A 144,179-nucleotide genomic window follows, 5' to 3' on the forward strand; every position below is an offset into this window, starting at 1 on the left:
ATTGAGGTTGGACCCTCCCTCCATTCAATTTTATCTCCGCTCCTTTCTGGGAACCTACATCCAGTCGTGGAGGTTCGGGGACCATGGAGCATCCCCGACTGTCCCTTCAGAACCACGACTTGAATTGGGTATTAAAAAAAAAATTCCAAGCCCATCGTGTTGGAAGTATTATTTATTCAAACAAACCAGAGTCTTTTATATCCTTTTCAATGGGTTACCCTTAAACTGGTGGAACATACAAGTACAAAAATACGACCATTTTAGAAAACTCGCTTTGAAGCGCACAATTTGGACAGTGTCTGCAGAGCATCCTCTGAGACGGGGCGAACACCTCCTCACCCCAGCTCTAGGTCCCATGTGACTTTAAATCAGTGCCGTGTACTAGAAGTAGCAGGAAACTCCAAAAGGGAGATACAAAATACTCTTAAGCATTTTAAAAAATACAAGTTACACTGAAGAATTGTGTATGAAAGGCTGTTACACACAATACAGTTTGCGACGTGCAACTCCTGGCGGCTGCTTCAGAACACAGGTCTGCCGCCTTCCTAAGGAAACCATGAGTGTCTGCTTTAAGTGGCAGAGCACGGGGACTTTACACTTCAGGTATATTTAACTGTGCAAGTCACAGCAATAGGAGGACAGACACCATTTTCGATGACAAGAATTCAGCTTTCATGACATGGCAAATCTGATTTCTTCTCTCTCTCCTCACAGGTACTAACGGCTACCCCGAGAGTTTCCGACCCCCACTGATGAGAACATTGCATCTGCAATGAGGAAAGGGAGAAAAATGCCAAGTTGATAATGCTAGCAACAAAGAACACAACGTTATATAAGAAATCGGAGTTGAGGGAGTTTATCTTGGGTGGCTTTTATTATAGAGATCCTTCATTGACTTGGATCCCGTTTTCTTTATCTCAAAAAGAGAAATATTTCATGTTTTCTTAACTTTCACTCAGAGGCGTTCACTTCAAAACTGCCAGGCTCCTGTGAAATTTCACTCCGACAGATACAACGAAGGGAGCTGAAACCTTAGTTCTCTTAGCGATCCCAGCCACCTGGGGCACATCCAGCCACAGAGAAACACGGCCTGTGCCTGGGGAGACCCTTGCCTTCTCAAATACCCTGATCCGTGCCTCCATCACGAGCCAAAATACAAACATTCCAATAGAAATGAAGAGCATTCTGTGGGAAAACACGAACGGTAAGGAGGCTAGGTGTCAAGGTACTGGAGGGTTCAAGGCCCCCTTCCGTGATACCATTAAGATGACAGCTGGGCTCAACGGACTCGGAATCTGTTTCACAAATCTGTCATTTGTAACTACACAATCACACGTCCATAGTGGCAAAATACCCTCCTCAGATTGACCTGGGTGGGGTATCCATGTGGAAGCTACAAATTTAGACTTCGCCCAGTTGGTCTTAAACAAATAATTTTCCACCTGCAGAGAGAACCGCCCACTTATCATCACCGCTTAGTAGGCACCGCCAACTCCATCCAGCCAGTATCGAGAGGCCAGGCCGCCCTGGGACATCAGAGACCAGGTGTCCGGAGTCACTCTCTCCTGGGCTGGGTCTGAGTTCATCAGGAACCTTTCCGTGCCTCTTGGCCCAGCCCGAGCTGACCGGCACTCGTTAAGAGCAAGGACGCTGTGAAATCACACGGTACGATGTAGTTTAGAAACACTGGCCATCTGCGTGTTAATACCTGATTATAAGGAACCCCGAGGAAGTCCAGGGGTAGGGGAGAAAACACTGTACTGATTGGCGGCAGTGGTGTCCTTATGCATACAGGGCTGGGCAAAAGTAGGTTTTCAGTTATGAGTCTGCAAAGCACAGGTTAGTCTTGTACTATTATTTACTAACTAGAGGCCCAGTGCATGAAAATCGTGCACTTGGGGGTGTGTGTGTGCGGGGGGGGGGGGGGGGGGGGGGAAGGTCCCTCAGCCAGGCCTGCACCCTCTCACAGTCCAGGAGCCCTCAGGGGATGGCCAACTGACGGCTTAGGCCCGCTCCCCACCGTCAGTCGGACATCCGTAGCACTGCTGTGGGAGGGGCTCCCGCCATTGCTGCTGTGCTTGCCAGCCGTGAGCCCAGCTCAGGGCTTCTGGCTGAGCAGCACTCCCCCTGTGGGAGCGCACTGACCACCAAGGGTCTGCCCCCCTGGTGGTCAGTGTGTGTCATAGCGACCGGTCATTGCACTGTTCGGTTGATTTGCATATTAGCCTTTTATTATATAGTATTGTTGTATTATTTTCCATACGAACAACTGTAAACCTACTTTTGCCCCGCCCTGTATTTAGTTCCAGTAGCTAAGGGAACTAGAGGTTTGGCAGACACTCTGCTGTGACCAGCAGGCCTGGCTCTGCTCTCACGTCCACACTCCACGGACGTGGCTGACGGCCATGGCAGGCTGTCTCTTAAAATGCTACCCGCCCAAGGCCAGAAGCATGTCTGCACTCACTAGCGTCCCCTGGGGATGCTCATCACCTGACCTGGGCCATGCACAGTGCAAGGGTCCACCTTTCTCACGGCCCATGCTGACACGGGGCACGGGACCCCAGCTGGAATATTCCTGATGTTTGGGGTTGGCGGCTGTATAAAATAATTTGCATCTCCAATTGATTCAGCAACTTTAAGGGTAAAAGACACCTGTGGGTTCCTGGAATTAAAGCTCCTTTTAAAAAAGAGCCAATTCCGCTTATTTTGTTCCATACTTTTGATTATTTTCAGATTTTCCCTCCCCACTCTCAGCATGCCTTTTTTCCCCTTTGCTGTTTAATTGGTAAACAGTCACGAGTTTGAATGTGACATTCTTATGACCCAGCAGAAACGTGCACAGTAAGTTCCGCTGCGTGCAGTTTTCTTGGCACTAAACATCGAGTATCTTTCTTGGCAAAACTGTAATTTTACATTTTATGGTGTTTAGTTTTTTTTTTTCCCCTAAAAAAAAATAAAAATTCTCTTCGTGGCAAGTCTTAATTCTGAACAGTTCTGTCATCGATGGTGATAAGTCTGTGCAAGCGCAAACACACTTCGATCCCAGGCAATGATCTGGTTTCCCTTAATGAGGATAAAGTCTGTGAAACGAGGTTATTGTTGTTGATGAAGCAGGCTGTGGGGCGGTGATTTATTCCCAGTGGCATCACGTGGCACGAGGCCAGAACTGAGAGGAGAACCAGGCTTGGCAGCTCCCCCACGTGGGGGCCCGGACAGGGGAAATTAACAAATTTTCATTCTCCCAGGGAACCTATTAAATAATGAAACACTCCTTCCTCACCTCCTAAATGAGATCATGCAATCACAACTGCTTTGCAAAATCTATGACCCGAAGCTCCATGGAGTGAGTGATGCATCGCTGGGAGCTACTTTCATCATTTTGATCCACAGTTAGTGAACCCCACATGGATCTCCAACCGAAACCTCTGCATTTCACGATGAATCAGGCCAAACCCTTCCTGATGTTTGGAAGCGCACTATGTTCAGAAAACCTGTGCCGTCACAGGCAGGGACCGTTCACGCTGCGCACTTGTTTCAGGTTCAGAAGGAATACAAAACAGCACGAGGAATGCCAGGTGACCCCGAGCTATCACTTGGAGTGCTTTCCAATTCCTCAGCAAAGAAAGGGCCTGTTCTATTTCATAAACAGCTTTAGTTGCTGAAGACAGGATTTCATTTCAGGCTTCCAAATACTTCATCAGGATTATAAAGGTTGTTCCCGTAGAAGCATCCATTGCCCATCAGAGAACTGACAAGGGTTTGACCACAGCCTGATGCTAAGCTGCAGTGTTCAGGAAAGAACCATCTCCCAGCATTTCTCACGGTGTGTCACCAGCTAAGACTGACACCCTCAAACGGTTGCTACTTCCTTTCCTGCTCAAAACAAGCTCCTTGAAGGTTTCCCGAGCCAAGTCTCAGTTTACGTAACTGGAGGAGGCGGGAGTCCCTAACGGGGTTTTGACGCAGGGTCCAATTTTCAGCGGCAAGCGATGCCAAGAAAATGTCCCGCATCCAATGGTCTAGTCCATTCTTGGTGCTAAATTAGGCTTTTGTAACTGAAGTATTCCCATTAAAATGTCACATCCAATGACACCAGAGATGAAAAGGTAGAGAAACTTGAGACGAAATACAGAGAATTATAGCACACTTCATCCACACACCCCAGCTTGAAATCGAATGTGCTCTTATCATGTACGCCGGGAACAGTGTCTGCTAATGGGCTGCAAGAGAAACATTCTGAGCTCAGACACTTAACGAGGGAAATGGCACGGAGGACACCTGCCCGAAGACGTAGGGAGCAAAACTAACCAGGTCACTCCTGCAACTCTTTTCTTATTTCAGGGGTTCAGGCTTTTCGAAGCAAGGGGAAGGTGCCATCAAGGGGCGCTGCCTTCCCTTCTAGGCAAAGTGGCCCACAAAACAGCTGCCAGTGAGAAGGCCTATAAGGCAAGAAGAGGGTTAGGCTTCCGGAGATTTCTAACTCTGAGTTGGATCTTACATATATGAACTAGCTGAGACCAGACGTGATGACGAGAAGCTGATAACAGTTTCATCCCACCATCCCATCCCACGAGGGCTCATTCCTGCCGTGCGTGAACTGTAGCTAGAACAACACAGAAAAGTCATGTTTTTCTGCACAAGTAGCTAGAATAACACAGAAAAGTCATGTTTTTCTGAGAGCTGGTCTGCGAGGTCACCATGACAGGTAGTACACGCCCTCCCATCCCTTTGGCACTGGCATATATTTCTAAACAGGGAGGGGACCCTGGGACCCAGTGAGCAGAGCAGGTGGCTAACAACCCACAGGTAGCCTGTCTGGAACACAAATAACACTCCAGCCAGAGGGGGTCCTCCACAGTTAGCCCTTCCAGTGGGATTTTATTATATATCCAACTCACCGCAATAGCAATGCAGAGTGAACATTGAACTTGGCACACACACAAGAGAGAAGGGACGCTGGCTTTGAACCCTTCTCCCAGGTACATCAGATCATATAAGGCTGATTATATCGAGTTACAGGTTTTTGCTTTTCTTTGGCAAAGGCCTCCGATGATAGCAAGAGGGGCTTTCCCCCAAATACAGATACCCCTGCACACCCAACGGGGCACCAAAGACGGAACGCGCCCCAAGGAAGAGGCATGTGGGTCACCTGCTCAACCGGTTGGTGTAAGCGGGTGCAGGTGGGTGTGCTTGAGTCCAAGGGGCTCTGCAAATGGAGACACGTGGTTTCAAAGCACGGGAATAGCTAGAAGGTCCCTCCAAGTCCTTGGCATGTCTGGCATCTTCCTTCCCCTGAGAGCCCATCAGAAGTGCAGGCATTTAGCCGCTTCCTACTCCTCTAAAGGGTCACCACCAACCTGCCTTCATAGAAGATTTGGGCAAAGGAACTGCTAAGCCAGTGACATAGACTTTGTTTCTCTCACTGGAATGCCGCTTCCTGGCTTTAAGATGAGCATCTGAGCTAAAGCCCAGCGTGGTGGCAGAAGCTCCTGATGCCTGTGTGGTTCGGAGCCAGCCTCCTGCACCCCAACCTGGGTTAGGACCCCGGGCAGAGTCACGGTGGAGGTAGCGTTTGTCTTTTACCTCCACGCCAACAGTACTATGGAAGCATGGAGTACAAAAAGCGAGCTTCCACCTCACTCCATCGTGATGGGCAAAGGCCTTCCATCTGCAGAGGCTGGTGAGGACCACTGGGTGCCGATGTCCATTCAGGGCCCACAAAGGCCCAGACAAAGGGCCTGCTGCTGTCTCCGACTCTGAAGGGCGGACGGATCTATCCTCAGGCCCCAGGCTGCTTCTCCTGCCATCGCATCGTGAGCCTTCTCGGACCCCTCGGGCCCTGGTGGACGGCCGGTGCAGAACCCCCTTAAGCGCAATGGATGAAAAGCTTCCGGGAGCTGAGAAGAGAGATAGACTATATGCACTCCCTTCTCCAGAGATGGGAGCGGAGCGAGGCGCGCCAGCCACGGCTTGCTTTTATTTCGAGGCACATCAAGACGGTGTGGTATGCCAGTCGCAAAGAGTCTGAAGCCCCATTCACTCTGTTTTGGTTTACAATGAGGTGGTTTTTATTATCGTTTTTCTCGGAAGAAGGACGCTAAGAAATCAAGAATCAAAATACAGTGAATCTGGAAGGCATCTGGGAGCAGAAGAGAGATTTAAGAGTAATGGACATGGGGAGCAACCTGGCCTGGCGCCCCCTGCCTGCTGCACCTGGGACTTAATTCTCTTAGCTGAGTTCAAGGTTGCTGGAGTTCAGGCTTTGCTCTTCATTTCCAGCGATGCCGGACCAGGGAGGACTCATCGTTGACAGCCTCGGGGTCCCGGGAGACGTGCCGACACCGGTATGGGAGCAGTAGCAGGATGATTAAGGTGAGAAGGATGATTCCACACACACTCATGAGAGTATAGGAGACGATCCACAAAATGGGCTCGTTCAAAGGCAGGGTGGGGACACAGTTGCTGGCTATGTCGTCTGTTGAGAAAGGCCCAGAAATTTCAGACACCGGGGTACCTGCAATTTCTGAGGAGACAGAAGGGGGAAATGCACAGCTATGAAATGAGCAGTCCGTTGCTAACATACGACAAAAGAGATAACCCCGCACTTTATCAAGCCACAGACACATGGTGCCAGGTCCAATGGCTCAGGCCTCTGGGCGAGCCCTGGGGGAGTCTCAGTGGCAGTGTGCCTTCAGCGGGTCCGTCCCCCGGGACTGGAATGACAGCATGTTTCAAGGTTCATGTGTGGAAACGGCACACAGGGAAGCACCAGGCACTCCCCGGAGGGCAGGTGAGAGCATCGGTTCGTGCCTGGCAGGTTGGTTGTGAGAAAGGAAGAGAGCAGCAGTATCCACAGCCAAAAGCTCAGCTGAACCCGCCTGCATCCTGGGGACCTCCCCAGTGGAGTCACCCGGGTCCACGCTCTGGAGGGTCCCAGTTCTACAATGTGATAGTTCAGTGGTCGGCAAACTCATTAGTCAACAGAGCGGCAAACCGTGGCTCGCGAGCCACCATTTGCTGACCACTGTATAGTTTCACTTTTAGTTTTTAGAGAAATCTCTACACTGGTTTTACATAATGGCTGGACCATATGACCCAGCAATCCCACTTCTGAGTAGTTCTCCAAAGAAAAGAAAAACACTACTTCGAAAAGACATAGGCACCCCTGTGTTCATTCGGCATTACTTATGATAGCCAAGGCATGGAAGACACCTGGGTGTCCATTAATAACTGAACTGACCAAGATGTGGTACATATGAACAATGGAATATTACTCAGCCATAAAAAACAGACAGACAGACAAACAAAAATAAACGTAATCTTGACATTCATGACAACGTGGGTGGACCCAAAGGGTATTGCGCTAAGTGACATCAGTCAGACAGAGAAAGACAAATACTGTATGGTTTCACTTATATGTGGAATCTAAAAAAAAAGCCCACAAAATGAAACAAAACAAAAACCAAACCAAACCAAAAATCCTCCAAACAGACTAAAAAAACAGAGATCAAAATGGTGCTTGCCAGAGGGGATGAGGGCAGAGGGATGGGTGAAAAAGGTGAAGGGGGATATAGTTAGTGAACATTGTGATGTTTGCATGGTGACAGGATCGCAAGACTTAATGCGCTGATGGTATTGTAAGGGATGTAGATGTCAAATCACTGTGTTGTACACCTAAAGCTAATATAATATTGTATGTCAACTATACTTAATGAACAAAGTACTTAAAAGAGTATATTCAACAACCACAAAACCTCTATAATGGGTAGTGTCCTTGCATCAGCCTGACCCACACTCTTCATGGAGTCCATGACCACCTGGGTGGGACTGGCCCAGGTGCTCCTTCTCCACCCCACGCTGGTCCTATGTCACACACAGTATACGGAGGACCCAGAATCGAGAGTGGTAAATGAGTGCACCATCGAATTCATGGTGAGTGGCGAACAAAGAGAAAGCCGGCTAAAACCGGTCCCGTGACTTCTGCTGGCCGACACTTAGACGAGGCTCTCACCGGGGAGGCAGTTGCAAATGTCTTTTCACCGTAGGTCATCTGTCTTTTAAAACATTTATTTGCTTTATAAATAGAGATGCTTTAACACATGTAATCATGAGGGTGGAACATACTCAGTGGAAAAACCCTAATCCAGGAAGGCATAAAGAACTTAAAATGACCTGAAATCACTTCTGTTTCCAGACAAAATGGAGTAGGAGGGACCAGATTTACCCTCACACCTGAAATAACTCAGAAACTGGACAAAGTCTATGGAAAGAAAATACCGGAGATCTTGGAAGTTGGGCGAGGAGCGACAGTAAGTCCTGAGAGGCGGGAAACAGATGAAGCGAGGACAGTCGCTCAGCTTACTGACTTGGGAAAGTTTCCGGGTTGTGGCGCAGGGAACAGACACGGGCAGAAGCCAGCAGAGCTCCCTGCATTGGGGAGACAGGCAGACGAACCTGGTAGAATTTGCAGGGAGAGTCAAGGACAGAGGGCAGCTATGCAGAAGGAAATTCCATGCTCCCCAGGGGCCCCCTGGAGCCTTCATCTGGGGGCTGACCAAAAAAAGAAGTAACATCCCGTGCAAGAACCACTGGAGAGGATTAGAAGAAGCAGTGCTTGGGGCTCATAGGGCTGAGAATAGTGCCTATTGCCAACTGTTTCCTGTTCACTCTCCCAGAGAAAAAGAGAAAGAACAAACCCAACTTTCAGGGTATCCCTGAGAGCACTAGGAGTCTTTTGTCTGTTATAGGAAAAATTAACCATAGATTAAACACTGCTCTCATCCCATCTCATGATGCTCAAGGCAAGACACGACAGGATCAACTCTTTTTAAGTAACTTAACCGATCAAGAACAAATCTCAGGCCCTAGCCAGTTTGGTTCAGTGGATAGAGCATCAGCCTGCGAACTGAAAGGTCCCAGGTTCGATTCCAGTCAAGGGCACTTGCCCGGGGTTGTGGGCTCAATCCCCAGTGGGGGGCTTGCAGGAGGCAGCCGATCAAGGATTCTCTCTCATCATTGATGTTTCTATCTTTCTCCCCCTCTTCCTTCCTCTCTGAAATCAATAAAAATATATTTTAAAAAAGAACATATCTCAGGAATATTTGTCAAGATACAAAAGTATTGAGCACTGTTTTGGATTCCTGAGCTCAATTCCAATGTGCGGAGGGAGTGTTCCAACACCAGCAAACAATTCTTGCACCCTCGCAGGGTGCTCAAGGATTCAACTCAATACTGACATTAGCTATTTTTAGAAAAGACCTAAATCAAACTTCTAGAGATAAAAACTGCAATATGCGAGATGAAAAATACACTGCACGGTATTAATAGCAGATTGTACACTGCAGAAAACAAGACTAGTGAACTTGAAAATATAATAGAAGCTATCCAAAATGAAATATAAAGGAGCAAAACATATAGAGAAGCTCAGTAACATGTGGGACTACTTAGAGGGGCTGAGTATCCATGCAATTAGACTACCCAAATGAAAGAAGGGGGTGAGGAGAAAAAATATTTGAAGATCTAATATAATTTTTCTAAATTTGATGGAAACTATAAGCCACAGATCCAAGAGGCTCAAAGAACCCTAAGCACAAGAAACATGAAGTAGACTACACCAGTGAATCCCGGAAAACCCGTGATAAAGATAAAATCTTAAAAGCAGAGAGAGAGAGAAAAGAAATATTTTATACAAGGAGACAAAAAGGACTAAAGAAGATTTCATGTCATAAATAATGCAAGCTATGGGGTGGTGGTGGTGCACTGCCAACCTAAATTTTATACCAAGCAAAAATATCTTTCAAAAGTAAAGATAAAGTAAAGACATTTTCAGACACACATAAGCTGAGAGAACTCATCACAAGAAGATGTACACACACATATATACTGGAATATTATCCAGCCAAAAAAAAAAAAAAAAAAAAAAAAGGACATGGATGGACCCAGATGATAGTATGCTAAGTGAAATAAGCCAGACACAGAGAGGCAAATGCTGGGAGATCTCACTTATATGTGGAATCTAAAATAGTCGAACTAAGCAGCCAAGAGTAGACTGGTGGCTGCCAGGGCTGGAGGGAGGGGGAAGTGGGAAGAGGTGGGCCAAAGGGTATATAGTGTCAGGTATGTAAGATGAGTAAGTCCTAGAGATGTAATGTACAACACGGCAATTGTAGTTAACAACATTATATTGTATACTTGAAATTTGCTAAGAGGGTAGATCTTCAATATTCTTACCAACACCACCCCCCAAAAAGCAAGAAAATGGTAACTGTGTGAGGGGATGAATATGTTTGTTAGTTTGATTGTGGTGATCATTTTACAATGCATGTGTATACCAAAACATTGAGTTGTACACCTTACGTATATATAACTTTTATTTTTCACTTATACCTCAATAAAGCTGAAAAAAAGAAAAAAAAAATCACAGCCGACCTGCCCTATAAAATACACTAAAGGAAGCTCTTCAAGCAGAAGATCAACCATATCAGGTGGAAACCTAGATCTACACAAACTAACGGTGAACACCAGAAATGATAACTATGGAGGCCATGCGAACACCTGCATGCTTAACTGTAAATAGGTAAGAATATAACTGATTTAAAGCAAGAACAAGGACAGTGTACTGGGTGGGTTAACATACGCATAAGTGAACTGTAGGATAGTGACAACACGGGGGGCAGCGGGGGGAAGTGGAGGTATACGGTTGTGGGTTCTTCTACTGTATGAAGTGGCAGACTGTGATAAGGTGTACACTATAAACACTAAGGCGACCACTAAAGTAACACAACAAAGAGTAACAGCTAATTAGCTAGCTGAGGAGATAAAAAAGAAATAATCCAAAAGAAGGCAGGATAAGAGGAAAACAGGTGGAAAAAGAACAGATGAGACAGAGAACACAAATAACAACATGGTAGACTTAAACACAAGCACACCGATCATCACATTCAATACAGTCTACCCTGGGGGCTGGCACACTTTCTCTGCAAGGACCACACAGAACACATGGTAAGCTTTTTGGGCCACCAACGATTTCTATCATATACTCTTTCTGATCCTTTTTACGTAAGCCCTTTAAAAATGAAGAAACTATTCTTGGTTCAAGAGCAGGCTACATGCCAGATTTGGCTGGCATGCTGTTGTCTGCCAATCTGTGGTCTAAACACCCCAACGAGAAAGCAGAGGTTGTCAAATGAGATAAAAAGCAATATTTAATTTCATGACTATATGCTGCCTACCAGTAACCCATTTTAAATGTAAATACTCAGATCTATTAAAAGATAAAGGATGGAAAAAGATGTATCACACTAACGCTAATCAAAAGAAACCCAGAGTGGCTATAATAATACTAAACAGAGTAGATTTAGAGCAAAGAGTATGGTTGGGGATGAGGATGGTAATTTCATAATAATAAAATGTTCCATCGTAAACAGGACATAACAATACGAAATGTTTATGTACCTAATAAGAGTTTCAAAATACAGGGAAAAGAATGATGAAACTGCAAGGAGAAATGAACAAATCCACAAAAATAGAGATTTCAACACCCCTTTCTCAATAACAGATAGAGCAAGTGGACAGAAATAAGTAAGGACATAGCCTACCTTACCAGTACTACCAACCAGCTTGACCTAATTGACAATTTATAGAATACTCCACCCACACAGCTGAATATACATTGTTTTCAAGAGCAGATGAAATATTTAACAAGATGGGCCCTATTACAGTCTATAAAACAAGTTTTAAAAACCTTAAAAAGGCTTGGTTTATTCTATGTTCTCTGACCACAGTTGGAATTAAGTTAGAAGTCAATAACAGAAAGATAACTGGAAAATCCATAATTACCTGGAAACGAAATAACCCTTTTCTGAAACTAGAAGAATTCTATAAGGAAGCACAGGAGGAAAAGTCCTTGAGTTAGGCAAAAAAATGTCTTAGTTATAATACCAAAAAATACCAACCATAAAGGAAAAAAAGAATGAGTTTTACTTTATCCAAATTAAGACCTTCTCTTTGAAAGATGATATTAAGCGACAGAAAAGACTGGGAGAAAAATACTTGCAAGTTACATTTCTTATAAAGGATTTGAATTCTGAACATACAGAACTGTGAAAACGCAATCATGAGAAGGCAAAGAATTCAATATAAAAATGGGCAAGAAAATCTGAAAAGACACTTCAGCCAAGATGTGTGAATGGCATATACACACGTGAAAAGATGGTTATTAAGTCATTAGGGAAATGCAAATTAAAACCACAGTGAGATACCACCAAGTAGCTATTAAAATGGAAAAGGCTGACCAGCCCTGGCCGGTGTGGCTCGGTTGGAGCATTGTCCTCCTTGGGTGAGGATTTAAAATTTTTTAAAAATTAATTTTGTAGAAAAGACTGAGCCCTGTCCAGCATGGCTTAGTGGTTAGAGGTTGGCCTGCACACAGAGGGTCTCAGGTCTGATTCCTGGTCAAGAGCAGGTACTGGGGTTGCAGGTTCCATTCCTGGCCCCAGTTGGGGCACGTGCAGGAGGCAACCAGTCGATGTGTCTCTCACACATGGATGTCTCTCTCTTTCTCCCTCCTCCCTGCCATTCTCTCTAAAACTCAATGGAAAAAATATCCTTGGGTGAGGATTAACAACAACAACAAAAAAGACTGACCATCTTGCCCTAACCGGTTTGGCTCAGTGGATAGAGCGTCGACCTGCGGACTCAAGGGTCCCAGGTTCGATTCCGGTCAAGGGCATGTACCTTGGTTGCGGGCACATCCCCAGTAAGGGGCGTGCAGGAGGCGGCTGATGGATATTTCTCTCTCATCGATGTTTCTAACTCTCTATCCCTCTCCCTTCCTCTCTGTAAAAAATCAATAAAACATAAAAAAAAAAAAAGACTGACCATCTCAAGTGTTGGTGGAATGTAGAGGAACTGGAATGTGACTTTGAAAAACAGTTTGGCAGTTTTTTGGGAAATGAAGTTTTTTGGCAGTTTTTTGGTATTTCTGTCATATGAACTAGCCATTCCACACCATGGATTTACCTAGGAAGAATGAAAATATATGTCCGAGGACTTCTACACGAATGGAGAACAGTGTGGTGATTGCATACACGGTGATGGAAAAAAATGAAATAAAATTAAACAAAAATAAATAAATAAAAACGAGAATGGCCCGATCTTTTTCGCCATAGCAGGCAGAAGAAAGTGAACCGTTTCCGAAGACAGGTTCCTCAGTCCTGAGATGGTTTCTGAGGAGGGTCTGGACCCGCAGCACAGACGTCTGGACCCAGGGCCACTTGGGGCTGTGGCTTTGACATCTTTTTCTTTCAATATATATTTTTATTGATTTCAGAGAGGAAGGGAGAGAGAGAGAGAAACATCAATGATGAGAGAGAATCATTGATCGGTTGCCTCCTGCACGCCCCCTACTGGGAGCCGAGCCCACAGCCTGGGCATGTGCCCTGAATGGGAATCGAACTGTGACCTCCTGGTTCATAGGTCGATGCACAACCACCGAGCCCACCAGCTGGCCTTGACATCTTTTGATGGAATTCTAAGTGGAAGGCAGAGCACAGCTCTGCAACTCTGTTCTTAACAGCGAATGTCCCTATTTTTACACATGAACATGGACCAGATGATCCACTTTCAACCTGCAGCAAAGAAAATTCAGTGACGACTGCCAAACCCACGATGCCTCCGGTTGTACAAGCTGACATCCGCACAGCGCTGGGGGCTGAACGTCTCCAGCTATAAAAAGAGCTGGGTGGCATTTCAGAAGCTGTGGACACATGAACAGAGTTGTCAGTTTGAACGCTGTTATTTTCCTGGCTGTAGGATGCTTGGCCGGAGACACAGGCAGTTGACAGGGCCCGTCTCCAGGATCTGTTCCAGGGGCGTGAGGCTATCTGCTGAAGATGCGGGCGGGCCAGCTCCGTGCGCACCGTGACTGCCACCTCGTCTATCGGGCTCTGATCTGAGGCTGGAAGAGTGCCTCTCGGTTGGGGAGTGGAGAGGGGGGCAGTTGAGAAGGGGCAGGGCAGCATAACAGAAGCATCTGGGGACCTTTTCCCAAAATGCCCACCACCTTCCCACCAACCGGCGCCCTGATATACCCTGGCTGAGACAGGAGGTGAGGACGTGGGCCACGTGCTTTATAAAGCTCCCCAGGAGGTGAGCTCTCTCACTCACTGGCCTCCTTCCCACCCTGTCCCAACCCTTACAGGGAAGCCCAGTCCTATGAGCTAAGTGTAGGGGGGGATTACAAAGCCCAGCTGTGTGTGGGGGTGGGGTGGGGATTACAAAGCCCAGGTGTGGTTGTGGGGGGTGGGGATTACAAAGCCCAGGTGTGTGTGTGTGGGAGCTGGGGATTACAAAGCCCAGGTGTGTGTGTGTAGAGGGGGGATTACAAAGCCCAGGTGTGTGTGTGTGGGGGTGGGGATTACAAAGCCCAGGTGTGTGTGTGTGGGGGGGGGTGGGGATTACAAAGCCCAGGTGTGTGTGTGTGTGTGGGGGGGTGGGGATTACAAAGCCCAGGTGTGTGTGTGTGTGTGTGGGGGGGATTACAAAGCCCAGGTGTGTGTGTGTGTGTGGGGGGGATTACAAAGCCCAGGTGTGTGTGTGTAGAGGGAGGATTACAAAGCCCAGGTGTGTGTGTGTGGGAGCTGGGGATTACAAAGCCCAGGTGTGTGTGTGTAGAGGGGGGATTACAAAGCCCAGGTGTGTGTGTGGGGGGGTGGGGTTTACAAAGCCCAGGTGTGTGTGTGTGGGGGGGGGGATTACAAAGCCCAGGTGTGTGTGTGGGGGGGTAAGGGTGGGGATTACAAAGCCCAGGTGTGTGTGTGTGTGGGGGTGGGGATTACAAAGCCCAGGTGTGTGTATATAGAGGGGGGATTACAAAGCCCAGGTGTGTGTGTGTGTGGGGGGGCGGATTACAAAGCCCAGGTGTGTGTGTATAGAGGGGGGATTACAAAACCCAGGTGTGTGTGTGTAGGGGGGATTACAAAGCCCAGGTGTGTGTGGGGGGGTTGGCGATTACAAAGCCCAGGTGTGTGTGTGTAGAGGGGGGATTACAAAGCCCAGGTGTGTGTGGGGGGGGGGGGAATGGGGATTACAAAGCCCAGGTGTGTGTGTGTGGGGGGGGGATTACAAAGCCCAGGTGTGTGTGTGTGGGGGGGGATTACAAAGCCCAGGTGTGTGTGTGTGTAGAGGGGATTACAAAGCCCAGGAGTGTATGTGTGTGTGGGGGGATTACAAAGCCCAGGTGTGTGTGTGTGGGGGGGATGGGGATTACAAAGCCCAGGTGTGTGTGGGGGGGGATTACAAAGCCCAGGTGTGTGTGTGTTGGGGGGGGATGGGGATTACAAAGCCCAGGTGTGTGTGTGGGGGGGGGGATTACAAAGCCCAGGTGTGTGTGTGTGGGGGGATGGGGATTACAAAGCCCAGGTGTGTGTGTGTGTGGGGGGATTACAAAGCCCAGGTGTGTATGTGTGTGTGGGGGGATTACAAAGCCCAGGTGTGTGTGTGTGGGGGGGATTACAAAGCCCAGGTGTGTGTGTGTAGAGGGGATTACAAAGCCCAGGTGTGTATGTGTGTGGGGGGGGGATTACAAAGCCCAAGTGTGTGTGTTGGGGGGGGATGGGGATTACAAAGCCCAGGTATGTGTGTGTGTGAGGGGGGCAGAAGACTTGACCTCAGCATCAAGGAGATGGATCCTAGAGCCGAGATGCCAGTGACATCCTGGTCCACTGGTGGAAGGAGCTGGAAAACTACCAACATGGAAGGCTAACTGTCCAAGGTATGAGGAGGTGGGGGTGGGGGGGAGAGAGAAGGACAAGGAAGAATCTCCCATACAAATGGAGCCTCCAAACAGAACCTCAAGATTCCAGGCTTGGTGCAGAAAACCTGAAGTTTTCATGATCTGAGGACACGTAGCAGAAGCAAATGCAACATTGCTTTTTTCATAAAAAGTGTGTTTTATTGATTTTAGAGAGAGAGAAAGAGAGAAATATCGATGAGAGAGAAACACCACCAACTGGCTGCCTTTGAGTGCTCCCCAAAGGGGATGGAGTCACAACCCGGGCATGTGCCCTGACTGGGAATGGAAGCCATAACTTCCTGGGGCACGGGGTGATGCCCAACCACCTGGGCCACACCAGCCAGGGCCAAAATTGCTTTTTAGCGACACTTTGACAACCAAGGTGCACTGAACTCTCCCAGAGGGGGAGGGCGGGGGTGGGCACTCCCACTAAGTAAGCCCCCAGCAAAAAACTGCAGACCGAGTGAGAAAAAATCCACCGAGAGAACAGTCAGCAGACACAAAAGGAGGAGATTAACCACCCATCGATGACAGAAAAATACAACAGTCTGCTTGAGATTGTGCAGTAGCAGTGTTTAAAGTGATTAAAAACTCACTAACATACCAATAAAGTTTTTTAACTAAACAAGCTGACTCAAAAGTTCATGACGGAAAGAAAATTAAGAAAGACTAGGAAGGAAGTTTTGAAAAGAAAATAATAACAAGTAACTAATACTATAAGACACATCAATGGAACAGAATAAAAAAAACCCATAAATAAATATATGTGTCCTAAATATTTACTGGAATTTAATATTAAATCATAGTGGGATTTCAAATTAATAAAGCAAAGGTGGATTATTCAATGTTACAGGCACAATGGGGTAATCATCTTGGGAGAAAATAGTTTACGTACATTCTATGCCAAAGTAAATCAAACATGAAAGTCCTTGAATAAATCACAAAAAAATTTTAGTGAGAAAGACCATTTAACATGTGATATGAAACCTAAGAGCCTTAAAGCAAACAACTGATATATTTAAATACATAAAAATATTTTCTATTAAAATTCATTATAAGTTCAAAAATAACTTACCATTGAGATATGAATTAAAGTTGTTTTTTTCCTCCAGACAAATGATTAATTTCTTAACTACCTAGAGAGCTCCTACAGATAAATACAAAAAACCACCATCACCACCAAAAATACACTAAAATCCTAACAGGAAAAAAAAAATGGGGAAAAGATATGAGTGGATAGTTCACAGAAAAGGAAAAACAAATGCCCTTAGAAAATAAACTCAACGTCACCCATATAAAGTAGAACCAATTAAAATCACACTGAGATCATGTTCTACACCCATCAGATTGGCACAGTTCCCCGGTATGTGATGATCCCACGTTGGCGAGGCTGCCTGCAGAAACAGGCCACCGGATCCACTCAGAGAACTGGCAGAGCCACATACAAAGAAGCATCCCCTCTACCACAGCCACGGGACAGCATTCATCAAGGTCACAGGTGAATCCCCTTTAACCCAGCAATTCTACTTCTAATATTCTCACCGAGAGGTATGTTCCCATGTGTGAGCAGACATATGTAAATGGTATCCATTGTTTCTAACAACAAGAGATTGGAAACGACCTAAATGTCTACGAATAATGATTGGTGAAATAAATTAGGGAACATCCACATACTAGAAGATCATAAGGCTGAAAAAATAATCATCAGGGAAGCCTTTATGTACACATAGGATTGTCCCTGACCGAGGCACTGTATGATTCATGGTAGCTTTTGAATATTCCCTAGCCAACTTTTTAAATTAAATCAAAAATGATAATGGAGATAAAGGAAGTAGAAGCCACAACAAAATATAGAACACTACAAAAATGGAGCTAGTAGGGTTGAGAAAGTGCAAAATAGTATTTCTAGAATGAAAAATATAGTCGAGGGGAGAAAACCAAGATGGCGGCATAGGTAAGCACCTAAACTGCTGCCTCGCACAACAATTTCAAAACTACAACTAAAAGACAGAACGTCTATCACCCAGAACCACGGGAAAGCTGGCTGAGTGGAAGTTCTACAACTAGAAGAAAAGAGCAAACAGCATTGAGGGGTGCACAAGCGCTGAAAAGCTGAGGTACGGAGACGCGCGAATTGGGCTGGTGACGGGTGACTGAAAGCGCTGCTGTTTTCAACCTGAAGGGAGATAAGCTCCCGATTACTCCGAACTCATTTCTGGGGAGACGCGGGGGACCCAAACTCCTACAGGGAGAAGCTGGACTGTCTGCTGTGGGGTTGGAAAGTGAGGGAGGCTTGCTTGCAGGGCTGCGCGCAGGAACAATTGTTTATTGTGCTGGGGCACGGGACGCGGGGACAGGGTCGGAGCTGTAGAGCCGGCTTACTGGCAGCCATCGCTGTTTGCCACGCCCTAGCCTAGTCACGCCCTGAGACCCCGCCCTGCACAATCTACGAACCCACCCAAGCTCCAAGCAGCAGCTTTAGCATATGAATGGCCTGCCCTATCGCAGCTTAACCTAGCAAACTTGCAGCCCGGGTCAGACAGCTCCAAAACCTCCAAACTCCAAGCAAAGAGGAGAAAACTGTAGTTCTTGCTGTAGCTCCTGCTGGGTGGCCTCAGACAGTAGCTGACCTGCACCCCATTGGAGATCCAGAAGCCAGTGTACCTAGTGGTCAGTGTGAGACACCAGATTTCAACTCCTCACATCCATAAGTGATACATTCAAGAGGCAGACTCAGTGAGCACCAAAGCCCCACTGAAACAAGCCCTGCACCATAAGCTTGTCTCCAGCGCAGCAGTTCTTCCATTATAGACACAGCGGGTCCTCACAGCCAATTGGCCTGAAGGTCAATTCCTCCCAGTGTACCAACAGCAATCAAGGCTTAACTACACCAAGACTTTGCACTCAGCCCATAAAGGGGTGTACCAAAGGCGTCCACCTCAGGTGATTGGGGAGGCTGAGCTACTGGCCCCTATAGGTCACCTACCACACAAAGCCACTCCATCAACATAAGGAAGCAGCAAAATGCGGAGACAAATAAACATGTCACGAAAGAGAGAAATGGAGGAAAGCAAACTAATGGACGACATAGTGTTCAGAACCACATTTATAAGGTTACTCAAGAATCTTCTAAAAACCGCCGAGAAACTTGATGAGACCTTCAAGGACCTTAATGAGAATGCCAAAAAAATGGAAAAGGACCAGTCAGAAATTAAGCATACACTGTCTGAAATAAAGAATATACCGAAACTCAACTGTAGATCAACGTACCCCAAGAATCAAACCAAAGATCTGAAATATGAGGAAACAAAAAACACCCAACCAGAAAAACAAAAAGAAAAAATCCAAAAATATGAAGATAGTGTAAGGAGCCTCTGGGACAACTTTAAGCGTACCAACATCCGAATTTTTGGGGTGCCAGAAGAAGAGAAAGAGCAAAATACTGAAAACCTATTTGAAGAAATAATGACCGAAAACTTCCCTCACCTGGTGAAAGAAATAGACTTACAAGTTCAGGAAGCGCACAGAACCCCATACAAGAGGAATCCAAAGAGGACCACACCAAGACACATCATAATTAAAATGCCAAGAGCAAAAGACAAAGAGAGAATCTTGAAAGCAGCAAGAGAAAAACGGTTAGTTACCTACAAGGGAGCACCCATACGACTGTCAGCTGATTTCTCGGCAGAAACTATGCAGGCCAGAAGGGAGTGGCAACAAATATTCAAAGTGATGAACAGCAAGAACCTACAACCAAGATTACTCTACCCAGCAAAGCTATCATTCAGAGTTGAAGGTCAGATAAAGAGCTTCACAGACAAGAAAAAGCTAAAGGAGTTCATCACCACCAAACCAGGATTACATGAAATGCTGAAGGGTGTTCTTTAAGAAGAGGAAGAAGAAGAAAAAGGTAAAGATAAAAAATTATGAACAACAAAATGACATCAAATACATATCTACCAACAAGTGAATCTAAAAATCAAGTGAATAAAAAATCTGAAGAACAGAATGGACTGGTGAATATAATAGAATCAGGGACATAGAAAGGGAGTGGACTGACAATTCTCAGGGGGGAGGGGGTGTGAGGGGTGCGGGAAGAGACTGGACAAAAAGCTTACACCTATGGATGAAGACAGTGGCGGGGGATAAGGGCATGGGGTGGGGTGGGGAATCAGGTGGAGGGGACCTAGGGGGAAAAAAAGAGGAACACCTGTAATAATCTGAACAATAAAGATTTATTAAAAATAAAATAAAATAAAATAAAATAAATAAAATAATCATGGGATGTAAAGTACAGCATAGGCAATATAGTCAATAATATTGTAATAACTATATACTTTGCCAGGTGGGTTCTAGACTTATTACGGGGATCAGTTTGTAAGTTATGCAAATGTCTAATCACTATGCTGTACACCTGAAACTAATATAATATTGTATATCAACTATAATTGAAAAATTAAATAAAAAATAAAATTAGTATGTATAATAAAAAAAAAAAAAGAAAAAAAAGAAAAATATAGTCGATGCAATTAAAAACTCACTGAATAGGTTAAACAGACTGAACATGGCTGAAGAAAGAATGGCCAATACATATGTTAAAAATTTTCATAATAAAATATTGAGAGGAATCAGAGGGGAAACTATGTATTCAGTAAATGATGCTGAGAAAACGGAATATCCTTATAAGACTTAGATTCCTATTTCACATTTTAGAAGAAAAATTTTAGAAAGTATATAGTATTTTTAAAAACAACAACTCTATTTTCTTAGATTAAGGAAGAATTTCTTAAATAAGAGCAGAGTAAAACCATAAGAAAGATTAGTAAATTTTATTTCACTAAATTTAAGAAAAAATGTAAATTAAAGACACCAAAAACAAGCAAAAAAAAAAAAAAAAAAAAAAAAGGCCAGAGAGATCAGAAGAGATTCACCATGCACATAGCCCAGAAAAATTAATCTGAAATATAGAAAGAATTCATATATGTCAATAAAAAGGTCAAAAAAACCCATGCAAAGCTGTTAATAGAAAAATTCACCATCTGAGGAAAAGCTCAAACATTCCATAAACATATCAAAAGGTAAGACATCGCAGATGTAATCAATTAAAATGATACTATTTCACACAGATTGACAAAAAGCAAAACAACTACGATAATACTTTGATGGAATAAAAATTCTGGTGGTCCAGCTACTCTGAAGACCAATTTGACAGTAGCCAGTAATGCTGACGACCGGCACACCAAATCATTTAGAAATTCCATTTCCAGATCTCATTTGCGTGCACAAGAGGGTCACCAAAGTATTGTTTATACTCGCAAATGTTAGAAACCACCAGATGTAAATCAAGGCGGCACTGGGTAAGTGATCTGGGTGTACTTACGCAATGGAATACTATAGCAGTCAGAATGAACGACCTAGTACTCATAGGAACATGGGGAATCTAGGAAAAGCAATGGTGAACAATAACGCAAGTTGACAAAGGACATCCACCATACAACAGCAGTCGTGTAAATTAAGAAATACCAAAAAACCCAAACGACCAACTTGTGTTTTGTTGTAAACACTATATATATATATATATATATATATATATATATATGTATATATATATATATATATACACACACACACACACACACACACACACACTAGAGGCCCGGTGCACAAAATTTGTGCATGGGGCGGGGGAGGGGTCCCTCAGCCCAGCCTGCACCCTCTCCAATCTGGGACCCCTTGGGGGATGTCCGACTGCCTCTTGCAATCTGGGACCACTGACTCCTCATCACTCGCTTGCCTGCCTGCCTGATCTCCCCTAACCACCTCTGCCTGCTTGATTGCCCCTAACACCTCTGCCTGCCTGCCTGATCACCCCTAACTGCTCCCCTGCTGGCCTGATCACCCTTAGTCGCCTCTGCCTCGCCCCACACCCGGGACCCAGGATTCCCTCCTCTGACCAGTCACAGGCATCCGAGACCCGGGCTTCCCTCCCTCTGGCTGGCCGCAGGCACCCAGGACCTGGGCCGGCTTCGCCCGGGCTGGGTGCAGCCACAGGGGACCGTGGGCGGGTGGTTTTGCCCGGGCCGCAGCTGTAGGCGCCCTGGACCATGGGGTGGGCAGCTTGTCCCTCTCCCGGGCCGCAGCCCCAGCTGCTGGTGCCCAGGACCGCAGGGCAGGCAGCTTGTCCCTCTCCTGGGCTGCAGGTGCAGCTGCTGGTGCCCAGGACTGTGGGGTGGGCAGCTTGTCCTCTCCCGGGCCACAGCCTGGCTGGTCCCCATTCCTCTCTCGCGAGCTCATTTGTGCCTGGCTGGTCCCTTTCTCCCCTCTGTTGAGTGTCTGAGCAGTTCCGGTGTGAGGGCGTGAGAACCATTTGCTTATTAGCTCTGTATTATATAGGAGGAAGATGGTCAGCTTCTAGGATGACCTTCAGTGACTCCACTTCCTGGTATTTACTCTTGTGTACTCCCCTCCCCCATCTACCAAATGAATAGGGCAGAAGTGACACCGTATCACTTCCAAGACTAGTTTACAGAATAACTGTGGCTTCTGTCTTGGATGCTCTGTTGCACACTCTCTCTGGGCTCACCTGTTCTGGGGTGACCAGGAACCCATCATGGGGACATTCAGATAGGCCTGTAGCAAGGTCCACATGGCACGGAATGGAGGGGCCCTGGCAACCACATGACAGAGCTTGGAAGGGGACCCTCCAGCCTTCAGATGCTGCAGCCTTAGGGGAGACCCTGGACCAGAACTGCCCAGCTAAGTCCCCGACCCCCTGATTCCCAACCCTCCGCACAGGCTCGTTAAGGGCCGCTACACTGGGGGGCAAGTTGCTGCACAGCAATAGGCAACGGTCCAGGGGACGATGCAGTGACATGATACACATGCAGTGACTATGAGAATATACACCAGCTTCAGGAGAAAGGGGGACTCTGGGAGCGCAGTGAGGTGGGGCTTTAGCTATACTTATTTTTTTTTATTTCTATAACAAATTTTTGAAGATGACAAAAGGATAGCATTTGTTATATCTGGGTGTTCCGTAAGTACACAATTTCCTGTAATTTCAAGCATTTTCTTTGTTACTTAAAACATGTGATAGCCCTGGCCGGTATAGCTCAGTTGGTTGAGTGTCGTCCTGTGCACCGAAAGGTCACCGGTTTGATTCCCGGTCAGGGCACGTGCCCCGGTTATGGGTTCAATCCCCACTTGGGGCATGTATGGGAGACAACAGATTAATGTTTCTCTCATCGATGTTTCTCCTTCTCCCTTCCTTTCGCTCTCAAATCAATAAAAAGATATTAAAGCCGAAACCGGTTTGGCTCAGTGGATAGAGCGTCGGCCTGCGGACTCAAGGGTCCCGGGTTCGATTCCGGTCAAGGGCATGTACCTTGGATGCAGGCACATCCCCAGTGGGGGGCGTGCAGGAGGCAGCTGATCGATGTTTCTCTCTCATCGATGTTTCTGACTCTTTATCCCTCTCCCTTCCTCTCTGTATAAAAATCAATAAAACATATTTAAAAAAAAAAAAAAACCAACAAAAAACAACAAAAAAAAGATATTAAAGAAATAAAACGTAAGATTTAAAAAACGTTATAAATAAACACTTTGGAATAGAACAAAAGGCGGCAGCACTTCATTCCGTGTGTTATGGCGCCATAGACCATGTCTGGCTGCTCCCTGCAGCCCCGAGGGGAGCCATTACTGTAATGGCTAAGCGTTTTGCACTAAAGAGGAGACTCATCGGTGCGCATTCCCACCGCTGCTACAATCGAAGGGCTAAGTGCCCACACCTTAAATATATTTTCAACAAACAGCAGAAACAAACTTCAATAAAAACACCTCACCGGGCACTCATGCTGGAACGCAGGAAACGCCTCTGCCTAGAGAGGCTTCGTGCTAACGGTTCCCACGGCACCTCCCGTGGAGCGCCCGGGATGGCGGTCTCCCCAGCATCCGCTAGAGTGGACGATGGAACGGCTGTTGCCATAGCAGCCCCGGTCTACTTCGGTGGTGTTTAACCAGGGAACAGGAATTGTGGGGAAACTGCTTTGGTTCTTAGATTCCCTGGTTTTTTTTGTGTGTGTGTTTTTTTTTTAATATATTTTATTGATATTTTACAGAGAGGAAGGGAGAGGGATAGAGAGTTAGAAACATCGATGAGAGAGAATCATTAATCAGCTGCCTCCTGCACACCCCCTACTGGGAATTGAGCTCACAACCCGGGCATGTGCCCTGATTGGAAATTGAACTGTGACCTCCTGGTTCACGGGTCGATATTCAACCACTGAGCCACACCAGCCAGGCAAACGCTGGTCAATGGTAGATCAGAGTGAAGGTCTGGTTGGTTAGTGTTCCTGCCTGTCCTGCAACTACTGTGTCTCAAGTTTTAGGCTTTCTTTCATCAAATTCCTGTTTCCTTTCCTCCACTACATGGGGATCGTGTATTTCCCGATCACCCCAGTTTTCTTCTGTTCCACCTCCTGTCCTTAGTTCTTTTTTCTACCTCACATTTGCTTACTTGTTCTATCCCTGAGCACTTCATGCTGTTCCTGACCCTGACCGATGCCCCAGACGTTTTCAGTCCTCTGACACCCTATTGGAGACGCGGTGGCCTGGCACACGCTTCCTGGGGCACGCGCTTCCTCCACTGGTCTCCTGCACGCCGTCTATGCTTGCCTTTTCCTTACTAGCTCGACTGTTAGTCGGGAGTACCGTGTGCAGTGGGGACACTCCATCCCAAGCCTACTGTCAACTCCGAAGACATTTTCAAGTTTAAGGAGTGTCACCCTCCTATCAACTGGACTGTGCTCTTGTGGTTTCTCCGTAGATCTGGCTAAGCCTCAAGCCAGGCTTCGCAGAACAATGCTGCTCTGTCACTGTCGAGCCATCTCACAAAGGCCTTCTGTCAGAAAAATGGGCTCCTTGGTCTCATTATTTTAGGCTTTTGAGAAATAACAACAACAAGTATTTCTTTCTTATTTTATAGGATTTCTTTGAGGAAAAATATACATAGTTTATCTATGAGTTCTCTTTTTCAGTCGAACACTGACGCTCCACCCCCAGGTCCCTTGGAGTATTTTTATTCCTGGGATGAGATGCCCGTGCAAGTTTCATATGAGAGGGAATAGTAATGCCAACACTTACTAGCCTTTTCCATGTGCCAAGTATGGCAATGAAATTCTTACATGGATGAACTCGCTTTTTCCTCTCAGCAAACCCCCAGTACATTTTACCAATAAGAATTTGATCACGGATTACAGGCATGAGTGCATCAATTCAACACAACTGACTTGTCAAGAAGTGCTCCCAGGTGAGTGAACTGACCTAAGTTCTGGAGGCAGGTCTCCCTGTCTGACGCCAGCATCGCTCACCTGCACAGGGGCTTGCCGCGAAGCCCACCCTCTTCCGAGCTCTGTCGAAGATCACGTAGAAGCCCTCCATCACGGTAGCACCAATCACCAGCGCATTCGTGGAAGGTGAAATGCCAAATCGGTAGCACTCATAATTCAGGCCAGCCCTCATCATGGGCTGAATATAAAGCTGTTGTTTAAGAGAAAAGAGGAAACAAGCAAGAAAAAGCACAAATCAGGCAACATCATTCAACTGTCATGGTCACAGGGTGCTCAGAACTCTCCAAGATGCCATGGGCGCTACAGATCTAGGAGTTGGAATGTGTGGTGATAAGCATGGTAGTGATAAACATTAGTGAGAGTGACAGGATCATGTGCACCACCTGTAACTGTACACAGGGACAACCATACGCAGACTTCCATCCACCTATCTATTTAGTCATCCATTCATCAAGTCATCCATCCATCTAGCCATCCGTCCATCTGTTTGCCCATCCATCCATCCATCCATCCATCCATCCATCCATCCATCCTTCCGTCCGTCTGTCCGTCCATCCATCCATCCATCTACCTATTCACCTATCCATCTGTCCTTCCATCCATTCAGCCATCTGCCCACCAGTTATTTTTTTGAGCCTAGATACTGCCTTTGGTACCAGCAATACAAGGACAAATAACACATGGTTCCTGTCCCAGCCAAGCTTCCCATCTAAGGGGGAGATAGGTAAGTAAATATTGAGTCAGAAGTGTTCCAACAGGTCCCTTCTATTGATAATGTTGACCCGCTAGTTCTCTCCTCATCAAAACTCTCTTCACTTCATCTCTAAGAGAGGGTCCTCTCTTCCTTCCTCCTCCTAACTCACTGGCTACTCCATCGCAGGCATCTGTATTGGATCTGCTTCACCTTCCTCACCTGTCAGTATCTGAGAACTGCAGAGCTTTCTTCTCTATCTTTCCTCCCAGGTGCTCATGCAGCCCCATGGCCCTCAGTACAGCCCCTGTGCTCTATGCCGAGACTCCCAAATCTTTATGTCCAGCCCAGATCTTTGCTGCCATTGCCACACTCTTCTGCCCACCTGCCCACTCACTCATCATCAGTTGGCATCTTAAATGTAACATTAAGAAAATAACACTGAACTTGGCTATTGCCCCAATCTGCTCATCTCAAGGCTCTCTGTCTCAGTAAATCCGCGACACAGCCTTTACTCAGGTGCCAGAGCATCAATCAGGTCAGTATCTCTTACCTCCCATCGAAACCGCACACAGCGCCTGCAGCCTTCCTTTGAAACAGAACCTAGATCTGATCACTTCTCCCATCTCCATCACCACCACCCTGGTCCAGGTCATCGTTGGCCTCTTCTCTCCTGATCTACTGCAAAGGTCCCTAACTGGCTCCTGGATGCCATTTTTCCAAAGTGATGGTGTCTTCTAAGAAAGAGTCAGGATGCACAGGTAGGATGATTGCCTCAGTGCAAGAGGCAAAAACCATCACAATCAGAGAGAAGACACGGCATCAAAGGATAAGAAGTTCTGACATGTGTGAGGCCCATGTCCTGAGGTCCCCAGGAGGCAAGAGTTACCGGGGACATGAGTTCAATCTTAAAACAATCAGTGAGCAAATCAATATTAGTAACAATTCCTCTGTTTTTTTTTTTTTTTAATATATTTTATTGATATTTTACAGAGAGGAAGGGAAAGGGATAGAGAGCTAGAAACATTGATGAGAGAGAAACATCGATCAGCTGCCTCCTGCACACTCCCCACTGGGGATGTGCCTGCAACCAAAGGTACGTGCCCTTGACCGGAATCGAACCTGGGACCTTTCAGTCCGCAGGCCGACGCCCCATCCACTGAGCCAAACCGGTTTCGGCTCCTCTGTTTTTTAATGAAAAAGTATTAACATGTAGGCAGTTAAGAGAGAATGGCTTGGTATGACATGACAAATATTTGGGGGGAAAAAGCAATAAAGCACAAAATAAGTGAGAAGGACTTTGCCCTGAAGGATGAAAGCACTAAGGAACACTTGGAGGAACAAGTCAATACTCATAGATAGGCAGTCTCAGGCCTTCTGGGAATGAATGTGTGAGGTAGGGATTTTGGAGGGACAAGCAAAGATTGAAAGGAGACCAGTGGGAGGGGCTTCCGTATGATGACTGATGGAGGTGGAGGAGGAGGCAGACTGGGCCAAGTGTGGGTCTTTTGGATTGGTAGGCACAAGAACAGTATTTAAAATCCAAACAGAAAAGGAAGCCAGAAGTTGTGCTGGCGAAAACATAGGTGATCAAACTGACCCTGAGGAAGGTTAACGTCACTGTACTTCACCTGCAGAGCAGATGGGAGGGAGAGGGGCTGCAAGGCGGAGAGGGGAGCAAGGACACAGTGGTGGCAGTGCCTGGAGTCACCAACTGCCAGGCACCGAGCAGCTGCTGTGTCCAGGGAGCTGTTCCGGCAGGTGGAACCCTGCACTGATTGGTTTGTCTGTCTGCAAACCCTTCTTCAAGGCCAGGCATCATTCTACTCCTCCCTGTGTGCCTGGCGCCTAGGCACCTAGTATACGCCAGGCATATAGGAAGGCCTCAATAAATGCGTGTCAAATGAATGAGCGACGCTAAGCTTTGATCGGTGTTAAATTAAGAAAAGGGGGGGGGGGGCGGTGGCTTAGCTGTTACAGAAACAGAAACACACACACACACACACACACACACACACACACACACACACACACACATACCCCTACCTTTGAATGAACTAACTCCATAATGAAATCCAAATAATTATGAAGTATGATGCAACTGATGATACTGATGCGAACAGAATTTGTATCTTTTACTCTGGCCTGTCTGTGGGTCCCAGTTGACTCCCAATAAAAATTCCAGGCTGTAAATCTGTCACGTGTCGGGAAAGCTGTGGTATTTCTGGATCTCAGAAGAAACTGTCTGCCTTAAACTGAGTACAAACAGGCGAACCAGTGGCATAAGGACTGAAACTATTTACACTTACAGGGTTATGTGAAAAAAAAAATCAGAATTTGTCTGAGAGCTGGAAATAGATTTTTTAACAGGCCAAAGAGAATTCAGCTCGTGTGTTTTGGGAAAATGGTGTTGGTGACAAACCAGACTCTCCTGCTCTAGCAACCACTCACCCAGCTCTGCCTGCTGGTGTCTACAGGTCCCAGGGAGGGACCCCAGGCTAATACTTTGGCGACAAGGAGCCCTGGGATTGCTCTGAATGTTAGGAAAGAGGTGGGGCAGGCAGAGCTGAGGTATTAGATGACGCCAGTGCGTCCTTGAGGGGTGTGACCAGCAATATGGAGCGTGCGTGGTTCTCAGAAGGGGATTGTTCACAATTGCCCATCCATGTCCTTCCCAACAGGCAATGGAAAGCAAACATGGTGAGGTTGAATAAAAACTCAGAAAAATAATGGGGAATATTGATTTTTATTTATTTTTAATTTTTTTTATTTTTTAAATTTCTTTATTGACTAAGGTATTACATATATGTCCTTATTCCCCCATTACCCCCCACCCCCCCATTTATGCCCCCACCCCCCTGTTGTCTGTGTCCATTGATTAGGCTTATATGCATGCATATAAGTCCTTTGGTTGATCTCTCCCCCTTACCTGCACCGTCCCCTACCTTCCCTGAGGTTTGACGTTCTGATTGATGTTTCTCTGTCTCTGGATCTGTTTTTGTTCATCAGTTTATGTTGTTCATTATATTCCACAAATGAGTGAGATCATGTGGTATTTATCTTTATCTGCCTGGCTTATTTCACTTAGCATAATGCTCTCCATCTCCATCTATGTTGTTGCAAATGGTAAGAACTCCTTCATTTTTACCGCAGCGTAGTATTCCATTGTGCAGATGTACCACAGTTTTTTAATCCACTCATCTGCTGATGGGCACTTAGGCTGTTTCCAAATCTTAGCTATGGTGAATTGTGGGCTATGAACATAGGGCTGCATATATCCTTTCTGATTCCTGTTTCTAGTTTCTTGGGATATATTCCTAGAAGTGGGATCACTGGGTCAAATGGGAGTTCCATTTTTAGTTTTTTTGAGGAAACTCCATACTGTTCTCCACAGTGGCTGCACCAGTCTGCATTCCCACCAGCAGTGCACGAGGGTTCCTTTTTCTCCGCATCCTCGCCAGCACTTGTCATTTGTTGATTTGTTGATGATAGCCATTCTGACAGGTGTGAGATGGCACCACATTGTTGTTTTGATTTGCATCTCTCTGATGATTAGTGATTTTGACCAGGTTTTCATATGTCTCTTGCGCTTCCTTCTGTCTTCTTTCGAAAAGTGCCTATTTAGATCAGTTGCCCATTTTTTGATTGGGTTGTTTATCTTCTTTTTGTTAAGTTGTCTGAGTTCCCAGTAAATGTTGGGAGATTAAACCCTTATCGTTGATATCATTGGCAAATATGTTCTCCTATGCAGGGGGCTTTCTTGTTGTTTTATTGATGGTTTCCTTTACTGTGCAAAAGATTTTTATTTTGATGTAGTCCCATTTGTTTATTTTCTCTTTAGTTTCCATTGCCCTAGGAGCAGTATCAGTGAAGAAATTGCTTCGGCATATGTCTGAGATTTCGCTGCCTGTGGATTCCTCTAGTATTTTTATGGTTTCCCATCGTATGTTAAGTCCTTGATCCATTTTGACTTTATTTTTGTGTATGGTGTAAGTTGGTGGTCTAGTTTCATTTTTTTGCATGTATCTGTCCAATTTTCCCAACACCATTTACGGAAGAGACTGTCTTGACTCCATTGTATTTTCATGCCTCCTTTGTCAAATATTAATTGAGCATAGTGATTTGGGTCGATTTCTGGGTTCTCTATTCTATTCCATTGATCTATATGTCTGTTCTTGTGCCAGTACCAGGCAGTTTTGAGAACAGTGGCTTTGTAATACAGCTTGATATCTGGTATTGAGATCCCACCTACTTTGTTCTTCTTTCTCAGGATTGCTGCAGCTATTCGGGGTCTTTTTTTATTCCAGATGAATTTTTGGAAAGTTCGTTCTAGGTCTGTGAAATATGTCGTTGGTATTATAATGGGAAGTGCATTGAATTTATAGATTGCTTTGGGTAGTATGAACATTTTGATGATGTTGATTCTACCAATCCATGAACATGGTATGTTCTCCCATCTGTTTATGTCTTCCTCTATCTCTTTTTCAGTGTCGTGTGGTTTTCCATGTATAGGTCTTTTACCTCCTTAGTTAAGTTTATTCCCAGGTATCTTAATTTTTTTGGTGCAATGGTAAATGGGATTGCTTTTTTAGTCTCTCTTTCTGTAAGTTCACTATTGGTGTATAGAAATGCCATAGATTTCTTGGCATTAATTTTGTATCCTGCTACATTGCCGAATTCATTTATTAAGTCTAATATTTTTTTAATGGAGTCTTTAGGGTTTTCTATGTACAGTATCATGTCATCTGCAAATAAGGACAGTTTCACTTCTTTTCCAACTTGGATGCCTTTTATTTCTTCTTCTTGTCTGATCACAATGGCTAGTACTTCCAGTACTATGTTGAACAGGAGTGGTGAGAGTGGGCATCCCTGTCTTGTTCCTGTTCTTAGGGGAAATGGTTTTAGTTTTTGCCCATTGAGTATGATGTTGGCTGTGGATTTGTCATATATGGCTTTTATGATGTTGAGGTATGATCCTTCTATTCCCACCTTGCTGAGAGTTTTTGTCAAGAAAGGGTGTTGGACTTTGTCAAATGCTTTTTCTGCATCAATTGATATGACTATGTGATTTTTATCTCTCAATTTGTTTATGTGATGTATCATGTTTAGTGATTTGCAAATATTGTACCATCCTTGCATCCCCGGGATAAATCCTACTTGGTCATGGTGTATGATCTTTCTGATGTACTGCTGGATCTGATTTGCTAGAATTTTGTTGAGGATTTTGGCATCTACGTTCATGAGGGATATTGGCCTGTAATTCTCTTTCATTGTGTTATTTTTATCTGGTTTTCGTATTAGGGTGATGCTGGCTTCATAGAAGGAGCTTGGAAGTGTTCCTTCCTCTTGAATTTTCTGGAATAGTCTGAGGAGGATAGGTTTTAGTTCTTCCTTGAATGTTTGGTAAAACTCCCCTGTGAAGCCGTCTGGCCCCAGGCTTTTGTTTGCTGGAAGCTTTTTGATGACTGCTCCAATTTCTTCCATAGTTATCAGCCTATTGAGATTTTTAGAATCTTCCTGATTGAGTTTTGGAAAGTTGTCTTTTTCTATGAATGTGTCTATTTCCTCCAGGTTGTCTAGTTTGTTAGAATAGAGTTGTTCATAGTATTTTTTTAAACAATCCTTTGTATTTCTGTGCGGTCTTTTGTTATTTCTCCTCTTTCATTTCTGATTTTGTTTATTTGGGTCCTCTCTCTTTGCTTCTTGGTGAGCCTGGCTAGAAGTTCATCAATCTTGTTTATCCTTTCAAAGAACCAGTTCTTGGTTTCATTGATCTTTTGTATTGTGTGTGGTTTTTTTTTTTTTGTCTCTATGTCATTCATTTCTGCTCTGATCTTTATTATTTCCTTCCTTTTGCTCACTGTGGGCTTTTCTTGTTGCTCTCTTTCTAATTCTTTTGAGTTGTTGAGTTAGATGATTTATTACCATTTTTTCTTGTTTTTTGGGGTAGGCCTGTAGAGCTATAAACTTCCCTCTCAGGACTGCTTTCATTGTGTCCCATAGCATTTGCATTGTGTTTTTATTGTCATTAGTCTCCAGGATGTTTTTAACTTCTTCTTTGATCTCGTTGCTCACCCAATCATTATTTAATAGCATGCTTTTCAGCTTCCAAGTGTTTGAATTTTTTGGAATGTTTTTATTGTAGTTTATTTCTAATATTATGCCATTGTGGTCTGAGAAAATGCTGGTATGATTTCAATCTTTTTGAATTTGGGGAGACTTTGCTTGTGACCCTATATGTGGTCTACTTTTGAAAATGTCCCATGTGCACTTGAGAAGAACGTATATTCCGTGGCTTTGGGGTGTAATGCTATGAAGATGTCAATTAGGTCCATCTGATCTAGTGTGTCATTTAGAATTGCTGTTTGTGTGCTGATTTTTTGTCTAGAGGATTTATCCAGTGATGTCAGTGGTGTATTAAAGTCCCCTACTATGATTGTATTGTTGTCGATCTCTCCCTTGATATCTTCCAGGAGTTTTTTTATGTATATGGGTGCTCCTGCATTGGGTGCATATATGTTTATCAGGGTTATATCCTCTTGTATTGATCCCTTTATTATTATTAAGTGGCCTTCCTTATCTGTTGTTATGGCCTTTACTTTGAGGTCTATTTTGTCAGATATAAGTACTGCTACCCCAGCTTTTTTTTCATTTCCATTTGCCTGAAAGATGTTTTTCCATCCATTCACTTTCAGTCTGTATGAGTCCCTTGTTCTGAGGTGGGTCTCTTGTAGACAGCATATATATGGGTCGTGTTTTTTTATCCATTCAGCCACTCAATGTCTTTTGATTGGAGCATTTAGTCCATTTACGTTTACAGTTATTATTGAAAGGTACTTGTTTGTAGCCATTTTTATTTTTTGTGTTGTGTTCCTTCTTACCTTTTTATTTCTTTTTTTAAAAATATATTTTATTGATATTTTTACAGAGAGGAAGGGAGAGAGATAGAGAGCTAGAAACATCGATGAGAGAAAAACATCGATCAGCTGCTTCCTGCACACCTCCCACTGGGGATGTGCCCACAACCAAGGTACATGCCCTTGACTGGAATCGAACCCGGTACCCTTCAGTCCACAGGCTGACGCTCTATCCACTAAGCCAAACTGGTTTCGGCTTATTTCTTTTTACACCAGTCCCTTTAGCATTTCTTGCATTGCTGGCTTGGCAGTGATAAACTCCCTTAGCGGTTTTTTGTCTGTGAAGCTCCTTATTTCCCCTTCAATTTTGAATGATAGCCTTGCTGGATAGAGTATTCTTGGATTCAGTCACTTGGTTTGCATCACTTTGTAAATTTCCTTCCATTCTTTTCTGGCCTGATGTGTTTCTGCTGAGAAATTATTTGATAATCTGATGGGAGCTCCCTTGTATGTAACTTTCTGTCTCTCTCTTGCAGCCTTTAAGACTCTTTCTTTGTCCTGAATATTTGCCATCATAATTATGATGTGTCTTGGTGTAGGTCTTTTTGGGTTCATCGTGTTTGGGACTCTATGCTTGTGTGACTTTTTTCTTCACAACATCAGGGACGTTTTCTGATATTATTTCTTCAAATAGGTCTTCTAACCCTTGTTCCTCGTGTTGTTCTGGCACCCCTATTATGCGTATGTTGCTTCTTTTCATGTTGTCCCATAGCTCCCTTAGGCTCTCCTCCTGTATTTTAATATTTTTCTCCAGTTGCAATTCAGTTTGGCTGTGTTTTGCTTCTGTCTTCTAATTTGCTAATTCGGTCCTCCACTTCTCCTAGTCTACTGTTGAAACTTTCCATGGTGTTTTTTATTGCAGCTATATCACTCTTCATTTCTTCTTGATTCTTATGTAAGTTGTTGATTTTTTCATCCATTTCTTCTTGATTCTTACTAAGGTGTTGATTTTTTTCTTCCATCTGGTTTATGAACTCTATGACCCTTATTCTGAATTCTTTTTCTGACATATTGCATGCCTCTGTTTCACTTAGCTGCTTTTCTGATGATTCCTCCTTTTCTTTCCTTTGGGGTATCTTTGTCTACCCATTTTGGTTTCACCGACTGATCTAGATGTCGAGCTGTGCAGGGGCTGCTCCTTGGGTGGCAGTAGCTTCTCGGGCTGCGGTTGCTCCTCGGGCAGTCATGGTAGCAACTGCTTCTCAGTTGGCAGCGGCTCCTCTGGTGGGTGCTGTTCACAGCAGTGGTGTCTCCTCTGGCTGGTGGGGGAGGCTGCTCAGATAGCTGCTGTTCCTTGGACAGGGATGGGCTGACTATGAGGTTGTTGCTCCTCGGATGGGGACGGGTTGCTCGTGTCCGCTGCTCCTTGGATGGGGGCCAGCTGCTCACGTGGCTGCTGCTCCTTGAACAGGGGCGGACTGCTCACGTGGCTGCCATTCTTTAGATGGGGGCTGGCTGCGTGCTGCTGCTGTTCCTCAGATGGGATGGGCTGCTCATGATGCCGCCGCTCCGTGGACAGGGGCAGGTTGCTTGCAGGGCTGCTGCTCCTCGTACGGGTGTGGGTTGCTCATACAGCTGCTTCTCCTCAGACGGGGGGTGGTCTGCTCGTGCGGCTACTGCTCCTCACGTGGGAGTGAGCTGCTCATGCTGTTGATGCTCCTCGGACAGGTACGGGCCCCTCACCTGGCTCCTTCTTGTTGGACAGGTGCAGGCTGTGTGTGGGTGCTGCTCCTCAGATGGGGGGAGGCTGGGCTGCTTGTGTGGCTGCTGCTCCTCAGAATGGGGTGGGCTACTCACACAGCTGCTGCTCCTTGGATGGGGGCAGGTGGCTCACACAGCTGTTGCTCCTCAGATGAGGGTAGGTGGTTCGTGTGGCTGCGCTCCTCGGAAGGGGGCTGTCTACTCACACAGCTGCTGCTCCTTGGAAGGGGGCTGGCTGCTTGTGCGGCACAGCTGCTGCTCTTCAGACAAGTGCAGAGTGTGGGCTGTGCGCAGCTGCTGCTCCTCAGAGGGGGCCGGCTGCGTGGGGCTGCCGCTCCTCAGTCGTGGGTGGGCTGCTCAAGTGGCTGCTGCTCCTCGGATGGGGCGAGCTGCTCGTGTGGTTGCTGCTCCTCAGATAGGGGAACTGGCTGCTCACACAGTTGCTGCTCCTTGGACAGGGGCAGGCCACGTGAAGCTGCTGCTCTTAGGCCTGGGGTGGGTTGCTTGTGGAGCTGCTGCTCATTGGACAGGAGCGGGCTGCTCCCGTGTCTGCTGCTTGTGTGGTTGCAGTGCCCTGGGCTAAAGCGTTGGGCCAGTCAGAGGGGAGCGTGCTTCAGAACTCACAAGAGCCTGCGCCCAGGGTGGCTGGAGCCTTGATGACCGTGGGATCGCAGCCTAGGTAGCATGTCCCTGGCAGGGGTGGCTGTAGAGTCCCAGGTGTTATCTGAGGGCATTCTGGGTGGAGTTGAAGCTGGGAACCCAGTTACAGCAGCTCTCCCTTTCAAAAAGGCTAGGCCTCTGAGGACAAGCTGGCCTCCCAGTACTATTTGCAATGGTAGCAGAAGCTGCCTAGTAAGGCGAGCCTGATTAGCCTGCCCCTGAAGGTCCTGTGGGATCTAACTGTGCCTCATTCACATTCACACACACACACACACACACACACACACACACACACCACCTGACCACACACTCCTCTTTTACTTCCTCACTCACTCATGCTCTTTCCCTCCTGCCTCTATAGTTGGGTCTGGGGTGTTATTGACCCATTCGTGGATGGAGTTTCCTCTCCAGGTGTCTGGTTATGTGGCTTGCTTTCAAGATCCTTGGCCAGACAGGATAAAATTCACCTCAACAAGACACAACACAGAAGGAACTAAGCACAAATGTACTCATGACACCAATAACCCCATTATAAGTGACCACCTGAGAAAAGATAATTAGGGGAGAGAAAGAGAGCACAAATGATATCGAAGAGAGAGAAAAAGGTAAGAGAGAAAAGAAAAAGGAATAAAAAGGAGAATATATATATATATATATATATATATATATATATATATATATATGTAAGACACCACAGAGCCAATAGATAAACCAAAAAAATACAAACACCACACACCCAGCAAAGAGGGTTGGGGCAGAATCTGTAGCAGCTGAGCTCATATACTGAAAATAGGATTAAGAATTGGATGAATATGGGGAGGACCTCAATTTAGTATTGAGGAAGTAGAAAGGGAATAAGTGGATGAGAAGAAAGAGAATGAGAAGAAAATAATAATAATAAATTTATAAAAAAATAGATTTCAAAAATGGTATAAAAATTAAAAATAGTAAATAAAAAATAGTGATGGAAAAATAATGCAAAAAGAAATAGAAAATAAAGCAACAAACAAAAACAGGAAAACAAAGAAGAAAGTAAGAAAAAAAGGGATAATAAAAAAATAAAATAAATAAAAATAAAAGTGAAAAAAATGAAGTGTCATTCCTTTGGCTGGCTTATGATCCCAGTAGTCTGTACTGTACAGTTTCTCAGTTTCCCAGTTGCTGGGGCTAAAGATTTCTCTTTAGGTCAGTTCCTATGACCTCAGGGAGTATTCAGATTCCTTTGTATTATTCAGGGTGGGATCTGGGTGTGGCTGTATTGGTTGCCTGGAGACTGGAGGGAGGGGCTATCTCTCAGGAGAAAATGGTGACCGGGACTCAGGTATGACTCAGCACCAGACTCGCTACCACCTCTCCTGGACCGCCGCCTACTCTCCCCAGATTCCACAACTCCACACCTTCTCTTGCACCTCAGCCATGGGTAAGTGTCTGTATCTGAAAGGTCCTATGAACTAGGTTCAGTGAAGAAAGGCACAGGACCCAGAGCGAGGAGGGACTGCAAGCTCCTTTCTTGCTGGCACTACGCGGTCCGGCCAGCCCTTCAGGGCTGCCTCTGAGCTCAGATCCAAAATCCAGAGTCCAAGGTCCAAAATCCCCTACCTCCCGCAGTCCCGTGGACCCTTTTTTCACAGTCAGACCCTTTGCCTGTCCTCAGGGACGCGGCTTGGTGCCCTGTGGTGTCTCCCTGACCCTCTGGGCACAGAGTTCCGGCAGACTCTCCTGCCTAGATCCTTGATTTCACCTTTCTCCAGGGGATCTCTGCCCTTCCCAGCTGCAAACTGTCTCACCAGCTGCGTCTCCTTCGCCAATTCGGGCTGAATTCTATTCGTTTCAGCCGCTCACTCTATTTGCTCCAGGACAAGGCTCAGGACACTCTGTCTATTCCACCGCCATTTTGTCTCTCGGGAATGTTGATTTTTAAAAATTGAAAATGTGAACATGTCTAAGTCAACCCCCAAAACATCTACAGTCTCATAAGTGAGAATAAGACTGGATTCTTACTCAGAGATATGCACATGGATGCCACCTCCCCAACCTGTCTCCCTGTGTCCCCACGCTCACCCCGGGCTTGATCCTAAGAGCACTGACAATCCCCAGTGAACTTTCAGCTTTGACGGTTATTACCTGCCCTGGACATAATAGGTTTTTCTCTGATTGCCTGCTTTTTTCCTCCTGCTTCTCGTGAGTCCCTGACTCTGCCAACCATCCACATGCCATTTATTTGCCAGAACACGTCCACCTGTGTCCTCAAGCTAGGTTTTAACTTTAGTTACAAACGACGCTGATGAAATAATGTCCACATTTGGCTGGTTGGCAGACCAAAATATAATCATAAAGAGTACATTATTTTAAAGATGCTGAAAACATATTCCAACATCACTCTTTGCAGTGCCGTTCAGCCAAGGTCATGGTCGTCTTCTGAACATGCCACTGCAAGTATTACCATTTTTCCTTTATAGTTAAAGAGGTAGACGCAGACAGGGCGAGTGAGTCAAGGGCAGTGTCCTCTGCCGGGCTGTATTTCAGTCTTACCCCCAACAAGTGCCCGTTTCTGGATTGCACCCCCTCCCACTATGTAAAGTTGAAAATGGAGAAAAGGCAGTATTATCACTTACTTGTTTCTTCTGAAATTATTCCTCCTTTCCTACCTCCTAGCCACACTCGTTTATCCCAAATTCACCAGCTTATATGACAAAGACACAAGGGCTTAGCCATTTAACAGTTACAGGGCCCTGCATGGCAGTGTTGTGGAAGGAAGGGTGGTCTTTAAAACCCATGGTTCTCATCTTCAAGGAAATAATTGAGAAAGAATAGAAGTGTGTGTGTGTTTTCAGAAAACAGAAGTCAAAGGAAAAAAGGCGATGGCATAAAATACACCCTAAAGACATGGCCCCATGCCAGATGAGTAGCCTGGAAAACTCGCATTATGGGTTTGAAGGGCAAGCTCACAAATGGGTTATTCTGCTCAGCAGAAGTTTGACAAAAGATGGGTTGTTTGAGTCGGGTCTTTGAGGATGGGAAGAATTTAGATACACAGATGGAGTGGGGACCAGAGGGCATTTCAGGCGGGGAGTGGCGAGGGGTGGGGAGTGGCGAGGGGTGGGGAGTGGTGAAAGCAAAGGTTAGGAGAGGGAGCAGGCACAGTGACCAATCAGTGGAGGATCAAGGGTGTAGCAGGAAATAGGTGGGAGAGCAAGAAAGGGCCCAGTGAGGAGGTCCTGGAAAGCCACACCAGGGAAAGAGACCATCAGCATTTAAATAGTGGAACTGAAAGCTATGGTTTAGGAAGACTGACCTGGAATAGTTGTAAAGGGAAACAGAGTGGTGACATAGATGCCTGGAGGGCACTCTGGAGGTTCCTGAAGTGATGGAAGGGGGTGTGGGAAAAGGCGAGAACATGACTAAGGAAGACAGAAGTTGGTCTATTTAATTAGATGCTTGGGATGAAGAAGGAATCAATGATTTATTGCATATGGGGGAAATGATGTCTTAATCTCTGAGAATCGAGTTTTATTCTTTATTTATACATAAGTAGGAAAAACCCATCTATTGGTATTGTAGATGTTGCAAAAATGTCCTCAATTCTTGACCTTTCCTTGTAGCCACCCCTTGGTGATGTGACTTAGCAGCTCCTCCCAATGAGAGGTGGTGTCTACTTCTCCACCGGGGAGTCTGGGCTGGCTTTGGCCTTGTGTGGGCAGCACTGTGCAGGAGGTGGTGGCTAGTCTGGGCCTAGACTTCAGGAGTCCCTGAGTTTCTTTTCTCTCAGAGGAAGAAACCACTGCTATGAGTCACTGCTGGATGGTGAGACAACAAATAGCCCTATCACTCCACTGACCTAGCCACCAGAGTAAATGAGGCCATTCCAGACCCCAGACCAAGACCATCCTAGACCGAGGCCAACCTAGACCAAGACCATCCTAGACTAAGACCATCCTAGACTAAGGCCAACCTAGACCAAGACCATACTAGACCAAGGCCAACCTAGACCAAGACCATCCTAGACTAAGACCATCCTAGACTAAGGCCAACCTAGACCAAGACCATACTAGACCAAGGCCAACCTAGACCAAGACCAACCTAGACCAAGACCATCCTAGACCAAGACCATCCTAGACTAAGGCCAACCTAGACCAAGACCATCCTAGACTAAGGCCAACCTAGACCAAGACCATCCTAGACTAAGGCCAACCTAGACCAAGACCATCCTAGACCAAGGCCAACCTAGACCAAGACCAACCTAGACTAAGACCATGCTAGACCAAGACCATCCTAGACTAAGGCCAACCTAGACCAAGACCATCCTAGACTGAGGCCAACCTAGACCAAGACCATCCTAGACTAAGGCCAACCTAGACCAAGACCATCCTAGACCAAGACCATCCTAGACCAAGGCCAACCTAGACCAAGACCAACCTAGACCAAGACCATCCTAGACCAAGACCATCCTAGACTAAGACCATCCTAGACCAAGGCCAACCTAGACCAAGACCATCCTAGACCAAGACCATCCTAGACCAAGACCATCCTAGATTAAGGCCAACCTAGACCCAGCCAACACCAGCTGACAAGACACAGGGGAACAAGCCCAGGAGATCAGCAGACCCACCCAGGCTCCTGAGCAGGAATTAATGCTCACTGATAAAGCTGCTGCTATTTGTGGTTGTTTGTTACTAGGCACCACTGTGTATCTATTCCTGTGTTAGGTATCGATTATTAGATAATATGCACGAAGGGCTTTACTTTTGCATGTTACATGTTGAAGAGAGAAAAGCACAAATCTAAGCTTATACCTGAGGCAGGATAGTGATACGGAAGGATCTGCTGGAGTTCTCGTCTCTCAGGTAGATGGAGATTTTCGGGAAGTAAGACCAAGGTGTTTCGGAATTCGCCCAGCATGCCAGCTGGGATCCAGTCCAGAAACCATCCGAGAATTCTGGAATCTAGACAAAACACGATAACGTGAGAACTAATGACTAGTCTGGCGCGTCAACAGGAAACAGCTCCCAGCTCTTCTTGTCACCTCGACAGCTGCCCACTGGGATAAACAGTGTGTAATTTGGACAGCGCAGTGGAGCCACCAGTCCTCTGGAGGGTAACGGTGCTGACAAAAACAATTATTCGAACACTGAGGCTTGTGGTGCACTCGCCGGCATCAGGCACCTTTATAAGCGCTTTGCAGTCTAAATACTTCAATCCTCAAACGCCGCCATCAGTGCGGTAACATTACCCCCTCCACTTCACAGATGAGGAAACCAAAGCACAGAGAGGTGAAGCGGCTTGCCCAAGGTAGCACAGTAGTTGGCAAGGACCCTTTAAAAGAGAGACCAGATCCTAAATGTGGCCCTCAGGACCTTTTAGGCATCACCTCTCCATTAAATTCCCCACACACAGCAAGCTCCCTCCAGGTGCAGAGCCCCTTGTGAGCTCTCTGCTCTTCTGGAACATCTTTCTCCTCTCCAGATCTCAGCTCGGATGATGCCTCCTCCAGGAAGCCCTCCCTGACTCCCCCACATAATGCTGGTCCTCCGCCAGGGATTTCCCTGTAGCAGTTAGACATTTACTGTGATTGGTTCACTTCTGTTTCCTGCACTAGGATCTGAGCCCTTTAAGGACAGAGGCCTGCATCTCCTTATGGTCCTAACACCCAGCCCATCAGAGAGATTCAGGACAGATTGTGGGAAATATGAATGGGCTGGAACACAGAACGTCCACCTGTGCCTCTCATCAGGGGACTGGAAGGACAGTCACCCAAGCATGTCTACTAGTTGCTGAATCTTAAGGGAATTACAAGTTCCAGCCATGCCATCTCACCAGGACCAGGGGAGGCACCAGAGCAGGCCTGCCAGCTCCCGGAGGGAGGACTGTGTGGGCGGCTCCTCTGCTACCACGCGTGTCCCTTCCAGCACAGAGCCCTGCTCGGGCGACGGTTGGGGGAGTACGTGGTGGGGACAGAGCTAGGAGAGTACTGACGGGGAGGAAGGCGGTGTTTGTCCCTGAGGTAGGAACACCTGGGCTGAGTTGAGGGACGAAAGGGCGTTGGTGAGGTATGGTGGCGGGGGGAGGGGGAGAGAGAGGAGGGCAGAGCATGAGACCTGCCCCATTGGGGACGCGGACAACAGCCACGGAGGCTGGTGCAAAGGATAGAAAGGCGCATGAGGCAGGCACGGAGAGAACCAGGGCACCACGGTGCATTTATCAGAAACCGTTTCTCAGAGGCCTGGGCTCCGCGGCACACCAGTGTCACTGTGGCATTCAAGTGGGACGTGCACGTCACTTGTTGCTGGAGTCCAGCCTCCGGGGGCGAGATGCTGAATTCCAGAGTCACAGACAGGAGGGTGGGACGTGGTAATGTGGCCGTGGACAGACCACTTAGGACAGTATAGGGAGGAGAGGGACCTAGGACCCACCCTGAGAAATAGGCAGGAAGAGAGATCCCCAAGAGGGCGGCCCAGGGCTGGGAGAGGTGCCGGGAGGAGGGCGTGATGGAAGCCGAGGCAGCTAAGCACACTGCTGTCAGAACACGTGGGGCAGGTAGAGGACACTGTGGTGGGACAGGATGAACACGGGGTGTATCCCGTGCTACACAACCGCACACACAGGCGCCAGCCCTCCCTCCTGCCGGGTGACAGAGGGAGAAAATATCCTGTGTCTCTCCATCCATGGAAGGCTGCCCCTGAACTGCCCAGGAGTGACCTGCAAGATCTCTAAGGCTGGCTTTAATGCAGTTTCTCCTTTGATAAAAGCGAAGTCGATTGGAAATGGGCATCCTAGGGACGAACCTCTCGCCAGACGATGGGACGGGGCAGTCATTTTGCTGGAAAGGGTGGCTCCGCTGGCCCGCGGCCCACAGCTCTGATGTCAGCACTAAGAGCAGGTCCAGCCACAGATGGAGAATGAGGCTCAGAGAGGCCAAGTACCTGGCCTGAGGGGCCCAGCTCAGTACTCGATGCGGGACCATCTGCCTCCCAAGGAGTCTGGGAAGCTTCCAGGGGCTAAGCTGCGGGGGGTGGGGGTGGGGGTCAGGCCTCAGGTCACAGAGCTCTAAGGTCAGAAGTCATCTGGAAGCAGGGTCCTCTGCTTGTGCGATTTAGAGTTGCAGAAGCACGCGGCCTGAGACGCACGGCGCCACAGCTGGGAGGAGCGGAGCCCAGGTCTCTGCCACACACAAGTCCCCTCCGGGCTCATTTCAAAATACAGACCTACCCACCATCCTATCTAATGAAAGACTAATATGCAAACTAACCGTCACTCCAACACACAAGATGTCCACCCCCATGTGGTCAAAGATGGCTGCCACAAGATGGCCAGCAGGGGAGGGCAGTTGTGGGCGATCAGGCCAGCAGGGGAGGGCAGTTAGGGGTGACCAGACCAGCAGGGGAGGGCAGTTGGGGGGTCCAGGCCTGCAGGGGAGGGCAGTTGGGGGCAACCAGGACTGCAGGGGAGGGCATTTGGGGGGAACCAGGCCTGCAGGGGAAGGCAGTTGGGGGGGACCAAGTCTGCAGGGGAGTACAGTTGGGGGCGACCAGGCCTGCAGGGGAGGGTAGTTAGGGGCGACCAGGCTGGCAAGGGAGGGAAGTTAGGGATGACCAGGCCAGCAGGGGAGGGCAGTAGGGGGCAACCAGGCCTGCAGGGGAGGATAGTTAGGGGAGACCAGGCTGGCAAGTGAGGGCAGTTAGGGGCTATCGGGCCGGCAGGGGAGCAGTTAGGCATCAATCAGGCTGGCAGGGGAGTGGTTAGGGGGTGATCAGGCTGGCAGGCAGAAGTGGTTAGGGGCAATCAGGCAGGTGAGAGGTTGGGAGCCAGCAGCCCTGGATTGTGAGAGGGCAGTCGGACATCCCTCGAGGGGTCCCAGATTGGAGAGGGTGCAGGCTGGGCTGAAGGACACACTCCCCCCACCCCGCCCCCCCGTGTATGAATTTCATGCACCGGGCCTCTAGTTCATTTCTAAAATCCCAAGGCGACAGTCCACACAGGAGCCAGAGCCCAACGTTGGTACTGTGATCGCTCTCCGAGGCCAGCCTTTCCCTGACCTGAAAGAAGACCAGGCTGGGGGTGGCTCTGAGGGCCCAGCAGATAGAGAACAAACACGCCTTTGGTGCGCACACAAAGGCCCACAGAGCAGCACACACCCTCCCGAGACAAACAGCCTTCCCAGGTTGCTCCTCCTGACGCAGGCTCCGGGGTCACAGGATCCGTGGCAACAAGGCAAACACGTTTCGTAATTTCCTTCCTCCACCTCGTGATTTTCTTACCAAGCCAGTCACTGCCCAACCCGTGATCCAGTGACCTCGGGGTGCCAACACCTGCCAGCCACAGCCTGGCGCTCTCACAGCCCGCAGAGGTTCCGCTGGCGGTCGGTCACACGCCCAGGCTCCGGGCACTTCCTTGGCCCACAGGGCAGCATTCATAGCTCAGAGCATTACACCTGACCCACGAGGCTCATGTGGACTCTATGGCCGTCGTTTTCACTATTGAGGGAAGTGGGCAGATGGCTCCGTAATTCGGGCATCGAGCCTCGTCTGATTCGCCGCCAGCATTCTGAATGTCAGGCCCTAAAACTTCAGGCCGTTTCTGGTCTGATTCAGCGGGCATTAGACGGCTCTGGCTGCCGCCTTGAAGACCTTTTATTTATTTATTTATTTATTTATTTATTTATTTATTTATTTATTTATTTAATATATTTTTTAATTGTTTGAAGTATTACAAATAGTAGTACATATGTCTCCTTTTTTTCCCCCATTGACCTCCCCCCGGCCTCCCCTACCTCCCAGTACATGCCTTTACCTGACCCCCTTCCCCCAGTGTCTTGTATCCATTGGTTATGCTTATATACCTGCGTACAAGTCCTTCGGCCTCCGCGTTCTTGCTTTTTTATTTCCCCTCTGCATTCTTTTTGTTTGCCTGCTGCTCTTCCCATGGCAGTTTTATATCTGTCTGTCTGTCTGTCTATCTATCATTAATCCTTACCTGAGGAAATTTTTTCCATTGATTATTAGGGAGAGTGGAAGGGAGGGAGGGGGCGAGAGAGAGAGAGAAACATCCATGTCAGAGAGACACATCGATTGGTTGCCTCCTGCATGCGCCCCAACGGGGGCCGGGAATGAACTTGCAACCCAGGTACGTGCCCTTGACCGGGAGTACCATTCAGTGCACAGGTCAGTGCTCTACCACTGAAAAACACTGGCCAGGGCCCCATGGCAGTTTCAGACTTCTGAAGTTTCTATTCAGGACAACCACAAGCCTTCCCTCTCTTCCCAGGTTCCCGCCATCACCTGTAATAAAGCAACTGCTCTGCCTTTCCCGATCAATCATCCTTTGAATTCGGCCTTCCCAGCGGACCGAGAAATCAGCCGAGTTAGTAGCAGAATAACGACTCTGCGGGAAACACTCATTTCTGGTGACTTTGCCAGGAGGGCCCTGCGTGGACAGGTCTTATGATAGAAACACCCAAGCAGCTGGGAGGAATGTGTGTTTTGCATTCACACAGTAGCAACCCTGCAATGTGGACACTAAATAGCAGCTCCTCTTTCCCGAGCACCTGGGCGCAGGCACTTGACCCCAGACCCCAGAACAACCCCACTGAGAATGTGGGGGCCCTCAGGGGGCCCGAGACCCTTCCCAGGCACTCTGCTCCTCCGTGCCAGAAACCAGACTAACTTCAATTCCATCTGACCCCAAAGCTGTGTCCTTCCCAATTGATGCCAGCTGGTCCACTCCGATGCCCCAAACTGGAAAATTAGGGTCAACCGGGGAATACCATCAGCCAGGTCCCCAAAAGGCACTTGTCTCTGACCATGATTTCAGTTTTGTTACTGAACATGACCACACAGTAATTATTATATGGGCCAACTGGTCCTTGTCACCTGTGGATCACTTTCTTTTACAACAGAATTAAAATCCCAACACAGCCCTAACCAGTTTGGCTCAGTGGATAGAGCATAGGCCTGCAGACTGAAGGGTCCCAGGTTTGATTTTGGGCAAGGGCATGTACCTTGGTTGCGAGCACATCCCCAGTAGGAGGTGTGCAGGAGGCAGCTGATCAATGTTTCTCTCTCATTGATGTTTCTAACTGTCTATTCCTCTCCCTTCCTCTCTGTAAAAAATCAATAAAATATATTTAAAAAAAAAAAATCCCAACACAGCTTGAATGAGGCCTGAAAGGAGTATGATTTTTGGTTTATTTCTTTAGTTTTAAAGGCTACAAACATATTCCTGGTTTACTATTTATTTTAATGTAGTATATTGCCATTTTTATTCTTAGATTAAAAAACTGTATTGCACCAACTACACCATCATTTGAAATACAAAAAGCTGCACCTTCAGATCCCAGTTCTCTCGGGTTAAAATGAAACAATTATTTGCCAGGTAACATCAAATAATAAGATTGTGAAATTAATGAGTAATAGTTAAAAAACACACAGCCCTTAAACCCTCAGAGGGAGACCACACTGCCCAGCACGTGGTCATGACCTGGTGTTCCCCGAGATTCATCCGCGCCCCGAGACTCACCAGAGACGCGCGGGCCACGCCGTCGACCACCGCGTCAAACACCTTCAGGGGCAGGCGGAGCAGGGTGGTGCCGCTGTCCACGATGGCCTTGTCCGCGTTATACTAAAAGGAGGGAAGGAGGGGGCGAGAAGGCGCATGAGTGACACCGCACCAGCCCGCCATCACTGGGCGTCCGTTATGCACAAGTTTGGGCAGCCACGGCACCTCCTTGGTGGTTACAATGAATTTTATATTCTCAGAACCTGGAAACTCGGAATCTTTTAGCTCAACGTTCTCACTTCACAGATGAAGAAACTGAGGCCAGAAAAGGGAAGCGACGTGACCAAAATCAACAGCCCTCCCAATGCAGAGCCTGTCCCTCATGCAGAGGTGCCCAAATAGCCTCGCCCAGGAGCCTCCCCGGGCAACCAGGGAAGACGCCCTTGTCCTCAGAGGGTGCAATGGCACATGAAATGCCATCTGCACAACTCACACAAGCCAACCCTCCCGTATGCTGCCCAGGGAACAAGAGAACCACAGCCACCTCCTGTCAGAGCACCACACACCCACACACAGTTTGTACTTTATTTCAGGCCCTTGGATTCTGCCACTGGATTCCTTCCTGGAGAATAAGTGCCCTCTGACCTTAAACACAGAGCAGTCTCGGTGGACCGGACCACCCTCCATCCCGGCTCCGCGGGTTTCTCAGAGGCGTGTGGGTGCACGGGCCTTTGTGGGGGACTGCGACGGGGCGTATGGAAGGACGGGATGCCAAGGTTGGAGGCATGAGGGAGGGATATAATGAAATGCTGATGGTTTTCATAAACCATTCGGAGAATATCGTAGCAGATGAAGGCTCCCTCAAGTCATCATAACCATGATGCCATCATGTGCCACTAATACGCCAACACACAGTGAGCGGGGTGAGCAGGTTAGCAATGGCTCTGGTCTCACAGCCCTGCACACCTGCCTTCTTGTAGCATAGCCAGCCATTCACATCCTTAGAGCATAACTTTTCTTTGAGTGAGAATTATATAGGGGCTTGGGGGATGGTTAACTCGGAAGGAAAGATAAAGCTGATGCTTTATTTTTGGTTTCATTCGGCTTATTTTTGTCCGCCTCTGTCCCTGACACCAATGAAACCTGCATAATGCAGCCTCTTCAGTAGAGTTCAGGGACCATCAGGCCCATGGGAATGGCGAAGGTGTAGTTCCAGGTACTTCTCCTCACTCACCATGTTGTGCTAATTTTTTCCTATTGAGCCAAGTGATGGAAAAACACATTTTATTTTATTTTTTTTTTTTAGAGAGAGGTCGATTTAAACTTGTCATACAACTAAAGGCCCTGTAACTTTGAATGTCATGAATCTTCGGTTTATCTTGTAGTTGAATGTTCCTTCTGATTTTTCACACCCAGGTCCCAGCTGCCATATTTGCGTGCCTCGGGCACACACAGACAGGTAGGCACAAAGACCTCACAGGGTAGGTACCTCTCTGCAGTCCAGGTTAAGGCTCTGGCCTCCGACTTCCAATTTCAGGATTTCGATCTGATAATACCACTCCTCCTTAATCGGGGTATACCAGATGTCTCCTTTGTACAAACTTGGTTCAATTCCTCCCAGGACCTAGGAAGGAAAATAGTAACAGGGATGAGAAAAAAACAAACACAGAGGCATACAGCACGTGACACAAAGCGGCGTGCCCTTGTACGTCAAACCCTCGTTGGAATCGTACTTTCACTTCAGTCTGATGCTACAAAACAAATGTATATGCTTGAAAAGTGAACAGGGACCGTGGGGGCCAGGGAGCCACAGGTCAGACAATACTCTGCCCCGGACTAATTAAGATGCCCCGGGGTTCCCCTCACCGACAGGAAGCACACATAACTCCAGCTTTACCGTACGCAGACTGTGCCCCAGAGAAACGCAGTGAAGGAGTTAACCACCCAGCCTGACAGTGGCTCAGCCCTCAGAACAGAGGATGTCCTCCTACCCCACCCAGTGCACGGACGCAGAACACAAAGGAGCTTCCTTAATCAAACCTCATTCTGCAAAACTACATAACCTTGCTCCACAAATCCAAGGCCCCCTCTCCCCTGAAGAGGGGGTAACCAGGTGTTAAAAGCAGCTGCACTGCCCTAGCCAGTTTGGCTCAGATAGAGCACCGGACTGTGGATGGAAAGGTCCCAGTTTGATTCTGGTCAAAGGCATACGGCCGGGTTGCAGGCTCCATCCCCAGTAGGGGACGTGCAGGAGGCAGCCGATCAATGATTCTCTCTCTTCGTGGATGTTTCTCTCTCTCTCTCTGCCTCTCTGAAATCAATAAAGTTATATTTTAAAATAAAAGAGCAGCTGCACTGATAGCAAATGCAAGTGGCTGAGCCTGCTTCTCACAGCTGGAGAGCAAAGGCGTAGGCAGCACCCACCCTGAGGAAGGCGCCCCCCTGTGCGTTCACCTGTCACCTCCTGCTGGAGACATCGGGGTGCAGGTTCCATCAAGGGGACACTCAGGGCTGATGGCCTTGAATGATTCTGTTTCACTAACTAACACTTTAGCTGTGTGTGTGTATTGGGGAGGGGGGATATACAGGTGTTCTTGTCTCCCCAAACGTATGAAATCACAGGCACCGCCTTTGCATCCCCTCCCCAGAGTGAGGCCCACCTGCATACCCCCACTGTTTCTCACCTGTCCCTCCCCCACCCATCAAAACCAGTTATCTTCCAAAGGAAAACTTTAAAAAAGCTTTAATGGAATTTGGGGGAGCTATGAGAATCATCTTTTGGCTGGCAGGACCATTAGGAAAGATAAAAATAATAGCTAATTTTATTCATTTTTAAAAGGGTTCTATACTAACTATTATCAAACTCTTCCAAGACCTATGTATGCCTACATGTCTAGTATTTCTATCAGGGTCTTTAATAAAATAAAATAAAAAAGAGCCCAGTGGTTTGTGAGTTTCTTTCGCCTCTTGAAGACGGAAAGATACCCACAAGACTACCTCCGTTGGTACCAGATCCGGCCACCGGCAATCCCGCCCCACACATCTGCATGGAGAAGACGTTGGGGATCCCGGCTTGCGTCACGAGGGAATCGAAGAACGTCTCCAGAGAACTCGATGGCTGCGGAGGAACGACAGGGACAAGGCTTCAGACTCACAGGCTAGGCGAGGAATGACCCAGGGTCCACACCACTGCGTGTTTACATTTAACGTTTTTCGCGGCTAAACAATAAACAATCTTAGGACTAAGTACCTTCAACAATAACTCACAACCCTCCAACAGGACTTCCTACGACGTGGGAGTTTTCCTGTTGGTTGTAGGAGTGAGAGTGTTCCCGGAAGCTATTGGGATGCTGGCCCATTTATCATTACGATTGCCTGGCGAGGCGGCCTGGGAAGCTGGGGAAGTGGCTTTCCACGGTAGCGGGTGGATTCTCACTGCAGACATTTCGGAGGAAGGAGAGAGCAGGGTCTCCCAGGCTGGAGGTTGTCTGTACCTCTTTCAGCCACAGTTGTCTGTCCATCATGCAAATTACAGATGCTGGACCCAGCAGACAGTTTGTCTCACATCCCAGACGGTTCAGTTGTCTACTGAACTCTGGTGAGTGGGGATTTAGCAGAAAAGAAGCAATGCTATGCTCCTCAAGTTGAAAAGCTGGATCGTTTATTCCCCACCACCGAATTTCACTCTACCCTTTCCCGACACACAGCCATCCATGCCAAGGACGCCCCCATTTCTCCAGGACTCAAAGGAGAGAGAGACAGTCTACCGACAGCTCTGACTTGGGGGTGGATCATGGGTGCTGGGGTCACAAAGGAAGGTCATAGGCTTGCGTTTAGATTTTGGCTTTGGCAGCTGGGAGATAGGAGAGTTAGTCACTATGGGGGTTAGTTTTTGGTGGAAACTTAATTGTAGTAGCATGGATGCTATAGGCCAGTGGTCGGCAAACTCATTGGTCAACAGAGCCAAATATCAACAGTACAATGAATGAAATTTCTTTTGAGAGCCAAATTTTTTAAACTTAAACTTCTTCTAACGCCACTTCTTCAAAATAGACTCGCCCAGGCTGTGGTATTTTGTGGAAGAGCCACACTCAAGGGGCCAAAAAGCCACATGTGGCTCACGAGCTGCGGTTTGCCGACCACTGCTATAGGCATATGCCAACAACAGAAGGCACGGTCATTTATTATCTGTAAGATAATACAAATTATCATCTATAACTCAAAAGGGAGGAAGGAGAGAGCCCCACCAGCAAACATATATATCTTCCCATTTGTTGAGTTCATTTGCACTGTCTCCCACTCAGCTCCCGTGGAATCTGGCGAGCCTGGGACCACGTCTCTGTCTTTGTCACAGGACTTTGTGTTTGGGTCAGTGAGTGAGACGAAGGCGCCTCTGGACACGGGCAGGGCCTGTGCTGACCCAGACGGGTGTGGATGTGGGCAGGGCCTGTTCTGACCCAGGCGGGTGTGGACATGGGCGGGGCCGGTGCTGACCCAGGCGGGTGTGGACGTGGGCGGGGCTGGTGCTGACCCAGGCCGGTGTGGACATAGGCAGGGCTGGTGCTGACCCAGGCGGGTGTGGACATGGGCAGGGCTGGTGCTGACCCAGGCGGGTGTGGACGTGGGTGGGGCCCGTGCTGACCCAGGGGTGTTCTTCTGTCGCCCATCTTCCTGAGAGGCAGCAAGGTAACCACTGGGCAGGACTGAATCCTCGCTCCAGCCCTGCTTAACCCTGGGACCTTTGTTTCCTTATCTGTAAAATGGGATGGTAATGGGCTCTGAGAGCGGTTCTCAGCTTAAATGGGTGCTATCTCATAAAGGGCTGGGCGCAGAGCTTGGCACCGTCAGGGATCTGCTAGGATTCCGTTAGGTCACCTTCAGTAGGACTGTGCCCAGCGTCCCTGTAGAGGTTTCAAAGCACACAGTCCCACGACCAAGAGAACCTGATTGAGGGCTGTGTTTGGAACTGGGCATCTGCAGGAGGGGAGCCCCCGTGGGTGGCTCCTCAGTGGGAAGCATCTGGGGTCCACCAGGGACCGCCACACACCATGGCCACCACTCATCGTTCATCAACCCACTTCAGAAATGCGTGGGGCCGCCACCCAACCGCCCTGCCTGTCCCTGCTCCCTACACATTCTCTCCCTGTCTCCACAGCTCCAAGAGTGTGGGGCCATTGCTGCTAATCCTGGGATTTCACAGATGAAAAGATAAAAGGTCATGTGGAAAGTCTGGAAACCCCCAAGTAGTTGATTCCCAAGGGAAGTTTTACATGTTATTCATTCCAGATCGTTTAGCTTGCCTCTACCGTCTTCCAAATAATCAGCATGAAAACAGTCACACCCACATCTTTCACTTGCAAAGTCACATGAAGAAGAAATGTTTTGCCGGGGGTCACATGGTTGGTGAAAATATATTAAGAAATGAAAGTTACACAAATCTCATACTGAGCTCGGCCTACGGTACCGAGAAAAGAGGGGGATCCGGAACCGGACTGGGCCCCACAGACAGTGAAACAAGGCAGCTGGGGCTCTGACTGCCCTGGGCGAGGCGGGACCTCTGATCCTCAGTACACACATCGCAAAACTGGGGTAACTTGACCTTACACAGTCAGCCTCTGGGGGGCGCGTGAGAACTGACATCTTTGATGTTCTCAGCCATGTGTCTCAGGGGGCTGGTTTTTCTCCTTAAACCACAGGGCTGGGGATTCAACTCCCCCCCCTGCCCCCCCCCTACTCCTCCCCTCCCCTGCCCCTGCACCATTTGCTAGTAAACTTGAGCTGGAACAAATGTCCTTATGAAGCAAGAGAGCCGGCCTTCCCTCTGGGAGCCTCAGGGACCCCTGGGACCCTGTGGTCACCGGCCTGCTGCTCCTGCCGGGCGCCTTTGGTTTCCCACTTAGCTCTGCTCAAAGCCTGACCCTGAGCGAGGAGGTGTGGTGCCCGGGGACAGGCAGGAGGGCGCCCTCCTTCTGCTTTGCTCGGGTGTCTGCAGACCTGCCCAGAGGTGCTCAGTGTCTCAGCCGCCTGCCCCTGGCAGCCCTGCCCCGTGGAAACGCCCGGGCCTCGGCCAGCCCGCCTCCCTCTCCCGCCCGCCAGCAGCGCTTCCTCCACAGCAAACATTGGAGACCATGCGGCCTGCCCTTATTGCTTGTGAAGTGCTGATGCTGCCGAGAGCAAGGTTCCCCCCTTTTCCTCGGCGTGGGACTACTTCCAGTGGCCGGTGGTCCCCAGGCAGGCTCTCCAGGTGTCCCTGCCCCGGCCGCAGGTGTCCCTCAGAGGCCCTCTCAGCCTGCCGGGGCCACCCCCCTGCCGAGGTCCCTGTGTCTCCTGTAGGGTCCACCTTCATACGAGTGTATGGATGCAACAAATGTGTTTTCTCTGAACCCTACGCCAATAAAAACTCCGACACAAAATCACAAAGTGATCCAGGTTCTCAATATTTCCAAACTATACGCGTAAAATAGATAAAAACAACAGACGAACAGTAAGTAATGGTACCAGGTTATCTTGCAGGAAGGTTCCAAAATTGTGCCATGTCCCTTTAACTTTAAAAATGCCTAGAAATTTCATGAACTGTGTGACCAGCGGTCTGTTGGGCCCTGTGATTCTGTCTGACCATCTCCGACGGCCTGGACCCGCTCATCGGCCCCTCGGACGAGGGGTTTGCGGAACCTCCTCCCATCACTCATTTCCTTTGGCCCCTGACGATTCTCACCTTGGCCAGGGCCGCGTACGCGAGCCCCAGGATCCCATTCCACTGAATCCCAGGCAGGAAGAAACTCTCCGACTCGAAGATGGTGGCGATGTTGACAAGGAAGGAAGCGTTGAAGCCCTTTGTGATGGTGACCAAGTCCTCCCCGACGGAGCCCGTCCAGCTGCCTTGCGTGTACTTCACGGTGACATCGAAGCCCTTGGGACGGTAAGTGCTGGACCTGGAGGGAGAAGAGCAGGGCCTGGGTGTCCGTGTCCCACGGTGGCAGAAAGCTGTCCCAAACCCAGTCAGCTGCAAGCAGTTCCCACCAGTGCACACTGGACAGTCACATCTCCCACCGCACGGATCGCCACTACTGTGCGGGTGGCAGCGTGTAGCAGGAAATACCGGGTTAACATGTGGTCCCTCTGCATACAGCTCTCGTGCCTCCGTAAAGGCCCATAGGTCCGCTGCTTCACTTGACGGTGTCAGCCTGTGAAGGCACAACTGAGTGTGGGCACCTGCCTGGCTGTCTGGCTAGGTGGGGACGCTGCACTGGGCTTGGTGACACAGGGAGGGGCGAGCAGCGCCACCAGCCTGTGCCAGCAGCAGCCGAGGGCTCCGATTCACACAACCAGTGTAATGAGTAAAGATGAAGCCATTCCCGCCAATGCCACAGGCCTTCCCCCTCAGGCCCCACACTACCCCTGATGCCCCAGGTTCCGTCAGGGCTCCCCCTTAATGCCCCAAAGTTGATTATACTCACGGCAGAATGTGGGGGATAAAGCAATGGCATGCTTGACACAAATCACTGGACACCATCTCCCACCCCATATGCATAGAGCCCTAAGCGTAGGTAGTTACTTAAACACAGTAACAGAACAAGATAAGATCACGGGCAGGAAAAATGACACAGAGACAGACAATAGGCAAGCGAACACAGACAACTCCAGTGCTGAGAGCTATCCAGGGATAGACCTACAGCAAGCATGTCAAACTCAAGGCTAACACGGGCCAAGTAAACAAGGTTTAGGTTTCTGTGGGCCGCAAAAAACTAAAAGCTTCAATTTTCATAGAAACGTAGGTTTACTTCGATAGAGACATGCTGAATACAAAGGGCTGAAATAAACGAGTAATTGTTAACATAAAATAATAGAACATTTTAATAAAAATTAATATTTTTTCTTGGACATTAACTTACCAGACACTGAATAACTGCACAAATTAGTAAGCGTAACACAAATAAATCTATTTTTCTTGTTCTCCGAAGCAAAATGTTTCCTGTTGCGCACACCAAACAAGTCAGTCTAAGACTAATGCCGTGGCCATCGGCTGCTAAAATACTCGCTACTAGTATTAGTGGAGAGAAATGGTGCACCTGCGTGTAAGGTGCGTTAGGGAAATGAATGCAACACAATGATAGGAATCAGTCATTAGCGAATGTTGTAGTTCGTTATTAATAATCATGTATAACAGGATATTGTAAAAATTAAGTGACAAAATTTGTATTAAAACGTTTCTTACATGCCGTTATATTGGCCGGGCACAAAAATATTCGTTGTGGGCCGCATGTGGCCCTTGTGCCGTGAGTTTGACATGCTTGATCTAGAGCAGCCTTGGGCAAACTATGGCCCGCAGGCCGGATCCAGCTGTTCTATCCGGTTCTCTTGCTCTCTCCTCCGCTCCTTTACTTTGAATTTATATTAGTTCACACAAACACTCCATCCATGCTTTTGTTCCAGCCCTCCGGTCCAGTTTAAGAACCCATTGTGGCCCTCGAGTCAAAAAGTTTGCCCACCCCTGACTAGAGTGTTCTTGGTGGCCTCCAGTTTTCATTCCCCCTCTGTCCTAATATTAAGTCTCTAAACATTAATGTTAACATGCCTTTGTGTTAGAATTACATGAATTCGTGCACTCCTCTTTGGAGTCGGGAAGCAAAGTTAGGCAGAGATGACAAGACCTTCTTTTTTTTACATCAGAGAGGTTTTAAAATAATGGTCTTTGAGTCAGTAAATTGCCCTTCTGAGAGTCTGACCCTGAGGAAACACCCAGGAAGCAGACAGAGGTTTATGTACAAAGACACTCACTATGTTTTATTGAGAACAGCAAACAACTGGAAACCACCCAAAGGCCCACATAAAGGAACTGTTAGTAAATTTCCATACATCCACATGATGGAATATTACATGGCACTAAAAAACAGTATTTACTGAGAAATTTTCAATGACCAAAAAAACTAAGGTAAAAAACTGTATACATGTGGGAGAATCTTCTTCAAGACAATTACACGAAAGTATCAACAGTGACTCACCTCAGCATGGAGAGGTTTTGTGGGGGAAATGCTTGTTCTTGTGGTTAGGCCCCTCATACATATAACTTTTATATTTAGGAGAACATGTAACTTTTTTTTATAGCAAAGGTGGAAATTTATTGAAGAACAAGTACAGACTCCCACATGGGGAGGGGAAAAGAGTCCCACAGAACAGACTCCCACGTGGGGAGAGGGAAAGGGTCCCCGAGAACATGTAACTTTTTAAAATGTGTTTTTTATTGAGTTCAGAGAAAGGAAGGGAGAAAGAGATAGAAACATCAATGATGAGAGAGAATCATCAATCAGCTATGTCCTGCACGCACCCTACTGGGGATCGAGCCCACAACCAGGGCATGTGCCCTGACCGGGAATCAGTCCCAGGCGACCTCCTGGTTCATGGGTTGACACTCAACCACTGACCACCCCAGTCGGGCAGGAGAACACATAACTTTTATAATTAGGGAAATATATAACTTAAAAAAATCTTCACATGAGGGTATGCTTATTGATTTTAGAGAGAGTGAAAGGGAGGGAGGGAGAGAGAGAGGGAAAGGGGGAGAGAAGGAAACATTGATAAGCTGCCTTCCATACATGCCTCGACCAGGGATCAAACCGGCAACCTAGGTATGTGCCCTGACTAGGCATCAAACCTGCAACCTTTCAGTATATGGGACAAAGTTCCAACTCACTGAGCCACACTGGCCAAGACTATAACTTCCATATATATGTAACTTTTATAATTAGGGGAAAAGTATTTACAACTTTTATCATTAGGGGATATATATGATAAAAGTTGTAAATACTTTTCCCCTAATGATAAAAGTTATAATAACTTTTCCCCCTAATTATAAAAGTGATATAGATCACTTTTATAATTAGGGGGAAAAGTTATTTTAAAAATGTCAAGGCAGACAAATTTTGGAAAGACTTAGTTCGTTCTAACTTTGTAATGGAATGTAGAATGTGAAGAATGTATAACTTTAATATGTACTCTGTTAGCTCACATCCTTAAAGTGAGAGCAGCACCAAGTGCACAGTCCTGACAAGGGCGGGTACAGAGGAAACTCGAGAGTGCGGGGCGCTGGGACTCTCCAGAATGACTTAGGGAATGTGCAGAGTCTGGTCAGGGAAAGGTGGGCGCCTGAGGATTGGTGAAATGCCAAGCTTTAGTGCCAACAGAAATTCAGGTGTGCTTGGCAGACAGCCGGGGCTGCATTCATTTACACTGAATAAAAACAGTGAATTATTCAGTCCCTTTTGACAATCTGGGGTCATCCCTCAAGTTAAAAAATACACAATTGCTAACAGAAGATGCTAATTATTTTGAAATGCTCGGAGGATGTGATCTAGTACAGGGTCGGCACCCCCTTTCTGTAAAGGACCAGAAAATAAATGTTTAAGCTCTTGTGGGTCACATGACCTCCGTTTCAGCTACTCAGCTCCGCAAGGATAATGAGCAAGCAGCCTCTGACAACACATGAGCAAATGTGCCTGGCTGTGTTCCAATAAAACTTTATTTACAAAGCAGACAGGAGGTCCCATGTAGCCTGTGGGCCCTAGTTTTGCCAGCTCCTGATCTTGAAGATCAGCAATCTCCCCCAAACAGTGGAAAAGCACCATCACTTTCCTTTGAGAAATGGTTTTATTTTCACTGCGTCCAGGCTACAGAAAACATTAGAATCTGCTCATGTTAGCGCTAAGAGCCTGAACATCTATTGAGTATGTCTTCTACAGTTTTCCGACCAGGCTGCCAGTCCCCTCGTCAGGGGAACAATCTGGACATTTTGTTGTCATCTGCAGAGAGAGAAGAGGCCATTGGAGCTACACTGCTCGGGTTCAAATACCAGTGCAGCCGCTTACCAGCTGTGGGACCCTGGGTCAAGTCATTTAACCTCTCTAAGCCTCATTTTCTTCAACTCAAAATGGGGAGAATATAGCACCATACCTCATGGGGTTAATTTTGAGGATTAAAGAGTGAATATGTAAAGCATTTGGGACAAAACCCTGAAACACAGCAGGTATACAACAAAAATAGCTGCTGTTATTATAATTATCTAATCACTTGCTACCTTTACTCAATGTATGAATTATTACAAAATGTAAGCTTCCCCCCCCCTAGAAAATCTTCTGTAGAGCTACTTTTACAGCGTATCCAAAACTGTCTCATTGTAAGGTCTAGCCACCCTCACTGGGAGGGGAAAGAGTGTGGGAAAGGTGGCCAGGAAGGTGGAGGAGCCTTTCAGGTTTATAGACGGCACAGTGGTCATAGCTGGTTTGGCTCAGTGGATAGAGCATTGACCTGCAGATTGAAGGGTCCCAGGTTCTATTCCGGTCAAGGGCACGTGCCTGGGGTACAGGCCCGACCCCCAGTGGAGGGTGTGCAGGAGGCAGCCAATCAATGATTCTCCCTCATCATGGATGTTTCTATCTCTCTCTCCCTCTCCCTTCCTCTCTGAAATCAATAAAAATATATATATATTTTTAAAAGGTACAGTTATGTTTCAGACCAGCACTGCCCAAGAGACCTTGCTGTGAGAAATAGTCTCTGTGGATGCCGCCCCATTCGGCAGCCATGGGGGGCTACGGAGCACTTAAAAAGTGATGATGGAGGGACTGAACACTGACCATTTACTTAACGTTAATTAAGGAGCCACACGCGGCTAATGGCTGCCCTTGCGGAAAGCACGGCTCCAAAGGGAGAAAGCCCTCCTCAGCCATATCCCCTGGGATCGCCACCAGAGGCCCAGAGACGAACCGCAAGCAGCTCTGCGGGTTATCAGCGCGCAGTTTCCAGCACTAAATTAAAAAACAAGTGCGTTCCTCCCTCTTCACGTTCTAACGTCCTACCTCTTGGCGTTGAAAAGCCTTGGCTCTCAACTGCTCTGCACATTAATTAGCCAAATCGAGAGGGAGCCCAGATCGGCTTCTGCTCGGTAGCATCCCTCGGCGTGCCCAGAAACAGCAATCAATCAAGGATGCGGGGAGCCAGGAAAAAGTCCGCTCACTGCTATCAAATCGCTTTGAACCAAATTCAGGAGACGCTCTCCTCTGCTAAGAGTGTTCAGGGGACTTGGGATTGAAAAGTGAAATCAATGGGACTGAGGAGAAGACAGCCCAGCACATGTTGTTGTTATTGCAAAAGAAACCACGATTGTTTCAGGAGACATGAGAGAGGAGGAGGAGGGCAGAGCCCCAGGGCTCTCCTGAGTCCTGCCACCCGGAGGGTCCTACAGGACTCTGCCGACTCCTTCCTGGGGCGTCTCTGCACATTTCAGACTTACCTTCAGGGTGGTTGGCCTGACCCGGGGACCAGATACCCCTCTGAGTCTTCCACGGTCCTGGAAGTGACCGGAACAGTGGGCTGCAGACGGCCCAAGGGCTCTCAGTTAGCCTGCCTGACCTGGTGGTTCATCAACATTCTCAACAATGGCATATGCGAGGTGGCTCGAATAGGGCCAGTCCCCCCTGGACACCCAAACAACGGGGCAGGCTCAATGCATTATCTAAGAAATCAGGCACTTTTAGATAATGTGTGGCTCAGGGGTTGAGCATCCACCCATGAACCGAGAGGTCACCGGTTCAATTCCCAGTCAGGGCACATACATAGGTTGCGGGCTCCATCCCCAGTAGGGGGCATACAGGAAGCAGCGGATTGAGGATTCTCTCTCATCATTGATGCCTCTCTCTCTCTCCCTCTCTTCCCCTCTCTCTAAAATCAATAAAAACATATTTGGGGGGAAAAAAGAATCAGGCCAAAATATCTGTCACCATCACATGGACGGAGGAGGCATTTGGTCTGGGGAGTCCAGCTGAACCTCCTTCAGGTCACCAGGTACTTCTCGCATATTCTAACTCGCCCGACAGGCCCGTCGGGGAAAGAAATTGCTCCCATGCCACGCTGATCTGCGGGCTCCATCCCAGGTGGAGTGTGGGAGGAGGGGAAATGCAAATAGAAATATACTTCATTTCCTGAATAGATTAGTAGGTCAGAAATGATGAGTCTATTGAATCTCTCATCAAGCCAACTGGCTGGAGGCTGTTTGATTGGCTAAAAAAGAAGCACATCTTGAAAAGCACACTGCCTTCCCTTTGCTGCAGAGTAGTTTGCGGGACACTCGCCGCCCTGGGCAGCGGGCGTCTGATGGGAATGAGCCACACCAATGACTCACGGTAGCCTGACGTCTCATCTCATAAATCAAAGAGACCTTGTCAAAGAGCCCCAAGCCCAATCCCCAATTACTGGGGAAATGCTTCAGGAAGCATGAAACCTGAATACCCAGTGTCTGGGGGACTTGAATCGGAGGCCGACAAACCCAACCGAGCCTTATTATAACCGAGGGAGATCAGAGGGCCAAGCAAACAGAGACATCACGGCACAGCGCTGCACTCGGAACAGAAGCCTCGTGAAGAGATGGGGAAGGCAGCGAGAACCTTCTCCTGGCCTCCACCGAGTCAGCGGTGGAAAGCGTGCCGCAGGCCAACGCCATCGTCGCCTGAAAGCGTCAGACAAACGCATCACACGTCCTTTACACAGAGGCTGAGTTACGTTCGTCATCCGTAGCTTCACAATAATAAATCTGTGTTCCTATAAGTCTATGAAAGCCTGGGAGACGGAGGACAGGAGAGGGAGGAAGGCAAGGTGAAGCTCAGCGTGGGGCAGCTGACGACAAGACGTGCCTGCAGGTCAGCGATGAGCCACCTCGATCTGGCTCAGCTAAGAGGAAACCGTGGCCTTGTTGAAGAATGTTCTCTTTACAGGAAAGGTGGGCTCAGGGACAGAGGCCAAAATGTGAGTAATGTTCTAAGGTACTAAGAAAATCTCAGGCCCTCGCCAGTTTAGCGCAGTGGACAGTGTTGGGTCGGCTTGTGGACTGAAGGGTCCTGGGTTCGATTCCGGTCAAGGGCATGTACCTCGGTTGCAGGCTACTTCCTGGCCCGAGTCCTGGTCGGGGCTTCTGCAGGAGGCAATCCACTGATGTGTTTCTCTCACATCGATATTCCTCTGTGTCTTTCCCACTCTCTTCCACTCTCTCAATGGAAAAATATCCCCAATGTGTTTCTCTCACATCGATATTTCTCTGTCTTTCCCTCTCTCTTCCACTCTCTCAATGGAAAAATATCCTCGGGTGAGGATTAAGAAAAAGAAAAGAAAATCTCACTAATACTTGCAAGCGAGTAAATCCAGCTGAGGTTTGAATGACAGAAGTAGTGCCCATGGGACGAATGCACAACACAGTTTCTGGGGGGCCATCACCAAGACTCTGCGCCGATGAGGAAAACCCCGCCATCTCCCCAGGCTGCTCTGGGGCCCGGGTCTATCTCAGCCAGCTTCCTACCAGCCTGCTCTGAGCTCACAACCTCGCCTGCAGCATGCGTCTCCAACTGCTGTCGACCCGGAGTGTTTACATATTGAGGTCCTGATTCCTTCCCTATAAATGATCCCCTTCTCTCCCCAATGTAACATCAGGGCAATCAAAACTGCGCGTGTAGGGAAGTTACAACACCTCTGCATTGCTTTCAGGGCACCACAGAGGAACTCCGTAAAAACTACGGGGCAACCCCAAGGCAACGCTCCCAGCAGCCCTGGCCCCGCGCAGTCTCCCGCTCACCTCCGGGGCCTCTCCTGGCTCCAGTTCACCTCCACGTTAGCACCAGAGAGGCCACAGCAAACACCCAGGGCCATGAGCTCTCTGCACTCGGGTGTAACTACAAAGATGCTGACTTGCACTTTTCTAAAGCGAATCATGAGCATGTACAGAGACGATTAGAATGTCCTATGGATTCTCCGGGAATGAACACAGATGCATTCAAACATACACTACACACACACACACACACACACACACACACACACACGCACACGCGCGCACAAACGTATACATATACACATACACACAACTATATACATACATATATCTTCCTTAAGATGAAACAGACTTTTGGCTGTTTTACTCCAGGGTACTTTGAAGAACTGGTGTGGTACCCCCAAGCCTGGCCAGACCCATCACTCACCTCTGGGTGTCAAAGTAGGAGTCTATGTAAGGATGCGGGGCGCCGGCCACGGCGAAGTTGCTGCTCCCGGTGTCAACGAGAATCTGCAGCTTTGATTTTTAAAGGGAAGAGAGAGAGGCCATCAGGTTACTTGAATGAGACCATACTCTTGAATGATTCTTCTAAAAATTAACTACTAATCATTTATTACTTGGAAAAACTTAAATCGATTAGAAAATTTTAAAAAGCTGCTATAAAACTGACATGTGAACACAGCCCACGAAGAAACTTGCAGCAGGGAGGGGAAACGGTTTTGCCTCCGAGACACAGCACGCCTTACAGAGAACAAATTCTGCGAAATAGCGGGGATGTCCTTCCTAAGCCACTGGCAGGAACAAGGCAGACCCTTCTCACCCCGGGCTGTGGCCCAGGTCTGTCACCTGGCTGGGCTCACCAACTCCCGCCGTTCCCATCTCACCTGGGAATCCTGATCCAACGGGGCCTCCCTCATTCCCGCTGCATAGCACCTGGGAACTCTGGTCACAGGTCTCATTTTTTGTTTTAACGAGTTATAATTTACGTATATACAAATGCAAGATCTTTGATTTTCCACTGATGCATTTAGACATAGTGTCCACTCAAACCAAGATACAGAAATATCTACTCTTTCCAAAAGGTCCCTGTATGCCCCTTCCCAGTCAATCCCTCCTGTTCTGTAATTCCGATCACTTCCTATGTCATTTAGAATTTTTATGGAGGCCTCAACACTGGGCATAATTGATAAAATCTTTGGCCATTGGTGACTGATTCAGCATCTAACCCCTCTTTCCCCCAGGGAGGTGAGGCTGAAAGTTCCAATCCTCTAATCCAGTGGTCGGCAAACTCATTAGTCAACAGAGCCAAATATCAACAGTACAACGACTGAAATTTCTTTTGAGAGCCGAAAACCAACTTCTGCGCATGGGCCACGAAGTTTCAATCACAGTGTACATGCGTGCCCGCACGTGGTATTTTGTGGAAGAGCCACACTCAAGGGGCCAAAGAGCCGCATGTGGCTCGCAAGCCGCAGTTTGCTGACCACTGCTCTAATCCCAGGTGGTTCCCCATCCTCAGGGGCTTTCCAAAGGCCAGCTCCGGAAGGTACCTGGGTGTGGCTGGAAGGGCTTGTCAGGAATAACAAAAGGCGCCTTTACCACTCTAATCACTTGGGAACTTGCAAGGGTTTCAGGAGCTCTGCCAGGAACTGAGATGAAGATCAAGTATATGTTTCTTCTTACACATCACAATATCACACGTGATCCGTGAGAAAACAGCAAGCAGACCTGATCCGCCATCAGAATGAAACTTGCCCAGCACCAAGGCCACTGTCCCAACAGCGGACACCCGGTCCAAGCCACGTGAGCTAATGCAGAGTGTCCCCCAAAATGTATACTCACTTTAACAGCTGATAGCTCAATTCTGAGAATGAAATGTATTTTAACAAACACTGGCTTTGAGAAGACCGAAAGGCTAATTCCAATGTAACCCTGATGTTTGGGCTGCGGAGTGGCGGGTGGGGGGGGCCCTAGCAATCTGGATCTGTGACAGTAACCTAATGTACATCCTTGATGACCTATAATTAAGTCACTGCCCCTTTCTCCACAATCTAGTCAGGCAAGACCTGTTACCTAAATGCTCACATTTTACAGAGGCCATAAACCATGAATAACACACAACCCCCGGAGGGGGTTATCAGCGCTGGTGCCAGGCCAGGTCCTTAGATATGGTCTCAAGGCCCCCATCCCAACCCACGGGGCTTTTTGCAAAGCCCACAAAAGGTCCAGAAAGCCCCATCCATATTTGGGGGACAAAGAAACCAAAGGGGATAAAAGAAGGGCTTCTACCATATTGGTTTGCTCAGACTTTGGAGGCAACTCCTCTGAGACCGTAATAACGCTGTGTAACTCCATTTCTCTAAGCGTCGCTTGGGTTTCTTTGGTCTTCTACAACACCTTCATAATGATTCAATGTGCTGTACCCATTTTGGGGGGACACCCTACATATGTAGCTCCCAGGGCCCTGAGTCTGCATCACTGTCTCCAAGGCCTGGGTTTGCATGTTTCCTGGAGGCCAGGTGAGCTTTTCAAGTCGCCCGGGGGGAAGCAGCAGAGAGGTGGGGGAGGAGGGGGGATAAAACCAGAATCCCTTTGAGAGGCCAATGGGGGAATTTCAGGCCTTTCAGAGAAGGGAGTGCGGTGAGGATTTCTCTTTCTCAGTCATTAAAAGTCCCAGATAACAAAATATGGATTCCAGAACCAACATTCCTCCTCTCCGAGCCGGTGGTCGGTGAGGAAAGCGAGCCATTTCTACAACAGTCCCCTGAGTCCTGCTGGCAGCCACACAGCCGACGGCCCAGCAGGACTCTGGTTCCCAGGCCGGCATTCCACATCCCCACCCCCAGCGCCTGTGCACGGGCGTGGCGCAAGTGGACACAGGACTATTGTCCTTGGCACAATGGCCCCAGTGACGGGGACTGTCTTGGCAGACATTGCGCCCTTCTTTCCCGGGTGTGGAATTCCACCCACAGCCTCGGCATCATATCAGAACCACGTCCTTTACACACCCCCGTCCTCACGATCCTGCCACACCGCACGCTGTCCCCGCGTCACAGAGGCAGGGGCCACAAACGCGGAGAAAGCTCCCCAAACACAGGCTGTGTTACGTCACACAGATGGCTCTAGCTGCCCGGGCATTCTGTCCAGCCTTCCCGGCCAGCTCAGCAGAAGCCGGCTTTCAAGAAAATTCAGAGCCACGGCTCGGCAACGTTGGTCACCGCCTCGCCTGTTCCTACAGTGTGATTCAAGGAGACAGATCACCCCGATAATTGAGGCAGCCACCCTATCAGGCGAGGGATGGACATCCAGGGAGCAGTAAACACGTGGGGGCGGGGAGAGGGGTGAGAGGTGCGGGGGGAGGGGTGCTTCTACTCTTGTTTCTGAGCAGTAAACCAGCCAACCCCTTCTCCTGCTCAATGATGCTGGGAACGGACATTTCTCAGGTTGATTTCTCCCCAGGGCCAGGGCAAGTAGTGTCAACTGAAAAGGAAATAAAAAAGAATGCCACTTGCCCTATAATTGTGTGCCATCCACGGTAAAGGGTCGAAACGCAGAGGCTCGGGGTACAGGTTTCGTCTGGACACCACACCCCACTCCACAGGCCAGCAACGTCGCCTGTTGCTTCCTTTATCCCGGGAATTCCCAAAACCATTTCCTGCCTCCTCAGGTTCAATGCCACACACATGAAAATCTCACCCCTGAACACACCAGTCAGCCCCATAAGGGACACTGAGGATACACGCAGCCTCAGATTCGTGGAATGTTTTGTGCTTTCGAAGCACAACTACCAGTATGCCTGAGGAGCGTCTGCGGAAGATTTCTCCACACCCCACAAGGAGGTGCAGTATTTGTTGTAAGTGTGTTGAGTGACTGGGGAAAGGGCTTGGAGATGAAACGTGAAAAGGGGAAGCAGCAGAGATGGGGAGACGGGGCCTGGCCCCTGCAGTTAGGAACCCGGCAGAGAAGAATGAGGTGCCCCGGCCTTTCCCTAAAACCTGCCTGTGATCCCAGTGGCAGGACTCAGAAATGCTCAGAACTAAGGGCAGGAGCTGACAGCAAATTGTGGGTCCACTTCTTAAAAACGCAGCAAAACCCCAAGCACACTGCCTCCAGCTCCTGCCTCTCCTCCCCTTCCCAGCCGAGCATCAGTGGGTCTCTCCTGTCTCAGTTCTCTGTCTCCCCACAACCTGCTGAGACGAGGCTTCTGCCTCACTGTCCGGTGCCAGCCAAGGTCACACTGACCTCTGCGCACGAACCCCATCTCCACCTCCTCCAGCCTTCAAGCACCACCGGCCACTACTGACCAGTCCCCCCCCCGGGAAGCTTTGAAAACCCCCTCTTCCCGGTTTCCCTCCCACCCCCTTCTCAGCCGCTGTGGCAGATGTCTTCCTCATCTAACCATGCTCTTGGGAACACCTTCCACGTTGTTCCTAAGGATTCTCCGTCCCCAGACCCTGCTGCGTCGTTTCACACTGCAGTCCCACTGCGTTCTCCAGAGTACATCCCCCTCCGTGAGAGGGGGGCCCCTGAAGGGCTCATCACTTCCTCTCCAGCACCTTGGACAGTGCCCAGGGCTTAGTAGGTGCTCAAGAAAGAGTTGAATAAATGAAGGAGACTGGGGATAAGACAGCCTGTTACTGAGTGGAGACTAAGTAGCAGAAATACATAACCTGGGAAAAAGGAATGTGCTTGTACATTTACGGCACACCTACCAATCATACACAAAATATTGAGAGGGCAAAAGATCTTAAACCATCTATTCCCAAGACAGGAGATAAGATCTGTGAAAATCCTATTACCCACCCCCAACAAAGACTTGCTTCTTTGACAGTATCCTCGGTCCTACCCAAACCTGCACAGTAAGATTTTACAACCATGAAACAAGAGCCACCATTACATCCACGTTCCAGGTGGGTGGGAACTGGACACGTTTAGAACATCATCGGCTTTTTCTCCCATGTTGGGAGTGCTGCCTTCACGCCCACGTGGCTCTTCACTCAGCTGAGCAGTGACGGGCACACCGGGCCTGCCTGGGTCAAGGGCCGCTCCACCACTCAGAGCAGGTGTCCGGGCAGGTTCTTCTCCTGCCCGTGTCTGCTCCCTCGTTGAGGAGGGGGGTGATCAACCCTCTCACGGGGTGCTTGTGAGGAGTAAACACAGTCACGTGAGTTAACTGCAGGCTCTCAGCCAGTGAGCGATAAATGCTAGTGTTGATTATAAGCCCAGTTTCAGCAGGAGGGGGGGGAAGACTGAGATAGGTCATTGGCGGCCATTGAGGCAAACGCCACGACATTCCAAGGAACTCCGGCCAGGGACTGGCTCCAGAGGGACTGGAATCCAACAGATCCTCAGGAAGAGTCCTTTAGGAACGCTGTTGGGGACAGTCAGGATGTTATCACCACACCTTGCTCTGCCTGGACAAAGCTCACTCGTTTCTAAAATGAAGTATTTTGTAGGGCTTTATTTCCTCACTAGAGGCCTGGTGCATGAAATCTGTGCACGGGTAGGGTCCTAGGCCTGGCTAGTGATTAGGGCCAATCAGGTTTCCCACCTTCCCGCCTCCTCCTTCCCTTGCCACTGGTGGCTGGTGCGCTGCCACCACGAGTTACCCCCCCCTCCCACTGCCTCTTCCTTCCCTCACTCCCTCAGCACCCTGCCGCCACTGCTGGTCAACCACCATGTTCCACACTGCCCCCTGGTGATCAGCGCACGTCATAGCGAGCGATTGAACTCCCAGTGGAACTCCCGAGGGGACACTTTGCATATTAGCCTTTTATATATATAGATTTTGTTTTGATGGATTTTGTCACCTTTTGTGATGACATTTATTGCCTTAGAATTCCTCAAATTTGCCTATGTTTTCTCTCAGTAAGCTCCTGCATTGCTTGAGGACAAAGTCCTTTCTCTTTGTCTCTTTCTGATGATCCCCAGAGCGAAGGCAAGAGGGACCCACTAATCCCCGTCCCTAAGATGAGGAGGAAGAGGTGGGAGCTCCCAGTGGGGGTGGAGGAGAGGCAGACAAAGAGGCCAAACCTGCCAAGAAGCCGGAAGAAGCAGGAGAGAGTTCACCAGGCCAAATTCCCACTCCATGTGTGCCAACGTTTTATTTAGATTTTCTAGAACTGGCTAGGATGGACTACCTTAATTAATGTCCCCGCTGCTCTATACATAAAGCTCTTCATTTTCCAAGGATAGCCAATCAGAAGACAGGGGAGGTGACTGAAGGTGCCCACCGCATGCCCTGGCAGCTTGCTCTGGCTGCGGGAGCAAGCCCTTCTGGCGTCCAGGGCCAGCCAAAGTGAGGGTCACAGAGTGAACATTCCGGGGAACAGCTCTCACCCCCAAGCACACAGCAGCTGATGGACCGGGACCTCCATTTCCTCGCTCCTCTGGTGGACAGCTTTGAGTGTGCCCACGCCGCTTTCCAGAAGTCCCCCAGCTGGACGGGCCCCGGTGCCCACGGCTTCTCCTTTCTGCCCCAGCTCTTTCCTCCATGCCTGCCTCAAGGGCAGAGAGAGATGAGGAACCGACGAGCCATGCACACCTCGCCTTATGCACCCCAAAGACCAAATATCCTGTAACTCAGACCCTCAACAAAGCAAAACCAGAGTGTTCGGGAGGCTAAGATCCTCCCGGGGCTAGGAACCAGCTACCACACCGCACGCCTGCCACCGGCTGCCACCTGCACACGGCCGCATGCCTCCCACGGCCCCTTCCCCGCTCCTGGTGATGCATGGGGCAATAACCACGCAGAAAGCCATGTGCTAATTGCCGCAATAGGTAAAATGCTGCATTCAAGGGAAGAACTGGTTATGGATCCAGTTAGCGATAAGCAGCCTGAAACTTCTCAGATATCACTGTCTCTTTTTCAGCAGGTTAATAGGAAAATTAGCAGATAATTTAAATAATGGCTCATTTAACACAACGGTCCCTAATTACATTAGCAGCCCATCTGCCAGCGTCTGCTGCCAGAGCCCCCACGCAGCGTCCTTTCCGGTCCAGCCACGCGGGCTGTTTGCCCACAGTGACTCCCCGGGATTGTCGGCGCCCATCTTGTTAATCAGGTCCTTTCAGCGCTTCAGCTCTAGAAATGAATCTCATTTACTTAAACACATCTTGTTAAAGAAAGCAAAAATAATTGCCACGCGCCATTTCTCCACAATCTAAATTGAAATTAAGGTTGCTTCTATAAAGAAGGGGGGAAACCATTTCCAAAAGGGCTCCACTTAACGCAACCAGATGTTGAAGAACTTCGCTAGGAAGAGCTGGGTTTTGCCGTGTATTCAGGCTCTGCACGTGTGCGCGCACATACACGCTTGTGCTTCTGCCACTGCACTATGGGCCTAACTAGAAAAACACATGTCCAGAGTCATGTGGATTCCTTGGCTCCTTGGAAAACCACATCTGCCAAGTGCATGGTGGGGAGAGGAGGGCCAGGCCCAGTTGCCTGCTTCCAGGCGTGGTCCTGGCTTTCCAAGGAATGCTTGGCGCTTGGCAGGGTAAGACGGGCTGCGGAGGTTGAGGTTGAGAGAGCAGGATCTGGGGTGTGGGAGGGTTGGTGTGGGGTCCCCGTTGGAAGAGCCTAAAAGCCATGCCCAGATCAGAATGCTTCTAGACCAGCCGTGGGCAAACTACGGCCCGCAGGCCGGATCCGGCCCGTTCGGCTGTTCTATCCGGCCCGCGGAGCCGAAAGAGTGGAGAGTTCTCTTGCTCTCCCCTCCGCTCCTTCACCAGCAGCAGTGTTAACATGGCAACGTCGGGAAACACGGCCACAGCTCCTTCTTCTGAGTGGGCTGATTTATATCCGCCCATTCAGTAGAAGGAACAACCTCTCAATCTTCCAGAGGCTCCTTGTAATGCCCACGGACGCGTCCCCCGACATCACCCTGGGAATGCGTAGACACGTTATCGTGGTGATGTAGGGAGACACGCCCCTGGAGAGCACAGTATCAGAGCATTAGCTAAAAAGGAGACCAACAACACTGTTCCCACTGAAGTTGATGTTTTAAAGACCAAAAACCTTTCAACCCAGTCTACATTGCCATCTACATCTACGTCCCGGGCATAATCTGGAAGTTGCACTAAAGAAAATGTTTAATTTACTGTTTACACATTTTGTTCTTTTCTATTTGTTTTAGTTTTAAATTATTTTATTATATTTAAGTTTAATTTGAAAGGCTTTTGTACCTTTCCTTTGTTAGGCAATTTTATTTTGCCTCTGCCATCTTCAATATAAGGTATGTTATTGTGCTATGATTCCTCCATTTTTTGAAGTTTCAAATTATAATAATTAGTGTTTACATTCTTCTTGTTAAAATGTTTGAAATGAATAAAACTATTGAAATAAAAAAAAAGACCGTACCCTTTTATGTAATGATGTTTACTTTGAATTTATATTAGTTCACACAAACACTCCATCCATGCTTTTGTTCCGGCCCTCCGGTCCAGTTTAAGAACCCATTGTGGCCCTCGAGTCAAGAAGTTTGCCCACCCCTGGTCTAGACACGGGAGCTGCCACCACCTCTGTTGCCGAAACCGGTTCCCGGGGTGGTGGGGCGGTGCCTGGAGGGAGGGGTGCTCTCCGAGTTCTGAAACTTTCCAAAGCACCCCTCCCTGGCAGGAAGCGGGGAAAGGGCAAGGTGGCGAGATGTTATCACGTAGCCGTAGCTGGCGGAGAGGATCCATTCCTACCTGGGTGCTGCTTTAAGTCCATTTCCCACCTGTGGCCCCAGGATGCCCCCTGCACTGTCTCCGAAGCAGAGCCGCATGGAGACCAGTTTAGGGTCTGCCACACCCGGATCTGAGCCGGGCTTCGCCTCTGTTGGCTGTGGCACCTCAGGTACGTTGCACACCCTCTCTGAGCCTCAGTGTCCTCACACGGCATACGAGTGATGCACCCAGGACAAGGCCTGGCCACTGGGGTGCTTTCCTTCCTCAGAGACGGCGGGGCGCCTCTGTCTTTCCTCGCCACAGGGCTGACTTCTCCCATCACTGTGCCAACCCGACCTGTACCACACGACCCCCAGACCTCACCGGGGTCCAGACGCAGAGGGGAAGTGGCACACCTGGCGGGTGTGTCCAGTGGTCCTTCCTGGGGCACGGCGGCTGGTCCTGCAGCGGGTGAGGCCGAGACGGACGTGACCTTGTGCTGAAACACCGGAATGACCCGTGGTGGGCAGTGCCCGCCCTCAACGGGAACAGGCAGAGCTCCACTCGACAGGAGCTCTAGTCCCAGAGTCGCCCATTCTGTCTTCACCTTGCCTGCCTTGTCTCCCCAGCCTGGTCAGCGGCCACCCTCTCGCCTGGCTGCCCAAGCGCCACCATTCCCTTTCCCTCTGCCTCCGCCTCCATGGACCACATGTCCTGTCCCTTCTACCTCTGGAGTCTCCCTGCGGCTGCCCACCTTCCCCTCCCCCTTGCTGCGCCTTGGGTCACCCAGTGGTTCCGCGTTGTGGGATCTGAGCACAGAGCTGGGCACACAGTAAGTGCTCAGAGAAATCTGCTGAATGAATGGATGGATGGATGAATGAATGGAGTCCCAACGCCACAGAGGCATCCTGTCCCAAGAGACTTAGTTTGAGCTGTCTGGCCGGCTTTCTCAGGGCCCAATGCCCTCCCGGGATTCTGGTGAGTCCGCGTCTTCCCATCCCAGAGCATCCTGGGCTTTGAGGACGTGTTTTAACAGTAGTGGAGTGACATCATCGCAGCATTCCGGGGAAGGAAGAGAAAAGCACCCTTAAACCCACCGCCTCCATGAAGCTGTCCGGGCGTCCAGCTCCCGGTCTCATCTCATCCTGACATGTGAGAGCTGACCCCCAGCTTCCTCACTTAATATCCTCGGGCTCCAGCTGTCCGTTCAGGCTGTTGAGACGCAGAGAAGACATCCACACACAAGTCCCAGGGGTGTGAACACGCATCCAGGGCGGCCCCTGGGCCAGAGACCAGCAGAGCCAGGGCCAGAACTGGGCACCGATGCACCCCTTGGAGCCCACGAAGCAGCCAGGGCCACACCTGAAGGAGGCGTCTGGCCTGCCGCGGTGGCTGCAGGTGGGGGAGTTATCTCGGGGATCCCAACACCTGGTGCCTGGTTCTCTGCCTCTTGGACGGAGCAGCCAAGCAGGGCTAAGAGGGGAGCTGCCATGAGCAACCACGCGTGGGCCAAGCCTCTGGAAGTCAGAGCGGGAAGCGGGGAAGTGCGTGTTTGATGGCAAGAGGATGATCCGGGACAGGGGCTGGCTGCTCCCGTCTGCTCGTCTGCTCAGCCGGTCCTTCCCTCCCTGTAGGCGAACTCGGGGACAGGGCTGGGAAGCAGAGATGAGCGTGGGGCACCCTCTCCCTGGAGCAGGTCGGGGGCGCCTGGGCATCCCTGCCTGGGCCGCGGGCGTCTCCCTCAGCCTCCGAGGTTACAGGATGTACCTGCTGGCAGGATGCCACCCCATTGATGGAGGAATGAAGGCGGATGCTGAAAGTCACGAGCGAGAGTCCCCAGGCTGGGCCTCACTCACTGACGCCAGGAAACATAAGGATCCTTTTCCCACGTTCACGGAAACCCAATCCTCAGAAAGCGCCAGACAAAGGGACTAAAGTGGGTCCGGTTCGGCCCCCTATTCTGGTGATTACAGGGGGCAGGGGACACACAGGGAAACCTCTATTAACAGAGGGCAAGCTGGTCTTTTCTCCCCCGAAGAGACAACTGGAAACACCCCCCAAACCCTCCCCACCTTTTCAGGGATTTTAGAAAACGGCATTTCAGCTAAAAATCAGCTCTTTCTGCGCATTTCCCACAGGAGTGGAAGCAGATTCTCCTCCAAGGTGCAGTGTCTTAACCGCAGGCTATTTCTGCAGGTCCCTTTAGCTTGAGTTGGTCCTGGCAATAGGAAAGGCTTTTAGGTCTGGACTTCCATTTAAACACATGGGGTTACACTTCATCTTATTTCCCAACATTCAGTATTGTTAGCTTCTAGTACATGTTTAAAAAAGAAAAAAAAGAAAAGGAAGATAATGCGTACACACTTGCAGCAGCGGGCACGATTTTCAAGTTGCTATTCCAGTCAAACCTCAGTTCTCGAATGCCTCCCAGCTCCAACAATTTGCTTCTCAGCCCGGTAACCGTTCACGCCCATACCTGCACGGGCAGTCAGTGTCTCTCAGGTGACAAAGGAGAGATTGCACAGATGGGGGTCAGTTTACCGCTAAACCCTGTGTTGTTGACATCTCAGGAAATGGTGCTGTCAATATTTTCATGGTTTTTTTGTTTTGTTTTGTAATTCAATTTACATGACTTCTTACGGGAAAAACGATGTGGTTGGTTTCAAAATTGCTTCTCGAACAGCCTTTGGAACTAATTATGTTTGAGAACCCCGGGTCCACTCCCCACTACTTGCTTCCTCCTCACTATTATTCCAGGGATGAAGATTTCTTTTCGTTGTGATAAAAGACACGAAACATACCACTTGCCATCTGAACCAGTTGTGAGTGTACAGTTAAGTGGCGCTACATCTAGTATTCACGTTGTTGTGCAGCCACCACCACCATCCATCAGCGGAACTCTTTTTCTCTTGTAAAACTGAACCTGTCCCGTGACACAAGTCCCATTCCCTCCTCCCAGTGCCTGGCCCCCACCAGCAGTCTGCTTTCTGACTCTGTGAACTTGACTTCTCTACGTCCCTAATGAGCGACTGGCGTATCTGGCTGAGCTTAATGTCCTCAAGGTTCGTCCATGCAGGAGCAGGTGTCAGAATGCCCTCCCTTTTTAAGGTCGAATAATAATCCATTATATGTAGAGGCCACATTTAAAAATCCATTCATCCATCCATGGACACTTGCTGGCTCAGTTTGGATGTGGTGAATAAAGCTGCTTGAACACAGGTGGACAAATATCTCTTCAAAATCCTGTTTCAAGGCTTTGGAAGGATTCTCTCCCCCCCCCCCCCATAAATATTTAGTGAGCAGCGACCACATCCTTGGGCCATGGGGATGAAGAAGATAAGGTGTCCCTTACAGAATCCACCACCTGATGATCAGGTAGAAGACCAGCCTTTCCCGCATAAGGTTTTCAGTCTGTTGAGTTGACTGAAGGACTGGTGAGGCTTAAAGCGCAGGACACTAGTTCACTGAGGTTTATCCATGATTTAAAAGTTTAATTTTCCCGCCCTTTCCCTCAACACACTTAAAAAAAACAACTACTGTGTTTATGATATTTGCCAAGGTAGTATCGCCAATTTTAAAACTGTGTAAAACGAGAACCAGAAAAACAAGTTTCCCAATAGGGAGATGGACCGCCCATCACACACTCCGTTACCCTGAGCTGTGCGTACAGATGGCTACGTAATGGCTGTGCTGTATGTAACACTCACCCACCAAGGGGACCTGCTAGGTTACCTCCCAGAGTTCATTCTTTGAAAATACGCCTATGATATTGACCAACATGAAGGGCTTTGAAAGCAGAAACTAGTACTTCAGTCCCAAGGTCAAAGGCACAAACACCTCCCTCCCAGCTCCCCTGATGCCTGTACCTGAGCGTGTGGACGGAAGTGATGGGTAACCCATGGTTCCTCGTGTGCGGCTCAGGGTGGAGGGCTGTGGCCCGCTGCCCCACGGGCACCTTCTGAAAATCTACAACGTTCCTCCATCTCCTGCTCTGTGCCTGCTGGTCCGGCCAGCCCACACGCTGGGACTTGGAACCTGGAAAGGCCACTGGCTTCCGTGTTGCCGCCCTGTGCGAATTCCAGGGCAGCCACTTAAGAAACAGGCTATTTCTATGTGGTTTGTAAAAGGCTTTGGTATTTCTTCCCCGTTAAACCCACGAGAAAAAAGCAAGTATTTTAAAAGGCATATAGCAATTACAGACATCATTCTCTGCCGAGACGTTTTAAAGCCCTTCCCAGTACGTTCCTTTCAGAAAAGGCCTTAAATCTCCACGTTCTTATGGTGTCCAGCTATTTGAAAGAATGCTAACCCAGAGGAGAAACCACAGATGCATCATTCTTTTGCATCCAGGCCAGTGAAATACAGTGTTTTCCTAACTAGAGTATAGAACAGTCACAGGGAAATCTTCCAGAACATTCTAGTGATGAGATACACTAAGACTAGGCCAAAAAAAAAAAAAAAAAAAAAAAAAAAAGCGACATCTTAACCTTGGCAAAGTCTTCCTACCCCTTCCCATCATGCACCTTATTATCACTGTTCATACATGTCACCTAGACATTAACCAGGCATGACACGCACAGCAAACATGGGTTGTAGCCACACCTGTCCATGGAGCACAAAGACCCGTGAAAATAATTCTTAGTAAAAATTGTATGATATGATGTCACAGTCCCTAAAACACTGAAAGCAATATAAAAGCCAACCTGGGGCAAAGATGGGGTTTGCAGAAAGATTTTGTAACCTTCCAATATACCCGCCCCATCCAATCAGAGCCTCTAACTGAAGACCCAACTGAAGTCTTAAAACAATCAAGTTATAGTCACTGACAGTAATTCATTTTTTAAAAAAATATATATTTTTTATTGATTTCAGAGAAGAAGGGAGAGGGAGAGAGACAGAAACATCAATGATTGATCAGCTGCCTCCTGCACGCCCCCTACTGGGGACCAACCCCGGAACCCGGGCATGTGCCCTGACCGGGAATCGAACTGTGACCTCCTGCTTCATAGGTCGACACTCAACCATTGAGCCACGCTGGCGAGGCCACTGACAATGATTCTCTAAAGGATGCTGGCTTGCTAGTTTGGGAAGTATTGATTACTCTTGGAAAATGCCCACATTAACTCAAATGATCTCCTCCACGGCCAACACAAATTTCCCTCAGAAGTGAGTGTGAGTTCAGACCTTGGAAAAAAACTCAGCCCTCAATTTCCTAAAGTCTGATTCATAGGAAGGGTCTCTCAGTCTCACTACCGGGCGTTACCATGCCCCCACCTTGCACACGCCACACGCCACCCGTCTGGTTCCGGATGAAGTGCAGACGTGCACAGGCTGCTCAGTCTGAGTGTCCTCTCCTGGAGGGGCCGCCGGGGAGGGAGATCAATGAAGTGCCCAGATGGCAAGGAGACGGGAAGAGTCACAGCCGAAAGCCTCGTGTGCTTAAGGGCCGGGTTTCACACAAAACATCTCAATCCTCTCTGTTTCAAGAGCTCAGAAAGGCAGGCAGCTAGATGGTCTGGGCCCCCGGAGAAGCAGCCATAAAAGAAGCCATCATTTTCTGGGTCACCTGAATGTCACGATTTCGCCCCAAGTGGATGTGCCTTGACTTGTGGAAAACAAGCTTAACTCCGTTAAACGCGCTTCTCCTCCGTCTGCCTTCGGCGCGATAAGAGCAGGTGCTCAGGGTTCTGTTATATTAGCACGCGTTTATTGAAGAACAAAAGACTTAATCAGACAAATAGTTTTTATGATCCAGAAAATAAGCCCGGGGGATGTCACAGTGTAGGCTCAACTCTGTCCCAGGAGCCCTGGCCCCTCATTCCTGCCAACATAAGACGGTCCGGCAGGGATCATGGACCGGAGGGGTGGGGGACCTAGGCCGCCGGCTCCCTGGCACCAAGCGGGGGCAGAGGCAGTGGGAAGGGCATGCGCGATCAGGGGCTGGGACGCCCGCAGGCTGTATTAGCTTGCTCAGGGCGACATGACAAAATACCACAGGCCTGGGCGGCGTCGAGAACAGAAATTCCTTTCGCACATTCTGAGGGCTGAAGTAGAAATGCCAGCAGGTCATTTTCTCCCGGGCCCCCTGCTGCCTCTCCACATGGCCATCCCTCTGTGCATGTGCACACCTGGGGTCTCTCTCTCTCTCCCCGCCCCTGTCATCTGTTCTTAAAGGGCACCAGTCACATAGGATGAGGGCCCACCCCGATAGCCTTGTCTTAAGTTAATGACACTCTAAAGGCCCTCTCTCCAAATGCAGTCACATTAAGGTGCTGGTGGTTAGGAGCTCAACTTATGATTCGGGGGGGAGGGAGACACAATTCAGCCCATAGAGGGGGTGGGCCAGCACACCCAGGGATGAGGCCCTGAGCCCCTGCAGGTCACACGGCTTCAATCCAACCCCACGGGCCTGCGAACACTTCGGAGATGGCAGTGAAGGCCGACAGGACCGTGACCTTGGATCTCTGTTCCCCTGACCTTCTGCAGCTCAGTATATTCACTACAAACCAACTACAGTAAACCGTGGCCTGAAATAAAGATCTGGACGGACTCATAAACTAAACCAAGTTATGGTCTCATTGTCGTCGTCACCATCTGTGGTAGGCAGAGCCCAGCAGGACAGGTCTTCCACCCCAGGGTTCATGGGAGGAGGTGTGATGGAGGGCTGCCCCCGGGGCTGTGGGCAGGGGTAGGGATGGGCACAGGTGTGATGGAGGGCTGCCCCTGGGGCTGTGGGCAGGGGTAGGGGTAGAGATGGGCACAAGTATGATGGAGGGCTGCCCCCGGGGCTGTGGGCAGGGGTGGGGATGGGCACAGGTGTGATGGAGGGCTGCCCCCTGGTCTGTGGGCAGGGATAGGGATGGGCACAGGTGTGATGGAGGGCTTCCCCCGGGGCTGTGGGCAGGGGTAGGGATGGGCACAGGTGTGATGGAGGGCTGCCCCCTGGGCTGTGGGCAGGGGTAGGGATGGGCACAGGTGTGATGGAGGGCTGCCCCCGGGGCTGTGGGCAGGGGTAGGGATAGGCACAGGTTTGATGGAGGGCTGCCCCCGGGGCTGTGGGCAGGGGTGGGGATGGGCACAGGTGTGATGGAGGGCTGCCCCCGGGGCTGTGGGCAGGGGTGGGGATGGGTACAGGTGTGATGGAGGGCTGCCCCCTGGGCTGTGGGCAGGGGTGGGGATGGGCACAGGTGTGATGGAGGGCTGCCCCCGGGGCTGTGGGCAGGGGTAGGGATGGGCACAGGTGTGATGGAGGGCTGCCCCTGGGCTGTGGGCAGGGGTAGGGGTAGAGATGGGCGTAGGCTAAGGCACTCAGAGCCCCACAGCAGCCACTGGCACTCTCCCATCCCAGCCTGAAGGGGTAGGTTAAGAGACAGAGCTGGGAGGGGACCGGCTGTTGGCAGCTGCATCTGTGGAGGGAAATGCAGCCTGTTAACCCGAAGGTGGGCCTTGTACACCTTCTCTTTGTCCTCATGGGCCGACCCAAAGCCAGGAGAAAAGGGAGCTGAGTGGCACAGTTCCGGGGGGTTTGCCACCCTGACATGGGACAGAGGGCCCCTACTCATTGAATGCCCTGGGTGTGCCCTTTCATCCGGCACCCAGGTCTCATGCCTCCTGCTAGGCCCCGGGCAGGGTCCTGCTGCCACCCGCAGAGCATCCTCACCCCTGCTCCTCACTGACCTCCTCCCCCTCCTCCCCCTCCGGCTCTCACTGGAAGGCGGCGGAGAAGAGGGCAGGGATGGCGGTAGGAGGCGGAGGGGGCTCTGCAGCCAACCCGCCTCCCAGGACACAGGTGGAAGAAGATGGGCAGACTCCAAGCTGCACCTCGACATCCATCCAAGGTTGCTCCTGTAAAAGGCGGGCAGTGCCACAACTCCAGGGGGGTAATTCATACCTGCTGATTGGGCAGAGGGTAAACTAGGCTGCGCATAGGCAGTGCACGGCGAGCATGCTGGGAGTCGGCACTGATGGGTTAGATCAGCTTTCTGTTGTTCACGTATGTTCTGGGGCCGCTCTGGTCGGGGAGCTTGTTAGAGGCGGCAGCCAGGTGTTCTCCCAAGGCCGTGTCAGGGCCAGACACGCGCATGGCCACGTGAAGGGCTATTTGCCGAGCACCTGTGCTTATCCAAGAGCGGGCTTGGGTACCAGGACCCTGGCTCTGCTCAGCAACAGGCTGTTTCTCTGGAACCAAACCAGGCCCACCCTTCCTTATAAAGGCTCCCAAATTCCCACAGACGAGTGATTCTGAAATTTTTAGGACAATCTACGCCATCAAGAAAAATATTTCCCAGTACTCAACCCTATGTGTGTGCACATCTGTAACTTACGTGCTAGCAGGTGGCTTAGTGTGGTGGTTCAGAGCACACAGTGGAGGAACACCCACCGTTCTCAAATCCTGCTCTGCCCTCATGAGTTGTGTTGCCTCCCAATGTAACCATCTGGGCCTCGGTGTCCTCATCTGTAAAATGGGGACAGTGAATGGTAAACCCCCATCTACCCTAGCTCTAGTGAACTAACAGGGGTGGGCAAACTTTTTGACTCGAGGGCCACAATGGGTTCTTAAACTGGACTGGAGGGCCGGAACAAAAGCATGGATGGAGTGTTTGTGTGAACTAATATAAATTCAAAGTAAAGGAGTGGAGGGGAGAGCAAGAGAACCCTCCGCTCTTTTGGCTCCGCGGGCGGGATAGAACAGCCAAACGGGCCGGATCTGGCCCGCGGGCCGTAGTTTGCCCACGGCTGAACTAGAAGGTACTACTTCTCACTGTTTGTTTTTTCTTAAAGAACTGAAATTGTTTGGAAGATTTTTACACAGGTCATAAGTTTAGTGTCCGAGTTGAAGGTTCAAAGTGTTTTTGCAGGCAGCAAACTTCTATCATCACGGGTAGTAGACAATTCAGTAATGATGGAAACATTTAAACATCCTATATATTAAAAGCCTAATATGCCAATTGTCTCCTCGATGGGGAGTTCGACCACTCGCTATGACGTGCGCTGACCACCAGGGGGCGGTGCGGAACATGGCGGGCATTGGCAACGCAGCACTGGTAACGGGCAGCAGTGGAGGCGCTGCCGGTCCCAGTGGGCACCGATGAGAGCGGGACTGCGGCAGGATGGTGGAGCAGGTGAGCGGGTGGCGCCAGGCCAAGGCAAGTGTGAGCGGGGGCCCGATCACCCCGCAGAAGGTGACCCGCGGTGCTGGTGGAGCCAGGTGGGGGGCCTGGCCCCGACTGATCGCCCCACAGACAGTAACCAGCTGTGGTGGCGGGGGCCCAGCCCCAATTGATCGTCCCACAGGTGGGATGGTGGAGCAGGTGAGGGGGCAGCGCCAGGCCAAGGTGGGGCTGCAGGGCTATGAGCCTGGGAGCACAAGCTGGAGCCCGATCCCCACAGGCCACCCCGAGGGACCCCACCTGTGCACGAATTCGTGCACCAGGCCTCTAGTATCTTTATATGACTCTCTCCACAGCTGGATTTTCCTTTGAAAAGCAGTTTCTAACTCGGAGTTAAAAGATCACCTCAAAGGGACCCATTTTAATTGTGTTTATTATTTTTTTCAGTGTCAGCTCAGTCACATACCTCTGCCAGCCCATTGTGGTCCCCGTAAAGTCAGCCCTTCTGGGGCTGCAGCTTTCTAGGCAATGAACACATGCACCTCGTCCTTAAAAAGCACAGCATACCAAGAAAGCGCTGACGTCTGCAGATGGTCCAACAGGCTGGGGGCAAAGGAACATGCAAGGAGGCCGTGCTCACTGAGCCGCACAGTCACCCCCACTCTGGAGACCTTTGTCCTGGACAGTCTCCCAAGCGAGGCGCCTGGTGAGCATGTCCGCTCTCCTAGGTGAACAGACACATTAACCCACTCTCTTCTCCACCTGCTCTCCTCCCCCAAGGCTCTCTAAGATGGTCCTCACTCATTCCAGCTCCATCACGCTCCATGGTCCATATCCTACATCCCACCAGTCAGTCCCTTTTCTTTCTTTTTTTTAAAGTATTCTTTTTTAAAAAAAATATTTTTTATTGATTTCAGAGGAAGGGAGAGGGAGAGATAGAAACATCAATGATGAGAGAGAATCATTGATCGGCTGCCTCCTGCATACCTTCTACTGGGGATCAAGCCCACAACCCAGTAATATGCCCTCGACTGGAATCGAACCCGGGACCCTTCAGTCTGCAGGCCAATGGTCTATCCATTGAGCCAACCGACTAGGGCCCATCAGTCCTTTTTTGACGATACAATCACTTGCTCTTACAGTGCAAGTACTGTCATAGTGAACTGACTTGTGAATTGCTTTTCATCGTTTTTCCCAACCTAACCTTTTGTTAGAAGTGGATTTCTGAGTCGAAGGATAAATGCGTATGGAAATGGGCTAGACATTTCCAAACTTCCCTCCACAGGGCTTGCGTGATGAGATAGCATTTCGATAGAACTTTCCCTTATCCTACAACTGACTTCAAACAAGCTCTGTAAATCGTTCTTCTCCATCCTTGAATGAAATCGCAGGCAAAGCTTGTATTTTTCCAATATCTTTGTGGTAATACACTTATTTTTAGGTATGACAAGTCCAGTCCTATGCAACATCAACGCTGCTATCTGGCATCCAATATCAGGGCTTGTCTTGGACTCTGAGACCTTCTGAAGAGAAGGGGAGGCGTGGTGGGGACTCATTTCTATGTCCCCACCGTGCTCATGACGATGCTGATTCCTTTAGGACAGAAGGCGGAGCAGGAGGAGGATCGTCCTTAAGTTCACGGATGGTTCTGGGTATGGCTGATGTCTACTTGCTCAACCTTCCTTTTGTAGGGTATGCAGTGGGCTCCTCAGAGCCACCATCTCGCCCTTCCCATACCCACCAGGGATGCCCCCACCTGCACTCCCTCCTTCATCTCTATCGAGCACCTGACAGTCTAACCCTGAGCACAGCAATTGTTTTCGGTAGAGAGCCAGGGAGTGGATGGGGGAGGCTACAGCAATGTCTCAGCTACTCAATTCTGACATTGTAGTGGGGAAGCAGCACAGACCACGTAGAGAGAAGTCAGTATGCCCACGTTCCAATAAACTCTATTTACAAAAACAGGCAGATCTGACCCACGGGCCTTAGTTTGCCGACGCCCCGTCTAGCCCATACAAACCCCTCTGGTGGTCCTCTCATCTGGGGCTCCTTTTGTGGTGGCCAAGTTTAGATCCCTGTGACAGGGTCCACACCTTGCCCATGGGAAATAAGGGCCCTGTCCAAAACAGCAGAAAAGACAATAACAGAAGACTTTCAGACGTGAGATTTCCAGGAGAGAAAAAAGATGGAAACTTGCCTTAAACTAATTTTTTAAATTATTAAGCTTTTTTTTTCCCCTTCTCAGGTTATGATGATGCATCATTTGGAATGTTTTTAGAAGGAAGTAAACAGGAAACTATAGATTTAGGGTGGATCAAACAAGTAGAGGTTTGTTTTTCTCCAAATCAAGACGTCGCTAGAGACTGTTGGGACTGGATCAACATCTCAAGGAAAATCAGAGGCAGACCACCCTCGTTTCCCCTGACTTCTCGCTCAAGGTCAGAAGTTGGCTATCCCTGTTGAAGGTCTTGCATTTTATCAAAGGCAGGAGGAAGGAGAAATGATCATTTCAGCCTTAGCTGCCACTTTTATCAGGAAAACATAAGCTTTCCCTGAAATCCCCCAGAAGACCTCCATGTAAGTCCTTGTCCAGAGCTGTGTCCTTGTCACAAAGGAGGCCACAGTGAAAGCTTCGGGTCAGAGAGAAGGCCGAGTGTTGGGAAGGTGCTTGGGTTTCATCACCCAGCTGAAAACATCTGCCACAGGTCAGGTACCAGAACCGTTATCATTGCCATGTTTCAAAAGTTAGACTTGAATATAAATAATGAAAATAAACTGTATACTCTGCCTACAGGGTACAGCCCCAGAACTTCCAATCGGCACTTTAAATGTTTCTCTTTTAAATAGACAGTCAATACTTGCTAGGTATTTGAGGAAAGCCTCTAGTGTGAGACAGAGGCCATGACAAACACCCCAAGAAAAGGAACTCAGAGACAAGAGAGAAAAGGCAGGAAGCAGAAAGAAAACTGCCAAAAAAAAAAAAAAAATCATAATTTTCTCAGAGCAATAGAAGATACACAACTCTGAAATAATAGGGAGCAACAACAAAAAAACATTCTGAGCAGAACAAAGTGCCGTTAAAAAGTAGAGAAAGTAAAGATGGCAGAAATGAATAGTCAGAGTCAAATTAAAGGCAAAGAAATGCAGAATAGGAGAAAGTAGAAGGCCCAACACATGGATAATCGGTGGTCTGAACAGAGAGAACAGACATTTTACTAGAAAATTTCTCAGAACTCAGTGTCATGAGCTTCTAAACTGAAAAGACTCAGCAACTGCCACAATAAAATCTACAATAATAAAAGCATAATATGCTAATTAGACCAGACGTCTTTCTGGATGACCTTCCGGATGAAGCCAGGGCTACAAGGGAAGACCGGGTCCCAGGTGCCAGAGGGAAGATGGTGCCGGTAGCAGGGGAAGGAAGGCCTACTCTTGCACGAATTTCATGCATCGGGCCTCTAGTAATAATAATAACATAAAAACTAAAAACACAGAAGGCCATCCTAAGATATTCTCATGAAATTTTGGAATACCAGGTCTAATAATAGCACCTATACAATATCTCCTACAACTCAGTATCTCATATACAGTTAGCATACAAAGAATCAAAAATCCCAATTTCATTGGGCTTCTCAACAGCATTGATGTAGGAGATAATGTGAAAATGGCGTCAGGACTCAGAGAGATGTGTGGAGGCACTGTCTGGCCAGTGAAGCCAGGATGGCTGGGCTCTGTATCTCCGGTCACTCACAGGTGGGGTCTGAGGTGGTGCAGCCCCCGGGAATCACAGGAAGGGGAAAGGAGCGCCCCCTGCAGCACGGGCCCTGCTAAGCACCGGGCACCTAGAAGAGTTCTGGTGAAGCTGGGCGGGAACAGGAGGCCGAGTTAAGGTGTCGCAGGTCTCTGTCTTCCCTGAGGCCTGAACACAAATACTGGGATTTTCTCTGGCCAGCCTCACGGGTCAAAAACCCAGCACAATGAGGTATGTGTTCAGAGAGACAAGAGAGGAGCAGGCTCAAGGGAGTTGTCAGCTGGACGTGGAGGAGAGGCGAGGACCATCCTTGGGTACACAGGGACCCCACCTTCTGTAAACAGCCCAGCGCCTGGCACACAACCTCTCCTGTTTGGGCGGAGTGAGCAGGAAGGTGGGCAACTGGAAGTTGATTGCCCGTGTCCCTCACGGTTAACATCCTAAATGTACTACTTGCTTTACTGATCGAAGGACGATAACAAATATTTCATATATATTTTTGAAATTTGTACGTACTTAAGAATTGATGTTATATAAAACATCCACAAGCTGTTCGGTAATCAATCCTTATGCATACAAAACATACGGGAGCCACGCTTCGGTAAACTCAGTTATGGCTTCATTGAACTTGTGGGATCAGGAACTTGGAGGATCAGGTGACTACTTGGAGGATCAGGTGACTACTTGGAGGATTAGTAGGCAGCGGGCACTAGTCATTCAGAAGTCCAAGGTTCAGAGCACTCCGCCATCACGGGAGGTTCTGTGGTTGTTTTTAACCTCAAACAATCTCCTCCCACCCCAACCATGTTGTCTTGCTCGGTGCCTACATATCACATCTTTCTCTTCTAGAAAAGAGTGCACAGTGCACGTGGCCATGAGAGGCCCAACCAGCATGGCACAGAGGCTTGGGGAGCTGGAGCCTAGGTCGCTTTAGGAAGGTTCTGTGGAGAGCTTTAGAACTGTTTGCAGTTCCTCGGATGCAATGATGTTCTCAGAAGCACTTCGTGGTAGAAGGCATTCGTTTTTTTATTCCTCGAATGTTACCCTCTCTTCTGATCTCACAGCCCAAACTATGCCTCCTCAGAAAGGTCTTCTTCAGCGACCCTCTCTACAGCAGTCTTGTTTGTTTACATCTATAGCATTACCAGCTTGTATTGTCTTCACAGCCTTTGTCTAAAATTCTGTTTACCTGCTTACAGTCTGCCTTCCCAACAAGCACACAGGTTCCACAGAAGCAAGGAACACCTTTGTCTAGTTGACTGTTGCCTCCCAGGGCTTAGAATGAGACCTGGCATTCAGTCGATGCTTCAAAAATACACTGAGGAAATGAAAGCATGCTCATTCCTTGAGTCCGGTTCAAAATTCGTCCTTCTCACCCTAGCTGGTTTGGCTCAGTGGACAGAGCATTGGCCTGCAGACTGAAAGGTCCCAGGCTTGATTCCAGTTAAGGGCTCCTGCCTGGGTTTTGGGCTCCATCCCCAGTAGGGGGTGTGCGGAGGCAGCCAATCAATAATTCTCATCATTGATGTTTCTCTCTCTCTCTCTCTCTCCCTTCCTCTCTAAAATCAATAAAAATATATATTAAAAAAATTCTTCCTTCTCTTTAATACCCAATCACTCCAGTTAGAGATGATTTTTAACATTCCCGATGCGCCTGGCTGTATCTGGCAAGAAGCACATGATGCTAGGACAAGACCAGACTGCAAAGATGGGGGCGGGGATCAATAGGTGTCAGCTGCCCCTCCCCAGCATGCTTCTGACAGACACCTTCCCCTCCCTGCTCTGGGCAGCTGTTCCCAGGCCAGCTGAGTTGGTGGGTTGACTTATCAGGATTTCTCACCCTTGGCACTGTTGACAGGGAGTTGTGTTATATAAAACACTAGAGGCCCGGTGCACAAATCCATGCACAGGTGGGGTCCCTCCGCCTGGCCAGTGATGGGGGCTGATCGGGGCCGGCTGGAGGGAGGGACTGCAGGAGGTTGGCCAGCCAGAGGGAGGGACTGCAGGAGGTTGGCCAGCTGTGGGAGGTTGGCTGTGGGAGCATACTGACCACCAGGGGGCAGCTCCTGAGTTGAGCATCTGCCCCCTGGTGGTTAGTGCACATCATAGTGACCAGTCATTCAGCTGACTAGTTGTACCGGTCGCTCAGGCTTTTATATATAGAGAAGGCTTTTATATATATATATAGATAAGCAAAGACCGGACTGTAGAGATGGGGGCAGGTAGTTGTGTTACTGGCAAGATGATGAGGCCTTGGGTCTTGTCTTCTTGAAGGAAATATTTCAATCAAGAGACAAAGTGCAGCAAAGCAAGCAAGAATTTATTGGCCGCAGCAAACACACACTCAGGACAGTGAAACAAGGAAGGGTGTAGAAACAGCAACAGGAGAGCCTGGGCTGGGCTGCTCTGGCTCACTGGGAAGTCAGAGAAAAGGGGGCCTTGGAGAGAGGTGCAGGGGGTTAGTGGGGATGAGCTGCCAGTACCCATTGCTCCCCTAGTTGCAAGTCTCATGGGCCCCTTAGAAGTTAGGGGACACATGCCTGTGGGAAAGGAGGGGGGAAGGAATGGCACAGGCGTGCTCCCCTGGGGGAGAGTGCACACTGGGTCCGGTGTCCTCAGTGTATTTCTCTCTCTCTTGCAGGTGGGAATCTGAGGGGAGGGCAGGGGAGGATTTCAATAGTATATTCACCAGCTTCCCAGGGTCCTAGTCTCCACTGATTGGCCAGTGCCAGGGCAGGGGGCGGGGGGTCCTTAGTCAATGCTCCTGGTCCTGAGGCAGCCACATGATCACTTGTCTGGTTTTGCTGTTCTTTTGGGCCCGGAGCTGACATACAACCGAGGCCTAGACGTCGTCCTATCTAACTGCCTATAATGTGTGTGTGTGTGTGTGTGTGTGTGTGTGTGTGTGTGTGTGTGTAGGATGCTGAGCAGCATTCCTGACCTCTATCCACTAGATGCCAGTGTGTGTGTGTGTGTGTGTGTGTGTGTGTATAGGATGCTGAGCAGCATCCCTGGCTTCTATCCACTAGATGCCAGTGTGTGTGTGTGTGTGTGTGTGTGTGTGTGTGTGTGTGTAGTGTGTGTAGGACGCTGAGCAGCATCCCTGGCCTCTATCCACTAGATGCCAATGGAACCACCCAAGTTATAACAACCAAAACTATCTCTGGAGAGTGCCAAGCCCCTGGAGGGCACACTTTCCAGGGTTGAGAACCTCTGAGTTAGCCCATTGGCCAGCCCTGGGGGAAAGCTCTAGGCTCAGGCCCCCTCGAGAGGGCTGAAAAGCCCAGAACCTAAGCCCACCACATTTCCTGCTGGCTTTGGCAAAAATAACCACTGTCCGCTGAGCGGAGGAGGCCCCAACAAGGTTGTTACTGGCACCATTCGTGACAACTTCTCAGTTGTCCTGCCCCTCATCCAGCAAACACTTCTTAGAGCCCCAAGCGCTCTGCTAAGGCACCCATCCACAAACAGTGACACATCTGCAACGAGGTGTCCTAACCCACAGCAAGGGAACAGGGACAGGAGGAAGCCCCAGAAACGCTGAGATCTGTGCAAAAGAGAAATGGGATGTCCGCTGAATCTAATAGCTGAAGAAGTGGTGCTTGTATCTGCATGTCTTTCTTTCCTTTTTGTTTCCCTAGTAATTCATGTTTATTGAATTACAAATTATTGCTCGGGAGACTAGAAATTTGAAAGGCTGCCATCAGCGCAGAGACTGAACGGCCCAGCTTCCGAGCGCTTCCCCAGAACAAAACTCACTCCAGGTTCCACCTGCCAACTTGCGGAAGCTTCGGGAACACAGTCTGCATGAGGTAGAGATCTTCCAATGGGCAGAGGAGATAGCCAAACAACCGCATTTAAGAGGATAAGAAACACACCCACTTCGCCCAGAAAACCAGGAGCAGAGGAGCACCTGGCACTATTCGTAGCCTCCAAATAGTGTCCGAGGGCTGGGCCGGGCGGCTTAAGGGGAGCACAATAGAAAGTAGACTCTCGGGCCCCGGGGCAGCAGGTCTCCCCCAGGAAGTCTGGATGGGGCCGCAGGAATCTGTATTTCTAACCAGCTCTAGAAGGCTCTGCCACTGTGGTCGCTGAGCGCCAGCACCATCCACCTCCCATCTCACAGGCACTGAACAGGTTCTGCACCTGAACGGAACCCAGTCAGCCGTGGGCAAACTACGGCCCACGGGCCGGATCCGGCCCGCGGAGCCGAAAGAGCGGAGGGTTCTCTTGCTCTCCCCTCTGCTCCTTTACTTTGAATTTATATTAGTTCACACAAACACTCCATCCATGCTTTTGTTCCAGCCCTCCGGTCCAGTTTAAGAACCCATTGTGGCCCTCGAGTCAAAAAGTTTGCCCACCTCTGGCTTAGCTGCATTATAGCAGACCCAAATCAGCGCCACGGAAAGCGCTCACAAATACCATGCACGGTGACGGTGGAGTGTTCGAGCTTGCAGCATCTCAGCTCCTCTGGTCAACTCGCCTGATGTACAGGAGAGGAAACTGAAGCTCCGAGAGGCTGAACTTGTGCTCCACACCCAGCACCTGGCAAGCAGCAGACCTGGGATCAGCACCCGGAACACCTAATCCCCAAATGACGGCACAAACCACACAGTAGCTTGTCCAATTGGGAAAAGCCTACAAATCGCCCCAGGAGCAGCTGACGTGGTGGGAAGGGCTCTGGGTGGCCCGCCGAGGCTCCTGGCATCCTCACCCACCTTCTCACAAGCAGCTTCTGTTCCAGCAACCGGTCCCCACCTTGCCAAAGGGCCCGGCCAGGTTATCCGGCCTTCTCTGCTCTCAGGAAAAGGTTTCCACTCACTACCTTCCACCTTCCCTCCCCAGGGCACCACCTTCTGCAGGGGCTGCCCAGGGGCTGGCATCAGGCAGGGGGTTGCATGGGTGGGAAGTGGAAGTGCTTCCCTGTCCGCTGCTAATAAGGCCACTTATCGGCTGGCTTGGGAGAGGCTGGAGATGTGTGGTGGGAGCAGCAAGCTGTCCCTAGGAGACCAGGTAGAAATCTCCCCCTCTGTTTGGTATGGAATGGAAGTGGGCTTCCCACCGCCCTGCTCGGCTTCCGGGAACGATGGAGCTGGCCCTGGGCACCGGGCCTCACTCTCCAGACAGCCCCCATCCTCCTCCTACAGTGGCAGCCCGAGACTGAGTACGTCCGGCCACAGGTATGTGATGTGCCGTATAATAAACATCGGCAAACATCCGCCCTGGGACCTGAGCTGCAGAGCAAGCACTAACTCAACACCGAACCGACTAGTGTTGTGCCCTTACTGTGGCCATTGTGGCACTGGAGAGTATTTTCCCCTCTTTGAGAATTCCAAGAGCAAAACAGCAACCCTTTTTTATTGAGTAGCAATAGGCAACACCTCAAATAGTCCATCTGGGCCAGGAGAGGGCGGAGGGGGGCCGGGTGACAGGCAGGCCGACTGTGCATCACACACCAATTCTCTGCAGCCCGGGACACCAGCCCGCAATGCGGGACTCACCGCCTCTCTCACAAACCACCCCCCACCCCATAAACATGGATGCGCAAAGGCACAGGGGCCACGGTGCACCTGCCTCACAGGGGTGTTGGGTCTCCCAGGTGGTGTCTGTTGTCACTAGCGTGCAAGGAGCCCACCATCAAGTCCAGCTGGACAAGCAGAACAGAGTGTGTGAGGAGGAAGCAGATGGCTGTGGAGCAGAGGCCCATTGTTAGCAGTCAAAGGAGCCCTTAGGTGGAAGGGACGGCGCCTTGCTCACTGTCACACAGGACCCGGCGCCTACTCCTGCTGCGCTCTTTGTGGGGCTGGGGAAGAGTCAGCAGCCACCAGCCCCACCACATTGAATCAAGGGCCCAAGGGTTGGACCTGCTCCGTCCAGTGACTGAGATATAAAGTAAATCTCAGGGCACGCTGCCAGGCGCCACGGGCAAGGGAAACGCCCCTGAGGGGTCCCCTCCTGAGGTCCTGCGCAACGGGGCACCACCACGAGGAGCGATCGCTGCCACGACAGCCGACCTCCCTTCCCCTTCTGGTTTTTAGTTGGAAGGATGGGCAATCGTTCCAGGGGGAACAGGAAGCCCAGAGGAGGTGAAGCCCAGCTTCCTGCAGCAAAGGAAGCCAGACAGAAGTCAAGAAAGCGCCGGGGATGGGGGGAGGATGAACTGGAGGAGGAAGGTGTGTCTTTCATATCAAATGTATCTGATTTGAACGGGTGACAGATGCCTCCCAGTCTGCCAAACATGGAATACGAGCTTTCAAGCCTTTCTTCATCTGTGTGGTTGGAAACATGAGAACCTGTGTGTCACAGGCATGTAAACGCCAGGGGCCTGGTAGAGTGGGCTTTTCCCGCATTACAGTAATTCCAGCACCAGGATTAGTGCGATAAGATAGGAGATTCTTTAACATTGTAAGCAGTTACTAAATGGACACAGAAATACAGGAAAGAATCTAAAATCTGCCTTTCTAGCATGGCTCATTGGTTGTGTCAACCTATGAACCAGGAGGTCACGGTTCGATTCCTGGTTTCAGGCTCAGTCCCCAGTGTGGGGTGTGCAGGAGGCAGCCGATCAATGATTCCCTCTCATCATCGATGTTTCTATCTCCCTCTCCCTTCCTCTCTGAAATAAATAAAAACATATTTTTTTTTAAAAAAAATCTGCAATCGGCCCTCATTCTGCCACTCAACTGTCCCCCAGGGCATGATTTTGTCACAGGCTGCATGTGATGGCAATGCTACTACCTTCAATAAAAACGATATGTGAATTCCAAGTCAAAGTTATTGGCAACTAAAGATGGGTTAGAAAGAAAAAAAGTTCATGGAACAATAAACTCAGAACAAACTTGTGCGTTACACTGTGTCTCCCCAAAAAGACAGGTTGGCGCGCGCGCGCGCACACACACACACACACACACACACACACACACACACACACACACACACCCGGGCAGGGAGAGTGTCATGTGAGAATGGAGGCGGAGATCGGAGTAATGCAGTGAAGAGCCAAGGAAAGCCAGGCCCTGCAGCAGCCACAGGAGCTGGGAGAGGCAGGAAGGACCCTCCCCTGGAGCCCGGGGAGGGAGCAGGCCCTGCCCACACCCTGATTTTGAACTTCTGGCCTCCAGAACTGTGAGAAAACACATTTCTGTTAAGTCACCTAGTCTGTGCTAATTTATTGCAGCAGCCTCAGGAACAGAAAAACTCCAAGATCATTAACTAATGAGAAAAGGAGGACACGGGGAGGTTGATCACCTGCCTGTGACCTTGTGTGCAATGCTACCAGCGTCAAGGCCCCCACAATAAGTCCAGGACGCTTCCCACCACACCCACAGCCTACAGCAAAGGAAACCAGACAGAAGTCAAGAAGGTGCAGGGTATGGTGGGAGGAAGAACTTGAGGAGAAAGGTGTGTCTGAGGGTGGTTGGTTATTTATTTAAAGAAATATTTGTATTGACTTCAGAGAGGAAGGAAGAGGGAGAGAGAGAGACAGAAACATCAGTGATGAGAGAGAATCATCAACCGGCTGCCTCCTGCACGCCCCACACTGGGGATCCAGCCCACAATCCAGGCGTGTGCCCTGACTGGGACTCGAACCATGACCTCCTGGTTCATAGGTCGATGCTCAACCACTGAGCCATGCCGGCTGGGGGAGGTGGCTATTTAAAAAGTCCACGGGCACAGCAGGAGCAGTGGTGCGGGGCTCGGACTGTGGACCGGGCAGACCCGATGGCTCCCCCCGCTCTGCCACTCGCCAGTGTGGCCTTGGACAGAATAGCCGACTCCCCAGCTGACAAGGAAGTCAAATAACTGTACATACTTCAAGGGCTGTTGCGAGGACTAGAGGAGGCGGCCTGTGCATGGTGCCCAGCACGCACTACGCCTGAAACAAAGGTTGGCAGTCCAGGGGAGGGTGGTGCACGGCCTCTCAGACTGTGCCTCCCCGGTGATTGCGCCGATGTCTTGCGTGGGCCTTCGCAGTCCTTCCTGGCAGGGCCATCGATGCTGAGTTCTGTCTCCAGCTCAGAAGCCGCTGAGACCCTAGCTCTGACTTTCTTGTTCTTTTAACCCCAGCAATCTTTTCCTTTTCCCTCCATTGTTTACCTACTCAGTTTGTTCTATCCCATCTCTTCTTGCTGGCCACCGCCTTCCTGTTTCTCAGCCTCGCTGGCAGGGAGCTTAATGCAATCTGGGGACACTGGATGGCTTCCTCCTCAATTGCACAGGCTGGTTCGTATTTTCAGTTCAAATCCTTCCCCAAAAATTGCGTACTAAGTAATAATCAAGCCAATGCACCATGATTAAAATGCGAGTCCCCAAAATAATTGGGCTTCTCTTCCATTCAGATGTTTAACGATGAAAATCATTTTGCTGCCTGTGTTCCACCCGTATTAGCGGAGATGACAGAAATCTTTCAACAGAAACCCCTGAAGACTTTTCAAAGCCATTACCAGGTATGGAGATGCAGGCCTTTAGCACCTTCCGTTGGATTTACTGTGTTAGCATGAAAGTCCTTTTTTTTTTTTATCATAGAAAGTGCTGTAATTATAATCACTTTAGGACACCATTATTATTCTTAATAAGACCACACTGCCCGGTTCAAGCAGAGGCGGGTTCTCTACCGTCAGAAGTCACATAATGGTCACAAACACCCAGCTCTCATCTCCATGCCAACGCGGTCCTGCTCTCCCCGGGCTTCTGGGCAGGTCCCTGCGATGCCTTGAAGAGTGTCAGGCAGAACAAGGAGCCCCAGTTCCTGATTAAAGCATTCAGGGAACCAGCCCATGTCCAACAGCTGGTTTTTCTGGGGGTGCCGGGTTGCGGGGGGGAAGCTCTTGTTCCTGGTGAATCTTCTCTCCCATTCCAACTATTCATTATGCCCCGAAGGAAGAGGAAGAGATGGGGGAGTGGGAGAGTCCAGGTTTGGTTGCACGTTAAGTCCCTAACACCTTGGGGGGTACGGTCCAGGGATCTTCGAAGCCAAAATGCAAAGAAAAGAAGCCATGAGGCGGGAAGGCAAAGGAGCAGGTTCTGCCTGGTGGTTCAGAACTTGGGTTCCGGAATCTGGCTCCTGGTTCAATCTCTGCTTCTTCTGCTTCCCTGTCCTGTTGCCCTGGGCAAGTCATTCAGGCTCTCCAAGCCCTAGTCTCCCCACCCCCTCAACAGGGATGAGAACCGTGAGGTGGTTGTGAGGCCCCCCTGGGACAGCACTGCACACACTCTCACACACATACACACACACACACACACACACACACACACACACACACCACGGCACCGTGCTGGCGGGAAGGGAGCCCTTCACACCGTCTATGACTATTACTTAATTCTCCAAAAACTCTTGGCTGTTTACCGCTTGAATTTACAATTCCATTTTTCTCTCCACCTAAGCAAGTTTTAGGCTTCAGAGAACCCGCAGGGAATACAAATCACGAGTCTTGGCCGCGAAGAGAGCAGGAAGGCTCACTCTGGGTTCAGAAGTCACCCCACGGCTGGATGCCGCCTGGCTACCCTGCTGCGAACACCTGCTGGGGGTCAGACACCGCAGGGGAGACTGGGAAAAACCAACCCTAATGCACTTGTCACTACCACCGGAGAGTTCACAGGAGGCATTTGCAAAGATCACACACATAGATCTGCTATAAAGCAGCTTATTACTAAATCAGGCCAGGAAAAAGGCACCGAGTATTTCATTTCCTGTCGAATGTAAAAGTTATATGTAGATGGTTAAAAACAGCCTTCCCTGGAAACATGCTAGCGTTTCTCTGAGAAATAACCTTGAATAAACTTCTTCCTAGGTGAAGGTATGATGAGCATTAGGTACTCAATACATTCCTGTAACTTAAACTTTCTCATTTTAAAGTAAAGATTATTGATTAATAAAGACAAGCTATTATTTATGGAATATTTTTTGTTTTTGGGAGCCCAAGAGAAATATTTTTATTTTTATTTTATTTTTTAATATATTTTTTATTGATTTCATAGAGGAAGGGAGAGGGAGAGAGAGACAGAAACATCAATGATGAGAGAGAAGCATTGATCGGCTGCCTCTTGCATACCCCACATTGGGGATCGAACCCACAACCTGGGCATGTGCCCTGACCGGGAATCGAATTGTGACCAATTCGATGTTCAACCACTGAGCCACGCCAGCCAGGTGAGAAATGTTTTTTAGTTCTTCCTTAGGCTTTTTCCCTTCCCCTCTTCTCTGGAGGGAGACGGGCATCAGGACCCATTTAGCACAGCCCCCGAAATCTGCTTGACTTCAGTAGAGAGAATTCCCACCTACTCGAAAATAAACACGAGTTCTTCATCAAGCCATGCCTTTTCCAAATGGAGAGGCATTTAGGGCCTGTTCCCCAAGGTTATCCTTAGGCCACAAAGAGGTCCATCCTCAATATCGCGTGAGATCTTGTGAGACAGAAACGTACAATGCTCTCACCGCCCAGCACATGTTTTCACGTGGATCTCACCAGCACCAGCATCTTGTGGTCCCTTAAGCCTCCTCAGCTGACTCCCTCCCACTCCCTGAACTGCATCCATCCAGCCTCCAGCCTCCAGCCACCCTGGAGGTGGCAGAGACAACACTCATATGAAAGGAACTAGAATCAAAGTTTTGAGCAGAATTCCATTTTTGAAGGTTTTTAAAAGACGAATTAAACAAGTATGGAAGTTATTCAGTAGTTTCTTTTTAAAAAAGAATTAGCATGGCATGCCGTTTCTCTTAAGAAAGTCTTGAATAATTTAATTAGAATTATACCAAAGTCATGAGTCTGTTCTATTTATGGAGGAATCACAGCTGAATAAAAACCCAAATGACAATGTTCGAAGTAAATATAAAGTGTCTTCAGACAATGTATCCTACTGATAAGAAAAATCTGACTTCAAATCACACTTTGATTAGGAAGGAAGAGGAGGGCCACATCGATTCCTGGGATGTTGTTTTTCTTAAGATGACCGAGCCTGGGGACATTTATTTCTTGCTCCAAAAAGTGCTGATAAATGAAAATCCTTCTGAGAAGGAGAAAAAGAAAGCTGTTTGATGTTACTTTGTTACCGGGAGACCGCTTGGTCCCCGAAAGCCTAGCTCAGCCGGTCTGTTTTCCCAGCAGCTGTACTGCATTAACACTTCCCACCGCGTGTGCAGACACTGGGTTCGAGCAGAGGGGCTGGGCGGCTGAAGGAGCCAGGAGGGAGCCGAGGAGCCGCCTCCGGGAGAGGGCAGCGGCGCGGAGGGAACGCGGCTCGCCCCGCGGACAGCTCGCCCCCCGGACCAGGCAGCTTTCGGCGGAGCGCACGCACAAACCCCTCTCCACGCACACCGCGCCGCTGGAGCCGGCCACCTGCCGCCCTAGCAATGAGACGCGCGGGAAGGTTGGGGGTGGAAATAGTAACACCAAGTGCTTCCCCCAATAACAGCATCGCCCCCAAGGCCCGCTGCACGGTCTCCGGGCAGGAAGGGGGCGTAGCCGCCAGAAGGAATTTCCTCAGATGGAAGTTACAGGTCTCCCCTCGCTGCCCAGCCAAACGGAGCGGGGAATGAACAAGTTCTGAAACACGTGCACACACCCCTGGCTGCGCCCCGGCAGGGCTGCCTCCGGTCCCGAGGGCGCGCGACCCGCTCTGGCCCAGAGGAGCCCTCCGCGCCCCCCACCTCCACCCCCCACCTCCACCCCCCACCACAGCCTGCCTTGGGGTCACGAGCCCCCTAGACTCCACGGCTACAGCCTGAGGACTGCAGGGTTGGCGGGGCGTCGGTCCGGGTGGACGGGCGAGCGCCCACAGACCTACCTTCTGCGGGGGGGTCCCGATCAGCACCTCCAAGTAGTAGCCGCGGCCAGAGTCCCCCTGCAGGTTATCCACCATGGCCAAGAAGTTGGCCGCGCCCCCGGCCGGCTCCAGGGCGAAAGCGAGGCCGTCGGCGCGGGGCACGGCGGGGGGCCCGGGCCCGGGGGTAGGCGCAACCCCGCGGCCAGTGGCTGCGGCCACGCGGAGGGGCAGTGTGAAAGGCGCCGCGGCCAGCGCCGGGGCGGCGCGCAGCAGCCACTGGGCCAGCAGCGGCAACAGCAGCGCCCGGGCCAGCGCGCCCATGCCGGCGGCGGGGCCCGGGGGACGCGCCCGACCCGGCCCGTCCTGTCCCGTCCGGCGACTCTGCCGCGATTTGACTCGGCGCTGCGCGGGGCTGCGGGGAAGGGCTGGGCGCGCCCCGGGCCGGCGGCGGCGGTGGCGGATGGGAGGAGGGCTGGGGGAGGAGGCTGGAGAGGAGGAGGAGGCGCCGAGCAGCCAAAGCCCGCACCGCCAAGTTGAGCAAGTTGGTCGCCGCTGCCCCCTCTGGCGGGCGGTGGCTGCCCCGCAAGAGCCGGGCCCTCCGCGCGGCCAAGGTCGCAGCGCGGCGCGGGGTCTGCTGAGGTCCACTGGCCGGCCCTGCCCGCACTCGCCGGTCTCGGGCCGCGCCTCTTCCCCGGGGAAACTCGTGTCCCGAACTTCCTCGGAACGCGCCCCGGCGGCCACGGCCAACGGATGTGACGAGGCTCATCTGATACCAGGGGGAAAGTTTCGGGAACCCTTAAAGGGGAAGCGAGGGCCTGAGTTGAACCCCGGCTCCGCGCGCGAGGGCGCCCCGCCGGTGTCCTCTGGCCCCGCAGGGGCGGGGCTGCAGGGGTGACTCGGAGCCGAGAGGAGAGCAGGGAGTCGGGAAGGAGCCTTGAGCATTGCGGAGTCAGCGAGTCTGCGCCTCCCCTCGCCAAGTACATTAGAGCCGCCCTTCAGCCCACCCAAGTCTGGCCGCTTCCCGGGGCATCTCCCGTGCGCCGACCCCAGCCCCAGGCCCCCATTCCTGCCCATTCCCCTCCCTCCGCCCCACTGCGGCCTCAGCGATTTTGAAGTGGTCGGATCAAGGTCTGGGGGGAGGCAGGCGAGGACGCGAGAGCTTGGGAGACTTCTCCACGGAAATCCTGGGGCCCCGGGATGGGGGGAAGGGCTTGGCGGTCCTCCCCTGGCGCCCACCGTTTCCCGCTGGGGGAGGAGGTGTCCGAAACTGGCCTTGACCCTGGACTTCGCCGCCCCATGCTCCTCAGCGATGCAGATTTGATGCTGCTGGGAGCCGCCTGCTCACCGCCTGCAGGACGCCCTGACTCCACCTGGCAAGTTGCTGACACCATCCCACCATCCAAATCCGGGGCCGCCGAGTCCCTCTGCACCCCCACCACCCCCACACCCGCCCCCAGCCGCTCTAGGCGGCCGATTATCTCATTAACACTTGCTTGGATGTAGACCCCGGGACCGCAGAAATATGTTTAGTAATTCAAGCAATGAGGATTATTTGATTTTAGCGACTAAACGCAGGGAGGACAATTACACCGGCTAAGTCCATCGATGTCTGCCGAAACAAGGAGTAGGAAAATCTTTCTACCTCCAACAGCTGAGTTATGTTAGGTGTTTTAAAGGAAAACAAACAAGTCCATCCTCACACACCGGGGCGGTTGGCGCCCAGCTTCCCTCCTCACTGCAATTTCCAGCGACTTCTACTCAAGATTTGACTTTTATTCCCGTCTGCTCAATGTTAGAATCAGCTGTGGCTCTTCCAGGGAGCTTCACTGCATTGGTTTTTAGATGACTTTAACTCTACATCCCATTTCCCCCCAAACTACATCCCCAGCTTTAACAAACGCCCAGGCACACGGAGAGAGGCCTACTGTAGTTGGGTCCCCTGATAAAACCAAAATTGCGATTCTCCATAAATCTGCAAATACTTATTCCGAGCGATTACATTCATATATTTGCATTTCAAAATCAAGGTTGTGGAGGAGGTGTAATTTTTAAAAAGTGGTTATACGCCTCAGTGTCCAGTCTTGGGGGTGGGGGCGTGCTGAAAGGCCATTCAGACAGCTCTCAGGAGAAGGTAGCCGTATAGATGCGCGTGGAATGCATTAAGGACATTGACACAGGGGCTACGTGATGGGTTCGTTCAACATCGGAGACATTTGCTCTCTCTAATTAAAAACCGCTAGGGAAATTTTTAAAAATCAAGTCTAATTAAGGTTTGTCCTTCATGAAACTCCTGGCTCCATCTAGTGTGTGCGTGAGCTTTCAACGTGAAGAGGGCTGGTTCCGGTTTGCAGATAAGCTGGTGCCTTAGAGATCTAGCGTCTGCAGCCTTAATGGATGGCAGAGCTGTCTGCTCAGAAAATGCTGCGGCAGGAGCGACAGCCCCGGCGCCCGGCCCCAGGGTGGACTCTTAGCAATCTGGATCCCGACGGAGAACGCCGGTGCTGGCGGGGTTTGGGGAACAATGATTTTCTTTCCAGGTGTTTTAATGGCAGTCACATGTGGCCGTCCTCTTGTGGGGTAACATGGGTTTTCCTTCCTGTCATTCTGGAAGCACTTCTCCAAGAAGGAAGCCCCCTCCTATAGTATTGGGGAGCCATGCAGGGAGAGGGAGGAGAAGTGAATCCCTCACTCCCTGATAGCACCCCCCCCACACACACACACACACATCTTCAGCTGGCCTATTCCCCCTCACTGCGCCTATAGATTTCCCCTCCCCTCTCCTCCTCCCCCACTTTCTTCCTCTCCCCCCTACCCCCCCCTCCAGCCTTTGTGCCCACCTACATTGGCAGCCACCACTTCCTTGGTCCACTCAGGAAAACCAGAGCCTGGAGTGAGATGGGCCCTCCCTCCTTGCAAAGAGCCAGTGTGGTCACTAAACACATCCCCAAAGGTGAGAAAGGGTCCCCCCTCCAGCCCATGGAACTAACCAGGGGTTTCTTCCAGAAATCGGAGGTGCTTGGCCAGAGAGACTGTTCTCATTGTTGGTGTTCACTGGCTCTGGCTACTGTGACCAAAAGCTTTGGCTCCCGTCCTAACCGGTTTGGCTCAGTGGATAGAGCATCCGCCTGCAGACTGAAGGGTCCCAGGTTCGATTCCGGTCAAGGCCATGTACCTTGGTTGCAGGCACATCCCCAGTAGGGGGTGTGCAGGAGGCAGCTGATCCATGTTTCTTTCTCATCGATGTTTCTAACTCTCTATCCCTCTCCCTTCCTCTCTGTAAAAAATCAATAAAATATATTTAAAAAAAAAAAAAAAAAGCTTTGGCTCCCTGTTGCACCAGCCCTCCTCAAACTTTGGGTTCTCAGGGCCCCTTTATACTCTCAAGAACTGAGGACCCCAAAGAGCTATTGTTTATGGGGACGGCATCTATCAATAGTTACCAAATTAGGAAATAAAATGGAGAAATTTTAACAATATGTAACAACTCATTTAATAATAAACCCATTGCACAGCAACATAAGTAACATTTTAATTAAAACTATACTTTAAAAACTAGTGAGAAGAATGACATTTTTTTTATAGGTTTGCAAATCTCTATCTGGCGTTAGTAGAAGGCAGCTAGATTCTCCTATGTCCTGCATTCAGTCTGTTAAGAAACTTTTGGAAAATTCTACCCAACATGCAGGAGAGACTGAGCATGGAAGATAGAAGTAACATTTTAGTATTATCATAAAAACTAGTGTCCCAGTGCATGAAATTCGTGCACAGGTGGGGGGGTCCTTAGGCCTGGCTGGCAATCAGGGCCAATTAGGGCCAGGCCAATTGGGGTGGGCTGTTTGGGGCCCAAAGGCCCTGGTGAGGTCGGGAGAGGAGGCGACAATCGCTGGGCCGGGTGCGGAAGGAATGGATCCCAGACACTGATACCACCCTTGGCGCCCCCACCGTGGGGTTCCCTGCCTCCCCGCCCCCTCCTCCTTCCCTCACCACCACCAGGGGGAGGGACAGGGCCTGCTGGCTGGGGGAGGGAGTGCAGGAGGTTTGCCGCTGGGAGGGGAGGGGTCACAGGAGGTTGGCCACCAGCCCTGAGGAGGGAGCTGGCCCTTGGTCCCCCTGGGAAAGGGGCCGCCTCCACCCCCGGTTCTCCATCCCAGCTCAGGGCCCAGCCCGATGGGGTGATCGGGGCCTGCAGGACCAGAGGAGGGACCGCAGGAGGTTGGCCAGCTGCAGTGCGCATCATAGCGACTGGTTGTTCTGGACATTTCAGTGGTTCCAATTGCTTAGCCTTTATATGTATAGATAGTTTGAACTGCCCTGGCCGATGTGGCTCAGTTGGTTGAGCATAGTCTCATGTACCAGGAGGTCATTGATTCGATGCCAGGTTAGGACACATGCTGGGGTTGTGGGCTCTATCCCCAGTAGGGGCATAGGGGCATACAGCCAATGGATGTTTCTCTCTCATTGATGTTTCTCTTTCTCTCTCTCCCTTCATCTCTCTGAAATCAATCCTATATAATAAAGAGGTATATGCAAATCAACCATCATTCCAACACACAAGATGGCTGCCCCCATGTGGTCAAATATGGCCGCCACAAGATGGCCATCAGGGGAGGGCAGTTGGGGGGCAATTAGGCCAGCAGGGGAGGACAGTTAGGGGTGACCATGTTGGCAGGGAAGGGCAGTTAGGGGTGACCAGGCCAGCAGGGGAGGGCAGTTAGGGGCAATCGGGCTGGCAGGGGAGCAGTTAGGCATTGATCAGGCTGGCAGGGGAGTGGTTAGGGGGTGATCAGGCTGGCAGGCAGCAGTGGTTAGGGGCAATCAGGCAGGCAGGCAGGCAAATGGTTGGGAGCCAGCAATCCTGGATTGTCAGAGGGATGTCCGACTGCAAGAGGCAGTCAAACATCCCTTGAGGGGTCCCAGATTGGAGAGGGTGAAGGCTGGGCTGAGGAACACACACCCACCCCATCCCTCCACCCACCGTGCACAAAGTTAGTGCACCGGGCCTCTAGTAAGAACATATCTAAAAAAAAAATAGTTTGAACTAAAAAACCCCTTGGAAATACTGCTGTTTTGTACTATCTTTCTTTGGTTTCTTGTGTATTAAGTTATTGTCAACATATGACTATTCCTGTGTCTCAATGAAGAAAAAAATGCAAAATGAGAGCTGAGCCTTAAGTTTGCAGATGACGGGAACCAAAGTTTTGCCAGAGCCCCCACTGCCTCCAGAAAAACCTGTGCTTTTGGGGGTATTGATATTTAAGCCGGTTATTAAGAAACAAAAGACTCAGCCCTCGCAGTGTGGCTCAGTTGGTTGGAGTGTGATCCCATACACCAAAAGGTAGTGGGTTCCATTCCCCATTGCACATACCCAGGTTGTGGGTTTGAAACACTGATGTTTCTCTCTCTCTCTCTCTCAAAAAATCAATAACAAATCAGTTTTAAAAATAAGATAAGTGAAAGATGAAACAAGATATATCCTATCTAATAAAGAGGGAATATGCTAATTGACCATCACTCCGTCACAAAGATGGCTGCACCCACAGCTGAGGCCAAGTTCCCATAAGGAGCCTTAACGAGCAATCAGCAGGGACCTGAGGCTACGCCCTCCCCCACCCCTGTGGGGCTTGACAGGGGACCTCAAGGCACACCACCCGCCCTGGTCTGGGCTGGGGGACCTGAAGCCACACCCCCGCCTGGTGGGGCTTGATGGGAGACCTCAAGGTGTGCTTCCCGTCTGGTGCTGAGCTAGGGGACCTCAGGCCGCACCCCCCGCCCCAGCACTGGGCCAGGGGACCTGAGGCTGCGCCCTCCTGCCTGGTGGGGCTTGACAGGGGACCTCAGGCCGTGCTCCCCACCCAGCGGGGCTTGATAGGGGACCTCAAGGTGCACCCCCAGTGCTGGGTTGGGGGAACTCAGGCCGCGCCCCCCCCCCCCACCCAGCGGGGCTTGACGGGGGACCTGAGGCTGTGCCCCCCTCCTGGTGCCGGGCCGGGGTACCTGAGGCTGTGCACCCCCCTCCGCCTGGCAGGGCTTGACGAGGGACCTCAGGCCATGCCCCCCACCCAGTGGGGCTTGACAGGGGATCTCAGGCCGTGTCCCACACCTGGCGGGCTTGATGGGGGACCTCAAGGCACGCCCCCCGCCCTGGTCTGGGCTGGGGGACCTCAGGCCATGCCCCCATCCTGGCGCCGGGCCAGGGGACCTGAGGCTATGTCCCCTGCCCAGCAGGGCTTGACAAGGGTGGGACTGGCCAAGTCTGGATCTAGCCCAATGAGGGTGGGGGGCCGGCCGGGTCTGGATCTCACGCGATTTTGAGGTGCATGTGGGTGGGCGGGGACTTGACTCTGGGTCCCGTGGTGTGCCCCAGACTCTGACAGGAGGAAGGTTTTCACATACATTTTACTAATTTTCTTTCATTTCTGACACTTCTATTATACAGAAAGGGCAAATAGCAATATTAAATTATTTCCTCTAATTAATCCCCTTTTAATGTGCACGAATTTCGTGCACCAGGCCACTAGTATATATATATGAAAGAAAGACTGTTGACCCTCCCCCTTTCCTGCCCAAGAGGTTCAGGTAGAAAACCTGCTTCAGGAAGGGAAGCTTAGCGTAATCACCTCGGCACTGGACTAGACAGGAAGACCACAAGCAGAGCCATGGCCCACCCCACGCCCATGTCCCATGGTTTCTGGGTTGCCCGGCAGGAATTTTCCTGCCACGTGTGCTCTGCTCTTCCTCAACCACCTGTAAACCCCCCGTTTCACTTCTGAAATCAAAGACCCTGCTCCCTCCCACCATTTCTCCTTTGTCCAAAATGCCATGTATACTCAATGTTTCTCCGTGCCTTTGGAATTTTCATGCTTATGTGAATTCCTCATGCGCAACAGGCCAGGAGACCCTGCAGATGGCATCCCCGTATCCATATTGCTCTGGTAACAGACCTGGGCACTGGGGATGTATATTTGGGATTTCGGGGTGCTGATCTGCATGTCGTCCTTCCTGTTTACCCCATTCCAGAGCTTGGTACTGTTATAGGCAGTTAGACAGACATGAGCAGAGCAAGTATGATGGGCCGAGGGCAGAAAGCCCTGGGTGCTCAACAAGGGGTAAAACTGGGAAACAGGGACCTCGCCCCAGGGTGGCCTTTCCTCCCTTGGCATATTCACGTGGGTTAGACCCCTGACCTTTTCTCCCTAAAGATAGCATCCAGGCCTCAGTTGTATGTCAACTCCAGGCCCAGAAAAGTAGTAAAACCAGACCAGTGACACCATGGCTGCCTCAGGACCAGCTGCATTGACTTAAGGACCCCCTGCCTTGGTACCAACCAATCAGTGGAGACCTCGACCCTGAAAGACAAGCACATCTGGGAAACTGATGACTATTGTAGTGAAACCCTCCCCTGAGACCTGCCCTAAGATTTCCACCTGCAAGAGAGAGAGCCATACCCTCAATGCAAAGACCCAGTGAGCACTCTTCCTCAGAGGAGCACGCCCGTACCATCCCTTCCCCTTTCTTCCCTCTGAGGGGCCCCATGAGCCTTGGAACCAGGGGAGCGATGGGCAGCAGCAGCTTGTCCCAGGCTGACCCCCTGAGCCTGTCTCCGAGGCCCCCTTTTCTCTGGCTTCCCAGTGAGCCAGAGCAGCCCAGCCCAGGCTCTCCTGCTGCTGCTGCGCCCTTCCTTGTTTCACTGCCCTGAGTGTGGTGTTGCTGTGGCCAATGAATTCTTGCTGCTTTGCTGCACGTTGTCTCTGGATTGAAATATTTCCTTCAAGAAGACAAGACCTGAGGTCCCGCCATCTCACTGGTAACAGTTCCAGTGTCCTCTGTTCCCGCTGTGACCTCACTCTCCTGTCTTCCCCGTTGCTCCCCTGGGGAAGATATGGGTGAGGAGCTGGGAGACACCGGTGAGGAGCCCACGGAGCAAGCGGATGCCTCTTCCCGTATCTTATATTCCTCTGGAGTTCACAGTTCTGTTTTACACCGTCAGATTAATTAATATTAATGGCAATGCAGGCAGTGGCGAGACCAGAAGTGGGTCGCTGGCCGCAGACCCATCCCTCTGGCTGCACAGGCGTCTTCCGCAAAGTGCTGGATGTGTGTTGGTCACCGTCCGAAAGTCTCCAGCGCTTCCCTTCCCTGCTGGGAGTCTGGAGGAGGCCCGATTCGGGCGCGTGCCTGCAGAAGCATCTGTTTTGAGGGGGGCCATTTGAGGACGGAGCCATCCTTTGTGTGGATTTGCCTGTTTGTCAGAGGAGGAAGAAGCAAAAGAGTGAAGGAGGGAGGGAATGAAGGAGAAAAATAAGGAAGAAAATGCAGGAGAAAAAGCAAGCCAGATTGCACTGGGGACAGGTGGAAGCTGCATCGTCACAACCCCTCCCAGGGCACTGCGGGTTCAGTGGGGTTTCAGAACTCCTGTGGGGCCCAGTTCCATCAGGTCAGCTTCATCCCCGGAGAGAGAAGCAGCATGCCCCGAAACCACCTCCCATCAAGCTCAGGGCACAGAGCCCGCCCGAGCTCAGGGCGCAGCTGAGTCGCCCTGGTGGGTCATCCTGTTGGGGGTCAGGGTAGGGGAAAGCAAGGGACCTCAGGAGACAGATAATCAGGCAGGGTCCTTGCTGTGCATAAAGCAGCCAGCGTGGCCCTTGACCTTCGATTGTCCCCGGGGCTGCCTGCTATGAGGGGAGGTACAGTCTCTGGTCTGGCAAGGCCCTCAGCAGGGACCCAGGGGGCGAGGGCAGCGAGGGCAGCAAGGGCAGCACTGCAGTGCCCTTCAAGTGCCATAATAAAGAAGGTGGGGGAGGGCCCCAGGCCGCAATGGAGGGCCCACGCATGCCCGGCTCCTACTGTGTGGGAGCTTCTCTGGCCTTCCCCTTGACTCTCAGAGACACCCCCTAAATCCCACCAGCAGAGAAAGGCTGGGAGTGTGGGTGGACAAGCCTGGAGCAGATATGGGAAGACTCATCAAAAACCCCAGGAATTCTACACGGTGACCCTCAGCCTTTGCCTGCAGACTGAAGGGCCCATGGCCACCCACCTGGCTCAAAAGTGCAGCCAGCCCCTGTGAGCTGCTTCTTAGCCAGCCCTCCTGCCCCCCCATCCTCTGCCCCATCCCCAGAGCAAGCATGTCTACTGATCCCTCTCCCCTCCCCCATTCCATTCTCTACTCTCTCCCAAAGACTCCCACTAGGCTGGTTGCAGAGAGAGCCACACTAGCTACCAAATCCATCAGTCTTAGCTTTGACCGATACATCTGTGCAGACAATGAGAGGTCCCCAGACACGGGGCCACAGGATGTGGAGAACCTAACATATCATTCTAGTATGTGTTCCCTGAGGAAAATTTCAGGAGCTATTAAAGGAAGGAAATGAGAGCTTTTGCTGTTAAAATATGAGCACTTGGGGCTCAAAAAAGATGTCTTGGAGATAAAACATAATTTTTGAGAATAAAAGAAAAACAGTAGAGGCAGTAGAGGGTGGGACAGAGCTGAGCTCTGGCACGATGAATTGAGCCCAATGAAGTTCAAGGAAGTGTGGCCACCCCAGAGCAAAAAGGCAAACAGGTGGGGACTACAAGGGACTATTTATGAAGAAGGGGAATCAAGAGGTCCTTTTTGTTTTCATGTCACAGGTTCCAGGAGGGGAGAACGGAAATGGTGGCGGTGAAGCAATGATCCAAGAAACAAGATGTTTTCCTTGAGCTGAAGTCAAAAATGCTCCCCACCCAGCTGGCATGGCTCAGTGGTTGAGCATCGACCCATGAACCAGGAGGTCACTGGTTCGGTTCCCAGTCAGGGCACATGCCCAGGTTGTGGGCTCGATCCCCAGTGTGGGGCATGCAGGAGGCAGCCCATCAATGACTCTCTTTCATCATTAATGTTTCTATCTCTCTCTCCCTTTCCCTTCCTCTCTGAAATCAATAAAAACATATTTTTTAAAAATTCTCCCCCAGTGCTGGGTGGAATGATTTTAAAAGGCACTTAGGGATTCCAAGGATAAAGAGGAAAAAAATTTAAATGTGAGTCCATCTGGGGGTGTCCCTAGAAGAAGACACAGAGTCAGCAGAACAGTGGGGCCACATTAAAACCTCATCTTTCCTATGGAACAGAGAGAGGAAAGCGTGATGTACAGAAACGTGCCATTTCTCATGAAGACCTGACTCATGAAATACTCCAACCAATTGGAAAAGGGAATCAGGAGGAATTCAAGGAAAAGAAGGTGCCCTTTATAACACAGAGACCAATCTATACTAATAAAAGGGTAATATGCTAATTAGACCGGATTGACCAGACATCTTCTGGATGTACGAATTCCTTCTGGACAAAGCCACGGTGGCGGGGGCCGAGGCAGAGGTGGTTAGGGGCAATCAGGCCAGCAGGGGAGCAAGCAGTTAGGGGCACAATCAGGCTGGCAGGGGAGGGCAGTTAGGGAGCAATCAGGCTGGCAGGGGAGGGCAGTTGGGGGGTGATCAGGCTGGCAGGGGAGGGCAGTTAGGCAGCGATCAGGTTGGCAGGCAGAGGTGGTTAGGGGTAATCAGGCAGGCAGGCAGGCGAGCGGTTAGGAGCCAGCGGTCCCTGATTGTGAGAGGGATGTCTGATTGCCACTTTAGGCCTGATCCCTGTGGGCCTAAACCGGCATTCGGACATCCCCCGAGGTGTCCCGGATTGGAGAGGGTGCAGGCCGGGCTGAGGGACGCCCCCCCCCCCCCGTGCATGAATTTCATGCACCAGGCCTCTAGTGATATGAATAAAACTCAGAATTGAATTTGAAGAGCTGTTGACAATGTGACTGAGAGACTTCATACAATTTTTTAAAAAAGATTGTTTAAAAAAGTATTTTTGAAAAATACATTTTATTGATTTTTAGAGAGAGAGGGATAGAAAGATGGAAACATCGATGAGAGAGGATCATCGATCGGCTGCCTCCTGCATAACCCCCACTGGGGATCATGCTTGCAACTCAGGCATGTGCCCTGACCGGGAAGTAATTGAACCTGCGATCTCTTGGTTTCTGGGTCAATGCTCAGCTGCTGAGCCATCCCAGCCGAGCTAAGAAAAGATTCTTGAAACAGGAGGCGTGATGTAAAAAAACAAGCCCACAGACCCATGGAGAATGAAACTTCCAGATTATTTCACCAAGTTCAGGCGGGAGGGTTGGGAATGAGGGGAAGGGGTCAGCCTGGGGGAGGGTGGCTGCGTCAGCATGATGGAGTGGGGGAGTTCAGGGAAGGGTAAATTGGAGAGGGAGGGGAGACACCCTCATCCCATCACAAGGACTGAATCCTGACCCAGGATTCACCTCCTGTTCTGCCTCATCACATGGCCTCAGCCTCCTCGTCTGTAAAATGGGAGATAAAGTGCATTTCATTGGATATTGTGAAATTAACACATAACATATGCCAATCACCTCACGGAGAGCTGGCACATTTTAAGTGCTTAATAGTTACTAGCTATTACTTTAATTAATAATAATTATTACTATTGATGGTGATAGGAAAACATAGGTTCAACCCTATTTAGATTTGTTTTTAATTTAAAAAGCCGAGGACTTTTAGGCCATTAGAGAAACTTACCAGAAACCCTTTCAATGTTCCACGCTGGGTTTGAAATATTGACCTTCCCGGCCTGGTGACAAACCTGTGTCCCTTGGGGTCCTGTGGAGTGAGAGACTTTCCTGAGGACCCGGATGGGGGAGGCGGGCGGGGGGAGCGAGCGGTGCAGGTGCAGCCTGGCTGACCACGGTTGGGTGGAGTTGGGTTTGGAGGCTGGAGTTTGCTTGCTTTTTCTATTGGGTTTGGGCGTGTCCCCTTCAGGTGGGTGGCAGCCAAGTCCAAGCCAACAAGAAAGAACCTGGCAAGGAACGTCACCGTGCCAGTCTGTGGACACAGCGGGATGGCAGCGATTCGTTTCCGACCGCAGGCATGGGCTGTGACTCACAAGCCAGCACCTCACGCAGGGGCCCCCTTCAGCCAGCCACGCACCCGCAAAGCGCCTTCCTCCCAGTGTGAGGAGAGCAAGTCCTGAGCGGCCCCTCCCACAGGCCCGGGGTACCAGCTGCTTTCCACTGGGCAGTCCTCCCTTAGGGGTCCCTAGGGACAGCGTGGGTGTTGGTTGGGGCAGGGCAGACCCAGCAATGTCAGGAGTGGACTTGGGGGCTTTGCGGGGGGGTGGGGGTGGGAGAGGAGGACCTCTGGTAGACATTTATCTTCTGGGGAAGTATGTTTAAAGCCGGACAGTTATAATGATAACTCTTATCAGGGTTCCTACTTATCAGCCGCCATATGCCAGGCTCTTACACACTGTATCTCATTTAATCCTTGAGCACAGCAGGCAGTGGGCATGATCATCCCAGTTTACACGAGAGGCACCCGGCACCCCTCGAAGTTGAGGCACTTGCCCATAGTAGGGGGAGGAGAGGCTGGACCCAGCGCTGGAGTAGCTGATCCACCACGTAACTTCAGGGTGATTTGGAGGGCAACGCATTTATTTAGGCTTTTCCTTGATCAGTATCCTTAGATTGCTTTCTTTTATTTGGTTTTGAAAGAAAACGCTCCAGGGGATCCCTAGTCTGTAAGGGTTCAGAACAGCAATGCCCCGCCCCCGAGGAATGGAAGCATCCTTGCCTTCGGGGCTGGAAGGCTGGCGTGGTCTGTGCAGGTGGCGACTGGTGGTGCCCTTGCCTTGCGCTGTGTGGGAACATGATGGCCGCAGTGCTTTTATTATTCTAACTCTCTGTGCTAACCTTGAGCTGGCCACTTTGTACTGTGAGTTGGAGGTACCGGTGCAGTCCTTGGTCCGCTCCTGTGCCCTGTGGGGTCTCACCCAGAACCATGGCTTGAAATGTCATGTCAGTTTAGAGTTGCAGCTCAGCCCCTCCTACACTCCCAGCCCTACAACTCTAGCCTCTGCCTCCTGGACAGTCCACTGGGGTGTCTAATAGACATCCCAAGTCCAACAGGACCCACTGGAACTTCTGCTCCCCTCACCCTCTCCCTGCCAGTCTCCTCCACTCATCCTTCCAGTTGTTCAGACCATGAATTCAAGAGAACCTGGACATTTATTGCCCTCACACTCCACATCCAGCCACCAGGAATCAGACGGCTCTACCTTCTAATTTACCAGAAACTGACCACCCATTTCTCATTCCTTTGCCACCACCTGGTCCGACCTGCCATCGCCCACCTGCCCTGGCCTCCTAGCGGGTCGCCTCACTTCCTGCGAGCTTTGCTCAGAGGCTACCCCTGTCTATTGGCAATCACACCAGCCCCCTTGCTCCCCACCCTGCCCAGGTGCTCTCTGACCCCCCTCTACTATTTCATCTTCTAACCAAACTCACTCCCTCCCTCCCTCCCTCCCTCCCTCCCTCCCTCCCTCCCTCCCTCCCTCTTTTTTTTCCTTCTTTATTTCTCTTTTTCCCCTCCACAGTGCTTATCACTTCATAACAAATCATATAAATGAATCAGACAAATGACTCACGCGTTCTGGTCACTGTTCTGTCTCCCTGCATAGCTCCCTCCCACGGCCACACAAACCCCAGGTGGGCAGCAGCTGTACCTGTTTTCTTACCACATCCCAGATGCCTCCACAGAGCTTCAGGCTCTAGGTGCTCCGTGCATATTTGTGAAGGAAGGAAGGAATCGCAGGGGCCTCAAGATTGCTCCCAGGGCCCCTCTTCTTCCCTAGAGCCCAGCACGTCCTCCAGGCCGGAAGCCCAACGTTCTCTTGGAGGCTGTGGTTCCTGCCACTGCGCATGCTCTGAGGTCTACGCGGCCCTCAGCCACTCTAGAGCCCAGCGCCGTTGCTCTGGGGAGGGGGAGGCTGCACCGCTTCCAAGTTGGGTTTGGGTCCCACAGGTGTGGTGGGCATGTCTCTCGTCTCCTGCCGGCAGGGACACGCCGGGCAGGGAGAAGTCTGTGGGGGAAGGCTGGAGGGACAAGCTGAGGACACGGAAATCTTGTTTGTTTCTGCAGATGTTCACAAGAAAACCCTAGTAAGTCAAACTTCCATGAGCAACAGTGGTATAGGGTTCTAAGTCATTCAGGTGAGTGGGCACAAAGGCTTGTAATTTTTGGCAAAGATCAATGACACGAGTTTTCATCATTTTGTCAGTAAAACGTAGAAGATTATGGCAGTCCCCCTTGACACACTCCTATAAAGCCAGGACACAGGGCTGCTGGACACTTTTCTGAGGCGGGATTCTTCTGAGGCCATTTATTTCCCATGTTCTATGTGGATTCCCTACCTAGGCACCTTTGTGCTAAAATGCCTTTGACAAAAGTCGTGTTCTTCGGAGTTAATGTGAGCAGACCAGTTACTGCTGCCCCTCCCCCAGTCCTGCCCTGGCCTCACAGCCTGGGCTCCGGGTCTGGTTGCTGGAAGGAGCTGGGGCCTTTCTGACAGCAGCTGGGACAGGTTCCATCCTGCCTGCTGTTCGAGAAGCACTACCCGGCCCAGTCCGCAGCTTCCTCTGCCTTCTCCACGTCACATGCACATGCACACACATACCACAGACACACACCACACACACCACACACATATGCATAACACACACCACACCACACCACGGCATACACATGCATAAATAACACACATATGCACACCATGGATACATACCACACACACCTACATAATACACATGCCACAGACACACACCGCACACAGGTGTATAACACACACCACACACACTGCAGCACACACACGATGTGCATAACACACAAACACTATGCCATACACACAATATACACACCAGACACACCACAGACACATACCATACACACCACACACACGTGCATGACACACACCACAGTGCACGCACACACCACACACACATCACACTATAGACGCACAACACACCCCACAGACACTCACACACAGAGGAGCAGACGCTCTGTGGATGATTGTAAGCCATCAGCCACTTGGCATCTGCCCTCAGTGAGCTGGTTCGGGTCCCACCTGGCCCTGCCCGGTACTGGACTTGGGGCCTGCGTCTCTGGAATGAATGCAAAGCAATTCTCCCAAAAGCGTCAGCGGAGATGGGCTAGGACCCTCTCTGGGCACCTGGACTCATGGTTTGCAACACGGGACGGGGGAGGGTTGCTATTCTCAGGGGCGGGGATGGTAACCTACTAGTTGTGCCTTTTGCCCTGCAGAGGGGGTTCAGTCCCTACCCCCACTGATAAGTCATTCCCAAACACCCCTTCCCACAATAGCAGCCCTACCCTCAAGGCGCATGAGATGTCTCGTGTGCGGAGAAAATGAACCGTGTTTGTTCACCCGAGATGAATCTACTCACCAGAGGAGTTTATGACCTTTGAACCACACTTTACCTGCAAATATTCTCTCTCGTCCCAATCGCTTAATTGACGCAGGTTCCGAAGCGCCGCCAGTCTGGCTGTGGTCGCCCAGCAACGGCACCTTCTCTGTAGCTGGTCCGATTGGTCTCCAGGGCTGAAGGGATCAGCAAGGCCTTTTGTTTTCTTTCAGTTTTATTTTGGATTGGTTTCAGGGGTTCAGCCTGGTGGTTAGACAATTATATCCTTTCTATCGTACACCCCTCAGTATTCAGCCCCTCTTGTGTGCAGTCCACCTTCGGAGCTGCAGACAGGGCTAGCAATCGCTCACGTGACACTGGGCCGGTTTCTGAGCAGGTGCATCTTGGGAAATTCCATTTGTGGCAAATGCTCACCTACCCCAGGGCCCCTCCTTTCACGGGCAGCATTGGCATGCAGATGGTCGATGGAAAACTATGCTAGGGCTGTGGTATCAGATCAGTTTGATAAGTTCCGTTTCTGATGGATTCTTCCTCCCCTTGAAGCAAACTCTTTTCCTGGCTAGAATATTTGGGGGAGGGGAGGCGTTAATGAAAGGATTTTCTTATGTTTCCAGTCTTTGTTTTTCAAGGAACTGAAGAGAGGGGGTATTTCCAGGCAAGTGGGTAAATTCCCAGAAGCAAGTGGCCCAGGCCTGTGAATCTGAAGAAGAAAGCTGAGTTGAAACCGTATTCCACTTGTCTGACTAAGCTGCTTGTTTTCTTTCCTCCCCAAACGGTGGCACACCCAGTTCCTCCCTAACAGGTGTGCACAGGGCCCCCAGCGCCACCTGAGCCTGCAGGAGCCCAGCTTCCAGATCCTGCCCAGGGTGGAGCCCACTGGGGCCCGACAGCCTCTGGGCACCATTCCTGGCAGGCCACGGGAATGAGGACCCCCGGCTGGCCTGTCCACACCCAGCTCCCGGAGGCCTCATCTGCTCCCAGCCACGGGGAGGTATCAGTTTCACGGTGCTGATTAGATTCACGATCCATGGGTCTTCTGCTGTGAGAAGCTTTAGCCTCCCTGCTCAGCACAACCACTGGTGAGAAGGAGGGAGCTTTCCCTAGCCCGCCCCCTTGGGAGCCCTTGCTGCCCTCATGCCCAGGAATACGTCCAAAAGCCATCAGCTCCTGGGGCACGTGTCCGCTGTCCCAGCAACCCTCTCAGGTGTCACCTGCTTCACCATCCTCTCCTGGCGGGCGCTCTAGGATGTAAAGGTGACACTCCAGCCAGCAGAGTCGGCTCCTCAGTGTCAAAAACCACCGTGAGAAGGATGATGAGTTTGGGCAGCTGTGGTCTCAAAGATCAGGAAGGAAGGTGGGCAAGTCCCTGGTGTCAAGACGTTGACCTACCGACTGGACAGTGCACCTGAGGCAGGGCAGGTGTCTCAGGACCCATCTGGTTCCCGACCTCCTTTGGACCCAGGGCTCCCGATGTTTCTGTCCTCTGCCCAAGGGAGGTCCCCTGCTCAGGTGTGACCAGAGTCTAGTCTTTTGAGAAAGGATAAGGGTATCCATTAGGGGCCAGGAGGGTCCCCCTCGCACCTACAGAACCTTTGTGCACTCTGTCCCCCTTCTTTCTTTCCCACCTTCTTCCCCCTCATGCTTATCTTCCAGCCCCCCGTCCCACCCACACCTCTTTCCGCAGCTTCCAGTGTGTTTACCTCCCTCTGTCTGTGGCACTCAAGATGGGCATGTTGCTGCCTCTGGGCTTGCACCACCAATGACCACAGCAACAGCTGACATAAATGGCTTTGCAGAGTTCCGGGGAGGTTGCAGCTCCATGAGGTCCTTGCTCCTCCCTACAGCCACGTGAAAATGGGAAGACCCTGGATCACTTTTCTAAAGATGCATTTATTAGGTTTTAATAAACATTTTTACATGTTTTAAAAAAGATTTTGTTGTTGATCAATAGACAATAAAGTTTTCAGGGGTTTTATATAATCTACACCACATCTTCACTGTCACAAAGCCTAGGAGGAGAATCTTAATATATAAAGAGGTAATATGCAAATTAGGCCAGGACTCCATAACAGGACAACTGGATAGGAGGAGGTTGTGTGCGCAGGTGAGGCCCAGAGCAGAGACAGAGACAGAGACAGAGGGGCCTGCCTGAGCTGGCGCGGCAGCTCTGGTGGCCCAGAGTGGACACAGGCAGGGGGGTAGGGGAGCCTGGGGCAGAAGTCAGGTGCAGGTCCCGGCCGCCCGCAGCACTGGTCTGGCCTGAGTCCTGTGGCAGCCCATGAGGTGCGGTGGGGTGCCTTCTTGAGTAATTTCAATCCCGTGCAAGTGTGAATATAATAACACTAATTACTCTCATCTTCCCTCTATTGCAGGGCAAGAATAAATACCTTGCATTTTTAAAGTGTTTTATATTTTTAAAAAAACCATATTTAATTCACATATATTGAATTAAATCAATTGGATTGTCTCAGCAATGCTTCGAGGGTGGGGGAGCAAGAATTATTATCTCTAGTTTACTTGTTGAGAACCTAAGGCTTCTGAACACTAAGTGATGTGTTTGGAGTCTCAAACACTCGCAGATAGCACAGCTGGAATTCCATTTTAGAGTTTCTGACTTTTTCTAGTAAGGACCTCAATGCTTTCCTACAATTGTGGTTTCTGGTGTAGATACTAGTACAAGACAGAAAGCAACTGCCCTGCACACGGGTCCCCTCTCCGGCCTCCACACCCAGCCATTCTGGGAGGCTCCGCCCACTGCCCACCTCCAACGGCCTAAGACCGTGTCCACTACAGCACACACCTCTCACCAGCATTTCACAGTCTTTCCGCCAGTTTGTGCCACAGAAACTAATACATAGGCACAGTCTCCAGTGGCTCCACTGTCCCTGGTGTGGTGCTGGGGGTGGAGCTGCTGCCCCTAACGTGGCAGAAGCGGCCTGGCTGGGCTGGCCTCCTGGCCTGGGAAAAGGGGGCTTTCTGGACACCTTTCCTGAAGAATGAATGAGAGCAGCCACGTGAGTTGGTGATTTAAGAAAATCATCGTCACCCCTATCCTATTCGAAGCACTGGTATCGAACTGATCTCGATCATATGGCCCTTTTTACTGGACAGTGACCACACGTGATGTCTTGTCCACCCCAGTGCCTCAGAGCCCCTCTCCCACCACCAGAGGGCCCCCGGGGTGGACTTGGCTGTGGTAGGCTCAGCAGACGCGGAGCCCCGGTGAGCCCGGAAATCTACGTGGGGGCCTGTGGCCAGGGCCGTGGGCTCAGGAGCCCAGAAGGAGTAGCTCAGGTAGGAAGCGGGGTGAAGACAGGGGCAACGCTGTCGATCAGAGACTCTGAGCTCAGGAAGGAATGAGGGGAAAACGAGGAGGAGACTTCAGCGAGGGTCCTGCGAGGACCAGCTGCTGACGGGGTCATCGTGTTGGCCTGGTGCTTGCTGAGTGAGGAGGCCTGCTTTATTCCCAGGCCACTGAGCTCACTTGGAAATTTTAGGGAAAACCAGACCAACCAGTTTGGTGACTGGACATACCTTCTTCTTGTCTGTACTTCCCTCACTGAGGCTGAAACATGCAGGTCACCTCCACTGGGCCTGGCCCCGCCCCGCCCCGCCCCGCCCCCCAGGAGTCCTCCTGCTCCACAGCACACATCTGCTGGGTCCCAGCTGCCTTCACTTCTTCCATCTCCAAACTGCGCTCACGAGGACTGAAATCCCCTCGATTGTCCTCCCTGTTTATTTTCCGCATGCTGACCGGTCCCACAGTCCCATTTGGGCCGGAAGACTCACGCCCTCCATCGGCTGCCTTGCAGATGGGGTTTGCTGACTCACACACTGATTCCCGACTTAGTTTTCACAAAGGGCACAGCCTTGCAAGTCAAACATCCTGGTGCCACCACTTCCCGCCTGAGGCACTTGGGTTCAGTTTTTCACCCTCTCCGGATCTCCTCTCTGAATCGGCGCAAATGGTAAACATGGGGCACGGGGCCTGGCACGTGGGCTCCTCCATGGAACCTCAGCCACTCCCCTCCCCACATTACCCCAAGACTAAGAACACCTGAAAAATTCACAGTTTATTCTGTGAATCGTTTAAAAATGTCAACACGTCCACTGTTTCGTTGTGAACAAAGGGACATTCAGAAAACCTTTGCTTTTAGGCTGCCTGCAAACCCGGGTGGGTCAGATGCCAGATGGTGCCGGTGGTTGAAGGGAAGGAGGGAACCCGGATGTTTAATGAAACGTCCACCTGGGAGCTCATGAGCAGTGCCGGCGGGGTGGGGTGGGGGGGGGGGGGAGGGGGTTTTGAGGCCAGGAGACCAGGGGCTGGAGGCTCCAGGCCTGAATTCCGCACCCACGGCCGAAAGCCCTTTGGACAAGTGTGGCCCGGGGCCCGTTTATGCTGACCCCTGAAAGACCTTTGGCCCTGTGCTCTGAAGTCACGTTTGTCAGATGATGGAGGGAGCATAGTTAGGACTGTGATGTCATGGCCCCAGGCAGTTACACCTCAGCTTCCCTGGCTGACACAGGAGCACGCGCCTCCACCTCTCAGTGCTTTATCTCACCTGCCAGACTGTGCTGTTCACAGAGGCCTGGCTTGCTTCTAAGTCAGGCCATGGGAGCTGACTTGTCAAAAACCAGGCAAAGCCCTCCGGCCAATCACACCTTCATGATCTCAAGGGTGCTCACACTAGGGCAGCGAGTGGCTGTCCCTGCAGTGCGTTCCGGGTGAAGGTGATGGCAGGGACGCGGGGCTGCGGCTCCAGGGTGGGTCAGGAGAGGTGAGGGTGCCAGGGAGGCAGGCCCGCCTCTGGGGCAGCCCTGCCCTCACCCTGTAGGAGCCCATGGTGGCCTTGTGCTCCAGCCGCTGTTGCTGCCGCTTCAACTAGGACACCTTCGAGACAGTGAAGCCCAGGTTTGGCCAAGGGGCCCTGGTGTGTACAAGGTACTGCGGGGGGAGGCACAGGGTTATTCCACAGATGGTTCCACAGCCCGAGGCTCCGTTCCCAGCCAGTGGGTCCTTCTTTATCTAGAAACTCGTGGCCCGGTGCATGAAATTCGTGCACGGGGGGTGGGGAGGGGTGACCCTCAGCCCAGCCTGCACCCTCTCCAATCTGGGACCCCTCGGGGGATGTCCAACTTCCGGTTTAGGCCCGATCCCACAGGAATCGGGCCTAAACCGGCAGTCAGACATCCCTCTCACAATGAAGGACTGCTGGCTCCTAACCCTCACCTGCCTGCCTACCTAATCGCCCCTAATCACTCTGCCTGCCAGCCTGATCAACCCCAACTGCCCCCCCCGCTTCCAGCCTGATCACCTCAAACTGCCTGTCCCCACCAGCCTGATCACCCCCAACTGCCCTCCCCTGCTGGCCTGATCGCCCCTAACCGCCTCTGCCTTGGCCCCACCACCATGGCTTTGTCCAGAAGGACGTCCAGAAGGTCTCCTGGAAGATCTCCCAGTCTAATTAGCATATTACCCTTTCATTAGTATAGATTAAGCTTCTTGCTTTTTTTTGGTTGTTGTTAATCCTCACCTGAGGATATTTTTACATTGATTTTTAGAGAGAGTGGAAAAGAGAGGGAGAGACAGAGAGAGAGAAACATTGATTGGTTGCCTCCCGCACGCGCCCTGACCAGGGCTGAGGATCAAGGACCACACTTGCCTGGTCTAGATAGGTTTCAGAGCGAGATCTATTTGGAGGGAAACAGTCTGTGGTGGAAAACATTTGCACACAACCAAGCCAAGCCCTGGCCTTTCTCCCCAGGTGACAGGACTCGCCCGGGTCACGTTGCCGCCTATCTCTTGACCTGTCATCCCTGGCTCACACCTTCTGTCCAGGGGCCGGAGGTTGTGCTGGACAGCCCGCCTTTCGGGTGCAAGACAGTGCTGATTTTCAAGGTTCACTGCTCTCTCTCTTTCCCATCCCTCTTACTTTTCAGAGATGCCTGGGATCCCAATTCCTCTTCTCTTTCCTCCAAATGACAACCTAGCCACCATCCTCCCTGGTTTGTTTGTCCACATCCAGCACCTAGTGTTTCTGCCATCACGGTGCCCCAGTGCTGACAGCCAGCTATTTGGGAGCCAGGTGGGCGTTTATAACCAAATAAACACAAATATCCGCAAAGCAAATGTTCCTGGGGACCAACAGCAAGAAACCCAAGGACACGGGAGACTGTGCCTTCCCGATGCTCTGTCCAAGACCAGCTGCCGACCTTGGGCCTCAGATGCTCTGAGAAACCCTCCTCGTCCCAAACAGACAGCCCTCTCCCCATCCCCACATCATCTGCCCAGCAGCCCTCAGAACCAGCAAGGAGAGACGGCTGCCTTGGGTTCTCTGGAAGGACTAGTGTGGGAGAACCTGGAACACAGTGGCCCCTTGACACAGGTGTGTTGGTTTAAAGGAGCCAGAAAAATCTCCCCTGGGAGCTCTGCTTCTGAGTTTCAAGGACAAATGGAAGAGAGTCGGTTCTGGAAGGCCCTGGGTACAGGCACTTCTGGAGATTGTCTCCTGACTCCTTCCCACTAGCAGAGGGCGATCGGACCAGCTCCTTGACCACCGTGGGCCCTGAGGGGCGAGATGCAGGCTAGTCCACCTCAAGGTGGAAAGAGCTCTGTGTGGTGGAGTACACGGATGGATCTGGAACAGAGGCTGCAGCAGGAAGCCTGGCTTCGCTGGCTGCCCACTGTGTGGCCTTGGGCAAGTTTCTGAACTTGAGCCTCAGTCTTGTCATCTGTAAAAATGGATCCTATCTAATAAAGAGGGAATATGCTAATTGACCATCACTCCATCACAAAGATGGCTGCACCCACAGCTGAGGCCAAGTTCCCATAAGGAGCCTTAATGAGCAATCAGCAGGGACCTGAGGCTACACCCTCCCCCACCCCCATGGGGCTTGACAGGGGACCTCAGACTGTGCCCCCCACCCGGCAGGGCTTGGCAGGGGACCTCAGGCCACGACCCCTTCCCTGGCGTCAGGCTGGAGGACCTCAGGCCACACCCCCTGCCCCAGTGCCAGGCCAGGGGACCTGAGGCCATGCCCCCCACCCAGCAGGGCTTGATGGGGGACCTCAAGGTGTGCTTCCCATCCTGGTGCTGGGCTAGGGGACCTCAGGCTGCTCCCCCCGCCCCAGCGCCAGGCCGGGGGACCTCAGGCCACACCCCCCACCAGGTGGGGCTTGACAGGGGAGTTCAGGCCACCCTGGCACCAGGCCAGGGGACCTCAGACCGAACCCCCCGCATGGCGGGGCTTGACAGGGGACCTCAGGCCATGTCCCCCACCCAGCAGGGCTTGACGGGGGACCTCAAGGTGCAACCCCATATGCTGGGTCAGGGGAACTCAGGCCACGCCCTCGCCCAGTGGGGCTTGACAGGGGACTTGAGGCTGCCCCCCCCCCATGCTGGGCCGGGGGACCTGGGGCTGTGCCCCCCCCCCCCCCGCCTGGTGGGCCTTGACGGGGGACCTCAGGCCATGCCCCCCACCCAGCGGGTCTTGACAGGGAATCTCAGGCCATGTCTCCCACCTGGCAGGGCTTGATGGAGGACCTCAAGGCATGCCCCCCGCCCGGGTCTGGGCTGGGGGACCTCAGGCCACACACCCCGTCCTGGCACTGGGCCAGGGGACCTGAGGCTACGCCCCCTGCCCAGCAGGGCTTGACAAGGTGGGACTGGCCAGGTCTGGATCTAGCCCAATGGTGGGGGGAGGGGGGGTGGCTGGGTCTGGGTCTCATGCCATTTTGAGGTGCATGTGGGTGGGCGGGGACTTGACTCTGGGTCCTGTGGTATGCCCCAGACTCTGACAGGAGGAAGGTTTTCATATACATTTTACTAATTTTCTTTCATCTCTGACACTTCTATTATAGAGAAAGGGCAAATAGCAATATTAAAGTATTCCCTCTAATTAATTCCCTTTTAATGTGCACGAATTTTGTGCACCAGGTCACTAGTCTAATAATAATATCAACCTACAGGTGGTATACCGTTCACATACACGAGGCACTTAGAACAGTGCTGGGCCCAACACATGTTTGTGAAATGAGACTATGAAGCCAGCAGCTGGCGGTGGGCAGCGTGGGGTGGAGAGGCAGCTGCCCAGAATGCTGGGCGACAAGAGGTGGGTGTCTGGGGGAGGAGCGCCCTGCAAGGTAACCACTGCTGCCTCCAGCGCTTGTTTTCTGCCTGTCCTCTCCACCGGCCAGGATGGGAACATCACGGCAGACTCACCCGCCATTCCCTTTCCTGCCAAAACGCCTCTTCCAGGCCGTGATCAAGAGAGTCACTGGCAAGGGCGAAGCCAAAGCCCAGTTGGCAAGAGGGCTGCTTGGGAAGTGCTCGGCCCGTGGGCGGCTGAGGTTCCCTGTGCGCTCCCGTCACCTCCTCGGCCGGGGGAGCCTGGCTGAGCCGCATTCCGCTGCCTGGAGGCCGGCGCCAGATGGACAGAAATGACCCCAGACTTCTTCCTGAACCAACTTCAGAATACAAAGAGGAAAAAGCCTTGTCCCTTTCAGTGGTGAAGTTTCAGACGCAGAGACAATTTTGAATTTCTCCCCCCCTCCCCCGCCCCAGGAGGTTTGGAGATGGAGGGACTGAGAAGACACTGGTATTTGTTGAGGAATTTCTCACCCCAACACCCATACCCTTCCCTATACTCTTCACTGCCCATAACTCAAGGGGTAGGTTTTTACTAAAGAGAGAGTGTGAGAAGCGCATAGATGCACATAGTTGATCTGGAGACGTGGCCCCAGGGCCTGGGGAGACGTGAGGCCCCGGGGGAGGAAAGCCACTCTGTGGGCGTGGTCTCAAGTTCCCACTGAGGGCCTCTGGGCTCAGTCTCATTGGGGAGTGGGGAGGGGTGATCACCCCCCATCCCCCATTCCCCACTCTCAGGGGTCACCCCAGGGCATGTTCCCCCCACCCCCTGATGTCCGTCCCATGTGTACCACTGCTCCCACTGGGCCCAGCCAGCGGGCTCCCTCAGATTCCCCACCTTCCAGCTGCGGAGAAGTCCTGGGCAAGAGGCGAGGGTGTGCAGGCCTGGCCGGTGCCTCACCTCCTCCGTGGGCAGCCGGCTGGCAGCCGTGGCCAGAAAAAGGCGGCCGAGAGGACGCGAGGTGACACGTGAAAGATGTCCGGCACAACATCCGAAAGAGACGCCCTGTGCACGGTTGGGCGTGTGAGCCTGGAGCTCAGGGAAGGGAGGCTGAGCTGTACATGCAGGACGCGAGGGCAGAGGAGGTAAGTGGTGTCATGGAACCCTGAGCAGTGACCTGAGGACAGAAGGGTCATCTGCGAGGCCGGGACCTTGTCAGGCCTGGTGTCAGTGCAGCCGCGAGGAACACCCGTCTGCAGGGAGGAGAGGCTCCGGCTCCGAAGGTGCTGGGGCTGGTGGAGGAGACAGTGAGGCAGGAGGGGGCTGGGCCTGCTGGGAGGCTGGGGCGCAGGACAGGCCCCACTGTGTGCCCGGAAGCTCGGTCTGTCCCCACGTTCTGGGCGTATTCCATCCCAGGCCTCACCACCACCTTCTGCGTCACCTGCTTTTATCATATTCACAGAAACGGTTGTGGGAAGTGCCACTTTGGAAGGTGTATGACTGCCCACATTCCAGTGGGTACGGGGCAGGGAGGGGACCTGAGGCCAGCATCATGGGCTCTGGTGTCTGGTTTCTTCTTGGGACCACACTGCTGTAGAAGGGGCAGAGGATAAGGGGCAGGAGTTCGTTCTCAAGGTGGCGTTTCTCTTTGGAGAAACTTGGGTCCTGGAAGTCCATCTTACAATTCTAAGCTATTGTCCAGAATGACAAACAGCAAGATAGTCTTCTGTCACTGTCATCTCTGGAGGGGCTGGTTACTACAACACGGCTGATGCCGCCGGGACGGAGCGCGGTGGAAAGGCAAGAACAGGCTTCGGCACAAGATTCTCAAACCATTGGGGCAGGTTGGAACACCTAGGTGTCCGGCCCCCTGCAAGTTCCAGAATCTGATAGCCATTCTTTGCCTGGCCTTTGGGGTTTTCTTATATACACACAGCTTAGTATTGAGCCAGACGCAAGGAGACCCCTATACAGATTTCTGGAGCCCCTTTGGTCAAGTTCTGTGTCACACACTCTCATTGTCTTAGCATCAAAACTACAATCTCGATGTTCTCCACTTAGCAAGATCACTGCTCTGCGTGGGTTCGCCTCGCCTCTGCCATGATCCGGAAAGGGCCATAAGGCAGAAAACTGGGGACATTGCAGGACTCCCCTCATTCCTCCTCTCTCAGATTCCTCAGGCCTGCAAGTCTGATGTCCCGCATCTGCAAGCAGGTGTGTCACTCACTGTGTCCAGTTTGATAGTGATTCACGGTGGGAGGGCTAGCCTGGTACCACTTACCCACTTTGAGCGTCCAGGAGGCAGAGATGGGGGTTTTAAATCTGTGCACACCCCCGCCTGTACAGAAACAAGCCTCATGGCTGATGCCTGTGGCAGGTGAATAATGGCCCCACCCAAGGACGCCCACATCTCAGTCCTCAGAACCTGCGACTAGGTTGCCTGATACGGAACAAGGGACTTTGCCGATGAGATGAAATTAAGGACGTTGAGTTGGGGGGATTATTTGGGTGTAAGAAGGAGGCAGAAGTGACACAGCAGAAAGAGGCAACGTGGGGATGAAACCAGAGGTTAGAGTGGTGAACCTTGAAGATGGAAGAAGAGGTCATGAGCCAAGGAACGCGGCAGCCACCAGGACAAAGCAAGGAAACAGATCCTCCCTGATGGTTCTGGAAGGAATGCAGCCCTGCCAACCCCTTGGCTTTCGACTTCTGACTTCCAGAACTGTGAGGGAATAAACGTGTGTTGGTTTCAATCTCAGTCTGTGGTTATTTGTTACAGCAATCTCCAGGGAACTAATACAGTGCCTTATAAACATTTGTTCAACAGGCTAAGTAGAAAAGTCTTAAGGACAGTGAGGGTGCTCGATATGAATGTGTTGGTGATTAATTATCTATCAATTCTTTAAAAAATTTTTAAAATATGTTTTTATTGATTTTAGAGAGAGGAAGGACAAGGGTCGAACCAGCAACCTCTCAGTGCACGGGATGATGCTTAACCAACGTTACAATTTTTAACAAGTTAGGTATGGAACAAAAGGAGAACTCTTCAAAAGATGAAGAGCTGAAAAGAGGCAGGAAAAGGGCCCAGAATGTAAACGGGGGGATGGGGCCCGGGCGAAGCTGTCTCATCCTCATGACACATGATGAAGGGGAGGGGATACTTATGAGCTCATTCTGTGGATATGAGAGTCAGATGGTCCTGTATCTGCTAACATCTGTCTCCCAAATCTTAGCTCAGCTCCTCGGACTCCGAAGGTCTGGGACCTTTAATGCAGAAGTCCTAGAGCCGTGGTCGGCAAACTGCGGCTCGTGAGCCACATGCAGCTCTTTGGCCCCTTGAGTGTGGCTCTTCCACAAAATACCATGGCCTGGGCGAGTCTATTTTGAAGAAGTGGCATTAGAAGAAGTTTAAGTTTAAAAAATTTGTCTCTCCAAAGAAATTTCAATCGCTGTACTGTTGATATTTGGCTCTGCTGACTAATGAGTTTGCCGACCACTGTCCTAGAGTAATGGACAATATAGTAGGAATGGAAACGATTGTCTGATAGACTATATTTCATGGGTAAGTTGAAGCGACTCGATAAAGTTTATACTGAGATGGGATTCAAACCTAGGTCTTTCTGACCCTAAAGCTCAGGGCCTGAATCACCCTGCACTGTGGCCCAGCCCACAGGAGCTTCTTGGGGGCCTTGTCACCGCTGCACCTGATTGGCCACTGAACAAACAGGCGAGCCCTTGCCTTCATCCCTGAGCCTTACATTAATTCTCTTGAGGAATAAACTACTTGCCAGTTTAGTTCTCAACTTCCCCTTCCTGGAAGTAAAACCCAGCTCTGCCAATATGAAAAGAACTATTTTATTCATATCAGTAAGCCTAGGCTCCCTCCAAAATCCTTCCTTTGGTAGCCACTCCTCTCTAAGGTGCTCACATACTCAACCCAGCCAGTGAACAGAGGGAACTGGCCTTAGGGCTCTTTTCAGCCTCCCCGCTTTCTGCCAAGAATGGCTGGTGGTTTATTGCTACCAGCCAAGCAGAAGGTTTCTCCCTCCCTCCCTCCCTCCCTCCCTCCCTCCCTCCCTCCCTCCCTCCCTCCCTCCCTCCCTTCTTTCTTTCTTTCTTTCTTTCTTTCTTTCTTTCTTTCTTTCTTTCTTTCTTTCTTTCTTATACACTGAGTGGCCAGATTATTATGATCTCTGAACACATATTAATCTGGCCACTCAGTGTATATCCTATATAATAAAAGGCTAATATGCAAATTATCCCCTCGACCAAAAGTTTGACCAGCAGGCAGGCCGGCCAACCGCCTATGTCCCCTCCCCCTGGCCAGACCCCACTCATGCACGAATTCATACACTGGACCTCTAATACACACACACACACACACACACACACACACACACACACACACACACATACACGAGTGGCCAGATTATTATGCTTTCAGAGATCATAATAATCTGGCCACTCAGTGTATATTTTCATTGATTTCAGAGAGGAAGGGAGAGGGGAAGAGAGACAGAAACATCAACGATGAGAGAGAATAATTGACCGACTGTCTCCTGCATGCCCCCTACTGGGGATCGAGCCAGCAACCCGGGCATGTGCTCTTGACCGTAATTGAACCTGGGACCCTTCAGTCTGCAGGCCAATACTCTATCCACTGAGCCAAACGGGCTAGGACAAGGCTTGCCCCTTTATGGGGTCATTGCTCTAAGCTCTCACTTCTGGCTGTGGGTGGTGGGGGCTATTCTGCCCATAAATGGCACCTGCCCCCTCATGCTGCTTCATTTAAGTCTCAGTCCCTGAGCTAGAAATGAGTCTGCCTTTGTCCACACGTGCTCCATTCCCCAGGCTCGGTGTGATTATCAATAGCTCTACGCGTTTGAGGACAAGTAATTCAAGACTCACACTGCGGTTGCCATTTGACTGTAATTATATAATCACATCTGTGCACACAGCGTGCGTTTCAGCGGGAAGTGAGAAATACCAGCTTGCTGACGCTGGGGACTGGAACCAGGGCTGAGGTGGTTGTGTTTCTTCCCATCCCCAAGAAACGGGTGTCAGGCCAGATGTTCGGCAATTACGGAATATTATGCATGAGATTCAAACTGCCACTTGGAAACACTGGGGGAGACCTTCTGGTATGCTGGAAGCTGATCTCTCCTGGCATGACTGAAAATACGAGAGGGAGAGAGCAGGGCGTGGGTATCTATTGATTAAGCCACACAGACCAAATTAGTGCTAGAGACGGCACTGACTTCATAAAGCTCGTCATGTGCTTGGATGTGGAGGGCCATTTTAATACTCCTGTGTGCTTGACTTTTAAATGTCTCGCTGAAGATTTTATTAAGGGCATCTTATGAGCACACATACTAATTTAGGGCTTGTTCTAGTGACTGGATGCTGGTCAGGTGCTAGGGTGTATTTCTGGCTAGAGTGAAGCGCAAGCAGCTATTCCTAAGATGGTAGTTTTGGCTTGATGTATGCTAATTTCATGTTAGCATTTCAAATCGATTCCTGATTTTGACGTGGTATTAAATATTGGATAGCCTCCCTTTCCTCCAAAGGACAGAAAAGCTAATGGGAAAGGGCTTATTTGGACACCGGATGGGCTCGTCCCCAAACGGATGTAAAATCATGGTTGGTGGTACATGTGCTCCTTGAAAGATTTATATTCAAAATTTAAAAACAGCAAGAGGCTTGCCTTAACAAGTAACTCATATATTTTTTCTTTATCCATTTGGATGGCTACCTGGGCACTTGTGGAAGATGCTCCTTATCACAGGCCCTCAACCCCCTCATTGGCTGTGACCTCCCAGAAAAACAATTGTCCCTGTTCCATTCATTCATTCATTCATTCATTCATTCAGTAAACACAAAGCATCTATAACTATCATCTGTGTGCCAGGCTGTGTCCTACTAGTAGATGCTGAACCAAATTTCAACCTTCATGTTGCCTACATTCCATGGGTTCTGCTTTTATGACAGCAGAGAGGCATCGGATCACTTCATCAAGGCTCGAATACCTCCTGCCTCATCTGCGCTGGGCTGTGGTTCCCTCTGGTCCTTCTGTGCAGAGAACATTGTTACAGTCACCGTCATCTTGAACACCATCACTGTAACCACCATCTTGAACACCATCACTGTCACCACCATCACTGTAACCACCATCGCTGTCACCACCATCTTGAACACCCATCGCTGTCACCATCCTCTTGAACACCACCACTGTCACCATCATCGCTGTCACCACCATCTTTTTTTAAAAATATATTTTTATTGATTTCAGAGAGAAAGAGAGGAGAGAGAGATAGAAACATCAATGATGAGAGAGAATCATTGATCGGCTGCCTCCTGCACACCCCCAACTGGGGATCAAGCCCACAACCTGGGCATGTGCCCTTGACTGGAATTGAACCTGGGACCCTTCAGTTCACAGGCTGACGCTCTATCCACTGAGCCAAACCAGCCAGGCTGTCACCACCATCTTGAACACCATCACTGTCACCACCATCTTGAACACCATCGCTGTCACCACCATCTTGAACACCATCACTGTCACTGTTATCTTAAACCTCATGCACCAACACAAACACACATAGCATTGGGTCAATCCCACTAATTTTCATAACTGTGTACACATGTTTGCATACCCCCTTCTTATTTTGTTGTTATTAATTAATGTGTTCACTTTTTTTTGGTTTTCACCCCCCACTTCCAGTCACACCTTGTCCACAGGCAATTATCTATAATAATAAAAGTGTAATATGCTAATTAGACCTGACGTCCTTCCAGATGACCTTCCAGACGAAGCTGGGGCTGCGAGGGAAGCCCGGGTCCCTGGTGCCAGAGGGAAACCAGTGCCAGCAGCCGGGGGAAGGAAGGCCTACTCTTGCACGAATTTCGTGTATTGGGCCTCTAGTACTATAGCAATGTGTTCAATGTGTGTCTTTTAGCTTGAAGGTTATCTTTGTAAAAGGTGTACTCTTGTTCTATGGGTACGTATTTTAATTCTATGTAAATGATGAAGAATGTGGTCTCCTGAGCTAGACAGCCTGATCTTTGTATTTCTCACCAAAGCCAGAGGAAAAAACACACGAATTAGTTTAGCTGATTAACACTTGTTAACCTGGCCCCTCATTATCTCTCACCAGCTGATGCATGGGCCATCCTGGGGTCAGTTGCTCAGACCCCAGTGGCCACATAAGTGACCCCTCCAGGCAAAGAACAACTTAATGACATTCCCTGAGTAGGACCTTTGTGGTTAGAAGTCTGAGTCTAATGAGGAGATAGAGGACACATAGTGGGCAAAACAGGGAAGTTTAATGTAAAGAACTCCTGGCAATGGCAGCAGAATAACTATGACATAAGGCTGTGGTCGGCAAACTGCGGCTCGCGAGCCACATGCGGCTCTTTGGCCCCTTGAGTGTGGCTCTTCCACAAAATACCACGGCCTGGGCGAGTCTATTTTGAAGAAGTGGTGTTAGAAGAAGTTTAAGTTTAAAAAATTTGGCTCTCAAAAGAAATTTCAATCGTTGTCCTGTTGATATTTGGCTCTGTTGACTAATGAGTTTGCCGACCACTGACATAAGGGAACACCGGGGAAGGGCAGACTTGGGAGTTTGGATCTTATGGAGAAAGTGAGGTTTGTCCACTGGACAGCCAGGCCGAAGCTGGTGTGGAGCTGCTGGGCCACAGAGCACTCCCAGGGGTGCAGCAGATGTGGGTGCTACAGGAGCCTTCGAGCCTGAGCACGAGGTTGCAGGAGAAAGCTGCAGAAAGCTCGTCACCAGGCCGAGGCTGCAAGATCTCAGAGGGATGGGCCCTGGGACACTGTCTGGCCCCGGTTCCCCGGATGTCCTCGCGCCTGCATCTGGACCCCTTCTATGCTGGAAGTAGCAGGAAGCCTTTTCCTTCTGGCGTCCCTCCAGCGCCCTCTACTGAGAAAGCTTAATACGGTGCCTGCTTTAAAGGAGACCAGCTTAGAGGACTTCTGTGGATGCTCACCGAGCAGGACACAGAGCAGGTGCGTTCACTTCAAAAAGGCCTTTCCAAGGTAGAGGCAGAAAGCGCTGATCTGAGGTCAGTGAGAAGAGCTAGTGGGGACCCTTTGATTCAGGCAGAAGTCCAAATCCTGTTCTGATTTGAAGACAAAGGCCAGGGCGTTGATGGGAAAGGGAAGGGGAATAACAACATCACAGAAGGAAGGCATTGCTGTGATGACATAACACAGTGATGCTAACTCTAAATAACGTTTCTACCTTTCCATCCAGTTGTCACCAGACCTGCTTTCTTGTTATCCTTGCCGACAGGTCTTTGGGAGACAAGGTTGCTCAGGTCCAGTCAAAGGTTGTCTTGCCTGTTCTAACATTCCGAGGTTTGTGAAGACGCTCCAGGCAGGTCCTCTGGGATGGCAGCTCTGGCTCCGATTTAAGGTGGCTCTGTTTTTACTATTGTTTACAGGTGTGTTCATTGCTGAGCGGCAACACATGGATGCTGTCCATTCCACACTCCACTCACCACAGAAAATGGCACCAGGCTAAGTCCTGGGGAGATCACCCATCTGCATCGCACACCCAGCCCTTCTGGAAACTGCTAGGCTCTGTCCGATATTTATTGAGCACCTAGGATGTGCCAGAGATGTTCTGGGTGCTGAGGGGGCACAGGAGTGAAGGTGGGCAAGGGTCTTGTACTCATGGGGCTCACACGCTAGAGAGGGGATTTGATAAATAAATGAATATACAAGAACATATCGGGTAATACTCAGTGCCGTGTTGAATAAGATAGGCTGGCGGTTGGTCAAGGAAGTACTCTCTGAGGGGTGACATTGAACCTGAGGTCTGAAAGTCGGAAAGGTTTCCCAGGAGCGGGAGCTCAGCCTGAAATGCTAACCCACATCTTTAACAGTCTAAACATTCATCATTCCATGGACACTTCCCACTATACAGATAAAAGAAAATTATAGGTGGGTTGATAGCTGAACGTATTCCTTCACATATATTTGTATTTTATTATTTATTTATTTTTAAAATATAGTTTTATTGATTTCAGAGAGGAAGGGAGAGGGAGAGGGAGAGATAGAAACATCAATGATGAGGGAGAATCATTGATCTGCTGCCTCCTGCATGCCCCCCACTGGGGAACGAGCCCAAAACCCGGGCATGTGCCCTTGACCAGAATCAAACCTGGAACCCTTCAGTCCACAGGCCGATGCTCTATCCACTGAGCCAAACCAGCTAGGGCTGTATTTTATTTTGAGGTGCATGTTTAAAAAGCAACAATTCTTAACTCACTTGGCTGTATTTCCTTGGGGAGTCTCAGATTTTTCTGGGTAAAATTTATTAGTGGCTCCACGGCGGGCCTGCTCACACAGGGTGCTCTGTGGGGCGCCCCCACCCCCCCTCTCAGAGACAGACAGTCACTCCTCTCCCCCCGGCTGTGGCGAGCATCTCCGTGGTAACCCGGGCCGCGTGCTCCTTCCATGGAAGTCTCTGTTAAGCCTTTCCCCCTGAGAGGAGTGCCCCGTGATCAGAACGCCCTCACCTCTCCTGCCATCTCTCCCAGCACATCTGGGGGCCGGTCAATTACCACCTCTCAGCCAGCGTCCCCAGAACACGGGCTGCTGCGCCGTCTGCGCCAGCGAGTAGGGGTGACAGACTGCGTGTGTGACTGAGCCCCAGGCGCGTCCGGGACAGGGAGGTGATTTTCTACCGGGCGCCTTTGGCATGAGCCACGGGCAGCGGGAAGAGGTACCTGGGTGAGGCAGAGTGGGTACTCCTCCGTGCAGGCTCCAGGCTGGGGCCAAATAAAGCAACACGAGCTCTTTTTCCCCCTGTGTGTGTGATCCAGCAGTCTCACTTGAGTTTCTGTCCCAGTGGACTAACTTGTTCACACACACACACTCACACACACACTCACACACACACTCACACACTCACACACACACACACACACTCCTACACACACACTCACACCCACTCACACACTCAAACACACACACTCACACACACACTCACACACACACACTCACACACGCACACACACACACACACTCACACACACACTCACACACACACTCACACACACTCACACACACACTCACACACACACACACTCACACAGCAACAAATGAATGGATAAACAAAGTGTGGTTCACATACAGTGGAATATTATTCAGCCTTAAAGAGGAAGAAGCCCAGCAGAGTGGCTCAGTGGTTGAGTGTTGATTTATGAACCAGAAGGTCACGGTTGGTTCGATTCCCGGTCAGGGCATATGCCCGGGTTTCGGGCTCGATCCCTGGTGTGAGGCGTGCAGGAGGCAGCCAATCAATGATTCTCTCTCATCATGGATGTTTCTCTCACTCTCCTCCTCCCTTCCTCTCTGAAATGAATAAAAAATATTTTTAAAAAAGGAAGGAGATTCTGAAACACGCGACAACAGGGGTGAATCTTGAAGACATAATGCTGAGTGAAGAAAGCCAGTGGAGAAATGACGAACACTGTGTGATTCCACTGATCTGAGGAATCGGTAGGAGTCGAGTTCACGGAGACAGAAAGGAGAACAAACGGAGGCACCAGGGGCTGGGGGACCATGGGGAGTCATTGTTTAGAGGCTATAGAGTTCGGGAGCGTGGAAAGTTCTGGGGGTGGCTGCACTACAGAGTGCATGTGCTCGACACCTCTGAGCTCTGTACTTCGTTAAGATGACACATTTTATGTTATGTGTGTTTACCACAGTCAAAATAAAATCAAAAGGACACGTGTCCCGAGGCTGTGGACTGCTGGTTTCAGCAGAAGGAAGAGCGAAGGAGGAGCTCATATTTACCCCCAAAGCTGACGCTTCACTGGGACAACCCAGACTCTCGGGGTTGCACCTTATCTAGGGAACAAGGATCACCCCTTTCTCAGAGACTGCAGCCAGCTATTCTCACACAGGCCTTTCTTCCCCTCCTGATGTGGTCTGAGCACAGCCTCGGGCTGAGGCTTGGCCATGGGCTGTCCAAGGACCTCTTTTCAATTTGCACAAAGTCCTGAACTATCTCAGCCACGTCTATCGTTTCAGCCCTGCCCCATCCCGATAACTCCCCAAGCTGCACTGATTTCCTGATCTTTCTCCCGAGCATCTGCAGTGTGAGCCACCCTGGCCCATGAGTCAACTCCATTTGGTTGTTCCATGGATTTCTCAACTCAGCAGGGTTCCAGATGCGAATGAATTCCTTGCCCCTACACCTGTTTTACCGCCTAGAATTTCTCTCTCAGGAGTATGGTAACATCTTCCATCACGTTGCCCAAGCCAGAAACTTGGGTGTTTTCTGGTCTCTTTCTGCCCCCACTTCCCAATTCAATCCTTCACCTCCATGTGTTGTTTCTTTTCTTTTTTTTTTTTCTATTCTTTTTTTTAAAATATATTTTATTGATATTTTACAGAGAGGAAAGGAGAGGGATAGAGAGTTAGAAACATCGATGAGAGAGAAACATCGATCAGCTGCCTCCTGCACACCTCCTACTGGGGTTGTGCCCGCAACCAAGGTACACGCCCTTGACCAGAATCGAACCTGGGACCTTTCAGTCCGCAGGCTGACGCTCTATCCACTGAGCCAAACCGGTTTCGGCCATGTGTTGTTTCTAGAGGTATCATTGTGTCCATCCAGCTCTCTCCATTTCATAGGAACCCCCTCTTCCACCGTCTTAGAAAGAACCTTCTCAATGCACTCCACACTACAGCCAGAGCTGTCTATCAAAAATGCAAATATGGTCATGTCTCGATTTGCTTAACCCTTCAATGCCCCCCCCCACCCTTGTCCACGCTATAGGACACCTTTCTCTCCAGCTCGCCTCTTATCTCTGGAACTCTTAGCCCTATCGTGGTGGACTGTTCACCACCCACGGGCACGGTGCCCATTGCTGCTCTCATCCTTGTTTTCTCCCTTTCCTTGTCTCTAACTATGAGCTGAGCCTTTGTCCTTAGGTGTCTGCTCTGCCCCTGCCTGGGCAACCTGCTCCTCCCTCCGCTCCCATCCTTTGTTGACCCAGCCAACTCTTGTCATCCTTCCACCAGGACTGACTTCACCCTGTCTCAGAAATGTCCCCAGCCCCACACGTCATGCTCCCTGCTGACCTTTACTGATGCCTCCTTACAATGATTCCCTCTCTAACCTGTCAGCTCCAATCTGCCTCCCTGTTTGGTTCACTGCTCTGTAGAGCAGCCTGTCAGAGGTGTTTAATAAGCATTTGTTCAATGAATGAATGAATGGGGGTTGTGAGAGTTAAATGGGATATTGCACATGGCCCACACCCAGATCATCCCCAAATAGGCAGATAGTTTACTTTAGACTCCTCATATAAGCCGGATCATACTGTATTTGTCCTTCTGTCTGGCTTAATTCACTCAGCGTAGTGTCCCCCAGGTTACTAATTCTGTATTACATACTTAAAAATTTGCTAAGAGGGCAGAACGTATGTTGTGTTCTTACCACGCACAAATAAACATGCACAAATAAAGAGGGCAGGAGGAAACTTTAGGAGGTGATGGATGTGTTTATGGCATTGGTGATCATGATGGAATCTCGGGTGTATACTTAACCTCCAGACTCATCAAGTAGTATGCATTAAATATAGGCAGCTTTTTCTAAGTCAATTTTACTTCAATCAACTGTTGTTGTTTTGTTGTTTTTTTTATAAAACAAGTAGATGGTGTTATTCCTATTGAGCAAAGATGCTAAGCCTGAGCGTGTAGAGGTCACTGCCACCCATGCAGGGCCTCAGAGGGCACAGGAAGGTCACAGCAGGGCTGTGCCTGTGAGGGCTGCTACTCCGGGAAGAGTCAGGGCACGCAGCAGCTCAGCTGCCCTAAAGAAATGGTTCGAGTCGTAGCTGGATGCAGTTTCCTGTCCCTCATGGGAAATGTCACCTTGTTTTACATCAGAGTGTGTGCGAGCCACTGCTCACAGCATAAGCCCTGGGAAGGGGCGTGGGTCGTCAGAGAAGACACCGTCTCGGGTGACCTTTTCACCTTCAGATGGTGCTGGGCCTGTGGGAGGCTGGAGGTGGGGAGGAATGCAGAAATTCACTTTTAGAGAATTTAAAGACATATTGAAGTATTTTTAGGACAGTGGTTAAAGACATCGCACACTTCCGTTTCTTGTAGAAATAACCCTCTCTGATCTTGGACAGATTGCTTATATTCACCCTGCGTTCTCTCTTCTGTAAAGTGGGGCGATTGCTCCGCGTCTCAGAAGGGCGCACTGCAAACTGAAAGGAATGGGAGGAGACACTGATTTGTGCTGGGCACCTTGCTGGGTCAGGTTCACAGCCCTGGGGTGTGGAGCCCCTGGGGGCACCGAGTCCCAGGTGGGGCACAGGAGCACCTGCTGGTGGGAGCCTGGGCCGGTTCCCTGGCTAGCCTGCTCTTGTGGGAATAGGGGGGCGTTCCGGGGGGCAGGTGTCTCTGCTCTCCTCTCCTTCCTGTCCTCTGTGAGCCCAGTTTGCTTCCTTCTGTATCTCAGCACAGTGAGCAAGTTTTTTTATTTCCATGAGTTTACTCTCCACCCAGATTGTCATGTTTATAATAAATTACAGTGCGTGTCTGTGTGTGTCAGCAGCGAGAGGAAGGGCGGGCACGGGAAAGGAAGACTGCTAACGTGTTGTTCAGCAGTGTCTGCTGGCTAAGCTGAGGAGGGGGCTGCTTCTGCGACAGGGCTTCTTTGATTGACGGGCGTCAGTGAAGTCAGCTATAATGATGCTATGCAGATTTTGGTAACCATGTATTCATTAGTCTAGCCAGGAAGCCCGAATTGATAGCTAACAAATGTGATGTCAATGATTCCGGAAAAAGATTTTATTCTGGAAATTCCTTTTCTTCTGGGGGAAAAGAAAAGAGATGTTCAATAATCCTGTTCCTACTTATTTCCTGAAAATGATCATCCTTTAGGTTGACCTCAGAATTACAAATGTGGCTGCACATTTCTCCGCTTTTCTGAAGTATGTGACTCTATCATGTGTTTCTGCTACCCTTGCCGACGTGCTGGGACCAGAGATGCGACTTCACAGCAAGGCGACCTAGAGCGTGGGTAAGAACCGGTGGGCCATGGGCCATCTTCATCGGGTGAATTAGATGATCTGTTATACAGCACATGCGTTGCATCCACGTGCACAGAACCAACGCATTCCTGATGGCTTTTTCCCCTGATGGCTTCTAACTTGCATTTGAAAACAGTGACTTGTTATAAAGCAGTGAGCCCCATGTTATAAGCCACGGCGAGCTCGCGGCCAGCAGGGCGTGGCCATAATGAATATTTGAAGCAACACCGTTTTCTGTTGGCACAGCAGCCCTAATCACGGTCCATCCCCTCTCAGCCTCGCAGGAGGCCACGTCTGATTCACGGTGCAGGTGTCCCCCCCTCCAGGCTGTGAGCCTGGCGAATTGGACCACGGCCGGGCTTTGCCCTGTGGGAGGCAGGGCCTCGCCTCTGTGGGCAGCGTTCCCTCCAGCTCATTAGCACGCTGCCCGGACAGGGTCCCCTCCTTGTTGCCAGAAGCAACACGGCCCGTCAGCAGAGACCCACGCAGACACAGTGAGGCCTCGCCGCAGCCCCAGTGGGCTCCCGGGGAAAACAAAGCCAAACGAGGCTGGCTTCTGTGTTCTCTGGTTTGCAGCCGCGAAGCCAAACTCGGGAGGGAATCCTCTGGTCCCCAGTTCCCTGGTCCGCATGTCAATGGTCACGCGTACATTTACCTGGCTTGTTTTCAAAGAACTGCAAGACTAGACGTTGTGTTAGTTCCAGGGAGTTTCCGCCGGATGTATGTTACATTTCCACAGCAAAACGCTGGCCCGCTGAGAGCATCCGCTAGCTCTGACTGGAAGGAACTCGGCAGCTCAATGAAGTGAAAATAATTTAGTTACCTGGGGACTGGTTTAGCAGATGGTAAGAGTATTACTATGAAAACAGGTATATATTTGAGTGCTTTTTAAAAACATATTTTCAATGATTTCAAAGAGGAAGAGAAAGGGAGAGAGAGATAGAAACATCAATGATGAGAGAGAATCATTGATTGGCTGCCTCCTGCCCACCCCACGCTGGGGATGGAGCCCACAATCCAGGCATGTGCCCTGACCAGGAATGGAACCGTGACCTCCTGGTTCAGGTCTACACAGTTTCCATCTCATCCATATGCGTGTGGCTGTGCCCTTCGGTCAGAGCGCTCCCGCCCGGAGACAGTGGACAACTGGGAGATTCCTGGCTCAGGCCCTGAGCAGCTGGCGGCCTCTGAATGTGATGGCATGTCATTACAGCAGGGGCAGCAGGAGGGCTGGGATTACGGTTTAATCTTCCAACATATGTTCCCATTATCCTCTCTCCTCTCCACTCGCACACGTGGGGAGCCTGTGGTAGCTGCTGGGGAAGCCCGCCCGTGAGGTGGTCTCCTCCAAGCATCACTGGGCTTTCCTGAGGAACCCACAGGCAAACAGTTCACAGTGTCAAAGACACCATCTCTTGCCTTTCAAATGGTTCCTGCTTAACCCTCTCATTCTGCCTTGTAAATGGTTTCAGGCCTTGTTCAGAAGATTGGTGGTCTAACAGGCGTCCTCAAACTACGGCCCGCGGGCCACATGCAGCCTGCCGAAGACATTTATCCGGCCCGCCGGGTGTCACTGCCTGTCCTGCTTAGCAGCCAACTTGTCTCAGGCCCGCAGTGCGCATAGGAATTTGTTTATAGTTTTGTTTTTTTTAAACTATAGTCCGGCCCTCCAACGGTCTGAGGGACAGTGAACTGGCCCCCTGTGTAAAAAGTTTGAGGACCCCTGGTAACAAGTATGATCACGACCCAGAAGGTCAAGAGCTTTACAGTGCATTGCTTCACCTGGAAAACATACCAGTTCTTTGCTCATTATAGTGACTGCGGCATCACGTGTAGCCAGGTCTTTTTGACATCCTTCATGCAAGTCTTCATGGACATTGAGTGGGTGGGTGTGTGTTAGGACAGTGGTCGGCAAACTGCGGCTCGCGAGCCACATGCAGCTCGCGAGCCGCGGTTTGCCGCTCTGTTGACTAATGAGTTTGCCGACCACTGCTGTAAGGCATTACCCTTACCCAGAAGTTTTGACTTCAGGTTAAAGACATTAGTACATTATTAAAATGTTTTTTAAGTGTTTTTCCCTAAGGCAGTGGTCGGCAAACTCATTAGTCAACAGAGCGGCAAACCGCGGCTCGCGAGCCGCAGTTTGCCGACCACCGTGTTAGGAGGTTTCAGAGCCAGACCTGAGCCATGTTTCCCGGGGGAGATGTTGGAGGTACCTTGTTGGAGGTAAGACACTCCCACCAGGATAAAGCCAGGGAAATTATACAAACTACTAGGCACAAATGCTCTGATGGACCTCAAGTTTTCATAAGCATCTCTGAGTCATCTTCACATGGTTCTTCTTGGCATATTGTGGGCGCTTAAAAACAGCAGCTGTCATAGATGTGTGGAGAGTGTGAAATGGCCAAAACGTAAACAACTGATTTGAAAAAGAAAAGGGAAATGGGAATGTTCATCTGCAAACTGAAGACTCAAACCCATATTGTCGGACATTTTTCTCATTCTACCACATGTCCTTGGCACTGAGCAGTCCAATAACCAAAAGCTCATCACACTGCCCCTCGAATAATGAAGGTTAATGATAGAGGATCCTTGTTTTTCACTTGCAATGCTGGGCTTTATGTAAAACTAACACATTGGGAAAATTCAGTAACAAAACAAGTATCCACAAAACTGTCACAAAAACCAGATCATAACCGCATTCTCTTCAGGGTTCCAGAGTTCATGGTGTAGGTGCTGGAGACACTAGCCAGGGCAATAGATGCTACTGGGGTGTGCAGGAGACGTGAGAGTTCACAGGCAGTTCTTTATCTACGCTTGGCTTCCAGCTTCTTACTAAGCCATGGCTTCTATCCTAGCTTGTCAGACTCTATCTACTGCTACCAAAAATGTTCTCACCTGTGCCCGTGGAAATCTCTATTTCTGACTCTGGTGGGTTGAATAATAGTCCCTCAAGATGTCCACCTCCTACTCTCTGGAGCCCCTTCCTATTACCTTACGTGACAGAATTTGTGGATGTCATTAAGTTAAGGATCTTGAGATGGGGAGAGCATTCTCAGTTATCTGGGCACTAAGTGTAGTGACAAGTGTTCTTATAAAAGAGAAGCAAAGGAAGATTTGAGTAAGAATAGGAGAAGGCCATGTGACCAAGGAGGGAGAGATTAGAGTGATGTGGCCACAAGCCAAGGAATGCTGGCAGCCACCCGAAGCTGGAAGAGGCAAGAAATAGATTCTCCTCAAAGACTCCAGTAGGACCACAGCCATGCTAACACCTTGATTTCAGCCCAGTGATGCTGAGTCTAGACTTCTGGTTTCCAGAACAGTGAGAAAATGCATTTCTGTTGTTTAAAGCCACCATGTTTTGGTAATGTGTTATAGCAAACACAGGCGACTAATTTTGACTAACACAAAGTTGAGGGACGTAGGACGTATTTTTTCTTTTTTTATATTACATATTTTTCCATTTACTTATTCTATGAAACATGAATTGAGAGTCACCATATACATATACAAAGTATGGGCTAGGTGTGGAGAGGCATAAAATGTATAAAATAAATAATACGTTGAATTATTTTAAATTTCTAATATTTGACAATTTGACCTACAAAGTGGCGGGTTCATAAAGTTCAATGTAATACTTCCTCACTAAGCTTGTTTGGAAGGTTATCTATAATAATAAAAGCATAATATGTTAATTAGACCTGATGTCCTTCTGACGACCTTCTGGACGAAGCCGTGGTAGCTGGGGCTGAGGCAGTCAGGGCGACAGTGGGGGCCGAGCCCCTTGCATGAATTTCATGCATCGGGCCTCTAACACACACACACACACACACACACACACACACACACACACAAACACAAACACACATATATATACACTTAAAAGCCATGAAAATCTCTCGTTTTGCATATTCGCATTTAATGTGACTTTGACATTCTTCCCACCAAGAATTGGGGGTGTTGATATTTCCTCTCTTGAACATATGCAGAAAGGATGCCACATGCCTCCCAAGACTAGGCCATCAGAGGCAGCGCGGCTGCCACCTGGTTCTCTTAGACACTCACCTTTGGAGACCCGAGCCAACTTGTAAGAAGTCTGAGGCTGCAATGCCCTGAGGGTGCCCAACCCACATGGAGAAGTCACATGTAGGTGCTTTGGCCACATCTCCAGCCGAAGTCCCAGTTGACCATCAGCAACATCTTCCAGACATGTGCATGAAGATGTTTCTGGAGAAGTTTCTGGGATTGCGGGAGGAATTACTGGGGAAGACTGCTTTATCTACTGCCTGTGTTGCCTTTAGCCACAGAGACATGGGCTCCATTAATGAGGACCTTGGCAGGCTGGAGCATTGCTGTGAGAAGAAATGGAACACTTCCAATTACTTCTGAGAACCGAACCTTCATAAAGCTAATTTCTCCTTAACTCCATCATCTCAAAACCTGAGTCTCTCTCATGGTTCCAGACTTACCTGATGCTAGACATCCATATCTATCTATGTATGTATTTATGTGTCTACCTATCCTCGATCTATTAATTTTCAATAAAGAGGTTCAAATTAGATTTGATAGAATCCAATTCTAATATGGATAGGCTAATTTTAAAAACAAATCACTCCCTCATCCCAGTGGCTCAGTATGGGTTTATTTCTTGTTCACATGAGTCTGATGTGGTCAGATGGTTCACTTCCAAATGCTAGCCGAAGAATCCAGGTTTCCTTCATCCAGGGGCTCTGCCACCGTAGAGCCCTTCACGTTTGGCACCGTGGCTGAGAGAATGAGAGCATGGAAGATCACGTGGGATGCGTTAGGGGCTGGGTGGAAGTGGCATTGCTCCTGCATTCATTGGCCAGAGCCGAGCGGGACGGTCCCACCGAAAATGTAGCTATTCCTTGGAGGCACAGAGGGCTTGGGTATGTATGTAGCTGGTCTCCGGCACTCATCACTAAGGAAGATTTCATGTCATTGAGGACTGTCAGTTACATAGGTGATTCCCACAAGGTCACATGTGTGTTGTTGTTTTGTTCCTCTAGGGCAGAGTTGGGGTCATAACACTCCTAAGATCCTAGCACACTCTCATCATTATTGTGGGGGAGGCTCATCTTTCTTTACCTTCCTCCTATACCAGCCCCTTTTCTCCCTCCCTTTCTCATAGCCGCCCCGCCAATGTGTTTATTGTATGTTCTTGAATATTCACATGTCTAACAGAACAAGGAATGTACAGAAAGTTTCCACGTCTCCAAATATTTCCCAACTCTGGATATCACTCACCATGTTTGTAAAGTGGTCTCTCACTGTGGTCTTATTTGTGTTATTTTGAGCATTAATGATTTTGATACCTACTTATACATAGCCTTCTGTAATTGTTTATTTATGTTTTTATAGGTTTTCAATTTTCTCTAGGGTTTTTGTTTCCCCCCCACTGATTTACAAGACTCATTGTATATGCTAGATATTAATATGATGTTGATTTTTGATTTGGCAAAATTTCTTCGCTTAGTTTGTCATCTCTCTGGTAATTGTGATGTTCCCGACAAAAAGCCTTACTTTTTTTAAAAATAGATTTTTATTGATTTCAGAGAGGGAGGACAAAGGAGAGAGAGATAGACACATCGATGATGAGACAGACTCATTGATCCACTGTTTCCTGCACACTCCCTACTGGGGATCAAGCCCACAACCCTTGGTTCATAGGTCGATGCTCAATCACTGAGCCATGCTGGCCAGGTAAAAAGCCTTAATTTTAATGTAACCATATTGATCCATTAACAAATTATTTCATCGTTTGTTCTTTTGGTTCTTGTTTAAAACATCTTGTGCTAATTTTGAGTCATGAAGACATATTCCTACATCTTTGCAATTATGTTTAACATTTAGATTTTTAAACAGTTGGAAGTTTAAATCTTTATAGGGTATTAGCTGGGAATACAGCTTTATTTTTCGCCATAGTCAATTTCTCACAAGTCATCTCACTAATCAGTCCGTTTCCACCGTTGCTCCATAATGCTGCCTTTACTGTACATAAAATGGGTGTAGGCTGCCTCTGAGCTCCTCCACATGGTCCATTGGTCTATTTGTCCAGCTCTGTAAAAGAGCCAAATTTCTTTTACTACAGTGGCTTTCTCAAGTCCATCCTGATCCTCACCTTTGTTCTTCATTTTCAAGATCCATTTAGCTATTTGTGGACCTTTATTCCTTTAAATACATTTAAAATTACATTGAATTTGTAAAAAATCTAGCTGTAATGTTGATTTGGATTGCATTGAATATATAGACTAATTTAAGGAGGACTGGTATATCTACCACATTAGGCATACTGTATTATACTAATTTATACCAGGAACATGGCATAAATCTCCATTTATTTAGATGACTAATATCCACTAGTAATTACATTTTTTTCATAAAGGTATCATGTACTCACTTTTAGACTAATTATTTTTAAGGCACAGATATTGTAACGAATTTAATTGAGGCTGCTGTTCTTGAGAGGGGCGTCTTCCACATTCCATGACGAGACTCAGCGTGCCCTTTTCGTAGTTCCTACCCTCCTCTTAGATGGAAATCTGCAGAAACTGTAAGGAGCGCCAATTAATTAAAGTAAATGAACTGCACCCTGGGGGTATGATTAAGGCATGAACTCTGCCTGAGTAGAAAAATTTCAGCTAAGGAATCTTCACCAGCATTTACTCACCAGGGAGCCCTGTACCCTTTGTTTTGCTGATCAAACACATCCTTTCGGGAGTGAGGAAGCTGGGAATGAATGTTCTTTTGGGGAAAGACTCAGGGCTCCTTAAGCCTCTCCATCATAACTTTTGCAACAGAGAAAGGAGAAGGTATGCCCTTAGTGTGTCTAAGCATCCAGACTAGGGTGGTCTGAGGCCAGTGCAAACTTTATGTTGAAGTCCTGTGCTTCAACAGTAAGATTTTATTCAAAACTAGAGGCCTGGTGCACGACATTTTTGCACTCGGTGGGGGCGTCCATCAGCCAGGCCTACGCCCTTTTGCAGTCCAGCAGTGCTTGGGGGATGTCTGACTAATGGCTTAGGCCCGCGGAGGTGGGAGAGGCTCCCACCACCACCACTGCACTCACCAGCCAACCAGCCATCAGCCCAGCTTGTGGCTGAGCAGCGCTCCCCCTGTGGGAGCACACTGACCACCAGGGGGCAGCTCCTGCATTGAGCATCTGCCCCTGGTGGTCAGTGCGCATCATAACAACCAGTTGTTCCACCATTCGGTCAATTTGCATATTACCCTTTTATTATATAGGAATTTTAATCTTCTTCAAAATATGCTGATGACATTTTTTCTAGGCATAGCATAGCGTGAAGTAAAACGGACTTCCTAGGAGGCTGTGCTGCTCTTAACCTGTGGCTTTGTGGACCTCCAATCCCAGGGGGCCAGTTTGAGGAGAATGATTCCATGAGTTTTTGTTCTACTTTGCTTAGGGATGGTTATGGGCTGAATTGTGTCTCCCAAAAATTCATATGTTAAAGCTCTGATCCCTGGTATTGCAGAATGTGACTGTGTTTGGAGATACGACTTTTAAAGACGTGATTGCGTTAAAATGAGGTCATTAAGGTAGCCCTATTCAATTAGCCTGGTGTCCTTGTAAGAGGAGATTAGGATACAGGGAGGAGACAGCCATCTACACACCTCAGGAGAAATGAACCCTGCCAACACCTTGATCTTGGACGTCTAGCCTCTAGAATAATTTCTGTTGCTTCAGCCACCCAGTCCTGTAGTTTAGATGTTTAAGAAGATATCTCTGCAACTTAGTTCCCTATGGTCCCTTGGCTCTTCTGCAAACTATTGGGCTCTTGGAATTAAATAGCAGGAAGAGCTGTGCATGGGCCAGAGGAAAGAAGAAGAAAGTATGAGGGATACTAGGTAGTTTAGGGCGTGCTACCTACCAGTTGATGGGAAGACAGGAACTCTCTCTAGAAGTGAAGTGGTGACTTTCTAGATAATTCTGAGGAAAGTAGGTCACTGGTTAAACATGATCATAATACTAGGATTAGAATAGTAAATGAGAAGGGGCATTCTGCCAGGGTCAGGGCCTGAGTGTGGACTGGTCTCAAAGGCAACACAACCTCCAGAGAAGGGGGCTAGGGGCAGAACAGAGTGTGTGCCATAGTTGGAGTCTAACCCAAGGGTACTGTTGCCTAAGGAAGGTCAGTGGAAGATAGATTTCCCCGCATGAACAAAGCAAAAACTCAAGAAGAGCTTGGGTGCAAGTTGTGGGGAGCCTGACCAGGGCATCTATGGTCTGGAAGTGGGAGACCCACCTGAGCATGGCTTTGCCCCAATTCTGTGGAAACCTGGATCAAGGTGGGGCTTGGTGATAAGAACTTAAGACATAAGCCCTAGCCGGTTTGGCTCAGTGGATAGAGTGTCGGCCTGCGGACTCAAGGGTCCCAGGTTCGATTCCGGTCAAGGGCATGTACTTTGGTTTCGGGCACATCCCCAATAGGGGGTGTGCAGGAGGCAGCTGATTGATGTTTCTCTCTCATCCATGTTTCTAACTCTCTCTCCCTCTCTCTTCCTCTCTGTAAAAAATCAATAATATATTTTAATAATAATTTAAAAAAAGAACTTAAGACATAAGAGCAAGCAGGGTGTTTGCTCAGTGCTCATGTTTAGGCAATAACTTTTAGGAGGGCTTCCCTGGATTCAGGCACGGGGGGCAAGTGCTAGGAGATCAATTAGTTTGTTTCCAGTCACATCAGCTACTGAACCGGGACTTCCTCACCTTCCTGTCACTAGACACAGAATACTTCTGGAAGCTTGAGTTGGGATCTAGCCTAGAGGTAGGGGAAGAGGGGTCGGCTTTTGAAAGTTAAAGGATGAGCGTAAGAACAACATCCAGGTCACTTTGAGGAGGGACTTAGCCACAGTTTTGGGGTGAATTTCATGCTGAGGACAAGGAGCCTGAAGCTCTCTAAATGTGGACCCTGTGACTTGACATGTGGAATCCGTCTATAGGGAGAGGGAGGTTGGCAGTTAGTAATATTACCATACCCAAAGCTGTAAGATTTGAAAACAAACAATTATTTTAGCAGAAAATGAGAGACCAGCTTCAAGTATTCTTGTTAAGGACTTGTTTCTAAACAGCTGAATAATTACTGTCATCTATTTAAGATTTCCAGATGGTTTCTAAATTTTTCCGCTTTCTTCAAAATTTCTCAGCCTTTTTACACTTGTCTCAAAGATTGCTATAACATTTCTAATTGGATCACTGCATTTACAACAAACATGTCTTCAAGGCCCGCTTGCTAAATGCTGCGGAGTGAGATGCATGAAAACTTCAAGGGCTATTTTAAGGAAAGGCAGTGATTTGTACGATTTGATATTATCAGTGTTCTTTCCCCCATTATATTCACTATTAAGTCAATATTGGCCAAGCAAATATGAATTTGATAAGTTGTCTAATTCTGGATAAACTGAAAAATTTCATAATTTTTTCATAAAAATTGTATTTAAGTTGACTTTATTATTTGTTTGTCTGTTTATTTATTTGAAAGACTTTTTCTGACATTGATTCAAATGTTCCCAAACCATAGTTGCTATGAAATCTCCCTCCCATTTGGTTGACTTTAAAACACATGGTAGTAACAATCTTTGCTTTATGATCCTGCAGGAGACTATGAGTTTTCCTAGTCTTTCGCAGGAAAATGAAGTCTTTTTTGAGGATTCTCTAGTTTCTGATTTTTTTCATTCCAGAGTGGCCACCACCCTCGCAATGTGGCGTGTTACACGTATTTGTCATTAATGCTGTGTTTCGGGTCCCTGGGTTTCATGAATCAAATTGCATGAGTTCTCAATTTAAAGCTTGGTTGTGAACATGCTGTTACATGCCACTTACATGCCACTTGTCTCTAGCTACAAAGTGCACAAAGGGTCTGTAGCTTGTGGGCGTGGAGTTTCAGCGGGGTGTGAGGGGGTGGCTCTGCCTTAGTAAGCACCATCGCTTGGATCTGCCACAGTGGGTACACGAAAGGCTCAGGGTCACCCTACGGTCTGGGCAAGGTGCTAGGATCCAGTTTGTAGGCCGCCCCGGCATGGGCGAGGCTGATGTTGGGCCGCTGAAGGTTCTGGAAGCACTTGCTGAGCGTGTGGCTGAGCACCGTGTTCCATGGGACCGATAGCTTCTGGTTAATGGTGTCTTTAGCCTCATTTTTAGGATGCTGCAAGCTGTGGCCTTGACAGATAACAAGTACGCGTTGTTGCGTAAGATGTGAATTTACCAGAACCTTGCCAAATATCTCACAATCCTGTTTTCTCCTGGAATTTAAAAAAAAGACAACCCTTCTGTCTTGGATAGTAGGGTAATATCATGTAAGGAAAAATATCCTATAAATAAATTACATCTAGAAAACTTTTACTTTACAAAATTAGTTTTCATTTGTAATGCTAACAGCAAGACACCCATGAAAAACACACATGGTGTCTAAATAAGACAAAGGAAAATCGTTTGGGCAAAAATAAAAAGAGTCCCAAATCAATTATATAGAAAAGATTCCTTTATTAACTTTTGGTCGAGAATATGTTTGTATATTTTCAGAAAACAACTCCAAGACCATGTGGATTCCTGCAACAGAGAGGAATTGACAGGTCTGCTCCAACCACGAAGACAAGAGGAGAAACAGTCCAGAGATGGAAGACTCTGACGACACCTTGCCACGCTAGCAGTCAGCAGCTGTGCGACGCAGCAGGTTGCCTAGGACCAAACCAGAGAGGGTCAGACCTGCATTGCCACCATGTGCCCACCATCCAGATATCATTGCTGACATGTACACATAAGGAACTGTTTGACATTGAAACGGGGACTCAGAACTGTTGGACATTGAAATTGGGACTCAAACATTTTTTGTTATTATATGTTTATTTCTAGTCTGCAGACGCAAGACTTTTTAAAGGAATGAAATGGGGGGGAAATAGATACAGAGGCAAAGAAGCATTGAACAGACTGTCAAACTATAGCAGGAAGGCAAAGGAGGTTGGTGGGGGCGGGGGGCTGTAAGAGATCAACCAAAGGACTTGTACGCATGCATATAAGCATAACCAATGGATAAAAGACACTGGGGGGGGGCAGGTAAAGGCATGTACTGGGGGGAAGGGGAGGCCGGGGGGAGGTCAATGGGGGAAAAAAAAGGAGACATATGTACTACTGTTTGTAATACTTCAAACAATTAAAAATAAAATAAATAAATTAATTAATTTAAAAAAATAAAAATAAACCAACCAACCCACAATATTTTGGGATTGTTCATTAAATTTAGAGTTTAAAATAAGGACTGCATTGAAGGAATAAATTGAGAGATGGATGGATAATTTTTTTTTCTCTTTGATATGTAATACCTGCTTTAAAAAAGCCAGTGTCTTACACAGCGTATGCACACACACACACACACACACACACACACACACACGTGCACGTGCACGCTTCCAATTCCCTGCTGATTCAGAACTCACAGCCCCACCTTCTGCATGGACAAGGGCGACTCGGCTCGGCCTCCACCTCGCCCTGAGACTCATGCGGAGCCTGAGCTAAAGCAGGGCGCAGGTCAAGGTAGACCAGCAGCCTCTGCTGCCTGTTTTCGGTTCCCTTTTCCTACTTTGACTTCTCTTTCCTCTCCTCTCCTTCCTGCAGGCTCGGCCTCCCTCTCCTCTCCTTGACCTTCCTGTTCCTCCAGGAACAGACACAGCACAGACGGAGGCAGGGCGGGCTCGCCTTTCCTCTGCACATAGCCCAGGCCCGTTTCTTTCCTGTTTTGAACCTGGGCTCCTGGGCTGTGAAATTTTCACTGTTGATTACACTTCTTTGGGTGACTTCGAACGTGGGTCACCTGCACCTCCCATGTGTCTTTTCTCAACTGTTCAGAAAGTCTGAGTCCTTTTTTCAAATCCCCTTACCACTCTCTGAACCCTTAAAATAATAGTTTTCTTCACAGCTTTTTTTTTCTTTTCTTTTCTTTTTTTGGATACCATGAGTCTCCTTTACATTCTGGAAAGAGTGAGGAGGCTGATTGAGAAGAGGGACAGAGGGGTACTTCCTGCCCTCTTTTTTCTCTTCCTCGTCATGGGACCTTCCCACCCAGGGACCATCCCTGGGCACCCACTGTGACACCTCACCGTGTGGACCCGGCCGACAGTGAGTCATCAGGGACACATTTGACCCGTAAGCATAATGCGCTCTTCATTCCACGCGTTCTCCTGGGCACCAGTTTTCTTTGTGGGTGCCATGTTTTTTACTGTGGTGAGATATATGGCACTCAAATGTACCATTTTAACCACTTATAAGAGCGCAGTTCAGTGGCATAGCGTCCAACCACGTTGTGCCACCATCGTCCCATGGGGATACTTCTGGGCAGTGATGGGTGTTCCAAACACAGGAGAGGTTTAAGTGACATGGCTCTGCAGGGAATAGGCGCCACTCAGCGAGGTTTTACCAGTAAGTGGCTGATTCGGCCAGGCCATTTACTCTTCGCTGCCAGCAGAGGGGGCCAGTGAGCCAAGCCTTGCGGAGTGCCGACCCCTTCACCAGCAGTGAGCCCGGAGGAAGGCAGGCAGGCAGGCAGGGGCAGAGAGCATTGCGGTTACAAACAAGCACCGCCATACAAGGAACACTGCAGCCGAACAGTGTTTAGGTGTGTAAAGCTGTGTTTTGCACCAATTTTCACTGGTGAAAGAAATCATCAAGGAAGAATAATAATTCTCCCCCCTCTTCTGGGTGCTTCTTTCTTTCATTCTGAGCCTTCTTGCCCTGGGGGGGCAATTAGCAGCATTATTTGGGTATTGTAAGCCATTAGCAGCATTATTTGGGTATTGTAAGCCATTAGCAGCATTATTTGGGTATTGTGGACTTTCGTGGGTGCCGCCCACGTCAGGGAGAGAGACCCACTTTGGCATGGAATTGAATTTGCTTTAGAGAAAGTGAAGAAACGGGGAGCACTTCTTGTCCCTGGAACAGCATGGAGACTAACTACGAACACTGGGACCTGCCACTACTAAGTGTTTCTGCATGGAGCCTGCAGAGAATAAATATCACAGTATTATTATTATTATTATTATTATTATTATTATTTAAAAATATTTTTATTGATTTCAGAGAGGAAGGGAGAGGGAGAGAGAGATCGAAACATCCATGATGAGAGAGAATCATTGATTGGCCCCCTCCTGCACGCTCCCTACTGGAGATCGAGCCCGCATCCCCGGGCCTGTGCCCCGACCAGGAATCGAATTGAGACCACCTGGTTCATGTTGATGCCCAACCATTGCGCCACGCT

The 144,179-nt window shown here is 49.9% G+C and overlaps 1 protein-coding gene across 1 annotated transcript; it reads right to left on the reverse strand.

Moving 5' to 3' along the window:
• Positions 1 to 4,847: 4,847 nt before the first annotated feature.
• BACE2 (beta-secretase 2) lies at positions 4,848 to 93,858 on the reverse strand. The gene is made up of 9 exons (XM_080655109.1): positions 93,482 to 93,858; positions 60,615 to 60,703; positions 52,316 to 52,532; positions 48,590 to 48,718; positions 47,090 to 47,224; positions 45,622 to 45,723; positions 39,903 to 40,052; positions 25,162 to 25,330; positions 4,848 to 6,523 (listed from the first exon to the last, which is right to left on the reverse strand). Exons 1-9 carry the CDS (start codon positions 93,779 to 93,781, stop codon positions 6,270 to 6,272), a joined length of 1,545 nt encoding a protein of 514 aa, XP_080511235.1. The 5' UTR covers positions 93,782 to 93,858; the 3' UTR covers positions 4,848 to 6,269.
• Positions 93,859 to 144,179: the final 50,321 nt, after the last annotated feature.

This window comes from Plecotus auritus (assembly GCF_963455305.1).
Source record: "Plecotus auritus genome assembly, chromosome: 2".
NCBI classification, from domain to species: domain Eukaryota; kingdom Metazoa; phylum Chordata; class Mammalia; order Chiroptera; family Vespertilionidae; genus Plecotus; species Plecotus auritus.

Coding starts and splice junctions, on each gene's coding strand:
- BACE2 (XM_080655109.1), bottom strand. CDS start 93,781: ATGGGCGCGCTGGCCCGGGCGCTGCTGTTGCCGCTGCTGGCCCAGTGG. Junction 47,225..48,589: donor GTACCAACGGAGGTAGTCTT/GTGGGTATCTTT, acceptor TTTCCTTCCTAG/GTCCTGGGAGGAATTGAACC. Junction 6,524..25,161: donor CGCGGCAAGCCCCTGTGCAG/GTGAGCGATGCT, acceptor CTGTCTCCTCAG/AAATTGCAGGTACCCCGGTG.